The sequence below is a fragment of the Dermacentor andersoni genome, chromosome 8 (assembly GCF_023375885.2).
Source record: "Dermacentor andersoni chromosome 8, qqDerAnde1_hic_scaffold, whole genome shotgun sequence".
NCBI classification, from domain to species: Eukaryota; Metazoa; Arthropoda; class Arachnida; order Ixodida; family Ixodidae; genus Dermacentor; species Dermacentor andersoni.
Window position 1 is genome coordinate 67,396,953 of NC_092821.1, and position 136,577 is coordinate 67,533,529.

At 47.4% G+C, this 136,577-nt stretch overlaps 1 protein-coding gene, 1 long non-coding RNA gene and 1 pseudogene across 10 annotated transcripts; 2 read left to right on the forward strand and 1 right to left on the reverse strand.

Moving 5' to 3' along the window:
* Positions 1 to 3,134: 3,134 nt before the first annotated feature.
* On the forward strand, positions 3,135 to 6,355 carry LOC140219812 (uncharacterized). Its single transcript, XR_011896025.1, has 3 exons — positions 3,135 to 3,985; positions 4,823 to 4,961; positions 5,957 to 6,355. It is a non-coding gene; the product is annotated as an uncharacterized lncRNA (long non-coding RNA).
* A 10,133-nt stretch (positions 6,356 to 16,488) lies between these two features.
* On the forward strand, positions 16,489 to 19,244 carry LOC140212962 (uncharacterized; annotated as a pseudogene).
* A 15,016-nt stretch (positions 19,245 to 34,260) lies between these two features.
* Positions 34,261 to 93,328, reverse strand: LOC126526739 (uncharacterized). 9 transcript variants are annotated; one of them, XM_072289765.1, is made up of 7 exons: positions 93,231 to 93,328; positions 92,635 to 92,744; positions 88,328 to 88,469; positions 73,415 to 73,541; positions 64,565 to 64,651; positions 62,214 to 62,420; positions 34,261 to 36,629 (listed from the first exon to the last, which is right to left on the reverse strand). In XM_072289765.1, the coding sequence occupies exons 6-7, from the start codon at positions 62,404 to 62,406 to the stop codon at positions 35,746 to 35,748; spliced, it is 1,077 nt and encodes a 358-aa protein (XP_072145866.1). In that variant the 5' UTR covers positions 62,407 to 62,420; positions 64,565 to 64,651; positions 73,415 to 73,541; positions 88,328 to 88,469; positions 92,635 to 92,744; positions 93,231 to 93,328; the 3' UTR covers positions 34,261 to 35,745. The 9 variants fall into 9 exon arrangements, 8 of the variants coding, with proteins under 8 accessions (XP_072145866.1, XP_072145872.1, XP_072145871.1 ...); XM_072289771.1 differs by lacking the exon at positions 93,231 to 93,328 and adding an exon at positions 93,150 to 93,225; XM_072289770.1 differs by lacking the exon at positions 93,231 to 93,328 and adding an exon at positions 92,989 to 93,143.
* Between the last annotated feature and the right edge of the window lie 43,249 nt (positions 93,329 to 136,577).

Below are 136,577 nucleotides of genomic sequence, written 5' to 3' on the forward strand. Positions count from 1 at the left end.
GCAGCAAATGAAAACAAAACTTTATTGATCAGAATGAAGAGAAATCGTAATTGTCATAGCATTGGTGCCCGCGCAGCGGGGAGGCAGGTAGCGTTTTCTAATAGGGTGGGGAGATCAGCGTCACTGACAGACAATTTAATTTTCGTTTTCGTTCAGGGCTGCCCACAGACAAAATACTGCGTGCCATAGTACCTACGAAGATTTTTGTGAAGTTGTTGTTGGGCAAGATATCAATGTCGTGCTTCAATTTTGCAAATGCAATATTGCCACTAAAATTGGTAACTAAAACTTTATTATAAAGATATGTTTTGCTACTTGTGACGTGAGCCATATTTTCCACGATGCCGCATTTGTATTGGCTGCCAAGCCTTACAGTCTGACAGAAGATGTGCACATGGGCTTATCACACGTTATCAGTGCAGCACCCTGTGTTATTTGGCACAGGAAAAACAGCGTGTATATTTGCTGCATTCGCGATCTCTGGGAAAGAAAGCGAAGGAGATGGGGACCCGGGGAACGTGCGCGGTATCCAAGGCGGCTGTACTGGTGCTGAAACCCGGAAACTGTCGATATCCCCGCCTTCCTCGACTACATCAGGGGGGGGGGGGAGGTCACAGAAGACCTATGGGCCCCGGGTGCCAGACGACCTTGCTACGCCACTGCATATAGTCATTAAGTTTCATAGCAGAGTCAAAGTCACCCTTTAGATTATTATATGGGGTTTTGTGGCTAAAAAGACACTTAACCTGTCAAACAAGTCTGAGAAGCTTCCTGCAAAATATAATCAGTTTAAAACAGTAATTCACTCTGCAGGTAAATGATGTACCAACTTAATTAGCGTTTTATATTGTTGAACTAAAAGCAAGTTTGGCATTTTGCGCGGCCTAGCTGTTGCCTTTCTTTCAAACTTAAACATGACACAGTACAAAGTAGGTAGCATGCAAAGGAGGACTGGTGATAAAGTAGTGTTCCACAGCAACACTCCTAGCTAGATCAATCACTTTTGTTGATATATTTTCATGTGACCCTAATTGGCTTAGGGCAATACCTCACATAAATGATGCAACACCTTGGATGATGCGTCATACAAAATTGAAAGTACCTCACGATGTGATCAAACGATAACATTGCCCACTGTCTGGGCAGTGTTTACATGCTGTTTGCGCGAGAAAGTGCAAAGTGATTCATATAAGTGGCAAATTCATCAGTGCATCTATAGCCTCAGGTAATTCTGAGCATCTATGTTGACTTGCAATTGAGAAGCCACTGCACACAAAAAGGTGTATTCAAGTAATGGTCCATGCTGAATAATTGCCCACCTAGTGAAAAGGCAAATGTGGCAGGCTAATGGGCCAGGGCAAATAGATTGCTAAATTCTGATAACACCTCCAATGATATTATTGAAATAGGTGATAAACAGCACAGGTAAAATTGCAGTTATGACAAAATTTTAAAAGCACCTCTACAAACTGCTGGAACCCTCAGCATCATAACTGTTCTACACGCACATATGTTGCAGCGCAATCTATATATCAGACGCAGGCGCCTCCACACACCGCTTTGTGATCTCCTCACAATAAGGTTAAAAAGAGTCTGGCACAAACTACCGGATGTGATTCATTTTACAAGTGCCAGACAAGTGCTGATGATGGTAGAGCGAAATTGAAGTTTGTCCTTGTATGGAAGCCTCGGCCCATGTTTTATCAATTCTAGTGGCAAAGCACACCTTTTACAGCACACATAAATATTAAATTAGACTGCTTGCTGATGCTGTACAGTAAATTCCTGTAAAGAAACTAAATCACACAGAAAACATTTAGAATACCAAACTAATGAAATACTGGCTTGAATACATTTGTGCATTAGGGAAGCAAGGTGTAATGTACACGGTTGCAGCAAATTTTTGCTCATGTATGGAATACTTGTATGACACAGCAGAGTTAATTTTTGAGTTCTTACATAGCAACGACTACCTACAGGTACATTTTGTAAGGCTTAGGGAAACTAATTATTAGTAGAACTGTGTATGTAACTGAGAAACTGAGAACTGAGAAATTGGTTATAATAGTGGTAGCTTATAATAGACCAGTGCAAAAAAATGCCCGTTTGTGAGACACCAACTAGCCATTTTACCACGAAGCGCTCCCTGGCCTTAACCCATATAAAAAGCACTGGGAGGACCAGAGAGGGTACAGTACATTGGCTTACACTGATCATGATGAGGTCCCGTCATCCAGCTAGCGCCAAGGTACAAGAAGGTTGTCTAGCAGTCTATAGAGTGAAAGGAACAAAATAAGATAGCATCAAGTCAGTTGAAAGGCAGATTTGCAATTACAATTAAGGTGACCCAGTCACAGTCATTCATTAATAAATGCCAAGCTGTCGTGATTTCACTCCCAGATGAAGCACCTACTAGGTTAAAGGTTTTGCTGCTTATTTAGAACAAAACACAAGTGAAATTTGTACATTAGCAGACGATTTAATTTGGAATTGTATAGATGAAGTAAACATTGTAGTTATATTTTTGTTTTGCTATAAAGTGGGAGCGCTACAAACTGCATAGTCACTGACACACACGCGCGCACACGCAAGAACAAAAGGACACAAAATAGGGCGAGTTCAGTCTGGTTCAGCATTACAGCCAGCGCGTCGTCTTCGAATGCACTCCTTTCGGTTGCTTCGCGGTACGTTAACCACAAAGACTAGCAAGCAGGGCAAAGTTCTGACTGGTGTTGCGGAAGTCGTGGAGCGCGGTAGTGCTGAACGGCTGAACACAAGCAGAACCCTCGTATAAGTAATGACGAAAACTCGCAGGGCAGAAGAGCCCATATATCAAGAATTGTCGCGGGTAACACCTAAAAATATTCACATTGTTGACGAAAAACGAAGTGCAATATATTTCACTTACCGGAAAAAGTTATCTGAACGTGCGACGTACAAAGACGCACCGAGACAAGAAGGCGGCGAACGCTGATCCCGCCATTGTAGTAGTAAGCCGTTGGCGAAAACACGCAATACAGCCGACGTCACGAAGCACTGATGCCAAACACACGGCAAACAGCATTAGCACAGCTAAATGACTTCAGTTAATATCCAGTATAAATGTACAGAACGGCTTAGAATGAAGCACAACTGGGGCCGTATTCTGTAGCGGTTCCTTTGGGAACCGGTTCCTTTGGGCTGTTGCCATTGGTCGGCGTTTCGTTGTCGTCATCCCTGGTGGGCGGGACGACAAATTTTGATGACGTCACACAGGTTGCCAATCTTCTGGAAAGGAACCGGTTCCCTGCTAGGAGAGGAACCGCGGAGAAGTGGTTCTCTCGAGGGTCGCGCGCGGGGGCGAGCATGATGTCGAGGGTTGCTAGGGCAACCGTGGCTGCCGGCTAACCTCGCGCCAGCTGACGAGCCGGCACCTAGACGAGACGAGACAGAGACGGCAATGGCGGCTCCTTTGGTTGTGTTGCTGGCGAGTGCCGAAAGACAACGACGCGACGAGAGGCAACGACGCGACGCGTTCGGCATGGCCGAAGAAGAGTTTCGGAGGCATTTTAGGCTCTCCAAAGACATAGTGCGACGTCTTTGCGATGAGCTAGAAGGACATCTCGGACCTCAAAGATTTCGTGGTGTTGACACTACAATGAAAGTGTTGTGCGCGCTGCGGTTTTTTGCCACCGGGAGCTTTCAGCAGTGCGTCGGGAATGAAGAAGCGATTGCACTGTCGCAGTCTTCGGTCAGCCGGATCATCACAGCCGTCGCCAAGGCCATTACGATTGTGGGCAAGGAAAAAGGATAGGTTAGATTCCCATCCACGGCGCAACAGAAAGCCGCCGTCAAGGAAGGCTTTCTTAGCCGTGGAAAAATTCCAGGAGTTCTAGGATGTGTGGACGGGAGCCTGATAGCCATCGTTCGCCCTAAGAAGCTCGGCCCCGGCGAAACGGAATCCTACTGGAGCCGTAAAGGGTATTACGCCCTCAACTGCATGGTCGTGAGTATTGTTCATTGACAAATATTTTCGATATGTGTTTGCTCGAGTGCACGTTGTAAAAAACGTTTCGTTATTTTTCATCAATTGCCGGTAATACTTGCGTTCCTATGAGAGAAAGTAGCGTTTGTGTTGTATGTGTAATGACGACTTTGATCTTTGCATAGAACACGGCCGCACTTTTTCAGTGCACTCCAATCACAGTTGAATAGCCTTTTCGATGCTACAATGTAAACACATTACGCGCGATTTAAACCGGAATAGACGCCGTAGCAGTGAAGGGAGTCTTCGTCTGCGAGCGATCCTAACAGAAGACGAGCCCTTGTGATTCTTATTCGACGTAAAACTAAAGCATTGTGGCCAACAGACTGTAAACGTGAAAAGGAGCATCCCATCAATGGAAATGGTGTGAGGGAGAATGAGAATATGTGGACACCCATTTGCTCTAGCTGTTAATACGGCACATGCTGTTTCCGCGTTCTTTCGCTTGTAATAGGCACTTTGTCTGAAAAAAAAAAAACACAGGTGGAACTCTTTAGCAAAATCTTATACAATATGAACGGAAGAAACCAAAGGAATTATTTTGCACATTGTGTTGTGACCGCACGCCATACATGAGCATGTGTACACATGCCAACATTGCATTTGCAGGTTAAGATGACATTGTTATCATGCTGATCATTAGTTCAACTGCCTACTGCGTATGTTGATATCTCTTTTTCTGTAATTGTGTTGGCTGACTGAACAGTAACTGATTGGCAAGTAGTGTTGTAAGCAAAAGATTGTGCCAGATATTTGTTGCAGTGGCACTGACACCTTCTCTTTGCTTTCCCTTACGAGGTGTGCGACGCGAAGCTGTATATCCTGGCAATTGACCCACGGTTTCCGGGATCGTGCCACGATTCTTTCGTCTGGAGGTATTCTGCATTTCGCCACCGCCTCACTCGTGGCCTGTTACTTCATGGAGAAGTCTTGCTTGGTAAGTGCACCTAAAGTAGCAGTGCTTCTTCCACATGTAAAACATTCACAGACAAATAGTTTTGCATCCTAGCAAGCTTTAAGAAAGCGTGATTTGCTAGAAATGTGTTGTGAATGCAGCAGTACCTAATGAACCTGCAGCGACTATCGAGAGAAACAAGTCTCTCTTAAAAGGCAGATATTTGTACCAGCATGTATACAAAAGCTGACATGTTATGCTGTTTATTGATTAATTTTAATACACTGAATGCCACGTGGAGCGTTACAGGCAGGAGTGGAATTCTACAGAACACGTCAAAATGGCAGTTTTCAAGTATGGTGGATGGAAAAGGGTTGGTGACAATGGACTCGGGGACCTGGTCCCTGTCCTTGGAACAAAGGAATAAGCGTGTGCGTGAAACTTTCGGCATCGACGGTAGTGATCGGTGTAGTATGTATTGTAGAATGGTGCAAGTTGCGCAATTTTTCTTTGTGTCGCAATGTGTGCGATTTTTTTTGTTGCAGCGACATGTGGCGCTGGAGTGATTAGAAAGGATCAAACGGGTAGCTCGATTTTGGGTACCTTCATGAGAAGAGGTACGAAAGGTAGAGCAAGGATCCCAGATACTGGCAGCATATTCGAGAGTAGACCTTAGAAGTGTTTTATAAAATAACACTTCTGAAGAGAGAAGAGCTAATAAGCTTTAGCGGAGGATGTACATTTATGGAGGGGCAAATGGGATGAACGGAGCAGAAAACCACGAGTATAAAATAAATATTACATGTCCAACTTAACCTGAGAATGAGATTTGCAGCCAAGACAACAGGTGAAATCGGGCTTTTCTTTAAAATGAGTCAAACTTTCTTTACAACTTTCCGGGAAGGTAAATGTTTGATAGATATTGCAACAATAAATCCAAGACTTGCTCCTGTTGTAAAAGGGCCCTGGCGTAGACTGTGTTCTTGCATTGTGCCTTAATGTATCCATTTCATTCACTGACATGCAACACTTTACAGGGGACTCTGGGTACCGGCTAGAGCCATGGATCATGACTCCTGTGCCTGGTCACCCAAATCGCCTCACGGCAGAGGGGCGCTATAATGAGGCACACGCCTCAATGCGAAATGCCGTTGAGCGGTGCATAGGAGTTGTCAAGAGCCGCTTCCGATGCCTGCAGAGGCATCGGGTGCTCCACTACTCGCCTCAGAAAGCAGCCACTATTGTTGCAGCTTGTGCAGCGCTGCATAACCTCTGCCTTGCAGCAGGCATGCCTCTGCCAGACGACCCAGATGACGACGGTGCACATGACGACAGCGCACAGGAGCCAGCCCAGGCACAAGTGCCGCTTCAAGTACAGGTGCCACCGCAGGCGCACCCTGTACAGCCTTTTCGAGCTTTGTTTCAAAGAGGCTGCGCGGTGCGTGAATCCATAGTTGGTGCGTTTCGGCTGCCCAGAAATTTGCGCATTGCCTACGTGCAAAGTGTGCGCCGGTGCATTCGCTGGCAAATGAGGCGGAGACATGTGCTGGTGTAATATGTTTTATTTTTCTTTTCATGAAAGTAAATAGGCCGTGCACTTCAACATAACACATTGCGTGTGCTCACATGTGGCTAATCATAGTATGCTGCATACTGCAGTAGTGAAAAGCACATGATTTGTCTATGTTGAGCATGACAGATACACATGCAGTGACAAATAACCATGTGCCATTATGTTACTCCTTTGCTTTTTCACTGTGCTTTTGAATATTGTCTCGCCAGGGAATTTTTTTTAAATAAAGGTTATTTCCAAGGTGAATGGCAACCAATCTTGCATTGTTGAATATTGCTTTGCAATGCCTATTTTACTGTGCAGTATGCATTGTTCCAAAGCTGTAGACGTCTGTTCATGTGTGACACGCAAGAACAGCATGAGTTACACAGCAACTGAAATGTTGTTCAACAATCTGTATAGCACATATTGAAACGTATAGCAACAAACGAGACATGTCAAGCACTTATTGGAGCAGGATTTCTTTAAATAGCAGACACTCATGCTTACAACTGCTTTGTTTAAACTCAAGAGTTGCTTCAACATTGCATTTCTTGCACGCATGATTCCACATAATGCTCGTAATTGCTGCTTGACAAGGTGCTACAATATAAACAAAATCATGACAGTGAAACATTTCTTTATTTATTTTTTTATTCATTGGGTACCTGCTTCGTCATTCAGGCATTACAGCAGGGAGGGTACAACTCATATAAATGAACACTTAAAATTACATTCATAAAGCATAGAAGAAATCATCATTTGAACAAATACAGACAGTGTCAGGTGGTAGAGTATTCCAGTCTCTTGTAGTACGAACATAGAAAGAGTAGCGGAAAGCGTCGCTTTTAACCCTCTATTGCATGGCGTCCCATATTTGGCACATACCGGTTGCCATTCTTTTTTGCGTGTGTGAGATTCCCAGTTGAGAATGTGATACTGTCGGAGTAAATCTCGTAGTTATGCGCACTTATTATGGGCAAGCGCTGCCATCTCTTGAGTGATACACAAAACAGAGGTGAAGTAGATTTTCGGATGCGACGTGAAACTCGGAGGGAGCAAACACGAGCAATTGGTTTTTTTTTCTCTGAAAAGTTCGACCGCAGAAACATAGAAAAATTATTGTGGCATATTTTTTGGCCTCGCCAATTCAAGGCAGTTACTAGTTTTCTCAATTTTGCCTGCAACTACAGCAGAGAAACCGAAATCGGTGTGTGCCATATTTGGCACAGTATGAACTTGAAATACAAAATATGATAACGTGCTGCCATCTGTTCAATAGCCCGAAGCTGCAGGTCACTCTATCACATGATGTAATTTTGACGATCGGTACGGTGAGGGCGAATTGTCTACCAAACAGCCGCCTGAAAAGGGAAAAGGAACTGAAATGTAAAGGAAGTGGTGCTTCAGAGGCACTCACAAGCGCGATAGATGACGTAGAGTTATCGTGTGTACGTTGATACGATAACCGCGCCGTGACATTTCTGTCGAGCTTTGTTGGGAGAGATCCAGTCCAAAAGACTCAGCGCTGGTTTACCTCCGCCAAGGTGTTTCGCGAAATTGATTGCCCCAGCGTAGTAAAGGTCCATAACAGGCACATGGGTGGTGTCGACCTGCTGGACTCTCTGTTTGGACTTTACTGCATACATATCAGATGTCGAAGAAATGGCACTTTCGAATTTTTACGCCTATGCTAGACTTATCGGTAGTAACAGCATGGGTATTGTACAGGAGGGTGCAGGAGCAGCTTAGGAGGAGACAAGTGCTACCGCTGGCTCAATTAAAAGCAGAAATTGCAGAATGCCTTACCTCGCATAACAAGTGCCTACCCAACTAGCGACCAGGAAGGACTTCTAGTCAGGACATCGAATTCCATGTTCAAGTCAAAAAAGCACAGGGACCAGCGGCCGCAATGCCACCCAAAGACGACCGATCTGACCAAGTCAGCCACTGGCCAGAATTTGACGAGAAGAAACAAAGATGTAAGCGACCACCTTGCACAAACAAGTCGTTGGTAAGATAGAGGAAGTGAAACATTCATCTGTGCCTGAACGCAGCAAACAACTGTTTCATTTCATTCCCCACATCACATTAAAAGGCCACCGTCCGTGAAGCTTTGTTTTCCGCCCATGGCAGCAAGAGCGCTCAGCCATCTTCATGGTGTGCCATATTTGGCACAAAGCTTTATCTTTATTATTACAGTCGTGTTTGTTCATTCAATCAATAATGAAAGCTGAAAAAATGACTTTCAGAATTCATGCAATAGAGGGTCAAAAGGAATCTCACATATTTTTAATTTGTGATCTCGCCTTTTAGAAACCTATGTGGGCGGCTGAAAATACAATTACCTGACTATCCCCGTATTAGAGTGGTATATGTTATGAAGAAATTTTAATCTGAGATTTCGGCGACGGTGTTCAAGAAGGTGCCAATTTAATGCTTTTTTGCTTTTTGTCATGCTAAGCATCCTGTCATAATTGCCAAGGACAAACCGAACTGCCCTGTTCTGCACTTTTTCTAGTTTATCTACAAGTTCTGTAGCATATGGATCCCAGCAAACACACGCATACTCCAGTGTACTGCACACATGTGTGAAATACAGGTGCTCCCCAAGTTTCTGTGGCAAGCTACTAAAGTTACGTTTCAAAAAATCTAATGCTCCGACAGCCTTGTTCCTAACATGAGTAACGTGTCTGTTCCACCTTAGATCAGCAGAAAAAAATACATCTAAGTATTTATATTCTGACACTTGTTCAAGAGTAGCATTATTTAAGTGTTACGACTGCTGTCGTATGAGCTCTTCCCGGTAAAGGTGACGTGGACACTCTTTTTCTCATTCAGTGACATTTTCCATTTTTCACACCATATGGCAATCAAATCCAAATCGTGTTGTAGTGCTTGTAGGTCAGATTCGCTGTTGATGACCCTATATACTATACAGTCATCTGCAAACATTGTAAATATTTATTTATTTACATGTACCTTACAGGCCTTCGAGAAGGTATAGTGTAAATGGGGAAATACGGTAACATATTAGTATGGAATCGGGAAAGAAATAAACGTCAGCATAATGAAAGGAGTACGCACAGAACATGGAAAATTATTACATTAGCAAATACAATATGTAGAGCAATAACAATAAATGGTAAACAACAACATAATAGCATAATAACATTGTAAACGTTTTTGCATGTTATACAGTAGTAAGTATTGTAAAGAAATTGGGACCACTGAAATTCTTTAACTTGTAGAAAAAATGCAAAAAAATTACAAAAGACATGACGTGTTTAGACGGTTGAAACGGCATATTGATCGTTTAGCAGATTGCGAAATGCAGTGCGTTTATGTTGGCATGCAATGGTGTCTGGTAGTGCGTTTCATAAACGGACCGCACGGGGCAAAGTTGAAAAATTAAAAGCGTGTGTGTTGCCATAAATCGCGACAGCGCGTCGGCTTGGCGTTGACCTATTGAAACCCATGCGCTGATGTTCACCTCTTCGTCGGGCTCGAAGAACGGCGGGCAGACTCCGATGGCGCTCGCCCTTCAAACTAGGGAGAGGACGCGCCCTCGCGGTCCGGGCAGGCTGCCTCCTCCGGTTCCTCTGTGATTAACACGTTTGTTAGAATATGGTGCGCAAAAGCTCCGTCAACGAGTGTGCTTACCTGCGTTCGGCGTGCAAGGCGGCTGCATCACGGTGGGCGTTATACACATCTTTCTTCCACACGCCGCGCCATTGGGCTGCAGTTTTCACTGCCGGGCCCTCAGCGTTCGGCAAGGCAGTCACTTGCTGCCAGAGCTCCTCCTTGCGCGCCGCCGTCAGCTGTTGACCCAGTACACACGACGCCTTCGCAAGGTAGGGGTGCTCTTCAACAAATGACACGAGCATATCGCGATGCCTCGCTCAAACATGAGGACCCAGTTTCGGATTCGGCGCGCGAACTGGCAAGTCCAAAACGTAAACAAAGCGAGGCAACTTGTTTACATAACGTATGGCACACCACCTAGCGACTAAATAAGAAAACAACACAAATAAAATTACAACTCCCAGTAGCGGTCTGCGCCGCAAGCTTACATTTATTACTAAAAATATATTTGCAAGTGTTCTATACAAACCAATGTTTTTTTATCAAACCAGCAACATCCTTCAATTGCTATACCGTCCCTTAAGTACAAACAAAAATGATGACGTGATCTTCCGGCAGACCGCCGCTCGTTGATTGGTTCCCCTCACGCCGCCCCGTTCCACTCTTTCTCCGAGTGACGTAATCCAGACGTAACAGCCAAAGGGAACCGGTTCCCAAAGGAACCGCTACAGAATACGGCCCCTGGATAACGAACCCACCACCAAGACATTGCGGGCGGCAGTGGCCGTTTTTTCAATCTTCCTGCCTCCCAGTGTTTCCAGCACAGAATGAGATGTCCGAGAAATTTGGATTAAGCCGCCGATGTGATCGCAGCGCGGTGGCTCTGTGACACCGCTGTGCAACGCCGGCGTTTCGCTCCTGCTGCTGTCAGCTGCGCGAGCATAGAATAGTTTCCAGGCGTCGTGTGCGCGCCCCGTAAGGAAAACAACATAGAGTTTCTAAATACATACCTAGAGGGAAATGTGGCGCTAGTGTCTACGGGGGTTCTCATGAGCGCTGCCTCAACCTACATGGGAATGATGGGAAGTACAGGCTTCGGATTGACTTCGATCTTTAGACTAGTGACGTTTGCTTGTGGCGCAGTAAACAAAGCTATACTCAAATATTATCGCGTAAAATCTAATTTTATTTCTGTAGTATGTTATATAATGTACAAGACGCTACATAAACTTTGTATGACTTTGAGATGGAAGCATGGTTTACTATGGTTTGTCACCAGGACACACCAGGGTATGCATACTTGTGCGATTCTGTTCTCGATTTAACCACAAAGAATAATTATTTATTTTTGCAACAGCAATAACAATCGTGCATGTACTTATATAAAAATGCTCATCAAGTATTTATGGAAATAAAAATGTTGTATTGTGAGAAAGTGTTGCGCCCTTGAGTGGAATGCTACAAGTGTCGTCTGCTACGAGGCCTGCTCGCTGCAAACGCGAGACTTTTCTCGCAGACGACAGGCACTTGCTAACTCTCTCCCGCTCTTTTGAAAGGCTGCGTCGGCTGTCACGATTGCTGAACGTCTTCACATACTTTTAAGCACATTTGCTGCAGTGCTACCTAGGACGCTAGTGGCCTCCTACCAATATGCTTCATCATATTGTATATTGACGTACCGCTTCCGAAGCGTTATGGCGTGGCTTTGCACTTACCCATTTTGCGACACTAGACTACAGCCAGGAAGCAGCAAAATTTCCTACCACAAGTAAGTTTGTTTTCTCAAAGACCTAAAACTCGCATTTCAATGAGCACATAAACGAGCAATGCATAATGAAGCCCTCAATAAAATTTGATTGTCAAGCCACCAGAAGTACAACTGTATATGTCTTGTATCAGTAGTGCATTCTTTTTCATATTCTGAAGTTTCATAAAGCACCTAACGGTACAGTGCCAACCTAACACACTTAACAAACCAAGGTCCAAACGCTCAAAACATGTTCTTTCAACGTTTACGATGCCGTCGCTTTGTCGTCAGGGCTTCGACGCCACACCGCGACACAAACATCGTCCCAGTCGCTGGTCCAGCGCGCTCTCGCCACTTCGAGCAACATAACAAAGGCAGAGAGCTTTGCGTTGCACTGTCCCACTGCAGGTTACAGCAAGTGCGCTTGAAGCTAAACCAAAACTGCCAAAAAAATACTTGTAGACTAGTTCACCAGTCAATAGAACGCCAATCCGAAGCCTGTACTTCCCATCATTCCCATGATGGTTGAACGATCGCAGCGCCAGATTTCCCTCTAGGCATACTAATATGAAACTCTATGGAAAACAATAACACGCCCTTGATTGTTGAAGTTCTGGTGTGAAATTATTTAATAGTAAAATCAATTAACTAATGTTGCTTCCAACGAGTTCGATTTGTCTGTGGCGTCTTTTATTCGCTAATGCCGACGGCCGACGGTAACCGTACTTTTAACACGTCGTTTGGCATTTTATGCACTCTTAGACAAAAAGATCTAGAAAAGTTCTTGAGTTAGACATTCTGAATGTGTTTACTAAAACACTCTAGTGACACCAGTAGTGGATTTTGCCGCAGATAGAATATTGTCACGTGGTGGTGACGTTAAGAACACAGTAGCGATACTGTGAAAGGCAAAAACTAACTTTTATTGGGCGAACCTGTACCCACAAGAACAGGCTACACTTATAGCACAACGATAGCGGCGAACAAGGTCGGCGATCGTCGGAAATCTGATCAGCGGGTCAAGCGCGTCGGCTTTTATACAGCAGTCATCGAATGTTCCAGACTAATCCTTCGTCGCTGGTCTACTTGTTAAAAGCGGCGACCCTCTCGTATGTCTCAAGCCAGCTTTCCGGGTCCTCGAACGTTGAACCGCGTAACGTCGGAGGCTCCCTGGGCTGCTGCAGCACGATGGGAGATGCTGGGGCTGCCATTGGGGTGGACTTGGTGGTGATCTTCCTGGTTTCAGGCAAAAGTCCGTGCTCCGGGGGCAGTTGTTGAAGACGGCGGCTTGCTCGATGGTCCGGGACTACGTTGGTGCTGTCTTTGCGGTCCGGGCTTGGATCACGGTTTGTCGGGGGCGTCCGGTACATGAAAGAAAAGCACCTCCACCAGATGTCACGTGGTGGTGACGTTAAGAACACAGTAGCGATACTGTGAAAGGCAAAAACTAACTTTTATTGGGCGAACCTGTGCCCACAAGAACAGGCTACACTTATAGCACAACGATAGCGGCGAACAAGGTCGGCGATCGTCGGAAATCTGATCAGCGGGTCAAACGCGTCGGCTTTTATACAGCAGTCATCGAATGTTCCAGACTAATCCTTCGGACCCGCGTGCCTTCCACAAAGTTCTACACCATTCGCGTCACGCGATGAAATCAGATAACACAAGGTTCGGCGACAACAGACAGCCGGATGGAAGCATCGATAACTTTCCAGAAAATTCGGATACATGCAGGCGCATCCAGCGCTGTGCGATTACATTTGTTAGGCGGCGAAACGTGTCGCCCGATAAAGATAAGTACACGCGTCAATATATACTAGCATATTCAAAGTGCTGAGGGTATGTTTAGAAGAAATTCTACTTTCTGTCTTATCATAGACCAAGACGTCTATAGCCGTTTGTAGCCGTTTCAAGAAATTTTTAAGAGGTTCTGTGTTTCGTGAGTAGGCTCGAAAGGGTGGATAAAGCAGCTGGAACCTAAACGTAGCAGCATCGTTCGCAAAGTCACGCACGTCTCTCAAAAGTTTCACAGAAAGTTACCGAAGCGCATAGTGTATCGTTACGCCAACGGTCTGAGCGTCATTATACTTGTGTCGCAAATATGCAAAGGCTTAGCTGTTTTCTTGTGTTTATTATATATATCGCTTTAGGCGTTACTTAAAATGCCTCTGTATGTATTTCGATATTTGCACTTTGTATGTGTATGTCAGAACCCGGTATGATTTACTGGGTAAGTTGGTATTAGATTCTTGAGGCAATCAGCGCGAAAAGCAACGACAAAAAACAAAAGGCGGATATATACTCAACGCTGCCTTTGTCTTCTTCGATCCCTCATCTCGTTTTTTGATTGCGCTGCCCAATTGCTTTAAGTGTGTGCATTCTTATTGGCAAAATACAGTGCCTTACAAAACACCGCACGGTTATCCACAAAGTGCACATTTGCATCGCCAAATAGTACGTGCGCTATCGGTTTGGTATGACGTTCGTTTACTCGATCATTATTGGTTACGCATTTGCTTTCCCACTCTCCTCATGCACGCAAATCGATATGAGTCTGAAAGAGAGAGAAGGAAGGGCACAGGAAGGAAGGTTAAATAGAAAGAAAATTCCGGTTTGCTACCCTATGCTAGGGAGAGAGGGAAGTTAAATGAGTCTGACATAAACAATTAAACAACTATATATGCTTTCAAATAAGTTATGAAGGCAAATTTATATTCGCTAGCATTGATACAAGGAATGCGTATATGGAACCGTATGGCTAATCCACAAAACGAAGTGGGCCGCATTCCTCGTCGGCGCTCGTGCCTATAGAGATAATAAATAAAGCTAACTACACATTCGACCAATAGGCTTATACGTGTACCGCTGCAAATGCACTGATTACAGGCTGTTTTCGGTAGACTTCTGAAATGAAACAGGACTTAATTCAACAAATATAAAGGGCTCACGAAAAGAATGGTGCGGGAAGCGAACGGCGAATCTTCTATATATAGAACACACACGGCACGGCGGCGTCCTTCGCCGTTTTCTTCTCAAACACGGCATGCGGGCGTCTAATCTTGTAAATGGTCCTCGCAAGCGTGTTCTTATCCGAGAGCAGTTGAGTGCCGATGCTCTACGACTGCTTTGGTTTTGCTATTGCAAATGTATTTACCATTGCATCTGGCATCGACCCATGCACGGCAACTTTTGCCAAGTCCCAAATGCGCAGGCACTTAATATCATGTCTAACAGATAATGAAAAAGTTCACTTCCCTCCTTCTGCCTTGCCAGTGCCTAGGGTAAAGCCAAAGTGGAATTGAATTGTTGCTCCAAAATGAGTTTGACTATTAGCAGGAAAAATCAGAACTTTGGACTGCCAGACAATGCAAAACCGAAATTTATTCCCGGACTTTATCTTTAAATATAGGACCCAGTTTGTTCCGGTCAAGTTTAATATAATGGCCGAAGGACAATACTTATACATTACATGTTGTGTTTGCATGTACATTTTACATTCTTTCATGTTTATATGCCTACACTTTTAGTCATACAGCCATTGATTTTAGGTCTTTGTACAGCTGTCTTTGCAACTTTAGCTTACTAAGAGTAAATTCCTTTCATTAAAAAGCATTGCTGCGCAGCCTTTGACCATATTCTTGGAGGTCTTTTGATGGTGAAAACCAGAGTGGTACCTGCCTTGAGTGTGTTCAGATAATGTCAACGAAAATGTTACTGTGACCTAAAAATTTGTGTAGCTTGCCTGCGCATTCTTCCAAGTTTGTTGTTGCTTGTGTGCTGCATCTAAAGGTAATTCATTTTTAATAAGGTGCACATGTATGCCTGAGAAGGTGCATGCTAAGGGCGAGCTGTGAAAAAATTTTGGCTATTTTTCTCACTTCCAGTTTTGTGTCCGCAGAATTTTCTCTAAATTTTATAGTTCGCAGGTTGGCAGGTGACATGAAACTGGAAGAAAATCAGACGAGATAAAAAAAGAAACTTATGCTGAAATCTTATTGTGTATGCTAATTCTTTGTACGCTAGTGGAGTTTAGTATTAAATATTAAACTGTTTTATTAGAATGCCTGTGATATCAGAAGTTTCAATTGGAGATACTTCTAAAATCCTTTTTGCCGTTTATGAGTTATTCACAGTGATGTTGTAGGCACTTGCCCAGGAGAGCAGCGCAGGAATATCGCCTCTATATAGCAAGAGTCGCACATATTTTGCGATTCACCGCCGTTCAGGGAATCGCTCAGAGATACCACGATTAAAGTGCCACAAGTGGAAGCTAGGGAAACATTGTTGAGCTCTTGAACTTGTTTCGAAAATATGACGACATTGTAGGAAAGAAACAGTGGTGGAGCAGCGAACGCCCCGAAGTACGTTCGTCGCTCGATACAAGAGCAGATCCTCGAAATGCTGAGCCACATCACATTAACAAGTAAAAAGGAAGAGATGAAAAGCTTCAAGTACTTTGTACTTATTGTCCATGAAACCAAGGACCTAAGCCAAACGGAACAATTATCAGTTGTACTAAGGTACTACGCAACTGGGGCTATCTTTGAGTGGTTTCTTGGATTCGGAAACGCTGACCACTTGGATGCAAAGTCACTCCTGGGCTACGTAAAGGAAACGTTGAATCGCTGTGGCATAGGTATACTCGTTTGTGCATTGCTCGAACACATGATGGTGTGAGTGTCATGAGCGGTATCTCAAGCAGCGTCCAGGCTCTGTTCAGGCAGGAATTGCCGCAGGCAGTGTACGTCCACTGCAAGAACAACCGGATGTCTGCAAGGTGATAAAACCGGTGAGATGTTTTTTCTCCTTTAGAATGCCTCTATGTTTTCCTGAGTGGATCTGCAATTCACTCTTTGCCAGTGATAGAGCTGCAGCATCTCAGCGATACACAATAGATCTGCCAGATAGTGGCTTGCACAGCAACAATGAAAAGCTTTCCTGCCATCCTTGTATGCCTCGCCGAAGTCATCGCTACAAACAGCAGGCGGGCAACGGAAACTAAAGGTCTGTTGAGCAAATTAACTTATCGTTTCTCTTCCGTTTAAGCCTATTTACCGAGGTACTCGGCCGCCTTAAGGTTCTTTCAGACCTATTGCAAAGTAGAGACTGCAATTTTAGTCAGGCATGCCTCATCGCACGCGCAGCCATTGACGAGTTCTCCGAAATGAGAATTTCGCCGAACGCCTGCGACACACTCTGGGCTCAAACCGGCAGTGTTTCTGAGGAGAACAGGGTGTCCCAATAAAGAAAGCAGAAAATGAAGCGCCTTCCGCTCCATTTAGAACAGTATGTATTGAGTGAAGGACATGCCATTGAAGAATAGTCTCGAGATTCAAAGGAAACATTCAGAGTCAAAGTCTTTCTGCCCGTTTTGGACCACCTGATTGCGGAGCTGACTAGGCGGTTCACAGAAAACGACGATGTACTCTTCGGAGTTAGCAACCTTCACCCACGGAGTGAGAATTTCATGGACATCTTACTGAAGCCTTCCACCGAGCACTATGCATGCGACATCGAAATCGTTGAAGTTGAGTGCAAGCTGATAATGAAACTTCTTCCACGCATCGAAGCCGAAAGTGTAAGAGAGACACTGCTGCAACTGGCGACTGTCTTGGGAAAACATAATCTAGCCTTCCAGGACCTGCACATGCTAGGTCTTATCGCCGTGACGATACCGGCATCGTCATCATCTTGCCAGCACACGTTTTCGTGCCTTCAAATATTGAAGACTTCGCAGCAAGATGAAAAATTAAAAATTAAATTATGGGGTTTTACGTGCCAAAACCACTTACTGATTATGAGGCACGCCGTAGTGGAGGACTCCGGAAATTTCGACCACCTGCGGTTCTTTAACGTGCACCTAAATCTAAGTACACGGGCGTTTTCGCATTTCGCCCCCATCGAAATGCGGCCGCAGCGGCCGGGATTCAATCCCGCGACCTCGTGCTAGGCAGCCCAACACCATAGCCACTGAGCAACCACGGCGGTTCGCAGTAAGATGAATAGCCGTCTGAGTGACATAGCTGTGCTTGCGGTCGAGCAACATTTCTTGCCAATAAGATAGATCTTCAGCGTGTTGTTGGCATGTTTGAAGCTGAGCACAGTAATCGATGTATACGTATGTACTAGTATGCCGGTATAATGATACCCCATCATATCTTTGGGGCGATCTCGTGGGAAAATTGTGCACAGGCGTAGGACCAATACCTGTACCAGTATTAGAACACCCGCTTCACCATCGAATAAATCCCGGCTGTATTTTGTCTTATACTGTCAAAGCGCAGGCATTGGCGTCTGTGGTTGTGACGAAACCTTTATCTGTCCCTGTCATCACACTGAAGGAGACTGCATATAGGGTGCTGTCCGAGGCCACGTTGGTAGCCTAGCTTGAGTAGTGAACAGTGTATAGACGGAGAGCTGTCATTTGCGTTTGTGAAACCTGCTGTATGGCACGACCAAATGTGGCAGTGACTCAAATGCTTATTGCGTGCTCTATTTTTGCAATTCTCTCCTCTCATCTTTGTTTGTTATTCTTTTCCCATATACTTTTTGTTATTTTTATTTCTAGCATTTAGAATCACCAGCCGGCGCCACAAGAGTGTATTATCTTTTTTTTTGTAATCTAGCGCGTCTTTACCTATGTTGGAATTGATATGCACATTGCTTTATGGCACACATTGCTTAGCTATGCTTAGAGGTGTTTCTCTCCCGTTGTGAAATATACTCTTTTGAAGCGATATTGCGATTTAGTTAACTGGTGTTATTTCGGTACTGCTGGGCACCTGTATTTATTTCTTCCAGTCAAAAAATCCTGGCGCCGCCCATGGGCTGCACCCGCCTTCAGGACTACGTCTTTGCACAGCCATGCATCCTGGTGGAATGTGACCACCACCCACACTAGAAAGACTCACTTTGGATAATATACAAACAGGGAAACGAGATGTTCATATAGCAGATGCCCTGTCTCGGTTCCCTTCGAAAGAAAGGGTACTGGAAAAAGAGCACTTTCAAGTATACGTCGACCAAGAGGTAAGTCTCGACAGAAAGACCACAGCAGATCAAGTGTGAAACCAACTGAGATGAAGATCTCGGTACCCTCAAGCTACATGCAAGCACAATATTGCCAGAAGACAAAAAGTTGGTCCCGGAACAAATCCGAGCTATATTGACCGTATCGTGACCAGATCCATGTTGAAGAAAATGTCCGTATACGATCCAACCGACTCACCATTACCTGCAGCATGAGGAACCAAGTCTTAGACATCATGCAAGCGGCACGTGGAGGCACAGAAAAGATGAAGCAATGTGCCAGAGACGTCTATGTTATTGCAGGGTATGTCGGCGGTAGAGGGTCGTCCTCTTCAGTGCTTTTGCTCGTGAGTGCTGCTCCTGGTCGGAGTCTGTGCTCTGCCTAGATTGTCGCCACTGCGCTGCTCCTAGTCCGGGCAAACACCTTAAGACAGCAAACTTCGTAAAGAAAGTGGAAAGGTGTGCGCTCTGCAGACAACACAAGTCCAGGAACCAATGGCTGCCCATGATAAGCCACAACATCCCCTAACTACCCTGGCACACAGTTGGCATCGACTCTTTCAACCAAACGGGAGAGGAGTATGGAAGCAACGCAGACTTCTTTTTGTTATATATTGAGCTTCAGCGCTTGAAGCACACAAAGGCAGAAGCTGTCATTAAGTTCTGCCAAGAGGTCTTCGCTACGCACAGCGTTGCCTGGAAACTTATCAGCGACAACAGGTTACCGTTTAACAGCCACAAGTTTGTTGAATACATGGAGCTCTGTGACAACATCCACAATACATTAAGCTCAGAATACCCCATGTTTAAACGGAATGGCTGAGTGTGCCGTTCAAGAGGCGAAGAAGCTTCTGAGCAAGACACTTTGCCACACGACAAAGTTATACAGTGCCCTACCGTAGTGGAGAAACATGCCAAGAGAAGCTCCTGCAGTCTCCAGTGCAGCGTCTCATAGGAAGGATAGGGATAGCCAGCGCCGCCTTCCTCCTTAATTAGTTGTAATCAAAGCGTGCCTAGAAAATTTGCTTCTCAGCTACCACAGCATGCAGTTGTGTGTGCACCATGGTCTACAAGAAGGTGGAACATAAGAAGTACAAGCAGAAGCAGACCAGCGACTTTGTGTCACTGGACCGTAAATCTGTCCCCACTACTGACAGGTCAGAGGGTGTAGGTGCGACCCGACGAAGTACACGCTACAGTGTTGAGCTTGGTTCAAATGCCATGATGCGTAACTGGCGCCACCTGATCCCTTTCGTTCCCTGAAGAGAACAGCAGAGAGCTTCACCAGATATACAAGAGCCACCAAAGCATCCTGTTGCAGTCCGAGAACCGTCTTTGAGCACTGCAAGGTCAAGAACCGCCGAGGGACAGTCCTCAATGGACATTGGTAAAGTAGTGTGGACATGTATAGGCCAACAAGTTGTTTGCCCAGATCACCTTAACTATTGTTTCCTGGCCTCACCTTTCTTCTGTGGTTTTTAAGAGGGGAGATGTAGAGGACGCCACTGTTCTGTTAGTATGCCAAAAGTTTGTGGCTCCCTCTGGATGTTGGTTGACTGTATATATGTACTGCCCTTCGAATAAAGGGGGCACTTGTTCGTTTGGGATTGAGCGTGTCAGCCATCTGTCTTTCTATACTGTCGCAACAAGTGGCATGCGCCATCAAGCCTACACCGGTCATATTTGCACATATCTTATATCTGCAACATGGTGCGGGTTCCTGCAATGAACCTACATTGTGTTTGCACAAAAGATGTGAGGAACATTGTGCAAACATGGTACCTCCCAAAGTACGATCAAAAGAAGCAATACTAAATAGCAGCTTAGAAATCTAGCTGGAATAAATCTGAGAACATTTCTTGGACAAGAAGACAGGCAAACCTTAGAGCAAAATTGAGCCCGAGTAGAACTATCAGTCATTGGGCAACATTCCTTAATATTTGTGTTCATTGTTTACGTTTGTGTTGCTGAACATCTGCATTGTGGCGAGCAGGTGCTCAAGTAAGTCTTCCTTCCATTCACTAGCCACAAAAATCCGAGATAAACAGGGTAACAGTATGAAATGCAAGGCAAGGAATAGTACACGAAGACGCTACACAGAGTGCCATTAAAATGTGCAACAGCTCACCTACTCGCGCATTATCTGCAACAGGAAGCCCGACGATGGAGACATTCTTTTTTTCGTGATCTATGCACAAAACTGAGTGGCAACAGCAACAACAAACCCAAGAACCAGTTTAAACCTTAGCGCCGTAGGAGAAGAACGGCCAAGCAGAGAGCTCACATGCGTCCCATCCACAATGGAAAATTCAACAAACGAGCAACAGCACTAAAGAAAGAATAAAAGCCGCACAAGACCAATCTATCAGCTACAAACGTGCTGTGAGGTACAGGGAAATGAGCTGCTCCAGAGTTGCGCCCAAGTGTCCCAGTGTGTGTGTGGTGCAACCGTAAGTTTCGCATGGTTGAGTGCTATATAGTTCAGTGTTCAAAACTAACGAGACCTGACGACTGCAACACGAATAAGCAGGGTGGCCAAAGTTTGATTCCTATGTAGGCGGCTGCGGCCGAGCGTGGGGTTCCAGAAGTACATATGTATTATCGAAATTATTATCGAAAAAGTTAGGCGCAGCTAGTTGCTCCTAATTCTTGTCGGGCTGCTGTAGCCGTCTGTCAAAAAGAGAGCGCATGAGAAAAAAGGTGACCCTGTGCTCCATGTGCGTCTCGCACAACTCCAAAATTTGGCTGAGATGTTCACATTAGCGTATGCTATCAGAGGACTGTTTCTCCAAGCCCGAGGCGTGGTTGAGGACCGCTTTAAAAGGTACCACATATACCAACAGTCGCGGGGCTCCATTCTTATTTATATGGAAATTGTGCCGTGAGTATACGAACTTGGACAATCTTTCACCTTGGAATTATACCTATATAACCACTCACAAGATGATAAAGCTCCGCCGGTGAGTTAAACAAATTGAAACGATTGAAACGACCGTATACCTACGAGATGCTCCGTGATACACGCAGATGAGGCGGTTAACTAAAGAGAACAAATAGCTTTCTCAAACCTGACACACCCTGACATCCAAGCCACATCAAGCTATGCAACGGACTTTTTAGGCCACTTACTATTTGAACTACAGGTTATACACGATGCGACAGAAACCCTTACTAACTTGCCTAACATCAACATAACCCACGTCTACACTTACAGGCTGGGCGCAGCGAAGCAAAAAACTTGCATATATGTAAGGAGCTACACAAAATTCACAATTCTACGCTCGGCAACATCACTGCCAACTGGGTGCAGGTATAAATGGTCATAACGATAACATTTAATGACTTTGCAGACCACATTGTTCACTCTTTCTTGACATCCATAACTACTCTTTCCCTTTCCTCTGACCCCGCTCTGTTATCTGTGCCGGAAAATCCATTATCCAGTGCGACACGTGTGCCCTTATCCCCTGCGTGTCTGCTCCGTTGCCCACATTCCTTATCTGGTGGAGCAAGTCTCTGTCCGCAGAGCTTTACTCTTCCCGTACTGCGCCCATCGGGCATCGTTAGCCCTCTAACGATGGCTTGAAATGCCGGTTTCGAGATTTTTCGCGCCACCCACAGACATACTGCGCTATTGGACATGAACGACGAGAACTATTTTGGATTCTAAGCAGTTCACTTTTTACCCCCAGATGGTAAAACTTTAGAACGCACTCCGGATCGTCAAAGCAGAAAGAAAAGTCGGCCTTCCGCGCCACTCACGGACACTCTGCGCCATGGAACGCGAAGAAGAACTATATTTTTGTTTTCTAAGCAGTTTGCTTTTTCCACAAAGTGCTAATTTTTTTAATGCACTCCGAAGTTTCGCAACCGTCAAAACACACAGCAAATATAGCTGCCTCGGAGAGCGGCACTCGCGCTTCGAAAGATCGCAGATCTCGTGAATCTGCTGTTTTTTCAGCTGATTTTACCGGTGGATCGAGCAGCAGTGAGTCTGAGGATCAGGGTGTCTACCAACCGGGAAAACCGGGAATTCTCAGGGAGATTGATAGTCTGGAAAAACTCAGGGCATTTGTGCTTCTATCAGGGAAAATTAGCTGTAATTTTATTGAAAGGGAACGAAAGTCGCGGTAATGCTAGCTCGAGTAACAGATAGGATTCGTGACGAATGGTCTGACGCCGCGTTGTTGGCTGGAGGAGTTACCAGAGTACGGCAAACAAGCGACTCAATGAACGGACGGTTTTGCGGCAACACTACGTACCCCATAGGATCAATGTATAAGAACGTCTGAAATTTCGACCACAAGAACCCTTCGCCGTCCGATTTTCTAGACTTTTTGCCGTGACCGCAGGTCCGAAACGGCATTGATAAAAGCCACAACCGCCAATTTCATAACCTCGCCGCCTGGAACCGGCACACTCGCGCGCAGATCCGCTGGCAGCCGTAGCCACCACCGCGGCAATGCTAGGCCTAGCTGCTTCGAGGTTCGATATTAAGCTTCTTGCCGTTCTGTGCCGTGTTTTTCATTGCAAGAATTCACCGCTGTTAGCAATGGCACCGACACCGCCTTTGTGGTCATCGCGATTGGCTTCGAAGTTCGGAAAGCACGGCGCGTTGCATAATGCCGGTTCCCGAAACTCAGCTTTACCTCATTACAGCAATGTTACGCTGAGGCATAACAAGTGTGGTAAGGGGCAACTGTCACTGGACACAGTATGTATTCCTTGATTGTGCACGCGTGCACCCACCATCTCCCATCTCAGTACGAGTACCGATATGCCTAATAAGTGTACTGGCAGGCCTTCAGAGATATTGCGGACGTGCCTGTGGCGATTTTAGCCCATAAGGGATGTAAAAGACCTGCATTGATTTTTTTCGGACACTTTCGCGGCCCTTAGGGAGTCCGGAAAATCGGACGCTGACTGTACAGCTGTCCAACAGGATGCTTCAAATAGACCGTGTGGCGAATGTGCAGCCGAAGGAGGACAAGGAGAACCGAAAGAGAAATGAACGGAAAAGGAAGCATGCCACCGCTTTTTTTGAAGGAGCTCGCGCTCTAAAAGCAAATTGTTGGTTCAAGCAGGTGTCCCTCATCCAAGCAAAAAAACTATTTAGAACAGTGAAACGCAACACTGAGGCGCTGTGCGCGGGCTGAGAGTATGTCAGGACAGTTCAAGTTGACTTACCAGCTGCTGCGAGAGAATCTCACTTGTGATAAAGTTGGGCCCTCAAACTAATTAGCTTGCTATGAGTTGATAGAAATAGCGCATATTCGAAAATATTCTGTATGCATCTCTTTCTCATTCGTATTTGGGAATGTTCGACCCGATTTGTAATGAGTTTTACTATTACTTTCTAAGATATATTATTCGCTGTGCGTTTTACATAACCCCTCCCTTCTGTTTTCTTTTTGAATAAAATAAACACTACCCCGTACTATTCAAACTGGATTAAGTTGTTTTTTTGTTTTTTTCATTTTTTAACGTGCTTAGTAGAGAGTGACACCACTGGGTGACATGATGTAGGGAGTCCGTCTTGACATAAAACAAAGTTGTGCCACTCAGGGAAAACCTGGAAAACTCAAGGAATTCGGAAATGTCAACTTGGTAGGCACTCTGGAGGATGCTGCCTCTTCGTTGGACATTGAGAGCAACGAAGACACAAGCCAGCCCCGAATATCGGCGGCGGCAGCCTGGCACGCCAAACTGTAGTGCTTGCACTAAAATTTTTCAAGTGGGAAAGCTGCTGAATGAAAAATAATTTTTTTGGATATTTAGTGCCTATTAGACGGCAATATATTTTGCAATTCTCATAACTTGTTACGTTTTTTCTTAGTAGATACAAGCATTGCTTCACAAACATTGTTAAATTTTATCCCGCAATCTTGATTTTAGCAATGTATACCCCTTTTAACACATACATCTCGTTAATAATTGTAATTTTCAAGGAGACATGTGTCGCCTTGAAGAAGACAAGTCCACTTGTCGAAAGGTTGGCTCCCGTCTTCACCTTGTTCTTGTTTTCTTCATCGTCTTGAATTTCCACCTCCCGCCTTCCCCTTGTTTTCCCTGTATCTCGTTAATAAAGCTTTTATGCGTGAAAAGTGCATTCATTCTGCTATTTGTTTATGTTTTACATAAAATATTTCATAAATATTTACATAAATATTTTGAAATTACATAAATGACATTACATATTACATAAATATTTTTATCTGAAGTAGCTTCAGATAAAAATATCTGGCGTAACCTGCAAAAAACACCTAGTTTCCCCATGCTGCGGAAAGAGTGAAGCCATCGAGCCATCACTTCCGCCTGAGGTCAGCGCTACGTACACATTGTTTAGTGTCCGCAGTGCAAAGCTCGTACCTCTGCAGCTGATACCCGCCATCTACTAGACGTGCCCTGGGCCTCGGGACAAAGACAACTCCCAAAAGTGTACTTAAAGGTGTGAATTGAAAAGACTACGAACAATGGCTTATGGACACCATATTCTTTAAGTCTGCTGCAGTATCTTAGTGAAACGAACCTGCATGCATATATGTAGATTCATGCTGACATTACACCGGGTGGCAGCCAAAGAGAATAAAAAATAAACACTTTGCTGCGGGCGAGGGGCAGTGCTACATTCCAGGCGGCGCGGGAATTTATGCTTAGCACTGTGATTGATACACCGAACACTGTTCTACAATTCGAATGTCTTGTAAAATTTCTTTGCAAAAAATAGCATAGGCTTTTCTGCATGTGACACCTCTGCTTGCTCGAACATGCCGTTAATGGCGCACTGTGCGTAGCATGGCAGCCAGATGGTTGGCCTGCACAGTGCATTACGGAGAGCGGAAAAGAATTGTCCGTACATCATCGTACGTACCTCATCAACCGAAATGGCACTCGACAGTAACGACAACACATCGAAATGCACATAATGGAGGCCAAACCCAGACGCAGCAGCAACGCTAAGGCAGATTCAAAGGCCACCCCACACCCCGCTCCCCACCCACCCCAATCCTCCCAAAACATGACAGCTTCTTTGTACTCACAGCATTGATTGTGCAGCAATGTCCCCTCTTATCGCCATTCCATTCTCCATAAGCCTAAATGAGCCCTTATGTTAAGGCTGTGTGTAAGCAGATCACTGGGAAAAGGAAGGGAGGGGTTCTGCAGCACTATGTAAAAGCTGGTGGAGCATCGACAAAGTCAAAAGGTCTGAGAACCCCTACCTTGTGTAAGTGTGCACAGTTCTGTCAAAGAAAGGCCAATGTGCTAGCGTAAATTCCAACGGAATCTGAAGCGATCTATGAAGACTTCAATGTGCCGCTTATTGTGATGAGAGCCTGCCCATGACAAAAATGGTGTATACATTAAATAAAATTTGGTAATGACATTTTGCTTCAACGCACTTGTAGGCAAAATGATCACTCATGGCAGAATGAGAAGATAACCACTTGTGTAAAAAAGTGTGAACCACTTTTCACGCAGAAGGATGTTTAATTAGGCAACGATTTACTTGGAGAACATGTCCTAGCGAGCCGTGTAACATTCAAAATTTCTCACTAATGAGTATTTTACTGTACGCTGCGGTCTTTTGTATGCATAGTGTATAAACAGATGCTTCGTTGTTGAGCCGTTACATCAAGGAATATCAGATGGCTGTGGCCACTGAAATATGTGCTCTAAACTGATCATCAAAAATGTCTTTGCAACATTCAGCGGACCTGCATAGCTTCCGCTGTATCGTAATATAACTAAAGAACTTGTTAATTTGTATTACAACATATTTATTTCCAAAGTGTGTACCAACATAACTGGCAGGATACTTGACTTTGGTATTGTGGTGTTGTCTGTGTCATGTGTCGCGTCGTATCAGTGTTTTCAAATTCTTTCATTGCTTTCTTAAAACATAATGAAACAGCTTTTCAACTTATACTGGAACATGCTATGAATTACCTTTGGAGCTCAACATGTCCGAGCATACAGTAACACTTGTGTAACAGAATGTTATGTAGCACACCGCGCACACATGCATATTCCTAATTGAGATTTGGCTTAATACATTGACACCTACATCGCATAAGGGTGTTGATAGACAATTTCTACACATCTGAGTTCACAATTTACAAGTAAGCAAGCTTTGAAAGAAGACCCGGCACTGAAATGGCCACATGTTGGTGCAGGTGCCTCTTCACGTGGATGTAACGTGCCAGTCTGAAGGCATACGTGCCACCAAAATGGCCGAATGGATGTGGAAGTAATGCTTAGGAGCACAACTTGCAGAACAAAAAAAAAAAAGCCTCAAATGTGTTTGTTTATTACATGAAGGTACATTGTCGCCCTATATAGAAGTAATTTTTGCATACTGAATGGAATAAAATTCGAATAGTGCCAGAATTGAAACAAATGTAGAATATGTTTCAAACTATTTTTGAAAAGTGCACAGCAATTGTCAAAACATGGGTAAAACAATGTACACATCCTGGAGTTCATTCCATTGGCAAGTTCCTGTAGTTACATCGCACATTATGCAGCATTGTTTACTAAAAGCGCTAACGGATCACTAGCAACAAATGAGGAAATCGCTCGCATACAAAGGACTCGTCAGGGAGTGCAAATGGTCTTTGTATAGCCAGGAAAGTCTAGCTGCCTGAGAAGCGTATCCAGCTTCTACTACGCATGCTCTCATGTTTTATGCATATACTATGCCCATGGTTGTTGTTTACACGTCTTTATTCACATTTTTTGCCCTTATAGAGCTGCGGTGAATTGGCTTGGGAAGTAGCGGGAGTGAGAAAGTAAGGGAAACAATGGGGGACGTAACCATTTGAGGGTCGATTTTTTTAATTGCAGATGACAATTCTTCTTAGGGAGTTATTTCGAAAAAAATTACCGTAATTTTTTCTAAGGTGACCCTAAAATGATAAAAAATATTTTGCGTTGGTATATAAGCACTCTTCATTCATGAATAACAACAATAAAAACAGAATTAAACCTATAAGAATTGAAAATTTTATGCATTGTTATAGTTCAAGGCTTTGAATATGCGCACACGAGAATATTTCGCAAGAGTCAAATGTTTCTGCTCTTACACTAATATGTACGTCCATAGCGTAATCGAATACGTAGGTGCGCGCACTCAAGAAAACTGTGTGGTTTTGTGCCCGTCAAAAAAACATCTGACAAACTTCCGCTAATCTTCATCTTATCGCTTACCAGAGGCAATTAGATTTTGCGAGCCTCAAAAAAAAAGAAGAAAGAAAAAAGCAACGGAAACGCATGCACGGTAGCATCCTTCCTATGCGCACTTCTGTGAGCACTAAACGAACGAGAAACAAGCGGTCGCCCTTTGAGCGATTAGTAACGAGATAGCCATCAGGTTTGCAAGCGCAGGAGGCCGAGACCGCTCGCGGAACAGAACGCAAGCCGCCGCCTGCCTGCGCGCGCGCCAATGCGCGAGCGGTAGTATGTAGACGCGCAGGAACAAACTAGCGCTAAAACGAACCATGCATGCAGCGAAAAGCAAGAGAGGGAGGCGCGCAAAAAAAATTCCATGTATTCCCACATAATGGCAGCACATGACAGAAAAGAAAAAGTAAGGAAATTGGTGCGCTTTTTAAGTATACAGACGGCACCGTAAATATACGGCTTCGACCATTTTGGAGATCGTTCGCGGCGCCGTATATTTACGTCATTGACCCTCAAAGGGTTAATTATCTACATCATGCGGTCTGATGCTTTCGCTGGTACGCTCGAGATGAAGAAGCATGGTCCCAGTGGCTCGAGCCGCAGGATAATCCAGGAATTCATAGAGTGATTGCCAGAGCTTCTTGGCGGTCGCACCACTGCAGTGTCGCGGTAGAGCCCAGGTCTGTAGGGAGGTTGGTCGCCATTCCGTTGGGAGGGAAGCAAGGGCCCTTTGCCTGGGGTCAGAATACAGTGGGCAGTCCCAGATCAAGTGTTTGAGGTCTGCCCTGGTGTTGCAGGGGCTGCAGCTACTCGCACGCGAACATTCCAGGCCACGAGGGTCTTCCGTACTGCGAAAACGCTGCACGAGAAGGGGAGTAAGAAGGGTGGCAGTCTGCACCTGCCGCAGCAGAACCTGCTGCTGAAGAGAAACAGCCTGGGAAGGAAGGGGACGAATGTCCATGGGATTGGGCGTAGTGAAGAGATAGCTGCGCCGGTGGTGCTTGGCTTCGGCTATTGCTTCCATGGGATTGTACCACTGACTGTGTATTTCCGTGTGTTCAGGTACGTTGTTCAGTGATTGTTCGGGCGGTTTTGACAGCGCGGATAGTAGCGTGGCGTGCGCTAGTCGATGGGTCCGTTCATTTCCTGGTATATGCGTGGGCTCCGGGATCCAGTGTAACTGAAGATCATGACCTTGGCCACGCAGACGACGCACGTGGAGGCGGAGTTGTTGGAGCACAGCAGTGGTTGTACGAGTGCCCTGGTAAGCTCTAAAGGCATTTTGAGAGTCCGTAAACACTCTGTAGTGCTGCTTAGCCTCTCTTGGAAATTTGTTGGCAGTGTGTTCAGCATGCTTGGCAAAATCTAGGATGGCATACAGTTCTGCCGTAGAGCTGTGAACGACATGTCTAGTGAGGCGGAGTTTACTCCCCCGCTTGGCTGCTTCCATATTTGTCCACGCCGTAGTGAACATTGGCTCCTCCTCTGATCCTCCGATACAAGCATCCACATAGACTATATGGCTCCTGCCAGAGTTGTCGTTGCCCCCCTTACGTAATTGGTGCGTATATTTCTTGTGGCGTTTGGCGTGGGCCTGTCTTCTTGCCAATTGATCTTGTCCCATGTTCTTCGGCAGTGGCTTGGGACCCGCAATTGGTACTTGCTCCCAAGGGGGACATATCTGTGAAAGCGCCGGAACGTTAGAGATGTCATGCCCAATTTTAACCAGTGTGGCCCTTCCTACGTTTGTGGACTTGAGCTTGAACTTGAAACGTTATGTCTTGCAGGAACGCAGCAATAAAGTTGTGCATGTTGCCTTTGATGCCCATTTCTTGTATCGCCTGCACGATAAAGGCATGGGGAAGGCTATCGAAAGCTTTCCTGGTGTCCACCCCAACAACTATGCGAGGACACGAGGACGAGACATAGAGCACGTCCTCTTTTAGGCGGAGCATAATATCTCGAGTAGAAAGACCAGGCCGGAATTCGTATTGAGTGTGAAGCAGAAGACAATTTACCTCCAACCACCATATTAACCTTGCGTTCACCATGTTCTCCAAAGTTTGCACAGACGTGACATGAGCGAAACTGGTCTTAAGTTTCCCAGGCAGTTCGGTGGTTTGTTCGGTTTCGGAATAGGCTTGACAATAGAGTGGCGCCATTCTAGTGGGAGAGTTCCTTCTTTCCATATACGGTTAAACTCCGCCAGAAGAGTAATTTTGCAACCTTCGATAAGGTTTTGGATTTGTGCTGCCGCGATTCAATCAACCCCTGGTGTACCACGGGTGTTTTTTGTGTATGGAGTCTTCGAGCTCGCGGGCCGTGAAGGACTGGTTTAGATCATCGTGTCCCTCTTGGTCATCGTCCCTCGCATAGGTTCTATTTATGGTACTATTTGACAGGGGGAAAAATATATCTGCCGCTTTCTCTGCGAGTTCCGCATTCGTGAGTCCTTCTTTCAGGGCAACACGGGCTGCGGCGTCTGAGGTTTTACGTTGCCCAAGAAGAGATCTCAATATAGCCCACGCCCTCCTTGAATTAGTGGATCCGTTGAGTTGCTCCCACACCTGCATCCAATGCTCGGAAGCTAGCTCTCCCGTATACTTCTCAATTTCTTCTTGTAAAGAGCGTAGTTTAGTTCGTAGTGTCCGGGGTTGCCCCTTCCCTCGATAAGAAGACAGAAGTCTGGGCCTGCGGTTCCGTAGATGCAGGAGGTGCCTATCCGGATTAGGTTGGTCCGAAGAAACCCGAAGCGTCTTAGTTGCTGTACGCTTGGCACGCGTCATAGCTTGCGTTAAAAGTCAAGATCGTTAACTGGACCGTTTTCTTTTAGCAGCATCCGATATTTGTCCCGGTGCGTAATCGTACAATCCCGTTTGTAAGACGATGGGTGGCACGAGGAACCATTTGTTCTCACTGTGATGGCAATTGGAAGATGATCACTGCCAAGAGAGTCCTCTAGAAGATTGCATTGGCAGGTTCTGGGTCTCGAGGACCATTTTAGGTCTGGCGTCATGTCTGCTTGCCTTGTGTCCTGTCCAAGCCTTGTATGGGATTGCGGCAGATTAAGGAGCGATAGTCCACAATGGCCAAACTCTTCCATGATACGGCGACCGCATGGGCTGCATTTTATATTATAGTTCCAGGCTACGTGTTGAGCATTGAAGTCTCCACAGATTAGAATTGTAACCTTGGGATAGATCTTCCGAAAATGTTGTATGTAGCTAAAGTCTACCGAGGTGCCCTTAGTCTTCCTTCGTGCGTTTTCTGGACGTATGTACACAGAAAAAAACAATTATTATTCTTTCGGGCGTAAGTTGAACGCAGCATCCAGTAACATAAGCAATATTCGAACACCAAGGCTCACTGTCGAGCTTTGTGTGGGTGAGTCTTCGATCCAGATACACAGCTGTGCACACAGGTGTGTCGGTGTCTTCGGGGAAGCCATAGCCCTCGTAGTATCGTAAGCGTGGAATAAAGCAGTTCACCTCCTGCAATGCCAGGACGGCGGTTCTGAGACTGTTATGCGACAGACCCAAGCGTAAAATCATGTCTGCTTTTTTTTTTCTTTTTGAGGAAGCGCCAATTCCACTGAACCACTGTTGGGACGGCTCCCCCCACATCCCGACCGTGACCGCAAACATTAACTTGAGGGATTAGCTGAGCCATGTTGTGTGTGAGCCATCTGCGTCGGAGCTATCTGTACAGACAGCAAAGACGCCATATCAACTCATGCGGCCGGGATAAGATCTGCGAAGGAGAGCGTTCCATTGTGCATTAGGCGCTCCATGATGGTGCGAACGCATGTTTCGATAGCTCGTTCTATCATCGTTTGTACCCTTGACAAGATGTTATGTTCCATTTGTGCCAGGCGTGCAGAGAAGATGGCTTCGTAATCAGGATGAATTTGTGGTTTTGCCTGCGTTTCTAGCAGCTTATTCTGGGTCTGCTCTGGTGCCCCGACAGTGATAGTTTCATGGATTTGTCCATGAACACGTGCACCTTCATTTGCTGATAGTGAAGCGGGGACACACTGACCTGTAATTTCGCCGTGACTCAAATTCGCGTGTTCTAGCGCTTCGCTGTTAGCCATCTTGACGACATTAGCAAAGGCATGTTTGCCGTGGTCAAAAAGCGGTTTATTTTCCGGCGGTATCGCAGGAGTTGATGGAGCGCGGGGAGGCCCAGTTTAAGAGTTGTGTCTCAGGGTCACGGTCTTTTGAGGGCACACATGAACTTGCGGTTGTGACCCCATGGAGTTCTGGCTTTGCTTCTGAGGGCGTTTTGACTTCACGCGCAGCTGTTTGTTGATCTTTACGCGCTGAGGGCAGTCTTGAGCCGTTGCAAGGTGTTTACCCCCCAATTGCGGCATTTCGGCCCCTGGTTGGGACAGACCTCGTGACTGCTATGCTGCTTTCCGCCACATGTGCCGCAACGCGGGCTGTTAAAATTCGGAACTTGTTGTTTTCCGTGTCCTAATTTGTGGCAGGTATCACAAGTGTAGACCTGCGACTTGAACGGATAGACTAGTATTGTGAAACACTTGGGTCCGATTTTGTATGGAAGGCTAGTCCCTTTAAAAGTGACTACAGCGGTGCCTTTCTCCCCAATGGGGCAAGCGCTGATAATGTCGCACTTCTGGCAGTGCAGGTTCATGGTAAGCTGCTCGGCAGTCATTTCTCCTGCGTTGCGGATAATGCCCCACATTTGATCCTCTTCTATGGCCTCGTATGTTTGAAATACAGTTGGCTTGCCATTTATTGGAAGCTGTATTAAAGACAGAAGGGCATCTCGTGTCGCGATCATCGGTGTCAACCGCTATTTGATTACTCCTGTCCAAATATCTGACCTGAACGATCGGGTCAGCTTGCCTTTAATGTGTTGAGGGAGCATTGTGCATGTGATTCCAAAGTGCCTCATCAATAACAATGAAATTTTTATCCATGATTCTGCATGGCTCTTGAGGTTTTAGGATCACAGTGTGAGCATATGAACGGCGTTCGGTGCGCGTTCGCTTGTTTCTTCGCTGGATCGTGGCGTTTATATGTAACGGTTTTCCATGCTCCTTGTTCGCTGCCATCTTCGTGAGTAGACACCGAGCCATACGCGTTAAATTCTGGCGTTGCGTTGCCCTTGTAGTGAGAGACGTCATGACGAAACGCAGCCTTGGGTTTAGCTGCTGCAGCTATCGCGGACAGTGTTCCGCGTGCGCGTTTCTGCCCATGCTTGGCGGTGGGTACAATGAGTAGGTTTGAGACGAGTAAATCATCGTACGTGCCTTTGCTCCCTCTTGGTGGCTCAGGATCAGCAAGTGGAGCGAATGGATTCACGTATGGACGCAGCGGCGTCTTTCTCGGAGCGGTGGTGTCCACCATGGCGTCGGTCGAGGTGCTCGTTAGGGTTGGCGCATTCTCTGGCGTGAGGGCGTCTTCAAACTGCTGTAACTCCATGTCCTCGGGTAATGGAACATTCAAAGCTGCCTCTGGGTAATCCATGACCACGGTCGATGCGACTTTTGGGCCCTAACGCCCAAAGTAACAGGAGGAAGACAGTGACTGTCGGTGATGAAAATGCACACGTCTGTTCAACTCGGCCACCCGGTGGCGAGTCCTCTATGCCCATGGGGGTGACATTTATCATACTTTTGCTTCAGTTTGAGATTTATTTCTGTACACGTAGTGTTTTAAGTGTTCGAAGGCTATTAGAATATAGTTGTATTGACAAAGTGCCTACTTTAACGTATCAAATATTTGCACGCCCTTAATCGAAACAGTGAACCCTTGTATTTATTATCCTAAAAGCATATCCTGTACACAATTTTGTCGGTGAGGAAATTCCTGATGAGAGACTAGTACAACTGCAATTCAGAAAGCATCTTTTTCAAATTTCGAAAAACAGGATTGGCTCAATTTCATGGCTTCTGCACACAAATGTATTACACAGTGCAGGCTTATAAGCCCAATTCAATATATAAAGTTTATACAAATATTTCTACAAATACATGTCGCACTAGTGCTTGTAGAAATGCTGGTACATTAGTTGAAATAAAATGTAAGAATGACTTAAGCATGGTGGACTTGACATTACTCATCTATGTTACTTATAACAGATTCCTTTTGTGTTAATAATGAAGTTCCAACTGCCGTCATTCAACTTCTCTTGCAGCCGCAGATACAATAAAATGCTAGCATCCCTATATTGCATGCCGTCAATAAATTATTGAAATATCGAGAACAGACAACGAATACTCACCAAACACTGCCATTTATTTGATGCCCTAATGAAACACAGTGGAAAGCTAGCTTACTGAACAATCAATTCCTCTAAAAAAGTACCCATTTGTAAAAAAAAAAGAAAGGAACGAATAGAATAAGATCAAAAGAATTCACGATGAACCATGTAGACCAGAACCAAGAGGCAACAAATACATAAATTGGTCTAAGAAAACAAGTTCACATGTAACAAAGAGAACACTGAAAAAAAAAACAGAGCCTAAAGAACACATCATTCAGACATCTGTAGTGTAACAATTATTACAACGAACATACAAGTTTGTAGGGGCATGCAATCAGTAATTTTTGAAGACACGAATGAACATCAATTACTTTTAGAATAATGAAAAGCTACAATATAACAAAGCAAATAGCTATTTTTGCCGACTTCTTTAATTAAAGTTTAACTGTATTTTGACTTTTTTCTCAGCTACAACGGCTTTATGTGGGTTAGTTCTCGTAAATCATTTTGCTCTATGTTCCATAGCGTGTTCAGAAAAGATCTAGAGAAAATATGCTAACCCCACAAAAGTGTTTCAGAGACCCTTTAAGACCAAGCTTCAACTTGGGGGCTCCCATCTACATACATGGGAAAGGAGATCATTTTTCTTGACAACTACTGCACGAAACCAGATGAGGTTTGTTGCATATAAAAGAAATAGAATGTAGTGTCTTTTGGTAGTGAATTTTTGATTTAGGCCATCAATCTTTTAATAGCAATTGTTGAAAATCACGAATTTTCAGAAAACGAAACTATCAAATTTACAAACTCTGGTAACTCAGCAATGAAAAATATTGCAATTCTGTAAAATGCTCAAAATAGAACACCAAAAGCTGACAATATTTAGGTATTAAACAAAGCGTTAAAATATGCCACTAATAAATGATTAAGGCATCTGCAAAGTCCCTGTAAACAGTGTAACAAGTTAACAAGATATACATTGATACATCAAATTTGTCTGCTTCGGAAGATCTAGCGTGTGCAGCTTACAGAGCTACGATATCTATTCCAGGTGCAGAGTTAAAAATTTATGAAGTTCTTGCTCCAGTTTTTTAAGGTGAAAAATCTTTGTAAATTCCTGTTATAACATTCAGGCCTTCAAACTGAATTATGCTTCCAGGGGTCACCAGAATTTAGCTTTTTCTCTCAAATGTAACAAATTTCGTTACAATCGGCCCACTGGTTATTTGAGAAAAGCATTTATGCGTTTTACATGTATTTGAATAGGCGGCATCGAAGTTGGGCCCGAGTTAAAACTTGCTCTCAGGAACATGTGGAGACACTTGTGCTACCTGATGCAGTAGAACACTACGTAACATCCGGCACGAATGTAGATTTTCAATTCAGACTCTAGTTCAACGAGATTGATAAAATACCCTACAGTATCATGGTGCTGTGCTCTCCAAGTCTGTTCAAGTGATCAGGACCTGAAGCAGGCAATGCAACTATATGGCCGGTCACTTGTATGAATGCACCGGTGTATCTTCAGGGCATTCTTGAACGAGAATCGCTGAAGGCAGAGCGGGCAATGCAATGGCTTCTCGCCTCATGTGTTTCCTAAAGTTGCCGTTATGTGAGAATCTCCGAGAGCATGAAGGGCACTGATATGGCTTCTCGCCTGTGTGAGTCCGCAGGTGGATTTTCACGTCTTCTTTTCGTGAGAATCCCCGAGAGCATGAAGGGCACTGATATGGCTTCTCGCCTGTGTGAGTCCGCAGGTGGTTTTTCATGTCTTCTTTTCGTGAGAATCTCCGAGAGCATGAAGGGCAGTCAAATGGCTTCTCGCCTGTGTGGGTGCGCATGTGGGCTTTCAGGTGGCCCTTTTCTGAGAAGCTCCGAGAGCATGAAGGGCAGTCAAATGGCTTCTCGCCTGTGTGGGTGCGCAGGTGGGCTTTCAGGTGGGGCTTTCGTGAGAAGCTCCGAGAGCATGAAGGGCAGTCAAATGGCTTCTCGCCTGTGTGGGTGCGCAGGTGGGCTTTCAGGTGGCCCTTTTCTGAGAAGCTCCGAGAGCATGAAGGGCAGTCAAATGGCTTCTCGCCTGTGTGGGTGCGCAGGTGGGCTTTCAGGTGGGGCTTTCGTGAGAAGCTCCGAGAGCATGAAGGGCAGTCAAATGGCTTCTCGCCTGTGTGAGTCCGCAGGTGGACATTCAGATAACACTTGTGTGAGAAGCTCCGAGAGCATGAAGGGCAATGAAATGGCTTCTCGCCAGTATGGATGCTGGCATGTGCTTCCAGAAGAAATAGTTCATCAGCCACATAGTTACATAGCTGACATCGGTGGAGGCATCCTTGCTTTGACTTGTCAAATTTGGTAGTTGACGCAGAAATTGAAGGCCCCGATGCTGCACAAATAAAAACAAGTAAATAAGAGTTTTTAGGAAATGCCAAAAACGAACACAGATGCTAACTTTAATGACAAGCTATCTTTTTCATTTGATTTGGGAGATCTTTGGGGTGACCTGAAGTATGATGAAACAAAGCACTAATGGTCATTTTTATTTACTCAATATTTCTGCATTTGAATGCTTCATGACCCTGTTTGTGAAGTCCACTTATCAAAGGGATTTTTCAGAAAGCTAAAGAATTACAAAGTGAAAGAATGTGGAGTGCTTGACTACTCTCTACTATGACCCTTAGAGAACACTTCAAAAATGCTTTGACCAAGCCTGCTCTGATATCCTCAATGATCAGTTGAGGCCCGGAAACCACATTAGGCACTTGCAAAATTTATGATTCGCTGACACAACAAATTTGTTTTATACGAGACTTCATCAGCGAGTTTCTTCTTGACCACACATTGAACTTTGGCAATGTTATCGTAAGTCGAGATTGCAAGGAGCCGGCTAGGAAATTCCGCAGTTTTCCTCACATGACCTGCCAACACCTACAACCCACATCCTCTTTCAGAACAGCCCAGAAAGAAAAAAAGAATAATATGCGTCTATAATCCATGGTAACAACTGCATACGTAACTCCTAGATGTTTACAAAACAGCATCCATTTGGGGATAAACCACTTGTGCGTGTCGTATATTCAGCCAATGACTTTGCTTTACTGTTTCCGGAGACGGGAGCTGGGCCGTTGAGCACGGCTTATCGTGACCTAAGTTCAACTTTGCTAGCACCATGTGCACTATTCACTAACTGCTAAATGCAAAATGGCGACCCACACAGAGGAGGAAAATGACCGACCGTGCAAGAGAGAAGGGAGCTTCAACACACAGGGGTGGAAAAAGAGTGGGATTCCCCAGGAGATAGCGAAAGTGCGAGTACTCGAGAACCTTGCCCTGAAGTGTGGCTATGGGGGTGTGCACGCTGTGTTGTCATGGAGTAAAACTTCAAATCCAAATTCCAGTAATTCACACCACGATCCTGACCTTACAGTAAATTTTTTACGATGTTTGGTGCGGCTTAGAGGTGCAAAAATACGGCAACTTCTTTTGCAGTGCCCTCTGCTCCTTGTGCTCTGCCATCACAAAATATTGGCAAATGATTGCTGGAACCGACAAGGAATGGTATGCTCGCTTTGCAAAGCGCAGTGGATTTTAACACACTAGCAGGTGAAGGTATTGTAGCATGCGCGAATGGAGGCACCAACCACCATCGGGGGCTCCGAAGGAATGACACACACACTAGTTTCATATCGTGCCCAACTTACCCCTCGGTCGCAGCGAGACTGCTTATATAAATATATATATATACATATTATTTAACAGGCATGTTCTCAGCAACATGGGCACGGCGTTTGGAAAAGGGCCACTAACACAAGGCAGCCAGATTGAAAAAGTGACAGAGTGAGACACACACGAACGTCAACTTCTTCCTCCGTGCTGGCACAGAACTGGCGCCGAAGTGCTCCCGTATAACACACTTTGGAACGGGGCGGTGGGATGCGCCACCAACCTCTTGCTTTTTTAATGCCCAATGTCCTACCTATGAATTCCAATAAACAAACTTCGTGAAACCCTATTGTGAACTTTGTTTTTGTACGCCCTTGTTTCTAGTTTACCTAACTTTTTCCAAGCTTCAAGTCGCCTTTTACTAATCTCCATTCCGGACATGGTTATTTTCCCCCTGCTCTTGATGAGCCCAAGGGTTCAAGGACGCTAGTGATTCCTAAATCGACCGCTGGGCAGATATCTTCACATTCTAATATACCATGCTCCATTGCTCCATTTCTCTCCTTGCTCCCCTCACCGGCGGCACCTCCTCTCCTTGCTCCAGAGGAAAGGAGGCGGTGGGTTGCACCACCAAGCTCCTGCTACTATACTGCTTAATATCCTATCTAGGTTAAAAAAGAAAAAAAAACATGATTTCCCACAACGAAATTTCCTGACCCCCTATTGTGAACTGCGCTTTTGTACGTCTCCGTTTTTTGTCGTTTCCCTACTTTTCTTCCACCAATTTTCCTACCACCTCTTACTAATCTCTATTGCGGACGTGTGTACTTTTCACTTGCTCTCGCTGAACCCAAGGGCTTCAAGGCCAGTGGTGGCTACGTCAACCACTGGGAAGATGTCTTCACATTCTAACACTAAAACACGCTCTATCGTTGCCCTACTGTACAGCAGCTAGCACATGCTTCTTCTTCCTTCTTATATCTCGCTTTATAAGTGCGTGTTCCAAGGCATTCTGATCTCGCTTCAAAATGTAATGAGCTTCCCTTTGAGTTATCATAAATTGTTTCTTTTCTGATTTAGTTTTTTCCTCTTACGCAGTTACTCATGGTAGGTTTCTTTTTTTCATTGCCGCCACCCATGAGATTTCAGCCTCTGAGTTTTCGCTTGATGTTCGTTGTTGCTGTGTTGCTCACCACATAGGCCGCATACTTGCTGGTAAGCTTCCTAGTTCTTTTCCCCCACTATGAATGAATGTTACACTTGTAGAAACACCTGAACACTCTCCCAGTCTATTCACTTTCTTCCATATTCCTCAGTCGTTATTCATGATTAATTTGTCTGTGAGCTTCCCTCATCTCAAAACTTCTCCAGCCCATATCACTCTGGATAGCTTCATTTATAGTCTTCCCGTGAGTGCCCAATGCGAGGCGTCCTGCTCACCTTTGGTTCCAGTCGAGTCCCAGTTGTATCCCTGATTTCAAGCAAACAACCGCATTTCGAAATGTAAGTCTTGGAACCATTAGATCTTTCCACATACCCCACTGCACCTCGCACCTATTGTATCTCCCTAGTGCTCTGTGTTTCATTATGGCCGCATTTCTCTTCCCCTTTACTTCATCTTTTTTCCTGTGTCTCCATATATTTATTGCCTTAATTTATCTGTATACCAAGGTGTTTATAATCTTTTACGCAAGATATTTCCTGGCGCTGTATTGTCACTGTCTGTTCCCTGTTTTCAATTAATACCATTGCACCTAATTTTTTAACACTACATTTCAGACCTAACTTATGGCCTTCCTGTCCACAGAATTAGCCAGACAATGCATGTCACTTTGCATGTTAGCTAGCAACACAATGTCGTCCGCATAAAATAAACCTGGAAGCTGCTGCTCTACTACTGTACCGGCCTGTTTGTATGAGAGATTTAACCTAATATTACTTCCTTCTAGCCCCTTTCCCTCCTCACCATGAACATCATAAACAGCAGTGGGGATAACGGCCACCCCTGCCTCAGTCACTTGTTGATATCAACCTTCTTCTCGCTCCTCATGCCTTCCCATTCATCGCAAACTGTATTTTCTAGGTAAATCACTGTGATAAGCTGTAGACAGTCGTCGCCTATGCCTTCCTCTTTTGGGGCTCAACCGGCACCCCGCATGCGACCATTTTGAATATGGTGGCTTGAGGCTTGTTTGGAACCGCTGGTGGCTTCAATTGGATTGGTGTCGCAGCTAGGTGCCATGAGCCGCCACCCGATTTCAAGGGTTAAGCCTTATCCATCCATCTATCGTGAACGGTTACCATTGCCACTTGTGTGCAGCCTGCTTGTCTCCCGGGATATTCTCGCCTTTCGGAAGTGAATTTTTGCTGTGTGTTCTCGACACTATGGCCTCGCCTCACGCCTCTCCGATGAACTTTGCAAAGAAGAAACGCGGTAACTACACCACCTAAACTTTGGAAAAGAAAGCTGCGATCATTGAACTCATGGAGAAAGGACGGACGCAAGCTGACGTGGCGAAGCAGTTCCAGCTGTCCAAGCAAGCAGTTACAGATTACATCCGAAACAAGAGCAAGATACTGTCTGCCTTCGAGAATTCACTCAAAAGAGAAAAAAAACGGACCGCAAGAGTGATCATCTGCAGCTGGAAGACGCACTTAAACTGTGGCTTAAAGGGGTGCTGACAAAGAATATCCCAGTTTCTGGTGACACGCTTAAACAGAAGGCCAAAGATCTCGCCATCAAGATTAACATTGAGAACATCAAGTTCACTGACGGATGGCTCTGCAGCTTTAAGAAAAGGCATGAAGTATCCTTTAAGAAGATGTGCGGTGACAACGGAGCCATCAACCAGGCTGTGGTGGCAGAATACTGCCGCAATGATTTGATCTTTGTCCTGCAAAACTACAGCCCTGAGGACATTTTTATTTGCGATGAAACGGTTTTATTCTTTAGGATGCTGTTGGACCGTTTGCTCTATTTCTCAGGTGATCCAAGTACCGGAGGGCGGCAGAGCAAAGAAATAATTACAGTTATGGTCGGTGCGAATGCGACCGGTACCGAAAAAGTTCCACTTCTTGTGATTTGAAAGTCGCAAAACCCCAGGTGCTTCAAGGGCCCCAGAAACCTGCCAGTATGGTACATGAGCAATTTAAAGGCATGGATTACGCAATCATTATTCGAGGGTTACCTGCGCCGCATGGACGGAATGTTTCGACCCCAGCAATGCCAAGTGGTGATTTTTGTCGATAAATGTGCAGCCCGTGGCGCTGTAGACAATCTCCAGGCCATCCGGCTGGAATTTTTGCCCCCGAATACCACGAGTGTGCTACACCCCATGGGCCAGGGCGAGATACAAAATCTTAAAAGCGCTCTACCAGGCCGGTCTGCTTCTCCGCACAATCCTGTGCATCAACAACGAAAAAGTGCACACCGTGAACTGCTTCACGGCAGTCTGCATGCTTGCTGATTCGTGGAAGGCCGTTCAGCCAGCAACGATAGCAAATAGGCACGCTGGATTTTGCGCTGCTGAACCTTGAACTGTGCGCGGAGCCTGCTCACCACGAGATCGTGACACAAGCGCTTACGCTTCAAAATGATTCCGGATCCGATGCTTCAGCTGTCCTCAACCAACGACGTCGAACATTAACAGTGCGCTGATGTTGCTGTCAAATGTGTACGACGAGAGGACGACCCTCGCGCAAATACAAGCGGATGTCGTCGCACGGAGGTGCGAAATGAGGCAACACACAATCCGTGACTATTTCAATGTTGATCCGCAAATATAAAGTTCATTTTTCCCATTCACAAGTTTTTTCGGACTATTGTTTTATTCGGACATTTTTCCCATCCCATTGTAGTCTGAGAAATCGGCCGGCGACTAAATATAACTGAGTACAGCATTTCGACAATATTTCACATGTTGTTATAGTTATTCGCAATATATATATATATGTATATATATATATATATAGAGAGAGAGAGAGAGAGCACAGATCGTTTGTGGTTTGACTCTCCCGCCACTCAATGAGACATAGACTTGTACTTGTCCAGTGGTGCCGTAAAAATCCTGGGACAAGTACAAGTCACGGAGCATCTAAAAAACATGCTGGCAAAGGGACCGAAGTTCAGCCTCGAACCTGAAACTGCAGCGCACGAGCTGCTTTCTTTGAATAGGCGTGTTGCCGAGAAGGCGTCACCTGAAGACCAGGAAAGGTGCCTACTGGAAGGAGTAGACGCTCTGTCAAGAACACTTACGAAGAAATCTTCGAGCAACCGATCTGGGATTAACAAAGTTGTCACATTCTTCAAGGACAATGGCCTGCTGCTTTTACAGGCTGACAAGGAAGGAGGCTTCGTTGTGGTCCCGCAAGGAATTTACAAGGAGAAGGCCTGCCGAGCTGTGGAAAAGAATTTCGCCACGTCAAGCCTCAAGCCGGCTAGGGTGAAATCTCAGGCTGTCTCCCTCTGCAAGGAACTGGAACTAGGAAAAATAGCAAATGCCATAAGTAAGTGCAAAAATAAGACTTTGGGCATGTTTTTTACCGCCAAGACCCACAAAGAAGAAGTTCCGTTCCGGTGTATCGTGAGCGAAAGGGAATCTTGGCAACGTCATGTTAGCCAGTTTCTGTTAAAGCATTTGAGTTCACTTAAGATAGAAGATCCTTTCGAAACAAGGAACTCCTATGATGTGGTAGGATTTTTACAGTCCGGTGGTACCGTAGGTGGTTTTTTCTCGGTCGATGTTAAGGATCTTTTCTATTCTATCCCACACAAGGAACGGTTTTTAGCTGTCCAGGCATGTATTGAAAAGAAAGGCACCGTTCCGTTTCAGAATTCTGCGGGCATGTCAGTTGAAAATTTCATTAGGCTTCTGAAGTTTTATCTTAGTTCCACGCTTGTTCAGTTTGATGATAGGGTTTATGTTCAGAAGAAGGGCATCTGTATAGGGTCCTGTGTAGCCCCTATCTTAAGCAACATTTTTCTTTCGGCCGTTGATAGCGTTTTGGACAGCATGCTTGACAAACAGAAGGTTTTGAAAGTATTTAGATATGTAGATGATTTCCTAATTGTGTTAAACAGATAGGATCCACCAGGCCACCAAGAATCTGTCAAAGAGATGCTAGATGTTTTTATGAAATATAGCCATGGTTTAGAATAAACCTTTGAACTAACAAAGAACAATAAGTTAGTTTTTAGACCTCGAGCTCAGCCTGAGAGCTGAAGTGCACTGGAAATAGCAATCCCGAGCGCAAAAAGCGCTTGTCTTATGAGTCAGCCCACTCTAAGATCGTAAAAAGAGCGATAGCCACAGGGGCATTGGAATCAGCTGCCAGGAAGTCATGTAAGCATGCCATACGAGGCAGCTCCATCAGCACATTGAAAGGCTAAAGGAGGCGGGGTTTCCACAGACAGTTCTAAGTTCTGTAGTAGAGTGCCTGCTCCAGAAAATAAAAGAGAAAGCAAGAAAAAACACGCAAGAACAAATCATGAGATTAAGACCTGTAGTCGTACCGTACTCTCACCGCGTAGCCCGCAACCTGAAAAAGGTCGCGAGAAAATTCAAAGTCCCGGTTGTTTTCTCAGCCCCTTCAAAACTTGCTACATTGTGCGCCCGTGTTAACAACCAAAAAACAGAACGCACGACCTGCGGAATCCAGCATACCAATCCACTTGTCAGTTGCAAGGAAGGGGTAGTTTATCAAATTCCGCTCTCATGCAAAAAGGTTTACATTGGAAAAACGGGGCGGTGTCTAAATGAACGGCTAAAAGAACACGAAAGGTCAGGAAAAAGGAACTGGTTCCAATATGGCCATCCATTGCAAAGAGTGCGGGTGCAAGCCTCGCCTAAGAGAGACCATCGTTCTGGACAGAAGTCGAGACAGCGTTGCCCGTGAGCAGAAGGAAGCCTTCCACATTAAAAGGAAGGGCCTTGAATGCGTAAGCGAACCATCAAAAATTCTGTATAGAAGTGAGACGTCATTTTTAGAAGCCCTTAGTTAGAACTGAGCATGTAGCTGCGCCGCGTGCGCCTGGTGAATATTCCTAATCTTTTAGTTTTTATGTGGTACTCCCTTACGGCGGTGTTTGTGTATCGCGTAACCATTATCATTATAGTCATTTCGCCCTGTACACCACGTGTCATCTTCACGAACGTCACCTTCACAATCGTTCTATCGCCTTTTGCCTAGTTACCATGTGATGTTTTGACAATGCGCGAGTTGCGCCGCCTAATTTGCGTATATATATTGTGTGTTTCCGTCAATAAAGCATCAGTTGTTAGTAAGCGCTCGTCCGTCTCTCTTCTTGTGTAGTCTGTTTGGCGCTATAGTATTTCAGTAACTTCTTATGCTTCACTGCAATACCTTTACGTATGCTTCACCAAGTAACATTTCCGTACGGAGGCGAAGCTGACTTTCGGGAACCGGCATTATGCAACGCACTGTGCTTTCCAAGCTTCTAAGCCAATCGCGAAGACCACAAAGGCGGAGTCCATGCCACTGCTGAAAGCAGCGAATTCTTTCAATAAAAAACACGGCACCCAATGGCAAGAAGCTTCATAACGAACGTCGAAGCAGCTAGACCTAGCATTGCTGCAGTGGTGGCTACGGCTGCCAGCGGATCTGCAAGCGAGAGCGCCGGTACGAGGCGGCGAGGTAATCAAAATGGCAGCGGTGGTGGCTTCGATTAACGCCGTTTCGGACCTGCGGGTAAGGCAAAACGTCTGGAAAATCGGACGTCGAAGAGTTCTTGCGTCCGAAATTTTTGACGTTCTGATACATTGACTCTATGGGCTACGTGGTGGTGCCGCGAATCCATCCAAATTATCGGGAACCCGGAAAGTCGGTTGTTGACTGTACACTGACAACTCCTCCAGCCCACGACAGACAATCAATGACGATTCATTACGATTCCTGTCTGTTACTCGAGCCAGCATTACCATGACTTTCCACCCTTTCAATAAAATTACAGCAAATTTTCCCTGATAGAGGCACAAATTCCCTGAATTTTTCCACACTACTCAATATCCCTGAGAATTCCTGGTTTTCCCGGTTGGTAGACACCCTGTTGTAAAGTAAACAAGGAAGCGAAAAGGTGTGGTGGTTTCCAACGAGACGGGGTCTACTTCAACCACAGGCTTGGACGAGAAGTGAGCTGGTGACTTGCTCGTCGTGCGGTTGCTTCCTTAAGGGGCCCACGGACGATCACGAGGCCAGTGTAAGTGAACTCAGAGCCGTCCGGATGAAGGTTACGACGGTACAGAGTACCATGGCGGAGGACGAAGAGGCGTAAAGTGGCGTCGGCCGGAGAGTGTTCAAAACGGTCGATGAGTGCTCTGATGTAGGCGTCACGACGTTGCTCGTCGGTGAAATGAAGCAGCTGCAACACAGAGAATACACAAGCAGCACTGGTATTATTGGAGGAGTCAGGGTCGTCAACAGGGTAACGCGACAAGCTGTCAGCGTCTTGGTGCAGGCGGCCAGACTTGTAGACCACGGAATATGAAAATTCTTGTAGTCTCAAAGCCCATCGACCAAGCCGGCCTGTAGGATCCTTTAGGGATGAGAGCCAGCACAGAGCATGATGGTCAGTGACTACGGAAAAGGGGCGACCGTAGAGGTAAGGACGGAACTTCGCAACCGCCCAGACTACAGCAAGGCATTCTCGTTCCGTAATGGAATAGCTGCGCTCCGATGGTGTGAGGAGGCGGCTTGCATAAGCAATAACGCGATCCTGGTCACGCTGACGCTGGGCTAATACGGCACCTACGCCATGACCGCTGGCATCTGTACGCAATTCTGTAGGGGCATCAGGGTCGAAGCGGGCGAGAATTGGTGGCGAGGAGAGAAGAGTGACGAGACGAGAGAAGGCGGCGGCTTCTGCAGTACCCCACGAGAATTGTACGCCTTTATTCAAAAGATTAGTGAGGGGTCTAGCAATTGCCGCAAAATCTTCAACAAAACGATGAAAGTACGAGCATAGCCAGACAAAACTTCGAACGTCTGCGGCTTTCTTCGGAACCGGAAAGTCTCGGACAGCGCGAGTTTTGTCGGGATCAGGCTGTACTCCGGAAGCGTCAACGAGGTGGCCCAGAACAGTAGTTTGGCGGCGGCCGAAACGACATTTCGACGAGTTAAGTTGCAGCTTCGCCTTTCAAAATACATCAAGTATAGCTGTTAGACGCTCAAGGTGAGTGTCGAACGTGGGCGAGAAGACGATGACGTCGTCGAGGTAGCAGAGACATGTGGACCATTTGAAACCACGGAGCAAGGAGTCCATCATACGCTCAAAGGTGGCAAGGGCGTTGCATAATCCAAACGGCATTACTTTAAATTGGTATAGGCTATCAGGTGTGATGAACGCGGTTTTTTCTCTGTCCATATAATCAACAGCAATCTGCCAGTATCCAGAACGAAGATCAATAGACGAGAAGTAGCTGGAACCATGGAGGCAGTCAAGGGCGTCGTCCATGCGTGGGAGCGGGTAGACGTCCTTCTTAGTAATGTTGTTCAGATGGCGGTAGTCTACACAGAAGCGCCATGTGCCATCCTTCTTCTTAACCAAGACTACAGGTGACGCCCAGGGACTCGAGGAAGGATCAATGATGTTTTTGTCTAGCATTTTGTTGACTTCACTTTGAATTACTTGACGTTCCGACGCAGAAACTCGATACGGTCGTCACTGAAAAGGAGTAGCATCGCCAGTAAGAATTCGATGCTTGACCGCGAGCATCTGGCCTAAAGGACGATCGTCGAAGTCGAAAATCTCTGTGTAGGACGATAATAGTTGGTAAAGGTCTTCAGCCTGCGCAGAAGACAGGTCCGTCGCAACCATTTTCTGTATCTTGGGATCGGCGGCCGAGGCTGGCACGATGGGCCTGCTAAGCTCGCAAGAAGCATCGGTCGATAAAGTTGCCACGTGATGGTCGCCGACACAATCAACGTTGGCAAGGCAAATACCTTGCGGTAGAATTTGCTTTGCCAATCCAAAGTTAAAGATAGGCATGAAAGTGCGGTTCGCAGTAATAGTAAGTATACTGTGAGGAACGGTAACGTCATACTGTAGTGGAATGTCGGGCAGAGGAGTGACGCGGTACTCGCCATCAGGGACTGGTGGGGAAGACAAGAGTTCAATATAGGCTATTGATTTTGGCGGCAGGCGAATAAAGCCGATGGGGCGTAGGCGGCACTGGGGTGTGTCAGAAGGTTCAGCGAGAATCGGCAACTCAAGGCGAAGGGTACTGGAAGAGCGGCCAATAAGAGCAGAATGCGCGGAGAGAAAATCGAGGCCGAGAATGAGGTCGTGGGGGCAATGAGCAATCACGGTGAAGAGGACAGGAGTGTGGCGGCCGGCGATGCTGACACGTGCCGTACACATGCCGATGATAGGCACAGTACCGCCATCTGCAACGCGGACGACGCGTGCCGACGCTGGGGTGAGGAGCTTGTTCAGTCGTCGTCGGAACTCAGCACTCATAATAGAAAGATGCGCACCTGTATCGATGAGTGCCGTGACAGGATAGCCATCAACGTCAACGTCAAGAAGGTTTTGGTTCGTGTGTAACGTGAGCAGAGGATTTGAGGGCAGGGTGGACAACGCAGCTTCGATCACATCCAGAAGCTGCAGTGTCTAGTTTTCCGGCTGGATCCGGGAGGCGATAGGCGACGGAGAGAAGCGATGGGGTTGGGGCGTACGAGACTGATGGCGTCGAGGTGAGGGAGAGCGGCTGTAGCGAAAGTTCAGTGCAGGAGCATCAGCGGCAATGGGTTCATGGCGGGTGGTATAGGGAACAGAAGGTCCAAAGGGGTGGAAATGAGCAGCGGTGTATATCCGAGGAGGTGGTGGCCATCGGTTGCGGCAGTGACGAGCGACGTGCCCGATGCGACAGCAGTGGAAGCAGATTGGCCTGTCATCAAGGGTACGCTATTCGGACGGGTTGCGGCGAGATGTGGCAGAAAAAGACTGCCGGGGACGAGGAGGGCTGCTAGAGAACTGGGGAACCATGGGTGGAGACGATGAACACACGGAGTTGAGACCCATGTTCTCAAATTCCTGTCTGACGACGGCCTGAATCAGCGCAATCGTGGTTGCTGGTGGATCGGGAGGCGTCACGGAGGAAGCTGGCAAACAGGCGGCCTCGAGCTCGCGGCGAACAATACGGGTTACATCGTCACAGGGGGTGGTCTGACGCGGCCGACCCTCACACGTCCACGTAGCAGCAGTGTTGGGTAGCCGCGTGATGTGATGTGTGATACGGCGGCTCTTAGCTTGTTCAAGGCGACGGTATTCTTTGATGATGGCGTCGATAGTCGAGACGTGACCGAAAACAAGCAAATTAAAATCATCGTCGGCGATGCCTATTAGCACATGCGACACTTTATCTGCTTCAGACATTGTATCGTCAGCTTTGTGGCAGAGAGCCAAGGCGTCGAGGATGTGCGAAACGTACGGCTCTGTAGATGTCTGAACACGAGACGCAAGAGCCTTTCTCGCGGCAGCCTTGCGCCCAATGGGGTCGCCGAACAGTTCCCTGAGCTTTTCTTTGAAACTGTCCCAACTATTTATCTCGTCGTCATGCGATTGGTGCCACACGCGTGGGGTTCCGCCGAGATCAAAGATGACATTGGCGAGCATGATCGTTGGATCCCAGCTGTTATTAGCACTGGAGCGTGTTCATAGAGCTTGATCCATTCGTCAACGTCCTCTCCCTCCAGGCCAGAGAACACACCAGGGTCGCGATGTTGGGCAACCGTGATCATTGGAGCAGTCGGACAAGCCGAAGCCGTTGCAGAGGCTGTCTCGTAACCAGGAGGCATGGTGACAAGCTCGGTGTGCTGACCACTCCGGAGTTCCGTGGTGAGGACGGGGATCGCTGACCTCCACCAGAATGTTACATGTGGAAAAACACAGATGAAAGAGGCTATATACAGGGTAGTTACACTGGAGCCACGCCACCAGGCCGACACTCGCCCGTGCCAAGGGCACAGACCCACTTCGTCGTCGTTCTCGCGGCGGCTCGTCCCTTGAGCATCGCTCGATGATATCGTAATAATATTAAGAAATCAAATGTTCAAGCAACGAAAGCTGCATTACTTTATAGTCTGAGCAAAAACCGGTTTCTTCTAAAAAGCTCAACAAGTCAGTAAAGGGCACTAGCAGATCATCTCCGAATATTGAGGCGGGTTGTAAAGGTATGTGTAAGTTATAGAGATTCTGTAAAAGATTCCGTCTCTGTGCTTCAGTATGTGGACATATCATAATAATGTGCATTACTGCAAGTGGTTCATGGCACTTCTCGCAAGTTAGCGGGTTTTCGTTTTGAAGTAGAAAATTGTGCGTCAGATGTGTATTCCCAATTCGGAGTCTGCATAGGATCACCTCATAGAAGCGTTGCTGGTGACTGCATGACTTCTACTCGCCAAGCAAGGGTTTTATTGTCTGTAACTTGTTATTTATGCAAAAGTCCCATTCTAGTTGCCACTTTGATGCCAGGGCCTTATGAATCGCTTGGATACTGTCTCTGTGCGGAAGTGTTGTTTGTCGTATGCCTTCTTGCGCTGCATTGAATGCACATCTATCTGCTGCTTCATTCCTTGGTATCCCAACATGGCTTGGGACCCAGCAGAATCGTATGGTTCTTCCGTATTTATTATAGGCCACAATGTCTAGGATATCGCCAAGCAGGGGTTCAGACACGAAGTTAAGGTTTAGAGCTGTGAGTGTGCTCAGCGAATCGGTATATATGATAGCATTCATGTGCTTGTCGGTGGTAAATTTTTTTACTGCCATCCATATAGCATAATCTTCAGCAGTAAAGACTGAAGAAAGATTACTAATCCGAATGCTATATTCCAAATTTTTTGTTATGATTCCAACACCTACGTATTGTCGTGTTTTAGAGCCATCAGTGTAAAATTCTGTGTAATTTTAATATTCTTCTTGAATAGCTCGGAACTCTTGTATTATGTGTTCTTATGGAACGTGATTTTTCTTTAAATATGTCAGTGTCCAGTCACATAGCTGTAAAAAGTTGTACCATGGGGGCAATCTTGGTGGCCTTTCAGCAACCTGCAGGACCTGATGAGGAACATCATAAGTCTGACAGTATTTTACGTGTCGTAAGACAAGTGGCCGAACCGTGTTGGGTTGGTTTCTGTATTGTACCCGTGATTTTCACTGTGTTACGATGCTGTAGCATATATGTTGTGGTGATGACCAAATTCTCAGTACATAGCAAAGTTTAAGTAGTGCTCTGCAGTGCTGTGAGGAAGGTTCATTGCAGTCAACGTACCGAATTTACTCGCATAATGATCACACTTTTTTGTCAAAAACATTGACGCAAATTCCTGGGTGCGAACATTATGCGGGTTAAATGTCCCGTGAAAGGAACATTTTCTTTTTTCATCCCGCATTTGCTGCGGGATAACAACGGGTCAACAAGCTGGTGGCTGCCGCTGTCAGTGCGGGACATCAAAACAAAAATGGCGGCCGCCGGAGCAAGCCGAACGCGCCGAACACAATTATTTTTCTTCTCTTAAGTACATTACGTGCATTGAAACAGTTTCTTCCATATCAGTAATGAATAATATCGTTAATACCAGCAAGTTTGTGACATTAACACAGCCATGTCCACTTTGAGCGGACAGAAACAGAGATGGCCGCTCTTAGCTGACAGAAACCCATGGCGGGCATGCTGCGGAAACTGCAGCATTTGTCTTCACTGCTATCCTACTAAGGTACGTTTCTGCTAAGGGTGGGTGAATATCTTAGCTGTGCTACAAGTTTCAGCATATGAATAGGGTAGACTTCTAACGTATCAGTGCAAACGTGGCCACTATCGTTGCCGCTTGCGATTTTTTGCGTGCCCACGAGTGCAGACGCAAAGAATTGAAAGGTGCCTTTCATGTTCGTGTTGTTGACCAAAACCATTATGATGCCTACAAATAATAAAGCTGAGGCATGTTTCGTTGTAGCCTTTTCTTCCATGGAAGTGCGGAAAGTGACGAAAGGAATGAAATGGGGCATCTGCTTAAGAATGTTGGGTGCATGCAGACTGCTTGATATGTCTTCAAGAGTCGTTCGTGTAGCATTCGACAGATAATAAGTGCGATCATCATTAGCTAGACTTGGCACACGACATATCGCTGCAACAAGTTCGGGGTGCGATCATTACATGGGAAAGAAAAAAAATCCGAATTTTGACGACAAAATTAGGGGGTGCGATCATTACGCAAGTGCAGTCATTATGCGAGTAAATACGGTATAAACTTTGGACAGGCGATGTTCTGTAGGCACCGCTTGCCAGTCGTAGGCCGAGATTATGAACTGGATCAAGTCGCTTGATGTATGACTGCCTAGCTGCACCATAAACCACAATACCGTAGTCGAGGATGCTACGTATAAGGGACCGGCATATGTGTAGGAGACAAGTTTGGTCAGAACCCCAGTGCTTGTGCGATAACACCTTCACGATATTTAGTGCTTTATTTGCTTGAATTTTAGTTGTGTTAGTGTGGGCTAGGAAGTTCAGCTTTGTGTCGAACGTTATGCTTAAAAATTTGTGGTCTTCTTTGACTGCCAACGTTGTACCATCCGATGTGAGAACTGGATTGCAGTGTAACCTTCGCGTCTGGGAGGAGAGAAATGTAACAGTTTTGTCTGCTGAAAAACGGAATCCATTTTTGTTAGCCCATTGTGTGAGTTTATCACTATTTGTAGTTGTCTTTCACAAGTGAGTAGATTTGAGGCGCGGCAAGCCACTTGCAAATCATCGACATATATTGAGTGCATAAAAGAGGATGGGATGATCTTATTAAAACTGCGAGACAGTGTTTGTGTAGAAACCCGTTAAGCACTTCATGTTCTAGTCGTACAAGGTGGTCAGTTGTCGAGCAGCCCTTTCTGTAGCCGCACTGGTGCATGTCTATTAGTGTTCTTGATTCAAGGATGAATGTGAATCTTATGTTTATGATAGTCTTGTAGGGTTTAGCTAAACAACTTGTTAGTGCAATGGGTCTGTAGCTGCTTGGGGATATTGCGGGTTTACCTCATTTCAAAAAACGCACTACTACTGCATTTTTTTTTCAATCTGTAGGCATTACTCTAAATTCCCATATTTTGCTGAAAAACTTAAGAAGTGTTTCTACTGATGCTTGAGATAGGTGTGCCAGCATTGTGTAGTGGACGTGGTCAAAACCTGTTGCCGTTTTCTTACCAGCAAAGAGAACTCTGTTCAATTCTTGCAATGTGAGGGCATTATTATAAATTACATATGAAGCCCCTGTATTGGGCAGTCTCTGTTTCTCCGCCAAATCTTTATATTTTAAGAATGCATTTGAGTAGTTTGCTGAGCTGGAGACATAAAAGTGTTCACCTAATAAGCTGGCCTGGTCCTGTAGTATTGTTTGTGTGCCTGGACATGCAAGTAGTGGTACTGTGTATGATGTGTACTCTCCTTTAAATTTCCTCACCTGGTCCAACATACGTTTGGATTTGACTGTACTATTGATTGAAGATATGTATTTCTGCCATGATGATTTCTCTGCCTTTCTTCAAATAAATCGTGCTTTGGCTTTGGCCTGTTTGAAATTTAAAAGGCTGCTATAAGTGGGGTACTTCCGTAGGATTCTCCAGGCCTTATCTTATTCTTTTTTGGCTTCGGTACACTCGTTTGTCCACCAGAGATTTAGTCTTTTGCGCACAACACCAGATGACTGGTGTATTGCCTTTTCTGCCACTGAGATTATGATTTCAGTGATTTTTTTGTTAAGTTTGTCAATGCTTAGTTCTGGAAAAAAGACTTCCAGTTTTGCGTTCTCCATAAAAACCGGCCACTCAGCGAGCTGTAATTTCCACCGCCATCGCCTAGTGACTAAGGTTGGTGGTGATGATAAAAGTTTGATAACTGCGGGCAGTGATCACTACCATAAGACGTGTCGAGGGCTTCCCATCATTAAAAAGAAATGGTGAGCAAAAAGCTAGATCTATACAACTAAAGGTGTGGGAAGTCGGTGAAAAATACGGTGCACCTGAATTTAAAAAGCAGACATCATTTGACAGACTCAAATCTTCAACCAGCTGCCCTCTTTGGTCAGTTTTGATACTGCGCCAAAGAGTACAGTGAGCATTAAAGTCCCCTACTAAAATAAATGGCTCCAGTAATTCACCTGTTAAATTTTCTAAATGTTTAGTAGTAAAATGGGTGTGGAGTGGAATATACAGTGAACAAATGGTGATGGTTTTGTGAGCTATAACGGTGACAGCAACGGCTTCTATGTGACCGTTAATGGGAACTTCTCTAGCTGCAATTTCGCCCTGCAGAACAATGGCTACACCACCCGAAAGCCGGTTCACCTGAGTACTGTCGCGCCATACAACAGTGAAACCTGTTAAAATATTTTTGTTTTTCGCCTAGGTTTGTTTCCTGTAAGCATAAGGTTACAGGAGAGAAGTTAAATAACAGGTCTTTGATGTCACCTAAGTTATGCAAGGCACCTGTGCAATTCAAGTGCATTAAGTGCATTATGAAAGACATTATGAAATTTAAAGAAAAAAATGGCATTCCGAGTGAATAGGAGATAAAGATGTTAGGTAAGATGGATCTAAAGAAGGCTGATACAAAAGAACGACAACCTTTACGTTATCGCTTTCTTATTTAGAGTGGTTATTGAGACTTTGTCCCTGTTTACGCGCTCGAGAGCGCTTGTCCTTCGGCGTCGATGACATCGGGGTTCTTGGGTCGACCTCCATCACTCTCTCTGAAGCGCTGGAGGACCGAGAGTTGGGCGCCGAAACACGTGTCTCGGGCCTTGGGGTTCATTTGATTTTATGGCCCTGTGAAACTAGTGTCTGCAGGCCCTTCGACGATGATGGAGCAGCACTGGTTGCTTCCACCACGGGGGTGGGAGGGGTCACTACGGGACCACTGTGCATGGACTCAGAAAACTTCTGAGGCCTCTGTGACGCTGCCCCCACCTTCATCACATTGGCATAACCACGTCACATAAGGTACGATAGTCGCTTTCTGGCTTCAAAGAACGAGATTTTTTCTTTCACGGTTAGTGCAACTCTTTTTCCTTTTTCCAGCAAGGGCAAGGCTGAGTAAGCTGGATGGTCTCCTTTGCAGTTAATGCAATGTAGGGAATAAGTGCAATTGTCAGATTGGTGATCATTGGAGCTGCATTCAGCACAGGTTGTTTGGCCTTGGCATGCATTTGAAGCATGTCCGAACCTTTGGCACTTGAAACATCTGGGGTTCGGGATATATGGTCTGACATTTACTATTACGTACCCTGCATCCAGCAAGGTAGGCATTACAATCATTCCAAAGGTAAGCATAACATGTTTTGTCGGGATTTCTTGGTCGTTTCTGCGGATGACAATTCTTTGTACTTTGGTAACATTTTGTTCTTGGAAACCTTCCAGCAGTTCCTCATCGCTCAAGCCAATAAAGTCTTCCACTGATATCACAGCCCTGCTTGTATTTAGTGTTCTGTGTGGTGAAATTGTAACTGTCACGTCGCCAATACCACGAAGTGCCGAGAGCTTTAGCGCTTGATTTTTGTCATTTAGTTCTAGGAGGAGGTCCCTGCTAGACATTTTTTAGACATTGTACGTAGGTCCGATTTCGTCTTTCAGACACTTGGCCACAAGGAATGGGGAGAGCTTTCTTACTGGTATGTTGTTTTCGCTGTGGACAACATAGTACTTGGGAAATGATTGGGCATTGCTCTGAAAGGAGAACTGGAACAGTGCGGCATCTTTTAAGACGCCGATCATAGACAGTAGTTTGCGCTGCCATAAGAAAATGTATTTGTTCGGCAACAGTGCTAACTGCCCACCACGGAGCGCAACGTGGGAACGCGGCAGAGCTTGTGTTCAAGCCTGCACGACGCCAGCCGTATGCCGTCACTATAACCAAATATAAATACCAGGGGTAGGATAGCCACACAAACTTAACCCTCGCCGCCGTGGAGAAAGGAAGTAAATGGAAGAGAGAAGGAGACAGAAAAGTTAAAAAAGTGAGAGAGAAAGACGAAGATTTGAGGAGAGAGAGAAAGGAAAAGGCGACTGCCGATTTACGGCGGGTGGGCCAGTCCGGGGGTGCCGTCTATGTGAAGCAGAGGCGAAAGAGGTGTGTCGCCAATGCCCGGGGGCCTTAAAGGTCCGAACACCCGGCATCAGCTCAACCTCCAGGATTCCCCTTTCCCTGAGCATGGCTAAACCGTGCACGGCTACATGCGGGAGGGTCCAACACTCGTGTGCTCACATACGTGGTGTCGCAACACACCAAACGCCTGCTGACGCAGATGCCCCTGCGGGAATATTGAAACTGGGATATGTAGTTGCGAAAAAAAGCAAGGAGCAGAAAATGGCCACTCCAATTTTTAACACTGAACAAATAACAAATATAGTCACAAGAGTCGAGGAAGAACTGCGCAAATGGTCAAGCAAAAACTGGGAATATAGTGAGCTTCTAAGTGTAGTAACGACAGAAATACGGAAGAGATGCAACATGTTCGTTGGAAAGGAAAAAAGAAACCCAAAAGCTGGCAAAACAAAGAGATCCGAGAAGTGAGCGTCGAACGACAGAAAGCAATCCGAGAGCACAGGCAATAAAAGAAAAGCACAGTTGAGGCAAAATGAAGTAGCCAGAAAATGGGAAATATACCAGGAGAAAAATTCTATGGCTCAAATACTGGTTCAAGCAAAGATAAAAGCTGAAAGTGAACATTATTTGTCAGAAATACGTGAGAAAAAGAAGGCTGCACCTAGAAAACTTTGGAACCACATAAACTTATTCGGCAGGATGTCTGGAACAATACAACATATCGTAGATGAAGACAGAAGTAAAACTAAATGAGGAAACAGCAATAAATTACATCCAGAATATAACAACCGAATCTTTTCAAGGCAATGATGAGATTTTACTTGAGGAAAGAAACAGCATGAAAGAGAACCAGATGGAAAAGGAGCTGGTGCTCACAAATTTCAACAGCAAGAAAAACGAAGAGAAAATTCCGAAGCGGACATCCACAGGGCTAGACGAAGTTCCCGTTAGGCTGATTAATAAACTAGCTCCAAAAAGTAAGGAAGCTCTGTTGAAAGGAGTAGAAAAATGTCCGAAAGATAGATGAATGCCAGACAGTTGGCGACAAAGTAGAATGAATATAATTTATAGTGGTTAGGGGCAGAAAGATAGAATTCACTCATGTAGACTGTTGACCATTACATCGGTAATATAAAGGTTAGCAATGCAGGCAATTAAATTAAAGCTACAACAATGGGCGGCAAATAATGGCATTTTGGGAGACCATCAGGATGTCTGCAGAATAGGTAGGCATCTGGATGATGATTTTTTGGCCTTACTCAGTCTATTGAAATATTCAGAGCAGAAAATAAACCAATATATGCAGCTTCTTTAGACATTACAGGAGCACATGATAATCTCGACAGCAACATTTTGTGAGATATTCTGGAAGAGGAAGGCTTACGTGACGATTGTATACAGCTTTTGAGAAAAGTTTACCGAGAATATACAGTTTGTGTTGAATTGGAAGAGATGAGGAGCGAGGATAAAGTTGATATCAACAAGGATCTAAGGCAGGGGTGTCCTTTGTCTCCACTGCTGTTTATGATGTATGGCGACGACGGAAAGGACGCTGGAAGGAAGTAATGTTGGGTTTAATCTCTCATACAAACACGCAGGTACAGTAGTAGAGCAGAGGCTTCCAGGTTTGTTTTATGCGGACGACATTGTGTGGCTAGCTAACATGCAAAGTGATATGAAACGTCTATCTAATACATCTGCGGACAGGACGGCGAGAATCTAGGTCTGAAATTTATCGTAAAAAAATCAAGTGTTATGGCATTCAATGAAAACAGCGCACAGACAGTGACAATACAGAGACAGGATAGATCTCGGGTAACAGAATATAAATACCTTGGTATATGGCTAAACGAAGACTATCATATATGGAACTACAGAAAAAAAAGAATACAGGGGAAGACAATTGCGGCCATAATGAAACACAGAGCGCGATGGGGATACAATAGGTACGAGGTGCTGTGGGGTATGTGGAAAGGTGTAACGGTTCGAAGACTTACATTTGGAAATTTGTTTGTTTGCTAGAAATCAGGGGTACAATCAGCACTGGATGGCAACCAAAGGTCAGCGGGACGCCTCGCATTGGGCACTCACAGGAAGCCTATAAATTAAGCTGTGCAGGGTGATATGGGCTGCACAAGATTTGAAGTAAGGGAAGATCACAGTAAAATTGATTCTGAAGAGCGACTGAGGAATATGGAAGAAAGTTAACGGGCTGGGAGAGTGTTCAGGTATATGTACAGGAAAAACATTGATTCAGAGTGGAGGAAAAGAACTAGGAAGCTTACCAGAAAGTATGCAACCTGTATGGTGAGCAACATGGCAACAAAGAGCGTCAAGCAGAAAGTCAGAGAGACGAGATAATCTCATGGGTGGCGGCAATAGAAAGGAAACCTGCTATGAGTAACTACTAAAGGATAAAAAACCAAATTAGGAAAGAAACAATTTATGATAACTCAAAGGGAAGCTCATTACTTTTTGAAGTGAAATCAGGATGCCTTAGAATACGCACTTATAAAGCGAGATACTATAAGAAGGAATAAGCAGCATGTGCTTGCTGTGGAAAAGCTAAGGAAATGATGGATCATGTTTTATGAGAATATGAAGATATCTACCCAGCAGCTGATTTAGGCACCACTGGCCTCCTTGAAGCTATTGGTTTGAGAGAGAGCTGGGGAAAAGGAAAGATGTCTGCAATACAGATTAGTAAGAGGCGATTGGAAGATTGGCGAAAGTAGGAAAACTACAAACAACAGACGCATACGAAAACAAAGTTCACAATAGTGGTTCAGAAAGTTTGGTTATGGGAATTCATCAAGGTGTTTTTGTCAATCCTTTCTTTTCGTTCTTTAACATAGGTAGGACATGAGGCAATATATGAGCTTGGTGGCACAACCTACCATCAAGGTTCAAAGGGGACACTCATAGAATAACTCCATCCATCCATTCTCGTTCACTATGGCGGCCCTGTTCAGCTTTTCTTCGGCTGCTTAAAGTCTTTTTTCGACCGCTTTTCGTGCATCGCGCTCCATATTTAGCTAATTTTTGAGCTCTTTGACCTGTTTCACAAGCTCATGCTGGAAATCCTCGATTTTCTTGAGCCTAGCATCGACATCACAATGTCTGGCGAATGACTTGATTTCCTCCCTGTTCTCACCTGGCGCCTCCTCTACCTAACTGGGGTGGCTGCTACCAGCGGTCTTTTTCAGTGGTAACGTAGTCATTCGTGCGACAGTGTTTGTAGCCGCTTGTGTCCTTTTTGTGGTTGTGCATGGTCTTAGGAGGCCTTGACTCTGTCGTCGATATGTTGTACCCATGCTTGTGGTTCCAAACACTGCTTCGCCAGTGTTGTTCGTTGTCCTTGCTGCGGTGGCGGTGGTGGGAGGATCAAGTGTGGTAGCATGATGGCCACTGGACAGGCTCCAAATCTGCCACACCCTTTGCACAATGTAGGGCAAGTGGGCAGGTGTATATGAATCATGGGCTAACTTGGGTTGTACCATTCGGCTGGTCACTGACATCTGTTCCCCCGCACGTTGCATGGTGTGGGGATTGAGGTGCCTTCTTGTGCCTCGTCCCCCAACTCCTGCACTGTGTTTAGCTTGATCTCCGGGAACTGCCACCGTAACGGCAACATGGCTGACACAACTAGCGTGCTGAAGCTAATTTCTTGCACAAACTGTGCTTATCCCTCCCAGGGTCGAATCACCGCGTGAGCTAATGTCACCAAGATGTGCCCCAATTGGCCTCCCGAGTGGCGGGCCCCGGGCACCTCTCCACCCGAGCTCTCTTTCGCTGAGCGCGTCATTGCCGCAGCAGATGCTCACAGGCCCACAACGAGGTGGTTACAAGGCCCTTTGCTCCTGCAATTCTTTAGTTTTCGCACTTGGCTGGCCGCTTCGCAGTTCGCCCTAGCGCAGCGGGCACGCATAGTCGATCAGTCTTGCGGTGAGCCTTTTCCCATAAGTGCCGTGACTGTCACACTGTGCTGCATTTTGGTTGAATAAACAGCTGTGCTTATTGGCGATCTGACTCTGGAACCTTCTCTGCGCCATGTCAGACTCGATGAACACTGCCCAAGTGCTTTTGTGTGTTGCAGAGTGGAGGAGCGTCGTGCCCTTCCCTGAGCCTTATGCAAACCCACCTCCATATAACTGCCACCCAACTTGGTTTCAGCATGTCGTCACTGCAGGCCCCTTTTCAGCCCTCGTTCCTGCTTGATACCCTGGCCATGGACGTAATTTTCTTCGACGCAGATGACACCTACAGCATGAGGTACGTACCCCTCTGCTTTTGGCCACTGGGAGCAATCCCTTCTTTGGAAAGCCCTTTCGTCACGTCGACTGCCTAGATGTGTACCCTATTCGTAGCCGTGCCAGCTTCGGATTTGCTCAACTCTTTGAGACGCGCGTGAAACAGGTGCCTACTAGCACCCCCAATGTTCTGTACCCGCTCACTGGCTGCTTTTCGTCCCGAGTGCAGTTAAGTACCCCATGTGCCACATCGGAGCCACCCTGCTTGAGTGTCCGTACTAACTCGCTCATTGGCCTCTCTTTGTCTTGAGCGCCTTTCTCTGACTAATTCGCCACAGACCATACAGAGTCACATGTAACTATGAGTGACGTTACAGCAGTGCGATGTACGTAGGCGCATTTGTGAGAAATATATAAACTGTCCTGCTGGGAGCACAAAGCTCGCGAGAAGAAAGGCAAACGGCATTTGGTTTGAAATTTCAGCTCTTTCCACAGCACATAGGGATGTAATACTTAGCAGACACGAACGCTAGCACACATTGTATACACGGCGCTTGTCGGCTCAAAATGGCCATATCTGGTGAGGGACCCCTTAACATTTTGGACCTAGCCATCACTAAGTTGAAAATCCTCAATGTTCATCTGAAGCGCTACGGTTTCTGCCTTTTGATTGACAACATCACCGGACACCAGCACTTGCATGGTAATCATGGCTTTCAGTCACATTAGAATAGCTTCAAGTTTTGGGTGGGCACTGTGGGATCCAGAAGATTTCTCAGTGGCTTCCAAAATGTTCACCGTGTCGTTTATGTAGTCTGATATTGTCTGCTTCAAGAGTTCTAATTCTTTTGCGACGTCCGATTGCGACAAGTCCCTTTACACTTTCACGATAATGGTAGCCATCTTTTCTATCGTCAATATGCTATGATTTCCTCGCTTCAAAGCCTTTGTCGGAAGGCGGTGGATGACAAAGGCAGTGTCAGCACCATTGTTAACAACTGGCGATGAAACCACGGAAGACAATCGGTTGTTGAAGTGGCTAAGCCTAGCATCACAGTATGCAGCTGAAGAAAACCACAATGCACATGTGTGGCGATACAATGAGTACCACAGGCCATATGCGACTGACGAGTGCCGACAGCAATGAGAGCACAACGGCACGTGGGAGAGTGCACCAAGCGGTGCCTATTGAGGCTGCACCTGAAATGGTAGCTCTGAATCGGCATGCGAGATGTGTGCAACGCTGCTTTGAGGTTGCAGGAAAACAAAATTACAGCGATGTTGTTTGCATTTTCGGTAGCTTCGAACTTGCGATCGTGAGAAAAATTAAGAAAAATTAAACGAGAACAGTTCGAAACAATCAAAATTTTCGTTATTATTATACATAACTATATGGAGCAAATTGGCAATAATATTGCAGAGTTAAAATATTCCAGCCGGCCCAGAAAATAGGGTGTCCAAGAAAATTGGTCGGCAATTGTATGATTATTATGTTGTGAAAAAGAACATATTCGAATTCCACACACGTGGCAATAAACATCTTTTAAACCATTTTGAAAATGTTACGCTGCAACTGCATGCACCTGAATTACCAAGGAGAGGTTGCGCTTTGGTCAGTTCTCGCAAAATAACTAGCACGATCTTCCTGTGTCTGCCATGTAGTACAGTGAAACAAAATAAAGTTTTCTTGTTTGTAGTTGTCAAAATGAAGAAAGCGTCATCATTTTTGTCATTATTGTGGGAAACATGCCAACTTTGCAAACTTTCTCCAAACACGAGTTATTTCTGCTGGAGGTGCAAGAATAACGTTTCAGGCCTTGACTTTATAACTGCATTTGAAAACACTGTGGTAAAATGGGTGGAAGTGCAAAGCAAGATTATGGCAGTGTGCTGTATGGTTTACATGAATAGAAAGTAGAGAGCAACTGTCGATTTTCACTGGAGGCTTTGTTGTAAAACGGCTACACTGTTGACAGTGAAACTGAAGACACGTGATGGAATTCTCTTGAGAGCACCGTGGACGAGTTCTCCTGATGACAGCAGATTCAATTCATTGCAAAGGCACTTCAATTGCTCACTAGTGTCTCATTTCTCGTACATAGAAGGCTTCACTTTTCGCATCAGCAGAGGTGGATAGCACATTGTAACAAGAGTGCTAAGGAAGAATAAGTATCCGCTGGCACAAACAGGTGGTACAAAAGAGGTCCCGTCGGCCACTGATGTCTGTAAACATGGAAAAAAAAAACCTGAAGCTGCTATCGACAGGAGAGGACCAAAACCAGCGCATAGCCAGCATTCACCTCAAGATGCGTACAGGTCGTCTGAAGCGATTGCTGGCGTGCACCTCAGGAGCCCAGTGCATGCTGCTCATTGCCTGAGGGCGGTGTTGCACACAACTAGGCCCGCTTAGTCATCACCAATGATGTGCTCTGGGATGTCGTGACCAAAACCTGTCCCAGGACAAGAATCCTTACAGTTCCCGAGTAGTATTTGCCTCCCTCAATGAATATTGATAAAACAAGGTATGTTTTATAGTTGACTGCATTATGTTTTAATTTTATTCACATCAAATCCAGAGCTCAACTTACATTCTCCATTGGTCTATATTCATGTTCTTACACTCATACACCGATCTATACATAACTAAAAGACTCACTAGGTGTAACATTATCGTGGACAAATGTAAGGGCTACAACAACGCCAGGACAAGAGGGCTCTGGATTAAGCTCTGCCATCTAAGGTACTTCAATGTGCTCAGTAGGGCAGTATTTACTTATATTATTTATTATATTCTATTATATTATATTATATTATTTATTTAGGCTAATTTACCCTCAGCGACAGAACATCACACACACTTGAGCGAGTCGTGCCAAGCTAGGCAGACTTGGTCATTTACCACACTCGTATAAGCAGGCAAATGAAAGAAAAGTGCCGGTCATTGCCCACCTGAGGTGGAGCTTAACTGCTCCACAGTCTCCATAGTCTGCATGCACCTCGAGACGCGCCATGCTTTCAACGAGCACCCAACAGACTTGTCAGCGAGAGACAAGCTGCACTGCATGCCAACCTCGACCTGACCACCGATCTTTGAAGGGGCATGGCATGCCATTTTGGCAGTGATGCTTTCAGCTAGGCTCATCGCATTTGTGAGGCCTGCAGAAAATAAGTGAGGCGATTGCAGTCCTGTTACAGCATCAAGAACAAGAGGTAAAATACAATAGAATAAATACAGGAGCATAGCCAAGGAACAGAAAATAACCCTTCCAGTTCAGTATACCTAAAGGGCTACAAAGGACAATCCACATTGAATACTCGAAAGCAGAGCTACCTCTTCTTTGTGGAAGGCTTATGACAGCAGAACCTATTTGTGACACTTTTTCATCTCATGCATATTAAAGCTATTGGTGTAGTCCAAGTAATGAAAAGTTGTTGCAACATCCTAAGCTCATTGCAATCAGCCTATTTAATGTCAACTATAGGATCTCCTGTCACCCCATATCTTGTGCCAGATGATACTGACATATGACCTCGTTTATCTTTTACGGGTGAGCGCTTTTACCATCTACAAAGTGTTATCGCTCAGCGCAGGACGTGTCTACATGTATAGGAAGTTTCTAGAATGTTATCGCTGCTTCTATCCACTGTCTGTTGTCGCCGAACCTTGCGTAAGCCGAGTGCATGTATGCACGACACAAATGGTGTAGAACTTTGTGGAAGGCACGCGGGTCCCAGCGGTTACTCTGGAACATTCGACGACTGATTTATAAAAGCCGACGTGCTTGACCCGCTGATCAGATTTTTACCGATCGCCGACTGTGTTAGTCACTGTCGCTGTTCTCTGAGTATAACGTGTTTTTTGAGGGCACAAGATCACCCAATAAAATGCTAGCTTCCTCATATTTAGTATTGCTGCTTTCCTCACCGTCACTACTACACGACAATACCATCCCGTGCTTGCAAATTTTCTATGTCCTCACACTACCTGTCTGCTGCCCAGGATTGCACGTCAGTTCGATTGATAACAATTCAGTAACCCTGATAGGCCATCGGTTACCTGCCCTACACATTACATTGCTGGTCCAAAGTTCATTTACAATGCAACAGCATTCTTTAAGAGCTTTACCCACATAGCGGTAGGTCTGTACGTCTGTATGTATGACTGCACATAACCTCTTTCCTGCCAACTTGGGTTTGTGTGTAGTCTATGATCAAATGGGTAGAGCATTTGGTCGCTGTGCTGTCCCTGGGAACTGGGTTCAAAACTAACTGCCGGCCCAACTTCGGTCGCTGAGCATGTAACAATGGGTATCTGCTGCTATTCAACAAACTTCTTTGGTGCTAAGTTGGGTCACTCGGTACGTGCCATTGTTCAATGACCCTGAGCAGCCTCTGCCAGTGATTTCCAATTATCCCTGTCTTGTCATCTACTTTTACCCCGACTGTCTAGGTTGGGTGGCCTGCTCCCTCCCAACTAATTTGGTCTTTCTCTCTTCAAATTGAGAACAATCCTAGACCTCTCCAACCTATGATCACTACTATTTACCCGACCTCACACTTCTACAACTTGCACTATGCTAGGGTCGGCACGAAGTATGAAATCTATTTCATTTCTTGTGTCCCCATTATGACTTTTCCAGGCCCACCTCCTGTTATTCCGCTTCCAGAAGAAGGTATTCATAACTCGGAGGCAATTTATTTCCATGAAGTCTGGCACATCTTTCATCTTCTAATTCTAGAGTTCATGACACAGTTGCCAGTCACCTGTTCCCCCACCCAATTTTCCCCCACTTTCGCATTAAAGGGCCCCTCGAGGTCTGGCCATTTTGAGCTAACAAGCACAGCGCATACAATGCGGACTCATAATCAAGGATGCTAAAATTACATCACTACACACCGCCGAAACAGCTAAAATTTCGAACTAAACACTGTTTGCTTTTTTCCTCACGGGCCTACGCTCCAAGATGAGGGGTTGACTTATATCAGCAAAAGCGCCTACATACATGTGTATCCTGCGATGTTGCTCATAGTGACGTGCGACACTTTAAGAATTATTCAAGGCAACATGTGTTATTTGTGTAATCTGCTGTCTCAAGAGACGAATTAAAGTTTAGAGAAATAATATAACATGCAGACCGAATGTCTGCTGTGTTTGTTTTACTTTGCACCACAGCAAGAGAGATGTACAGTCGAACCCTTTTTATAACTATACCGGTTTCAACAATATATCGGTTATCACAACGAAAAGCAGCTGCACCATAAACTTTTGTAAGTTTTCTATAGGGAAATAACCTGCTTACTTCAATGTCCTCATGACGCATTATCACTTATAACGATGAAGTATGGCTGCTGGGCGTCCATACTGAAAGGTAATGGAATGCGAAATCCTGTAAAAGAAAAAAGGAAAAGTGAGATGCGAGCGGCTGCATGATCGCCCGGCACCCCAACTGCCGCTCCGTTCGAATTTCTTCCCTCACCCTTCCACTCCTCCGAACACAAACGGACTGCGCCCATATCTCTAGGCTGCGCCACCCTCCGAAACACGACTGGACCGCGCCAATTGTGCTGACAGTGCTGCCGGCGCTGCTCCCAGATTGCTCACTCGACCCTCACAGTTGGTCCTTTAATCTCTGGCCCTCATTCTGCGCAATTCTGCTAACGGATTAAGTCGCTCATGCTTTTCTTTGTTCATTGCTTCTCAGCCTAGTTTGACATGCCACCGAAAGGGAAGATGGCTGATTAGCCCACTGATCATCAGCAATGCACAACATTGCCGGTGAAAAGAAAGTGCGCTGCTATAAATTTGGAAACGAAGTGCTTCTAACCGATGAGGCGATCGTCGTGAACGTACTTGCATCAGATAGCGACGGCAGCGATGACGGAGCAGGGCAGCTGGGTCAACAATGTCCCCGCGGGAGGTCCTGCATATGATTCAGTCCCTCATGAGCTTGTTTTTGCGAGGAACCTTCCGCTTCCCTAGATGGGGCACCTAAATGCCTTGGAGAAGGATGTCGGCAAGCTTCGCATAATGCGAGCAAGAATGACGGACATGCGGTTTTTTCAAGCAAGCCAGTGGGGAGGTACGTGGCAAGATGCTTGTGGCGATCTGGCTCCAGCATTTCTTCTGGATTTCTCTTGCTGAGATGTTGCCATAGCAGCCTTCCCGCATATTTTAAAAGGCGCCTCTTGGCGCCACCAAAATGTTGCCTCGGTGGAGCTCGTATGTCATTTGCCGCTCTTGACTCTTCTTTACAGTTGTTATACCAGTGCCGTTCTTGAACGCCGACAGTCGCGGCTTCTTAACAACATGCGATCTAAGTGCGCAGGAAGCAGAGTTAAACAGTTGATCGAGTCAACACAATCAGAAGGCAGATGGAGGAAGGTGGCAGGGAGGAGAACTGATCTTCACGCCATTATATTTTTCTCGGAACCGCTACGCCATTCCCCATGTTTTTCGTGGAACCCGGTTATAACAATGGATTTTTTGTGGCACTTGAATCAATATTGTTATAAGTAGGTTCAACTGTATTTCTGTTTTGTCTGCTTATTCCCACATCGTTCAGTTGCAAGTAAACACAATGAAACTATATAATTTTCTAGCCTGTTCCAGCATGTGGTCATGCTCTGTGATAGACTTGTGTCAGCCTCGGTATCTGTGTAGCACTGACCAATGCCTCCTCTAAACAAAATTATGCCTTGGACGTCGCTTGTTTTGCCATTAGAGGTTTGCCATCACAAAATGCGAGCAGATCGCCGCGTAGTCGTGCTTGCAACTGTACTGCTGGAGCCGGAGTGATGCTGTTGGCAACATTGTGTCGGTGCAGCGGTGCATCTGGCTACACGTTGTGCAGGCAGTTGCTTGTATGCTTGTAACATGCACTGGAGGCTTGATGTAGAGCACACGCCTGCTTCATCACAAAATTTTTCTTTGAAGCTATTAGAAATATTCTAATGTGAATGATATAACATGCTTACTTTATTTTTGTGTGTATTAGGACATAACAGAACATTTATGGTTTCCACTGATGCAACTCGTTTCTAGCCTTTTTATAAGCATTCAGCCATCTTTCGACAATGTCGTGCAATGAGTTTTGAAGTTTTGAGCATTACATTAATTTGGCAGCTTTTCAAAAAGTTAACATTTTGTCAGGATTAGTTCATGTTAAAAAAATGAATGGTGAAGAAAGGTGCGCTCAAAATTCCTGATTCCTTTTTTTTTTTTTCGATCAGCTTTAGCATTGCTGAGCCGGTCTGAAGTAGTGGTTGCTACAACCACGGTGACTGTAGCTCAGGGCTGGCAGGCTCTTTAAGTTCATCATTGCCGAGAAGACTGTGAGCCACACCTTAGCAAGTATATTTTTTGAATCGAAAGGCACCTACCTCAGCGTATCCCACACGAGATCAGAGACAAGCTACACATAAGTACTATTCCCAGAAACATGCATCCCGAGTACGACAAGGAAAGGAGACAGGCGAGAATACAGGCGCTCAAGCGCATACTCGAACGCACCAACAGCAAAGAAGAAAACGTTAGATATACGGATGCAGCTGCGTACAGTACCAACGACCGATTCGCAATCAGCGTGGTCGACAAGAAGGGCGAACAACTTACAGCCACATCCATACGTGCCAAGGACGCGAGCACTGCGGAAGAGGTGGGCGTAGCCCTGGCCATCGTAACGTGCAAGAAGGCCATGGTTACCGTGGTGACGGACTCGCAAGAAGCATGCAGAAGGTATATGAATGAAAGGATTGGAAAGGCAGCACTTCAGGTCTTGAACAACACCAAGATAGAAGCAGCACAAATCCTCTGGACGCCGGGACACGAGTCTCTCACGGGGAACCAGGCGGCGCACGCCGCGGCTCGAGATCATGCATGCCGAGCCATCTCCAACACGCAGAGAACACGTACCAATGACTGTGACGAGGAAGATGAACGCATATCCAAGAAGTACTCGGATATCTTGGCGCACTACAGTAAGCAGAGGCATTGCTACCCGCCCGCAGATAAGAAGATGAATAGGGACCAAGCGATAACCTGGAGAAGACTACAGCCTGGAACCTACCCACACGGAACACTGCTGCACGCCATGTACCCGGACATCTACGGGCGAGACTGCAAGTTTTGCCCGCCGGACACGCCCAACACCTTGCGCCATATGCTGCTTGGATGCAGGAATAATCGAGAAGCACCACCATCATCATCTCCACCAGGCGATAACAGGCAGAAAGAGGCGGATTCAGAAGAATTGGAAGACCAGTGGGAGGCTCTGCTGGTGACGCAAGACCCTGACAGCCAGCTGCGGTTGGTGAACAGGGCTCGGGCGGCGGCAGCGAGCCATGGCTACCTGGACTGAGGAGGCCACCCACCTTTGGGCTCAAGAAGCCTGGTCTCACAATAAAGTTTATTTCTCTCTCTCTTACACATTAAATACCTTTCTTTCTGACTGAACATGAATGGGACACGAAGTCAACAGGCAGCTTCGACGCGACGAACACGCTCTCAGTACTGTCACGTTATATTGTGTTAAGGCACTGCTATGAATTAACACAAAAAACTTTAAAACGAACCAAACAAGACATGTTTGATTTAAGAACGAAGAAATTTTGTTATGTAAATGGAACACACTGAAGTATATACTGGCGCAGGGAAAGAAAAGGGCATGTTAACAGCTAGGTGAGGCAACAGTTGTTTGAAGACAATGCATATTCAGGCTCCCACCAAAATCCCTCTCTCCCCGCCATGCCTAGAGCTGACGACATAAATGTTGCCAACTGGGCATTTTGCACTTCACAAGTCTCCCATTCGATCGGCATAACATCAACACCAAAATACTGTGGAAAGTGCAAGTCTGAAATCTTGATCGGACTAACAGGAGTCATCAAGCTCATGGATGACATACTCGTCTTTAGCCACAATGAAGTCAGTCACGAGAGTAAATGCTGACATGATGCTCAAGCAGCTGTCTCCTCAAGCATCCCTGCTCGTTACTCTTCGACAATGACGACCACGATTCATCAAAAGTCTCCACACCACTGTCCAATGACTACATCCTGCAGGCATCCAGCTCGGCGCTGTTCATCGACTCGTCCACTTCACCTTTGCTGCAGAACATGATCAAAGCACCTTGCTTCAGCTGTTTGAAGTATTGCACTTCATCGATATGCCAACTGTGGAGGAAAGAGGAAAGTAGGGAAAGGAGGAGGCAAAGGCAGAGAAGAGGTATTTAAGCAGTCAGCAGGCTTTGTTTCCATTACTCACAAATTATGCTTCAGGGATGCACGACAAGATCGCGACAATCATTTCCTTGCAGAAATTTCGACTATACCTTGAGAACTTTTCCTGACAGGGGGTTTCCTTTCAAGCAGTTTGGCGGCAGCATTCCTGTCAGCCACTCCTTGAGCAAAATTTTTAAAAAGCGGCCTGATAAACTTCCCGGAACTTAGAAGCAGCAGCAGCTCTTTGCAGTGGTCAGTGTCGGTGTTCCCACAGCTCATCACTGGTAGGCTAATGGGCTCTTGCACAATCCTCTGTGTGTAATGTTCAAAGGCTTCGTGATGGGCCTCCAATGAAGCACACAATCCACGAATCTCCGAAGACCTATGAGCAGATTCAGCAGTTCCCGAGGTCGATAAAACAGGCCACCAGTCTCGATGAGCGATGGGCCCGTGCTTAGGAGTGCTGCTTTTTGCTCGCCGTAGGAAGGCTATACGGCCTGCACAGGGAATGTGCTCACTCGCCGCACGCACAGTGTATTTGCCAATCATGGCCACGCTGGCGATCTGAGGGGTGGAGACAAATGGTCGCGCTGAAAGGCAGTTTTTTAACCCCTGCGCTGCCATGTTCAGGACCTCATCAGAGGTGCTTGTCGCACATGCAATTCCTGTTGAATATCAAGATGCTGCGATGAGAATGTGGTCCAGCTCTTAACATTGCTTTCACTTGAAGCTGCCACGATTCTGGTCTTCAGCATTTTTTCCAGGACACATGCTGCACTCTTTATGTCCAACATGTCATTGTACCCGGCAATGTGGCGCAGAAAGCCGAACATTGGCTCGAACGGGTCGCTGGACATTTTCCAAGTCAGGATGAACTGGAAACTTTTTTCGCTGTAAGTAGATGATGGATGCAGGCAACTTTTGATTTTATTGGAAAAATCAGTTAGATAAATTTTCTTTTGCCCCTCACCAGGTCTGGCCATTTTGAGCTGACAAGCGCAGAGCATACAGCACGTGACAACAATCGTGTCTGCAAAGTATTTCATTGCCATGTGCCGCGGAAAGATCTGAAATTTCAAACGGAACGCTGTTTTTCCTTCTCACAGCCACCACGCTCCAAGCCGGAGGATGACATACTCCCATCCCTGCACCTACGTAGTCGTGTCTGCAGTGTGACGTAGCTTGTGGTGACGCGCGACTTTGAGAATTATTGAAGGCACCATCTGTTATTTGTGTGACCTGTTGCTTGAATTGACGAATTGAAGCTTGAATTGAAGAATTGAAATGTACTTCCGCGTCGTCTGCTTGTTCCCATGGTCGTGCGGTCACGTGCGCAGATACCAAAACTGTGCCATGTTCTACTGTGTTCCAGTGCGTGATCATTCCCTGCGATGCGCTTGTTCTGCCTCAGTATTAGCATAGCACTGAATTATGCCACTAGTACGGTTTCCCGGCACATAGCGTGGAATATTTATGCACTGCACGAACGAGAGAATAGCTCGCGCGCGATGTTGTCACGGAAGTGCATAGCAGTGAAAAAAAAAGTGAGAAAAACGTATGCGTCACGCGATCCTCGACGTCCAGTATGGGAGAATGCAGGGACGGAATTTTGCTTGTGGAGGCTAGACAGGGAGAGTAGGGAGACTGTCTTGCTTGGCAGTAAAGCCCGCCTGCAGAAATCATGGGTTTGTGGCACTGAAATATTTCTATCTCTGCTATTAATGAGCCGATTTGAAAATTTTCTGCGGCAGAATGCTCCCTAGAGGACACGTAACAACTTCCAGCATATAACAAAAATTTGCTATGGGGCCTGGTGAGGGTCCCTTTAAGGTGCCAACCGTAAGCTGCAGCGCAAGCTGGGCACGGAGAACAATTGCGCCCCCGACAACCTATTCCAGCAGCGCAGCAGACATTGCAGTTGCAGCGGCATCATCTCGCACTGTTCTCTATGAATAAAGAGTGCTAAGGGGACGCTAAAGGTTTGGAGAAACTGCTAGCTAAAAAGGACGGACATGCGAGAGCAGACGTCTCAACACCAGCTGCCCTTTTCACTAGCTGGCACTGGTCTGCGTTCTTGAACCGAAGCCATGCTTCATTTTATTGTGTCCGCAACTGAAAATTGCCGACAAAATAAAGAAGCAAAGGAATAAAAACATCCGAGTTCTGGTTCCTTCACACTGTGGCGCTTTGATGACTTGCGGCCACCCACTACTGCACGACAGCGCGAAGTGCTGAACTACTCGCGAATCTACTGGCATTCTACTGCTGGCGAAACTACTGGCATTCACGCGTCCCTTCGTCCCGACCGTCAGTAGCAGAAAGGCCGAACACCGCACTTGAAATTTATTAAGCATGACAAGCACCAGCGCGAAAACAAGGGTGCGGAGACGAAGTTTGCCGTCACTCGGGGTACTCTCATCGTGAGCGTGCGATAGCAGCGCCATGGTGCGGCCCTGCAGCTGCTCCGGCCGCCTAAGCCGTGGTCCATTTCAATGTGTTGTCGACTGTACATGCAGCTCTTCACTTTGATGCCAAGTTGGGTCATTGTGCATGTGCCAGTATTGAAAGAAACTCTGACACCACTACCAACACTACCCCACCACTACTGTAACCAACAATTGTGCGCCAATCATAAAATTGCTAATGACATTAAGGTCACCAATCATCTCAAAAGAATAGATGCACCACCAATTTGCTTCTTCTTAACCCCATTAGGGCCTATTTTTTTTTCCAAGTGCGACCCTTCCGCGTTTTCTCATTTATTGCAGGTTTAACATCTTCAGACTGACCTATCTTGCAAAAAAGTAACAACTTTTTTAGAGTGACGATAAAGTGGCAAATAATATTTTCTGTAGGTAAACATGCATTGTTTATTCATCAGTACACATACAGATGGGTTTGCATAAATACTTATCAGAATAACATAGTAGATACACCGACACAGATATGTTCCAATTCGGCACTCACCTACGCCTTGTTCAGGTGCTTTGCAGCCGCACTCTGTACGTGCTGCTCTTTATTGAACCAAGTTGCCGCCAAATTGGGTCACAGGTGTGAGCACTTTTCATATTACTACTTAACATACAGTCAACAATCGTGCACCAATCATCGGACTGCTAATGACATTAAAGTTGCCAATCATCTCAAAAGAATCGATGCACCACTAATTATCTTCCTCTTAAACCATCGAGAGTATTTTTCCCCCAAATGTGAACCCTCAGTGTTGAATATTTTTACTGTAGATTTAAAATCTTCAGACTAACAAATTTCGCAGAAAAGTTATCTCAACTTTTTCAGAGTGACAATAAAGTGACCAAACATATTTTCTGCAGGTAAACATGCACTGTTTATTCATGAAACAGATGGGCTTGCATTACCATTTATCAGATATTTTTTTTTAAATACAGAGAGCCTAGAAACAGTGACGTGCTCCCTGGGCTCGGTTATGTTAGCAGCTTCCACCATGATGCCATCAGTACCATGCGAGTTTTTCTCTAGTGCATAAAGCCCGCCTCTTTGAAACAGCAGTTAATGGTGAAAAAGGGTCCCTGCATGGCCACTCGATACAACCTTCATGATGACAGAACTCCCAGTTTTCAGAATCATCAATATTGTTACGGACCAGTAGTTACAATAAAGAAGAGGCCAGCAGTGTGAAGATGACGACAATACTTAGAGGCTAGTAGTATGGGCTGTTGTCTTTTGGCAAAGTGCAGCGTATTCATTATGTAAATAAACTTGTATGTAGCTTCTTTTCTGTGACTTCCCATGTAACATATTTGGTGGAGGTAGACATGCCCTGTCCTCGTCATGGGGCTCGCAGTGGATGGTATATCGAGCCTTCCGTCATGGCTCCCGGAGATGACAGCTCGACTCAACCGGCTCTGACACCTGCTGCTACTCCGACGAGCCACATCGCACTCTCTACTCCACATGATCCTGGCATATTCTTGGAGAACGATGGGGAAGACGACGACTGGATCAGCCTGTACCAACGTGTCAGCACCAATAACCAGTGCGACTCAACTGTCATGCTTGCCAACGTAGTATTTTACCTAAGTGGGTTGCACAGCTCAAGTATGGCTTAGGACACACGCAGATGAGCTCACCAGTTGATACACTTAAACAAAAGCTGCAGAACTTGTTCGGCAACCCTTACGATCACCAACTTGCTGCTGTTATGCCTGACGATAGCTCAGAACAAAGGATGATTCACCTGCAGACATGCGGCAATCACAGGTGCTGATCCCACCTCATTGTTGACTCAAGGAAGCTCAATCAGCATCACATGAGTCTTACGGACAGGTAGTCATGTTCCAGATCTTTGGCTTTCGAGCACCCAGAAATGACAGCTCGCTTCAAGATAACAATGTCACCCTCTCCTGACCATCACGAAGAGGTCACTGATTGATGAGAGGGTCATTGTCGAGAACTACCGGGAAAGGTGTCAATGGCCAGTTCAGTTTGCCATGTGGAAGCCGCCTCGTATTGTGCAACATTGGGAGAAGGAGGTGGTGAATGATAAGGCGTTAGTGATTATCCTGTGAAATCCCTTGACGAGGGAAAGAGGGAAATAAACAGCATAAAAAGTGGATCGGGATGGATGTGAGAAAAAAGAAGCTCGGACATGCAAAGACTCTAGCATGCAGTTTGCTCTGAAAGTTAAGAGCTGTGTGTATAAAACTCAACCATGTACTTCTGAATATAAAACCTTTTGTTCTCGTAACTGTCGCTCGCAACCCTTCTTTCTCTCGGCACCTGGCACGGCACCATACATGGAACCGACTTTACAATACAGGCAGGCAGCTTATGAGATTGATCAGCATTGACTACATTGGTGTGGTGAGTGCTACGTGTTTGCTTCTCTTTCACCAGACTCATAGCGCAGGCAATCCATAACAGTGTTTGGTGTTAGTTATTTTATTACATACACCAAGAATATAGTGTCTCGTGGGCTGATTGCTAGTGGGGAAGAAACACAGGGTGCTTTGTGAGCATGGAGAAGTTGCGTCCAAGAACTCCTTGAAAGTCATGAGCAGATGAACATTTCGGTTGGCCCTGCGAAAGCCAAAAGGTAGCAATTAGAGCTTTTGCAGAATGAGGAGAGGAGTTAGGAGGAGGCTGGTGAGGCCAGGAAAATTATTTTGTGAAAAAGAGAGCATGAAGAACAAGAAATTCTGCAGTCTCCTAATAGTGATAAGGAAGGGCTAGCTATGGCCTGATGTTTGCTCTTCATGTCACCAAAACTCTCACTAGTACAAGTAAGCAGTTGCTAGGAGAGTATGTTTGTGTTTTCTGGTAGGCACTGTTTTGGGAATTCACCTTCCTTAAATAGCAAATTTCAGTTCTATTGAAGGGTGCATTTTGAAGGCCAACAAATTCGCCATAGAGAAATTCATAGCGCAGGACCTCCTTCTAATTTGCGAAGAGTTGGGCATTTTCGTCAGCTACGCAACAACACAAGAAGCAGTCCTCAACGTCACGAATGCAGATGTGATGGTCGAGGAAGCTGAAGAGGCATGGGAAACCACTGTTGAAAGAAAGCAAATGACAGAGGAGTGCAAGAGGTGCAAGCATGAAGCAGGAGAGAGGCGAGAGAGGTGCGAATTTCAAGAAGAAGAGGCGTGTGAGGCGTCAGCATGAAGAGGCAGAAAGGTGCAAGCCTGAAGCAGAAAAGCGCGAGCATGAAGAGGCCGAAAGGCACAAGCGTGAAGCAGAGAGGCGCAAGCATGAAGAGGCAAAATGATGCAAACATGAAGCAGAAACACACCAGAGGTATGTGCAGGGGGCAGCACAATGGCATGTTCTTGGAATGGAAGAGCTTGAGCAGAAAAGTCAGATACTTAGATGGTAAATAGTGCGATTCCAGCTCCACACTTTCATGGTAGAGAAGGATATAGTTAATTTCCTTGCCGGTTTTGAAAGAGTGTCATATATTCCTGTTGTGGTCTGTCTTGGGTGTTTGCGCTGTAAGTTTAAGTTCAGAATTATGCACCAACTAGGCCCAAATGAAGTTTTACTGAGAAAGGGTGTCAGCCGGGACTTGTGGACCAAGAGATTACCAACACTAATCCTGTTCAGTATCGCTGTTTCATGAACTGCTTGTCTGAGGACAAAGTGCAAAACTACGATAGGGCTAAGAAGGATTTCTTTAAACCCTTTGGTCTAGCATTTCAAACAGACTTCAAAGGGCAATAAGAGAGAGCAGCAGAACTCGCCAAGCATTACCGCACGCTCTGAAGTTTCCGAAGTAAGTCGTGACAATCAGAAACAAGCGACAAAGCAGGATATGGCTCCCGGAAGCCAAAGGGTAACAAGTATTTCTGTAGGCATTTTAAACCGGAGACTTCAAATTCCCCCAGCACACATAAAGAGAAAGAGGGTAACGCACCTAAAGTAGCACAAGAAACGAAGATGCCCCCGCTGATGGTGTACACACGTTCGAGGCGCGGAAGAGAGTTGTGTATTACAACTACAGAGGAAAAGACCACATAGCTAGGAGCTGTGAGAAGCGGGTGGTATTTGTCATAGCTCAGGACTCCGACAAGAACATGCAGCCATATATGGGACAGCTTTCACTGAACAGCCAGGCGTGTATGGAGGCGGCAATATTGGCCAGCCTGCCAGAGCAAGTAACCTATTGATAATCGAATAGGTCGGAGCAAACGCTGACATAACGAGAACCCTTCCCCAATATGGGATCTTTCAGGGCAAAAACATGGAAGGAAACTCAGAGACTGATGGGCGTACTGTATTCCCTATTGCGCAACAGTCAGAGGACCATGGAATGATTCCTGAGATAGTTGAGCGCAGTGATGAGTCAAACTTGCTGGTAGCCGGAAGCGAGGGGAAGGCAGTAAGTAGACAGCGGCGGTTTTTCTGCGCAAGAAACGGAGGGCTCATTAGGCCAAGTGTGTACGGAGGCAGCAAGTTCGGCCAGCCTGCCAGGAAAAGTTGACTATGGCTGTTTGCATACGTCAGAGCAGATGGTGAGGCAAAGGGATAGACCCAAGATGAGAAAGGCAGATGGGGTAAGGAGTATGGAACCAAACATGTGAAGCGACAAGGCAACAGACACAAATGCACGACAGTCAGGATCCAGCCGGAGACTGTGAAAAAGGCGAAGGACGATAAATCCCAAGCTTAGGCATTTGCGGAGATCAGCATGATGCACATCGCAAGAAGGAGAGCTTCATGAAGATTCAGGCGTAGTAACCGTCACCTAACCGCACTGCAGATGTCTTGTCGTAAGCAGAGGAACAAAGCGAAGCGTCCTGTAGGCTGCTACTAGGGCCGGTCACTCACAGGGGCAAAGAAAGGCAGCTGCCTAGCACCTAAGGGAACAGTGCGTGTGTGGATCTGTAAACGTAATCTTCTCTCAGTACTTGGAGGCTGTTGTCTTAAAGTTGTAGCTACGAGGTGGATCAGGCAAATTAGAGGCTTTTGCCTTCTTCCAAGACAGTGCTTTGCAAAAGCCGCGAAATGCACGACCCTCTCGAGCTCGTCTGAAATATGAAATCAAACAGACATGTTGCAAATTGTTTTGTTCTTTTGATTCGTGCTGTATTTAGCTTAGTTGCAATATCAATGCTTAAGAAGCGTAAGGAACAACACAAAATATTGTTAGGTTGTTAGAATTTTCTACTCACGTTAGATCCCCAATCACAAACGGAAAGTTTATGTCACAAAACATGTAGAATAGTAAAGCAAACAGGGTTAGTGTTGCAAAAAGTTTGGAACATCCGCCAACAAGGCTTGAGAGTGGTGACGCTGGCTAACACTCCCAAGGTTAGTTCTCGTAGTAACACATAAATACGCAAGAAAGTGGATGGGGAAACCATGCCACAGTAGCTCAATTGGTTAGAGAATCGCATGCATAAGCCTGTGGCCGGTTGTTTTTTCATCCACTTTCATTGCCATTAATTTATAATTTCTTTATTTCAATTAATAAGTACAAGTAATTTACCCTATGTTTTCCTTGGTGTCTCTGTTGGCTTCTCATGATATATTTAATAATAATCAGGCCCGTCAGTTAACCCCCTTTCTTCTAATTCATACAGTTTGGAAGGTCACATCCAAGCTGCGCAAGTGGATCAGTTATGGTTCTGCGGGAGTTCATAACGAGTCATAACATGCAGGAATGTTTTTGGAGGCACATTTTGCAGATTGCATTCATGAACTTTAATTTCTTCGACGATATTAAATTTTGAACATTTTAGGAGCTTTTGTCAAAAAGAGGACATTCTTTGTTTGTGCTCATAGTATCATCATCAGCAGAAGCAGCGGCAACAGCAGCAGCAGCCTGGTTACGCCCACTGCAGGGCAAAGGCCTCTCCCATACTCCTCCAACAACCCCGGTCATGTACTAATTGTGGCCATGACGTCCCTGCAAACTTCTTAACCTTATCCGCCCACCTAACTTTCTGCCGCCCCCTGCTATGCTTCCCTTCCCTTGATATCCAGTCCGTAACCCTTAATGACCATCGGTTATCTTCCCTCCTCATTACATGTTCTGCCCATGCCCATTTCTTTTTCTTGATTTCATCTAAGATGTCATTAACTCGCATTTGTTCCCTCACCCAATCTCCTCTTTTCTTAACCCTTAACGTTACACCCATCATTCTTCTTTCCATAGTTCGTTGCGTTGTCCTCAATTTAAGTAGAACCCTTTTCGTAAGCCTCCAGACTTCTGCCCCATAGATGAGTACGCAACCTGCTGTTCATGATCTGAGAATGCCTGCCAAACGCACTCCAGCCCATTCTTATTCTTCTGATTATTTCAGTTTCATGATCAGGATCCGCGGTCACTACCTGCCCTAAGTAGATGTATTCCCTTACCACTTCCAGTGCCTCGCTACCTATTGTAAACTGCTGTTCTCTTCCGAGACTGTTAAACATTACTTTAGTTTTCTGCAGATTAATTTTTAGACCCACTCTTCTGCTTTGCCTCTCCACGTCAGTGAGCATGCATTGCAATTGGTCCCCTGAGTTACTAAGCAAGGCAATATCATCAGCGAATCGCAAGTTACTAAGGTATTCTTCATTAACTTTTATCCCCAATTCTTCCCAATCCAGGTCTCTGAATAGCTCCTGTAAACACACTGTGAATAGCATTGGAGAGATCATATCTCCCTGCCTGACGCCTTTCTTTATTGGGATTTTGTTGCTGTTTTTATGGAGGACTACGGTGGCTGTGGAGCCGCTATAGATATCTTTCAGTATTTTTACATACGGCTCGTCTACACCCAGATTCTGGAATGCCTCCATGACTGCTGAGGTTTCGACAGAATCAAACGCTTTCTCGTAATCAATGAAAGCTATATATAAGGGTTGGTTATATTCCACACATTTCTCTATCACTTGATTGATAGTGTGAATATGGTCTATTGTTGAGTAGCGTTTACGGAATCCTGCCTGGTCCTTTGCTTGACAGAAGTCTAAAGTGTTCCTGATTCTATTTGCGATTACCTTAGTAAGTAGCTTGTAGGCAACTGACAGTAAGCTGATTGGTCTATATTTTTCAAGTCTTTGGCGTCCCCTTTCTTATGGATTAGGATTATGTTAGCATTCTTCCAAGATTCCCGTATGCTCGAGGTCATGAGGCATTGCGTATACAGGGTGGCCAGTTTCTCTAGAACCATCTGCCCACCATCCTTCAACAAATCTGTTGTTACCTGATCCTCCCCAGCTGCCTTCCCCCTTTGCATAGCTCCCATGGCTTTCTTTACTTCTGCTTTACTGCTCATGGTATGGCAGACTTTATTTAGTTTGATTACTTCCATGAAAAATCAGATAGCTAAACACTCGAGAAAGGAAAGCATCAGTGAAGATAAAAGGCCACAGTGTAATTTTGATTGTAACTTGCTTTCCATAGTTTGCATGATTTGTTGGAAGTTTTTTTATTATTGGTCAGAATTGGCGATTTATTCTAATCACGCTGCACTGTATTATGCAAAGGTATGTCACATTACTACTAACATTAGCATGTTACTATTAACATGCATTAGCTGCAATATATTGGAACACATTATTGCATCCCATATATATTCTCATCTTGAATGTAATAACTTTTTTTACCCGAAACAGCATGGTTTCCGAAAAGGATTTTCTTGCGAAACCGAACACCTAGAATTCATGTCAGACTTACACTTTGATATGAACAGTAATAAACAAATTGACTGCATCTTTTTGGATTTCTCGAAAGCATGCGATTGTGTAGCCCATAGTCGCCTGATATCAAAGCTCTCAGCAATTAAACTCGACTCACTAACCCTATCATGGATTCGTAATTTTCTTACTAATCGCGAACAGTTCACTGTTGTTGCTAACTCTTCCTCTGGCCTCTCTGACTAACTCTTCCTCTGGTGTGCCCCAAGGCAGTGTACTTGGGCGTCTTCTCCTTTTAATTTACATTACCGACTTACCTAACAATATATCATCTTCTGTACAATTTGCTGACAACTGCATTGTATACCGTTCGCATAACTGTCCCTCTGACCACACGGCCCTCCAAAATGATCTTGCACATATCAGTGATTGGTGTGCTACGTGGCTCATGTCCCTAAACGTGTCGAAGTGCAAAGTAGTTTCCTTTTCTCGATAAACTGTTAACTCTCACTTTTCTTATCATCTGGATTATAACATAGTTGACCACACCACAGAATATAAGTACTTAGGAGTGCTCCTTACACACAATCTTTCATCACCTCCATTTCAGCTAACGCCTCCAGATCATTAGGATTTCTGCGCCGCAACTTAAGAAGTGCACCTTTACCACTACGAAAACTAGCTTACGTTACTATTGTACGGCCACAAATTGAGTACGCCTCTTGTATATGGTCTCCTCATCAAAATTACCTTATCGAACTCCTGGAGAGCATCCAGAATAGAGCAAGCCGTTTCATTTCTAAAAATTATAGTAACCAGTCAAGTGTAACCCAAATAAATATCGATCTTTCGTTGCAACCACTAACTACTCGCCGTGATATTCCCCTTCTGTTATTATTTCATAGATTTGTTCACACAGTTGGCCTAACCTTATCAAACCTGAAAAAAGCATCCTTGACGTCACAACAACTGAACAATCAGTTCAGCTACACCCGAATTTATGGCAACACACACGCTTTTAATTTTTCAGCTTTGCCCTGTGCGGTCCGTTTATGGAACGCACTAGCAGATACCATTGCATGCCAATCTAAACACACTGCATTTCGCAATCTGCTAACCGATCAATATGCTGTTTCAACCGTCTAAACACATCATGTCTTTTGTAATTTTCTTGCATTTTTTCTACACGTTAAAGAATTTCAGCGCTCCCAATTTTTTTACAATACTTACTACTGTATAACATATAAAAACGTTCACAATGTTATGATGCTATTATGTTGTTGTTTACATTTGTTGTTATTGCTCTACATATTGTATTTGCTAATGTATTAATTTTCCATGTTCTGTGCGTACTCCTTTCATTATGCTGATGTTTATTTCTTTCCCGATTCCGTAGTAATATGTTACCGTATTTCCCCCCTTACACTATGCCTTCTCGAAGGCCTGTAAGGTACATGTAAATATATTGTGAAGAAGAAGACGCGCCTCGCGGCACAGACACATCGCCAACGCGCGGCTCGGCTCCGCTCGCGCTGTCGATTACTGTCGCCTTTTTTGGACAGTGCTTCGGGCTGTCTCGCCGTTCCCGGTCGCTGCGCTTTTGCCTTAGGAGCCGCCAATAAACCTCTTCTCAATTGGTGGAGGTGCTGGGACTCAAACCCCGTCGCTTGTAACCCTGGAGCTGCGATCAAGAACGCTATCGCCCGCCATGACCGACAGCTCATCCCAAACGGCGCCGACGCCACAGTCCGTCGCTTGCACCGGCGTTGCACGACAACGCGACCCCAAGATCTTCAGCGGTGTAGACGACGAAGATGTAGAAGACTGGCTGGCGTCATATGAACGGGTGAGCGCGCACAACAAGTGGGATGATCCAGCGAAGTTAACCCACGTCATCTTTTATCTGGCTGGTGTTGCCCAACTCTGGTTTCACAACCACGAAAGTGACTTACCCACATGGTCAATCTTCAAGACAACCTTTACAGAAGTGTTCGGCCGACCCGCTGTTCGCAAACTGCGCGCTGAACAACGCTTGCGCGCCCGAGCACAGCAGACGGCAGAAACATTCACGAGCTACATTGAAGACGTCGTGGACCTGTGTAAACGAGTCAACGCGGCAATGCCCGAAGCTGAGCGAATTCACCATATACTGAAGGGCATCGATGACGGCGCTTTCCAGATGCTTCTAGCCAGGAATCCGCGCACTGTGTCCGAAGTCGTCAGCCTATGCCAAAGTTATGATGAGTTACGCAAGCAACGCGCTTCGACTCGGCGTGCTCTGGGCAGCGACGACTTGGTGGCAAGCCTTGACAGCATGTACGACCCATGCTCATTACTTCAACGGGTCAAGGACTTCGTGCGTGAGGAAGTTGCCCGCCAACTTTCTTTAGTCCCCTTCACTCAGGAGCCCACCTCCCGTCTTCCAAACACGCTCCGCACTCTCATCTCCGAAGAGGTCGCTCAAGTTGTCCCTTCCGCACACCATCAGCCGCCTGCAGCCACGAATCTCAACTCTGCTCTGGCAGTGCAGCCTGTCGCGACTCCTCGCACCTATGCGCAGCCAGTCCTGCCTGTGGCTGCGCCTCTTACGTACGCGCAGGCAGTACGCAGGCCTCCGCCTGCGTCTTTCGCGACCCATTCCCAACCGGTGCCACCGGAAGCCCATGCTGCATCTTGGACCGCACCGAGAGCTAATCCTTGGAGGACGCCTGATAATCGTCCCATCTGCTATTCTTGCTGTACTCCTGGACACGTCGCCCGATATTGCCGACGTCGGCCTCAAGCGTTCGGCGACGCCTCTCGGCCCTTCCAGTACGGCAGCCAGCCCTTTCGCCAATACGCCACTCCTTCCCACCAACCGTATGCTCGTGCTGACCTTCCAGAATTTCCTTCGCGTCGCTCGCCATCCCCTCGCCGACGCTCGCTCTCCCCAATGCGTCGGCGACCCGCACCACCTGACCAGGAAAACTGAACGTCGCAGTTCACGAGGCAAGAACTGCGCCCCATTCGAACTGTCTAAGTCCTCGCGCCTGTCCTGCTAACGTGGTCGAAATTAGTGTAGAAGGTGTTCCTGCATTCGCTCTTGTGGATACCGGCGCAGCCGTTTCTGTGATAGCCGCCAAACTGTGCCGTTCGCTGCGCAAGGTGACCACGCCGCTTTCTGGACTGTCGCTTCGTACGGCAAGCGCTCAGCACGTCACTCCGCACGCAGCCTGTACGGTACGTGTGCTTATTCACGGCATTGTTTACATAGTCGAGTGCATTGTTCTTCCCACCTGCTCGCATGACGTCATCCTCGGATGGGACTTCTTATCCCGTCATAAAGCCGTGATCGACTGCGCACGCGCCGAAGTTGAATTTTTTCCTTGTGACGCACCGTCGCACGAAGATTGTGACCGCCCTTCTAAACTTACCGTGCGCGAGGACACAGATATTCCACCTGGCTCCTTCGCTCTCGTACCCGTCTCTTGCGATGCCATCACTGATGCAACGGTCCTCTTCACACCTTCCGACGTCTTCATGAGCCGTAAATCTCTCCGACTACCCTTCGCAACACTTGACATGGCTGGCGGCTGTAGCAATATATACTTCTGCAATCCCCACTGTGCGCCGATTACATTGCTCGTTGGTGAATGCCTTGGCATCGTGGAACTCCTCGACTCTTCGTCTTTGGTTAACGTCCCCGGAGACTCTTTTGATGTCGACTCCGGCCAGTCGTCTTCGATTTCCGCGCTTGAAGAGACGTCCAAGGATGCATTCTCGAGTGCCATCGCCGATACCCTCACACCTGCCGAACGCGCCGACCTTCTTGATCTCCTGCACCACTTTAGAAGTTCATTCGACGTTTCACAACCTCACCTGGGCCGCACGTCGGAAGTGCAGCACTACATTGACACCGGTTCACATCAGCCGTTACGTCAACGACCCTACCGCGTCTCGGCCGAAGAGCGTCGTGTCATTACCACCCAAGTCGAAGATATGCTGCGCCGTGACGTTATTCAACCTTCGCACAGTCCCTGGGCGTCGCCTGTCGTTCTTGTTCGCAAGAAGGACGGGTCTATTCGCTTTTGCGTCGACTACCGTCGGCTAAATAAGGTAACGCGCAAAGACGTCTATCCTTTGCCGCGCATCGACGACGCCCTCGACAGTCTTCAGGGAGCAGAATTCTTCTCGTCCCTTGACTTGCGTTCGGGGTACTGGCAGGTACCGATGGCTGCAGCCGATCGCCAGAAAACCGCATTCATTACGCCTGACGGCTTATATGAATTTAACGTAATGCCGTTCGGGCTTTGTAACGCCCCTGCCACCTTTGAACGACTCATGGACAACACGCTGCGTGGCCTCAAGTGGTCCATATGTCTGTGTTACCTCGACGATGTCGTGGTTTTCTCGCCTGATTTTCCGACTCACCTGCTCCGCCTCAGACTTGTTTTGACCTGTCTAACGAACGCTGGCCTCCAACTCAACCTCAAGAAGTGCCGCTTCGCCGCGCGAGAGCTCACCATTTTAGGCCACGTTGTGTCCAAGCACGGCGTTCTACCCGATCCTGCAAAACTTCGAGCAGTCGCTGAGTTTCCGAAGCCTCAGACCATCAAAGAACTTCGGAGCTTTGTGGGCCTATGCTCATATTTCCGGCGCTTTGTTCGGAATTTCGCATCGATCATGGCGCCATTGACTCAGCTTCTGCGCGGTGACACCACCCTCTCCTCCTGGTCCCCTGCATGTGACTCCGCCTTCGCTACGCTGCGTCGTCTTCTCACCTCCCCACCTATTCTTCGCCATTTCGACCCGTCGGCTGCAACTGAGGTACACACAGATGCCAGCGGGGTCGGTCTCGGCGCCGTCCTCGCCCAACGAAAGCCAGGCTACCCCGAATACGTAGTCGCCTATGCGAGTCGCACGCTGACGAAGCCTGAGGCCAATTACAGCGTGACCGAAAAAGAGTGCTTGGCCTTAGTATGGGCACTTGGCAAGTTCCGACCATACCTGTACGGGCGCCCATTCGACTTGGTCACAGATCACCACGCGCTTTGTTGGCTTGCCAACTTGAAAGATCCCACTGGCCGCCTGGCCCGTTGGGCATTACGCATCCAGGAGTACGATATTCGCGTCGTATACCGCAGTGGGCGAACACACTCCGACGCCGACGCTCTGTCTCGTTCACCTTTACCTCCAGACTCGGCCTGCGGAACAACTTCCGCACACTCCATCTCATCTCTCGACATGGACTCCTTTGCCACCGCACAACGTCGTGACCCGTGGATCGCTTCTCTTTTCGACTATCTTTCTGGATCATCGACCATGCCTGTATCCCGAACCCTCCGACGCCAAGCAGTTCATTTTGCCATTCGTGACCAGCTGCTCCACCGACGCAATTACTCTCCTGAAGGCCGTCGGTGGCTTCTGGTGATTCCCCGCAGCTTAAGGTCACACATATGTGCCGCTTTCCACAACGATCCACAGTGTGGCCACGCCGGAGTCTTCAAGACGTACGAACGAATTCGCCACCGCTACTACTGGCGCGGCATGTACAATTTTGTACAAAAGTTTGTTCGGTGCTGTCTTGACTGTCAACGCCGCAAATCGCCGCCTTTACGCCCGTCTGGTGCCTTGCAGCCGCTCCCGTGCCCTGCCACACCCTTCGATCGCGTCGGCATCGACCTATACGGCCCGCTTCCTATGACGCCAGACGGCAATCGGTGGATCGTAGTTGCTGTCGACCACTTGACACGCTACGCCGAAACTGCTGCTTTACCAAGTGCTACGGCACGGGATGTAGCCTTTTTCGTTCTACATCGCTTCGTGCTTCGACACGGCGCACCTCGAGAACTCCTCGGTGATCGAGGTCGCGCCTTCCTCTCCGAAGTCGTCAAAAGTTTGCTCTCGGAATGCCGCATTATTCATCGGACAAGCACGGCATACCACCCCCAGACTAACGGACTCACAGAGCGATTTAACCGCACACTTGGTGACATGCTGTCGATGTACGTGGCATCTGATCATGGTAACTGGGACCGCATCCTTCCATTCATCACGTTCGCGTACAACACCGCGATCCAGGCCACTACGGGATTTTCACCTTTCTTCCTCCTGTATGGCCGCCAGCCTACGCATACCATCGACACGCTCCTTCCATACCGTTCTGACGCCTCCGAGTGTCTACCTGTGTCCGACATCGCCCGACAGGCCGAAGAATGCCGCCAGCTAGCGCGCTCCTTTACGGCCGAGCAACAGCAGCGCCAGAAAGAAAACCGCACCGACACGCTTCCGAACACCACCTACGCTCCAGGCGTTCTTGTGTGGTTGTCTGTGCCTTTCCAGACTCCGGGGCTTTCCTCGAAACTCGTCCCAAAATTCGAAGGGCCTTACCGAGTCTTGGAGCAAACATCTCCGGTGAATTTTCTAGTTGAGCCACTGTCACCACCTGACGACTTGCGCCGGCGTGGACGTGACATTGTCCACGTCTCGCGTCTGAAGCCCTACCACGACCCTCTGCCTCCTGATTCTTAAGGCGCCAGGATGGCTCTTTTTGTCCGGGGGGGAGATTGTGAAGAAGAAGACGCGCCTCGCGGCACAGACACATCGCCAACGCGCGGCTCGGCTCCGCTCGCGCTGTCGATTACTGTCGCCTTTTTTGGACAGTGCTTCGGGCTGTCTCGCCGTTCCCGGTCGCTGCGCTTTTGCCTTAGGAGCCGCCAATAAACCTCTTCTCAATATAAATAAAGAAATAAATATGGCCTCCTGCTCGGGTAGAGCGTAGCTTTACAGTAGCACAATTTAAAAGTGAACTAGATGAAAGGCAGAATAAATCAGGCCTTCTGAGCCAATTTAGGAAAGTGATAAGGCTTGTAGATGGTTTTCCATTTTGTTTATTTCGCAACTTGGCATTATGTCATGATCATGTAGCTATCGTGTGCTAAGTGTTACAGATATCAATTAATCAAAGCCAGTTCTCCCTTCGCCTTCCTGATCTGTGGAAGCTTTAATTCATGATTACTTAGCTTCATTACATAAACTCTGTTTGTGTCTATTTGCACGGAGACATTGTTGAAAGAGTCCTGGTGCTTGTCCAGATTAATGTGAACCTTGTGTTTCAGGGTTTCCCTTCAGATAGGGGGTTGTCAGATTATTTCAATTTGTATAGTTTGGCGATAAGTGGCCTGCATGTGGCGCTTGCGGCATTGTGCAGGGCTGACAAAGGTCGCTCCTTGGAGCTTGTCATCTTGCATCTATACAGTCAAGTCAGAGCCCACCTATAAAGATGCTTTTGGCCAGAAGATCTTAGTTCTCGGAACCTGCATCCCGATGGCTTGGAGGAATGCAAGCATCAAGCCAGCCGAGCTGCATCGAAACACTCAACGTCCTGATGCGCCGTCTGGTAGCAGGGGTGTTGTGCCTGACAATCCCTCAGAAAAAAGATGCTTCACCGGCAGACATGTGGCTATCATGGGCGCTGATCACGTCTCATCGTTCACTCAAGGAAGCTCAATCAGCGTTGCCCGAGTCATAGAACAGGCAGTCACGCTCCAGATCTTCAGCTTTTCGAGCACCCAGAAATGACAGCTCATTTCAAGATAACAATGTCACCCTCTCCTGAGCGTCACAAAGAGACCACTGATTGATGACAGGGTCATTGTCAAGAACCCACAGAGAAAGGCGTGATCCTTCTGCACCTAGCTAAGTCTATACCGATGCCAGCAGCCACGGAATCAGTGCAGTACTGGCACAGCACCAGCACAGCAACGACCATATTACCACTTACGCCAGCAGACACCTCCCAATCTTCAAGCATAACCATTCCATCATTGAACTCGAGTTCTGGCATTAGTTTGGGCAGTTGCAAAGCTACGCCTATTATTATATGGCCGACCCTTTTAAGTCATCACACACCAGCACGGACATTGCTGGTTGTGCTCACAGAAAGACCCTACAGGTCGACTTCCTCACTGGGCGTCACGCTGACTAGGATATTCGTATTCTGTCATTTACAAATCTGGCTGTCTCCACAAGAACACTGATTGCCTGTCTCGTTACCCGGTCAACGAGCCTGACGACACTGTCTGTAGCACCGCCGATGGCATTTTCTCTGTGTCTGCCTTCCCTAACAACGCCGATGAGCAGTACTGAGACCTATCACTTCGAGCACTCATTGAGCATCTGCACTCTTCACCTAACAATGCCTCTCTTGGCCGGTATGTCCTCCAGGTTGGCATTTTCTAACGAAGGAACTGCTCCCATGGCTGGTCTCATTATCTTCTTGTCATGCCCAAACTTCTACAACACACTCTGCTCTTTGAGTTCTATGATGAATCTACTGCAGGACACCTTGGGGTATCTCTAAGGTACAACACCATCCGCTGCCGCTTTTATTGGTCCGGTCTCACTCGCTCCATCCGGTAACACGTTGCTGCCTGCGCTTTCTGCCAGCACCAGAAAGAGCCTCAGGCGCTACGTGCTGATCACTGTCTCTGCAGAATATTTCTTCCATGCTGGATTAGAGCTCCTTAGCCCTTTTACCACGTCATCCACTAGAAACAAATGGGTAGCCGTTGAAAATGATTACGCCACCTACTAAGGGTGGCGCCAATCACACGGGCTCTCCTGACCAGTTGGGCCACTGACATTGCACTTTTTCTTGCATAACATTATCTTACTCCACGGCACCTGCAACAGTTATCACCGACATTGTGCGTTCCTGCTCCACAGAACACAAGCTGACCACCTCACACCATCCTCAAACCAACAGACTGATGGAGTGGTTGAACCGTACCCTCACAGATATGCTGTCCATGTACGTTTTTAAGGACTGCTATGCCTGGGACATTGCCCTTTCTTACATTACATTTGCCTATAATTCTCGGCATGACGCTGCCACAATTTCTCTATTTATAGTACGGTCACAAACCAACCTTGCGACTGGATACGGCATTTCTTTCTGAACCTCCTCGACAGGCGAGTATGCGCAGTGCCATCGCCTTGGCCAACCAATCTTGCCAACTTGCCGGTGTTCGACTGACGGCATCGCAAGCCACTCAGCAGCAACTGTACAATGCCTGCCACCGTAACGCACAGTTTTTCCTTGGTGTGCACATGTTCCTGTGGTCACTCTCTCGTCATGCTCGACTTTCAGAGAAGCTTCTTTCCTGATTTAGACAAGGTCCTGCCACATGCTCCACCAGGTGACACCAGTGATCTACGAAATTGCTCCCGTCAGCTCAACATCACCCTCTAGTAGGTCATCCAGTGATGTTGTGCATGTCAGTAGGCTCAAGGCCTACTACAGTGCTTCTGAGCCAAGCCTTTAGTTGCACCGGGCTGGCACTTTTACTGACGAGGGTAGAGCTATGGTAGTACTATGATAGTACTGTGGTGGTAGTAGGGTAGTAGTTACAATGCAAAAGAGGCCAGCGGTGTCAAGACGATGATTAAAGGCTAGCTCGGGCTGTTGCCTTTTGGTGAAGTGCAGCATATTCATTTTGTAAATATACTTGCATATAGCTTCTCGTCTGCATTTTTCTGTGTAACAATATCATTGAATGCGAGCTCATACTTCTTCCAGTCTTCCAAATTTGCAGCTTCGTCTCAAGCTACACGGTGTTGTGCTCTGTCAGCACTATCATTTACAAACTGGGCTGTCTGCTGCTTTGGGCTGCTTCTACGGCAAATTTTCCACATTGTTTCCGCACTCACCCAGAGAGAGAAATGGCAGAAAGGGAGGTGCCGAGGCACCACTTCACCTTTCACTTCTAGCCCTTTTTCTTTCACTTTCTCTTTCTCTCTCCGGATCCATATGAAGTGCCATTATGAGTGGTGCAGATGCAATGCAGCTGGCGCCTCTTGCGCGAAGCTACGATGCTCTCCGTGGCTTTGCAAGATGCACTGCGCGGAAATGGTGGCACATTCGAAGTCTAATAAGGCAACCTTTCCACCCTGTCTTAACACTGTTCGTTTAAAGGGAACTTGGCAATGCAAATGTCAAGCACAGTCTGAAAACCCCATCCAGAAGAGATAACTGATAGTTGCGACTAAGGTGCTATGATAATAACATGTTGTTATATATGGATTCTTAAAGCTAAGCTTTCTTTGCATGTTCCTTCGAATTTTTTACTGCTGCTACTGCCTTACAAGCCACTTCGAGCAGTGGCTGAAAGTGTGCATGTACATGGCAGGAGCGACGTAGAGAGGAAAGGTGATGCAAGAGGCTTGTTTCAACTTTTACATTGTGCCGCATTTGCACAACACCCTCTGGGTCATCACCAGATAAGCCTCTTGACAGCTGTAGTTATCCGTGAACCCCCCCCCAAAAAAATAATTGCAGAAACTGCAGCGGTTTTTACTCTTCTATTAACGCGCTAGTTCCGAAGGGAGATAGACAGAATGCAGAGGATGGGTAGAACCTACGCAGTTGGGAAACGAGTGAATAACAGCCTTGCCCCTCTTCACTCTCAGTTTCCATACAGAGGAGGGAGAGGAAGGTGGGAGAGGGAAAAAGTGAAAAAGGAAAAGCAAAAACGACAGCACTAGCTCGCAAACTAAAGGTACAATACTTTAAATTACTGCTATTTCGGAAATATAAACACGACGCATATTTGCCAAGTGAACAACTGGCGCGGGGTGCGTACACGCCATGCTTCATTACGTCACCATAGGGTCTAGGCGACAAAACAGAAGCAGCAGCATGTGAAATCAACCCTTCTGTGCTCATGGCGGTAGCTTTGCGGCTACGGTCAAGGTCGCAGGTTCAATCCCGACTGCAGCAGCTGCATTTCGACCAGAGTGAAATGCAAAAACGCTTTTGCATTTAGATATAAGTGCACGTTAAAGTGACCCTGAAACAATTTTCACGATTTTGTAGAAATGTGCTGAGTTGTTGGAGTTGGCACTTGTGATAATTGGGTGACAAAAAGTGTGTAATTTATTATAAGGTTTTAAATATTTACTATCGCGCTCCGTATAATCTACAACACACGACGCTTTGCCATGCGCTTTTGTGTTGTAGCTCATTCTGAGCGTAATTGTGCTTCACTACCAATCACAGCACGCCACTCCTCTTGAGTTTTCAGCCTCCCCTGACCAAGTGACTTGAGGTGACCACATGGTGCCACAAAGCGAGCTGTAATAGTTGTTTGTAATAGTTGAAATGTAAGTTAATTTGTTTCTACAAAAAAGAAAGTACCAGAAAGAGAATGCACAAGGACAATTTATGGCTACACTTAAGCACTTCCGGCATACAATAAATGTTGTCTGCTTGTGTTGCAACTGTATCGTATCTGGTGCAACGCTGGCTTCGCATCTATGGCACGTGTGACGTGACAGATATCGGTATCGCCCATGACACATGGTGGCGAGGGAACACACCCTCTCCCACTTGGTGTATATATACACGGCTGTTGAATAAACGGGGACGCTTTCCGCTCCCCTTGCTTGGAGCCTCTGGTCATGTCCTGCCTGCGGCACCACACGATACAACAACATGCTCCATTATGATGTGAGCTGCGCGGTCGGTGTTGGTCTGAATCTGTATTTTCGCAAGCAATACAGTTCACCCTTGCATTATGGGCTGCAAACGTAGCGATTGGCAACATGTCAAGCTGCAATATCATGCTCCTCAGCAAGGCAAACATGTGAGCGAAGTGGCTGCACCAGCACCATCGGCACCAGCATCTGTGCATTTGCGGCCATCACGTCACACTGAAGGATTACCATATACCACAACAGTGTCTCGTATGTGCGACATTTCATGTAAACCCAAGCAGAAGCGGACTGGGCCTGGCGTTTTATTGGACGAGTGGAAGCGCAAATGTGAACGCCCTGCATGGTGCAGCCACTTGGTAGCAGAGTGCTCAACCACAGAACTAATATAGCAGTAACCAAGTGCATTGTATTTTCCTGCCGGTGTGAATTTTTGGTAGGAACTTAGCCATGAACATGTTTTTCTAAATGTTTAAAATTTTTTAGGCTTGGTTACAGCAAGATTAGCTCTTCGTTTCGCTGGTTCAGCTCTGCACCACCAGGTGCTTCGACCATGTGGACTAATCAGGTCGCTCAGATACGTCTATCCTTCATTACAGCAATAGTAGTATGGGGAGGGGCTTTAGGCCTCCAGCCACCCATCAAAGCATCCAGCTCACCCGTGGTTACCGAAATATCAGACACACTTGGTGCTGCTACAGGATGCTCACAACGTACACTGCTTCGATAGCTCGCCTTTGGAACCGACTGCCAGGCAGCTGGTAGAGAGGTTATAGAGGCTTCGCACACTGGCTCCAAGACAACCAGAAGTAGACAATATGACGTCCCATCATGAGGCAAAGCCACTGAAGGTGGAGCTAAAGGCCGATCACTCGGCAAATGAGTTTAGGAGAAAATGCATGGCTATGGAGGAGGGTAACATGTAATTGTCTGTAGCTCTCTTAATATGAGATGCTTCACACAAATTGTGGTACGAACGTTTACTGTACCCTATGTGTCTACAAAACTTCTTTGAACCACTCAAAAAAAATTTAACGGTGTTTTTATAAGCCAACACTGCGATCTAATTACAAGGCACACTGTAGTGGGAGAACACCTGGGGTTCTTCAACATGCACCTGAAACATGGGAGTTCTCGAATTTCGATCCCATCAAAATGTAGCCAGGATTCAATCCCATGACCTCATGTGCAGCAGCCCAACACCATAGCCACTAAGCAACCACAGCAGGTCCTGAACCGTTTCAGCGACCCTTTAAAGAACACAAAGGTGTCAAAATTCGTAGTCTGCCACTATGGCATGCTTCATAATCTGATTGTAGTGTTGACACATACAGCCCCATAATTATATTTATGTTTAACACATCTGGCCATGAGAGGGAATGACAACACTCAAACCTCTTGTAAGTCATGAACAGTGACGTACAACTCAAGGTATGGGTTCCTGTAGTAACGGAGGTGTGACCAAACTTTATCAAAGGTGTGCAATGTTAGCAAGCAAGAGTGCAAGCCCTAAACCCTTGTTGGTAAGATTGCTGGCAAATTAGAGCATGAACTTATGTGAAGAAAATGTGCAGGGACCATAGATGATGACTATCGATGTAAGCGAAGCCTAAAGGAATGAAAGCGTGAACAAACAAAAGAACAAGCAAATAAAAGAACAAGAAAGAGCAAACGAATGTTTTCCTCGCAGAGTCCGATCACCAACCATTACAGACCTCCAACTAAAAACATAATGATTGAAAGAGCCAAAGAAATTCACTTCAAAATATTTCGTTGCAGCCACACGTCCATGTCAGAATGAAATGCAGAGTACACCACACTGCTACACATAAAGCCCAGAGCAAGTGGCAAAGTTTCAATAATATACCACCGTAAGAGCAATATACGAACAGTTGCCGATCACAACTCAGACAAACACCGAGACATCTAAGCATACCTGCAGGCTTGCAGAGCTATTTCTGATGCTGAAACAACTTAAGCGATTGTTTCGGCCGACTGGCATTTCCTATGTAGGAGACCTAATCTATTCTAACACTTTCACCACCACTCACTGACATCGCTTGTGGTGCAGCAACTGCATTGTACAGATAGACACAGTCTTATCACAATGAGTCAGACACTGAGGATGCAACTGGCAAGTGATAGTGCACCCGACACAATATATGCTGAAAAGCAGCAGTATTCCCACAAGGAAATTACTCACAGCTGTGGATGTTCAGTCACAGTTCGCAACATAATTATATCTGTATGATTGTCACGGGACAGCTCTACACAAATTTTCTGGATTCTTCTACTGTTTCTTTTGTGATGACATCAGGCGCCAAGGGCACTACAGTTTATAAGAGTTCTGGCCTAGACAATATTATATTGGCATTTAATGCTTTGCAGGAACTTCCAACAGACAACTGGTCGGCCTTACTGGCCTAGATCTGAAGATGCCTTGCCACCTGTATAGCACAACAGTGATCGGGTGTCACGCATCACTCAAACGACACCTAATTCAATCTTCCTTTACTGGAGCAGCTCAAGTATTAGAAGCATCAGAATTCCTTGCGCAAATGGACGTACATACCTGATTCTGGACTGAGCGAACCAGCAGCAATCAGCACTTGCAGCTAATTGTTGTCAACGGTGCAGAGATGGGCTATATTTCTTGACGGGCACAACTAAGATCAGCAGAAGCTGTAACGACAGCAGTAGCACAGTAAAACAAATTAGACAAATGATGGTACAACCATCCAGGGATATGTGCCTTGAGCACTTCACCGCGTAACTGTCGCAAAGTGAAAAAAAAAAAAAATGTGCTCCTCGCGCAACAAGGAAAAATGTTCTTTTAGCTGTAAACTCTCGAATGAGTAGCGTTCGTCCGGGTAGCTCGTAATAGATGTCCTAAAAACAGCAGACAAAATTAAGGCAGACAGACTACCTGTGTAATATACCGTATCTGTGTAATTACAATGTCGACCACGGATGCAACGTTACGCGCATGACATATTGTTACAAGGCGGGGGCCGTCTATTTAGAAGGCTCGGCACTAAAGCACTGGATGGAGCGAGGCCGCTACAGCAAAAACAAAGTCCTCTTCACCCGCTCCTTTTCTTCTTTGTGTGTACAAGCGTGCCGCTAGAACATGAACAAAAAAAACAACGGACGTAGGCACTCGTTTACCTAAGGAGGTGGCCGTAAGCGACAGCAGCAGGGAAGTTTGTGCCCGCTCACCACATGCGTAAACACAGCATGACATCGTGTACTAGAGTACGGCTAGTGCACGGAGGAAGGAAACTAAGGAGAGGCCCTGACGTCACTCTTTGTGAAGCAAAAGTGAAGCCGGAATTAGGCGTTGCTCATGGCGATGCTCCGCCTTTTGGGCCACCCTTCTCTCTTGTTTACATCTTTCGCGAAACCACGCCGCGCTGCGCGTGGTGTCGCGCGCGGAGCGCGCGCGCTCGCGCAACATCTGGCAGAGCACGGTGCAGGTAACACAGCGCAACAAGACACGGTGACTAACGCAAACCCGCCCACTCAGCGCCTTTGCCACGGCCCGAAACCTACCAGAGCAACACGTGTAAGCGCTCAAAACCATAACAACGCCGCCATTGTGGCCCAAAAGGCGTGGCCGTACAACAAAAAAAAGATAAAAGAGCAGCAAAAAATGAGAACCTACTACGTCATTTCCGCCACACTTTTCTCCTAGCGCGCGGAGGGGGTAGGGCCTCTCCTTAGTTTCCTTCCTCCGTGGGCTAGTGGGTCGCGCCATGCTCGCACGAGCTACTGATCTCCAGACCTGCACACATCTCCCTGTTCCAGCACGCCCTTTTGCCGCTAGGGACAGCACGTACGAGCAGAGTGGCGCTAGCTATAACCTGTTCGCTGTCGTCTGCTTCTGTGATCTGTTCAGCGCTCGTGTTGCCATTTCGACAGGCACAATGCGCTTGTATTGGCGGTAAATGAATAAATTCACAAATATACAAAATAAAACAGTTATTTGCGAATGCTTTGCGTTTGAATAGCGAAACTAAAAGAAGAGGAGCGGCAAGAAATGTAAACAACGAGCGTAGGTGGCAACTGCAATGCTATAGATCGACAGCATAAATTTCCCTTTCCTAGCCTCCGTAAGAGACGGGAAAAATTGTTTTAAAAGATTCATAGGATAATCTAGCCTTTTTGCGTTGATTACAAATAGCCTAATGTCGTAGATGACATTAGGATTTACTGATGTGTGCCATAGCGAAAGGCAGATGATCTGGTAAAAGTATAGTAAATGTATTCACGAGTAAGTCCTCCGCCCCATATGTGCAATAGGTTGGTCGATTCTGTTTCAAGGAAAGGTGAGCATATCTTGTTTTTATTGTCGTTGGATGTCTAGTTCAGTAGAAAGCTTGCAAAAGCGATTCAAGTGCTTTAATATACGTGCTGCTCTACAGGCCTTAAATCGTGTCACGGAACTCTTTTCAAACTGTAAAGCTAGCTTTTCTGCGTAGTACGGCGGTAGCATAATGGTGGTGCTTAAGATACGTACGCAGTGAAGCTGTGTGCGTAATTCACTTTTTCAACTCACGATCGGATTCACGGACAACTTTTAAGAATTAAAATGAGTGGTAATCGTTCTGTCGTCGAACATACGGTGGTTTCAAGTTTCTAAATTAAGAGTGCAGAAACAAGTTTTACGACGTGTACAATGAAACTGTTGTGTACTTTTCGAACTCTATAAGCAATGTGATTTATAATAATTTGCTTGAAAAAGGCAATAGGAGCAGCTATTTAACGCTATTTTAGAGAGGAGCGGACTACACGCCTCGACATTTTTTTAGGCTCGGGCAGTCAACTTTTGGTGCCATATAAGTGACCGATCAAAGCCAGTGTCACTGTGTTAGCAAAAATCATCAACTAGACAAGCAAATGTAAAAGTTAGCACAGCGAAACGCAAACGCCCTCCGCTCCCAGGGACGGAAGAAGAGTGTAATGTACCGCAAGACATCCTAGACGAAATTCTGCGCCTCACGCGAGAAAACCTACAAAGTATTCTTACCCTAGCGAATCGTGTAGAGGTTGTCGAAAACAAAGTCGCCATAAAAATTAAAAACAAAGCTAGTCAGCCACAACAAATGGACACGACTACGTACCCATCGGCGGCAATAAATTCCTCCCAAAACCATCATGGCTAACACGACACGGGATACTTTAGAAATTTGGCAGGGGAATTGCGCTAGCTACGCGAAACGCAAATCCTCGCTGCAACAGTACCTCAAAATTCAACGACAAAGGCCGCACGTAATACTATTACAGGAAACCCTATGCGAAACCCTTACGCTCTCAGGGTACTGCACCGCCTCAAAAAGAGGAGGGGACAACAGTAGAGGCATCGCCACGCTCGTTAGTAGAAAATTCGCGCACATCGTTTACGAGGTCCTACCGAAAAACAGTCACATCGAGGCGATCCTAATCGAGCTCGTTTCTAACCGATTCTTAAAACAAAGTTTTTTTGTACTAAACGTCTACAGTTACCCCACGCACTACAACCAATCCTTCCACGCGATCCTTACTAAAGCCACGTCATTGGCACGAAACTCATCGGTCATTATCGCAGAGGACTTGAACGTCCCCCACCCGTCGTGGGGTTACCCCACAATCAAGCCTAGCGGCAACAACCTCTCGCGCGCAATAGACGACCTGTCCCTCACCCTGGTGACGAACCACAGGTTCCCCGCCAGATTGGGTACGTCGACGCAGCGCGATACTACTCCTGACCTCACGTTACTCCGAAATGTTGCAAACTACACATGGACGAACACGCAAGAGAACCTGGGCAGCGATCACTTCGTCATACGCACAGAAATACCGAACAGGACGGCCCCACCGCGATCTTTCACCCCCACAGACTGGGATACCTTCCGTAAGTTACGGAAGGAAGATACGAATATATGACTCCTTCGCGGAAATCCTCTCTGCGATAAAGGGCGACGTAACCAGAGCCACGAAAACCATACGGACGGAACTGGAAGTCCCAAGGGTTGACCCTCACCTCGCACACTTACTCGAGGCCAAGGCTTCGATACTTGCGCGATGGAGAAAGCAACGTCTCAACAGACGCCTGCGGAAACGCATCGCGACCCTCAACCAAGATATAGACGAATACTGTACGGAGCTCACAAGACTCCAATGCCACGAACTCTGTTCGGCAGTCGACGGCCGCATGCGGACAGGAGGTAAGTGGAACCTCCTGAAACGCATGTCCAAACGAAGGATAACCAAACCCACGCGCTGGACCGACTTCTACACTCACATAAAGGGAAAGAGGGAACGGAAGAGACCTGGAGCCCGGGAGGCTCCCTGGGAGACATGGAGCACGCATTACAGTCTGCCCTAGATGCCACGGAAGAGTACCTACTAAACACAGGAATGAAACCGCTACCTAACACCTCTAGACGACCTTCCGATCGCACTACACACAAGAGACAGACAACAGATTCCGCGAGTCAATCACATACGCATTCTTGGTCTCCTAATCGAAGCCACCGGATGCCACGGACACACGATCAAACACTTAACCGCCAAAATCGAAAACATGATCAGACTCATCTACAGAGTCTCGGGGCGCAGGAAGGTTCTCTGCGAAGATAACCTTCTGCGCGTATACCACGCGTTCCATATGAGTCACATTAATTACGTCGCCTCTGCCCACAACTGGACGAAAATAGAAAAGACGAAGCTAAATACACTCATGCGCAAGAGCATCAAACATGTCTTGGGCATTCCACAAAGAGCAAGTACAGCAAAGGTTGACCAGCTAGGAATGCACAACAATATCGACGAAGTGATCGAGGCTCAGACTATGGCGCAAATACTGCGCCTATCCTTGTCCAAAGCCGGTAGGCTAATCCTAAATGAAGCCAATGTCTCCCCTTCTCCCTATCTCGAGCACGCGGTTACCCTACCAAGAGAAATTAGAGACTGTTGTGTCGGCAGCGGCAGGCAAGCGGGGGGCCCCGACGGGCGAACGCGCGGCTAGCGCCGGCGCAGTGAAGGAGACACGGAGCTAACTGCACCCGATGAAAACCGGAACGAAGACTCAGCCGACCCGCGGCCGTTTATTATTAAAAAGGATTCGCACGCCAGATGACACCTCCCGATTGGTCCAAGCTCGTCACATGACAGAAGGGGGGTGCGCCATCTAGCTAAACAACTACAAAACACACATGTACGATGACACAGAGATCTGACAGGGGGCGATGCTATACTACATCATCCCCCCCCCTGGAAACAAAGTAAGCATACAGTGAAACGCGCACACATGACGCGCACTTAAGTCCAAGGACAAATTCAGTTCGTTCCCCCCCACGTTCACACACACGTGCACCAGATGCACACAAGGCACGCACTTAAGTCCACAACAAATTCAGTCCGTCCCCACCCAAGTTCACATACACGCGCACCAGTCTTGGGCACCAAAACACAGGCAGTCACTCAAACAAAGTCTGACAAGGAACACGGCACAAAAGTCACTGCACCGCAACAAGGAGCACTTTTTATACCTGTGTTAATGAAACATGTGGACTGTCTCCTAAATGTCACAACGAGGCCCTTAGCCGTGGCATTTCGAAGACGGAAATACACTCCACACTACAGAAACAAAATCATCGAGCCACGGAGGCCGTTTTCTGTCACGATGAGGACGCGTGCGTACCTCAGAAGAACTTTGGGGGTTGCGACGCGTATCGGTCGACTTTAAAGACCCAGTCGTCCCAATATTATTTACCTCCCCCTGGTTGGAAAACTGAATGTGGTTGTCGCTCAAAGATGGAGAGGGTTGCCCAGGAAGCTCCTCTCGACGTCTCAACAAGTCCTGGGAGGCTACCAATTCCCCAACGGAATCAGAGACGACTGCTGACTGTGTAGACTCGGAAGTGATACAGTCAGACGCACAACTTAACTGAAGCTTATGACTATGAGAAGACGCTGTCACTACAGAAAAGTCACCGGAATGACTATCCAAGTTTGAATATGAGTACAAAAAGTCTCAATCACTTGTACACAGTGCACTACCTGCTGGATCCTTCATCACTACGGTTAACTTAGACACATGCCACGTTTGCCCATCACCGAGTAGAAAAGTAGATGGTCCTATCTGGGCCTTGACTTTACGAGGTTTACTGTACTTAAAAAATCCCTTCCTGTTAAATCTTATTCTGACGGTGTCTCCCACCTTGATACGAGTTGCCTGAGCACCTCTACGTTTGTCTACGTACTGTTTAGTCTGCCACTGTTTCTGCAAGGCCCTTTCTTGAACTTGAGACACAAGACTGTCCTGTTCCCGTAGATCTACACAGAGCCGCATGGTTCCATCCTTCTTCCGCACCACCACGAGTGGAGACACCCACTCAGTAGCCTCGACGCGCTCGATGACGTCACAGTCCTCGAGACGTCGCAATTCATGTGTGACCTGGTCACGGAGGGCCAGGGGTAGTCGGCGCAACTTTGAAGATACTGGTTTCGCATCTTGCTGCCGATGAATTCGGTGCACAAAGTTGTTGACGAGGCCCAACTCGTCACTGGAAAGGTGATCAAAATCCGGAGGCACACCTGTGGGGCTCTGTACTGAAGGAAGCGATGGTAGACGACGTGTCAACGACGTACCGTCGATCTGTATGCCCAAGCGTCGGATGGCGTCTAAACCCAGCAGTGATGTTCCTGTAGTCGTTACGTGGAACGTGACGGAACATGACCTTTGGAAAAACTGGACAGTGGCTTGAAACAGGCCTTGAATGTCTATGCGTTGCTTGGAGAAATTTTTCAAGTCCACTGTTTGTGACAGTCTGTGCTGTCGACCAAAGTGCTTTCCAAAATCTTCGGCAGTCATCAATGAGACAGACGCTCCCGTATCCACCGGCAGTCGCATGGAGACGCCGTTCACTACGACGGGAACTTCCAAATCTTTTTTAGTTTCAAAAGCGCTTACCGTCAAGACAGACGCGGACGGCTGCCCTGCGGAAGTTGAAGACAGCGTCTCTGCGGAAGAGACGTGTTGAACAGTACAGGTTTTTCGGCATACTGATGCAAAATGGCCCAACGTGTGGCAGGCGTTGCACCGCCGATTCCTTGCTGGACAATTCCTGTACGTTGCAATATGCTTCGTGCTGCCACACCGATCGCATGCACCACGGTTCCCGGAGGAGCCATGTGCGAAATGTCGGCCCTCTCGTCGGCTTCCCGGAAGGAGTCGGCCCTCTCGGCGGCTTCCCGGAAGAAGTCGGCCCTCTCGGCGGCTACTCGGAAGAAGTCGGTCGTCTCGGCGGCTTCTCGGAAGAAGTCGGCCATCTTCATGGCCTCCCGGACTACGTCGGCCATCTTGGCGGCTCCCCGGAAGAAGTCGGCCATCTTGGCCCGTCAACGGAACGCCAAATTGAGATGCCTCAATTCTTCGAACATTTTCGGAGCCGAACGCGCGGTTCGCTCGATGCAAGGCTTCTAACGAGCGTCCAATTTCTTCTGCCTTGTCCAGGCACAGGGTTTCGCCATAAGCCAGCAACTTTTCGCGAACTCTGACGTTCGCTACCCCGTGTATTATTTGGTCTCGGACGCGCTCGCGTAGGTTGCGGCGAAGTTACACTGTACCACCTTCTCCTTCAATGCGGTCACGAATTCCAGGAATCTCTCTCCCTCGAACTGCTTTCGACTGGTGAATTCGTGCCGTTCCGCCAGGACATTTGTTGACGCGGCGAACAGCCGGTCAAGCCGCTGCAAGAGTCTCGGAAACTCTGACGCTGGCGGGACCGCATCACTTGACGTTGACGCTGCGCCGGTCGACTGCCTTGCTGCTTCGCTTGAAGCTGACGCTGCGCTGGTTAACTGCCTTGCTGCTTCCTGCTCCTCGTCTGCAAAGTACTTCCGTTGTCCCTCACGCCCGAGAGCGCTGACGAGCGCGGACGCTCGTCGAGCGTCCGTCCAGTCGCCCCCGCCGGCCGCTTCGAGGTGGGCCTGAAAAATTTTTTTCCATCGATGCCATGGAATTAACGGTGGCCCGGGCGATTCCAGAAAAACGGGAAGGTTCGCCGTGAAAGACGCCATGCCCGGTAGCGTGCAGGAGACAGTGCAGAAAACAAGCCGGAGCTCGCAGCAGGAATGGGGCAAGGAAGAACGAAGGGGCGAGTAGGCCTAGGCTCGGAAGCCTCGCGACGCCAAGTGCGTCGGCGGCGTTTGCCTGCCGTGCGGACACGGGAATTAAGGGTCGCTTCACTTACGAAGCTCGTTGGTTTCCCGGGGCTTCGGTCGGAACCGCTGCGGGAATCCCATCCTCGTCGCCAAAAGATGTTGTGTCGGCAGCGGCAGGCAAGCGGGGGGCCCCGACGGGCGAACGCGCGGCTAGCGCCGGCGCAGTGAAGGAGACACGGAGCTAACTGCACCCGATGAAAACAGGAACGAAGACTCAGCCGACCCGCGGCCGTTTATTATTAAAAAGGACTCGCACGCCAGATGACACCTCCCGATTGGTCCAAGCTCGTCACATGACAGAAGGGGGGTGCGCCATCTAGCTAAACAACTACAAAACATACATGTACGATGACACAGAAATCTGACAGGGGGCGATGCTATACTACAGAGACTAGAGTTACTGTATATGCTACCACAGGTATATGCTACCTGTGGTAGCATATACAGTAACTCTAACAGAGACAAATACAAAGTCTCACCGTTTCCCAGAAACGTCCTCCCACAACACAACGTGGGTAGGAGCCGGGCCCGCGCCCGCGCGATTCTCGATCGCATCGACGCGGATCGTGAAGCCACCGCATTTGTGGACGCGGCCCAGTACGGCAGCACATCCACTTTCGCAATAGCGGTCGTGGACGGCAACGGAACGCTACGATCATCCGCATCGGTTAAAACGAGCACCAGCGCTAACGCAGAACAAATATCCGTAGCCATCGCCATGGCAGACCCCACATTTACTTATGTCTTCACGGACTCGCGTGCCGCAATTCGGGCCTGCGAATGCGGCAACGTATCTAAAGAAGCAGCGCGTATACTACTAGCGAGCTCAGAAGAGGGCAAACGGTGCCTCTCCTGGTTCCCCGCTCACATGGGGAAAGGCATTCACCCGCAAAAAGCCAACCTCAATGAAACGGCCCACGACCGTGCGCGAGAACTTGCCCGCCGCGACGGTCCCACGGCCTCCGAGGGGCTGGACATTCAGTTTAATGACCCGCTGCTCACTTATCAAGAAATCACCTCCCACTATCGGAAAACGCCAAACTCGAACGCGCGCAGGCGGCCACGTTTCGAATTCTACAAACGGACTCGTATCCGTCACGAGGCCTACTAAGCCACTACAACTCAGAAATCCCGGCAAATTGCCCAGACTGCCCAGAACTTTATTGCTCACTCTCGCAAATGCTATGGCAATATACCGCGTTACCAAAGCTCTCCAGCGAGCCCGAATGGGAAGAAGCCCTCAAAAGCCCGGATCTCAAATACCAACTCAAGGCCGTCCAGAGGGCCCAAGAACTGGCGGAGCGTCACCACGTTCCCGTCCCGACTTGGGCGTCGCCTACGGTTTCTGCCGGAGGAGTTCCCCGCGTGGGATCTCCAACGGCTTGAAACTCCTCAGGACTTCAATAAAGTTCTTGACTGGCTGACTTATCAACCTTTTTCTATCGACCGTCTATAGACTGCGAATAGACAAAAAGAAATAGAAATTTTATCGACTTTTTTCTATATATAGAAAAAAGTCGATGTGGCGTTTATATACCATATATGGCGATATAGACCGTGTTTAGATATATATATATATATATATATATATATATATATATATATATATATATATATATATATATATATTTCGCGATATAGACCGTCTATAGACTGTGAACAGACAAAAAGAAATAGTAACTTTATCGACTTTCGTCTATAGAAAGCCAAGGTCGTCTATAAAAAGTCTGTAGACTTTCTATAGACAGTCTAAGGTCATTTTTGTAAGGGATCTTTCCAAACATCGCTTAGACTGATTCAGACATTGAGTGGTATGTGGCCTTTTTTACTTATTTTAACACATATTCTTGATGTGCTAGGGACCTAAGATGGCGGTTGATGTAAGCGGAAACTATATACAGTATTTACCAGCTAACCCACGCCACGCTAACTGAAAAGAAAGAGCGAGAGAGAGCGAACAAGATAGGACTATGAAACAAAGTATGTCCGGCGCAGGCAGCTGAATTTCTCGGTTAATATTCCGTATGTAATTCGAGAAAATGGCATTCCTAACTACTTGCGCAATTAGCTAAGTTCTCATGTCAGGTTGTGCATCACATTTGAAAGCATCAGGCTCAATTGTTTCGAGTGCGCAACGTCTTAAGTTTTCTGCTTTCTAACGCCATAGCGCAGAAGGCGAACAAAGGTGCAAAGTGTAATACTGAAAGGAAAATGCTCCGAATATGCAGATGTTATGTCAGGAGTCCCACAAGGCTCCGTTCTGGGTGCGCTATTATGTTTAATCTATATTAATAATATTTCTGCCGGTATTTCATCTTCTATACGGTTGTTTGCGGGTGACTGTGTTGTGTACAAAAAAATTGCCCATTACAATAATACAATTCAACTTCAGAACGACTTATCACTTATTCATGACTAGTGTACTAAATCGGAAATGACTGAACATAGCAAAGTGTGTACATCTCTCATTTACTAAAAAGAAGAAACCAGTTCAGTCACGGTATCATCTGAACAATGTACTATTGAAGCAAGGCAGTACGTATAAGTATCTAGGTGTGCCACTGTCATCTGAATGTCCCTGGAAACCTCAGGTAGACAGTATCATAGCCAAAGCTGGTAAATATTTGAATTTTATTCAGAGAAACCTGCGATGTTCACATGCGAATTCAAAGCGTATATGGCATATACAACGTGTGTTCGACCAATCTTAAAATATGGCTGTGTTGTGTGGGACCCCCCCAGGTAGTCTTCATTGCCGCTCTAGAAAAAATACAAAACCGTGCTTCCAGGTTCGTCTTGGGGCGGTACGGAAGGAGGGATAGCTGCACTGCATTGAAGGCTGAGCTAGGATGGGAATCTCTTTCTGCCTGCCGCAATGAACTGAAATAGAAATTTTTATATTCGATTTACTATAGAAAAACTGGAAATTATAGGGAAATTTACCTACGGAAAGTTCGTTACATTTCGAAACGACCTGATCATAGTTGCAAAATCCTCGAGTACCCTGCCAAGACGAACATGTATGCCAACTAATTTTTTGTTGGGAGAGAGAGATGCAAATGAGAGATGCAAATGAGAGAAAGGCAGGGAGGTTAACCAGACCTAAAACCTCCGGTTTGCTACCCTGCACTAGGGGAAGGGAAAGGGGAAGTAAAGACGGAAAGAAGAGCGTGACAAGAATAAAAGCGTGAGAAAAAAATATGAAAAGGGATGAAATGGGGTCATTATAGTCTTTCTAATAGGCCACTGTCACGTAGAAAAGTCAACAAAGCCTTGACCGACTTTTGCTGCGACGACAGTTCACGTCGTTTTTTGTTGGAACAATTAAACAGTGGTATAGGCTGACTGAAAAGGAAGTGCATTGTGTGAATGAAGATGTATTTTATTCTATGTTGTAACCCCCCTGCTGTAACACATGTGGGCGTTGCGGGGCAATTGATGAATAAAGAATAAATAAAGAGGTGAGCACGCGACAGCAGCGCTCTCGAAAGGGGTAAAAACACTGATTCTTCTCGGTGCACTATAAGGTGACGGTGATAAAGTGACAAGACAGCGATTTAAATGCTAGTTGCTGTTACGAACAAGCATCTGCACGGCGCTCTTGTCAGCCGTGCTCCTGAGAGCGACGCCTGGCGTCGGCGTCGCACCGCGAGTGCGCGACGGGCGTATACGTGGACGTAGTCGTGGAAGTCACGGATGAAGTACTTTGAAGCGCCTAGTGAGGGCGCTGCTCTTGCGAGCGCGATTGGTGGAGCAACCTACCGCCCCGTTCCAAAGGGGACGCTATAACATCCATCCACCCGCCCAACCGATTAGTAAGCAGCGATTTGAAGATTTGTGGAACCACGGAGGAAGGAAACTAAGGAGAGGCCCTGACGTCACTCTTTGTGAAGCAAAAGTGAAGCCGGAATTCGGCGTTGCTCATGGCGATGCTCCGCCTTTTGGGCCACCCTCCTCTCTTGTTTACATCTTTCGCGAAACCACGCCGCGCTGCGCGTGGTGTCGCGCGCGGAGCGCGCGCGCTCGCGCAACATCTGGCAGAGCACGGTGCAGGTAACACAGCGCAACAAGACACGGTGACTAACGCAAACCCGCCCACTCAGCGCCTTTGCCACGGCCCGAAACCTACCAGAGCAACACGTGTGAGCGTTCAGTACCATAACAACGCCGCCATTATGGCCCAAAAGGCGTGGCCATACAACAAAAAAATTAAATAAAAAAGCAGCAAAAAAATGAGAACCTACTACGTCATTTCCGCCACACTTTTCTCCTAGCGCGCGGAGGGGGTAGGGCCTCTCCTCAGTTTCCTTCCTCCGTGTGTGGAACAAAAATAGGGACACGAGAAACTATGGTGGCTGCGAGAAACGACGGAGGCATATACAAGAACTAAGTTCCCAATAGGGGTTCAGAAAGTTTGGTTATGGGAATTCTTCGTGTTCTTTTTTTTTCTCTTCGTTTTTCTTTTCAAACGTAGGGTAGGACATAAGGCAATATAATAACAAGACCCTGGTGGCGAAACCGACCACCCCTTTCCAGAGGGGACGCTCAAAGCATCCGTCCGTCCATCGATCCGCGAGGCGCGCCGTCGGTGCGGCCAATATTAGGTAATGAGGGAACCAATAATAGAGGAAAATTCACGAATTTGCACAACGAGGTCGCAACAAACATAGCATTGGCCTGATTTAGCCTGGACATACCGTATGATCAAGGTCTTAGGAGAATAGCACGTCTTGCGCTAAACGTGACTCTTTCTTTTTATCTATAGACTGGATTCACAAGTGCACATGTAGGTAACGACCCTTCTGAGATGACGTACTACAAAAGTGTGAAAGTGCAACCTAGCTGAGGCCACACATGCAATACGTTAAAGTACACGTGGCATGGCATACGCACATATATAATACAAATAAAACTGCAAATAAAAATGGCTATATTTGGCTACAATTACTTTTTTTTTTGCTCTTTTTCCGGTTTCGCTACATTTGGGCTGCAATTTCTCTAGCTTTGGGCGACGCCAATTTGTCCGACCTGGCAACACTGGTGCAGTTGTGTGGTTGCGGACGTAGAGTTAGCATACCACCTAACTCAGTATAGTATAGTATAGTATAGTATAGTATAGTATAGTATTGTATATTAACTCAGTAAGTCAGTGTAGTAACTCTATGGTTGCGGAGTTGTGCAGTTTTTTTTTTCGTTGTCGTTTTTATCGTGTTTATAGGTTTGCGTCAGGTGCGTATGAGAGGACGGCGGAACTTTTCTTTTTTTTTTGTGTGTGTGTTAAATTTTCTTTGCGCTTTTCTTTTTTCCATTTTTACTTTGTTTTTTCTTGACATCGTGCGTGTACCAGTCACTTCGTTGCGGCACGTAGAAGCGCCGCCACCATGTGCTCTCGTGCCCCACCAAAGTTGGCGAAGTACGAGGCGAAGGATTTGGTAGCGAAAGTGAAAATATTGAAAGCCGTGACGGCAGGGGTGCCTCGGCCGGTCACATTGAATACATTCAACGTGAAGAGAAGCACGCTCAGCACGTACGTGATAAATGAAGCGGAGATTATGCAAAAAAGAAGTGAGGCATGCAGACAGGACACAAGAGTAGAGAAATGGACAACACGTGCTGTCCACTTCTCTACTCTTGTTCTGTCTGCACGCCTCACTTCTTTTTTGCATAATGATTCCTAACCAACTAGCTCAACTTTCTGTCGTTCGAAGCGGAGATTCTTCAGCTGTACGACAGCGACAAATTCGCTGACAACAGGAAGAACCTGCAAACGGCAGCGCACCGGAAACTTGAAGAAGCGTTGTTAAGGTGCATTGCCGATTTGCGCGGCGCACAGCTGCCACTGAGTGGCCCCCTTATCTGTGCGCAGGCCGAAAAGAACGCGCTGAAGCTCAGCATCGAAGACTTTAAAGAAATTATGGCGTTTTAGGTGCCAGAACCACTTCCTGATTATGAGGCACGCCGTAGTGGGGGACTCCGAAAATTGTGACCACCTGGGGTTCTTCAACGTGCACCTAAATATAAGTACACACGGTTGTTTTCACATTTCGCCCCCATCGAAATGCGGCCGCCGTGGCCGAGATTAGACCCCGCGACCTCGTGCTCAGCAGCACAACACCAAAGCTACTGAGCAAACACGGCGGGTCGCATCGAAGACTTCAAGGCATCGGAAGGCTGGATCGACCGATTCAAGAAAATACATGGCCTGGTCTTCGGAAACGTGTGTGGCGAGAAAGGGGCTATGGTGAATGAAGGGTTTGTCGAAGATTGGAGGGCCGGATTACCCGCACGCCTAGCCGATTACGATGCCTGCGGCATTTTTGACGCAGATGAGACGGCCCTCTTCTGCAAAGCCCTGCCGGATAAAACGATCACATTTAGGGGGGAACCTTGCGTTGGCCGTAAACGAAGCAAGGACAGAATAACAGTTTTGCTGGCTGCCAACATGACTGGCACGGAGGGGCTACCGCTATTGATAATCAGCAAAGCAGAAAAGCCGAGATGCTTTAAAAGCATAAAGAAACTTCCCATAGACTACCGCTCGAATCAAAAAGCGTGGAGGACTTCAGCGATATTTCAGGCCTGGCTGCGCGAACGGGACCGCCACTTTTGTGCAAAATCGCGGAAAGCGCTAATTTTTCTAGATAACTGTAGTGCGCACAATAATGTGTCGGGGCTGACAAACATACAGCTGCTTTCTTTTGCCGCATAACACAACGGCTTTCCTGCAGTCTCTGGATCAGGGAATTATTCAGTATGTGAAAGGCCGATACAAAAGACAAGTTCTTGAGCACATGTTGCTCTTTATGGAGGCAAAGAAAAAATATGATGTAACTCTGCTCAGTGCAGTGCACATGGTCGTGCATGTGTGGAGCAACACGCCGCCCGCAGTAATTGCGAACTGCTTCCGACACAGCGGCTTTGTCCGGGACGGTGATTCTTTGGAAGCTGTCATCCGGATGTTAAAGGGGCTCTGAAACGATTTTGACGATTTTTTACAAACGTACTGAGTCGTTAGAGTAGGTCCTTCTGATCATTAATTGACGCATCTAATTGTGTCACGATCCACCCGGGTTCGTGAACAAGGGAGGGCTCGAGGCACCCTCCGTTAGACGGACGCTCCGCAGCGTGGTGGTGCTGAACGATGACTGACCGCCGAGCAGTCGTGCTCGTCGGTGCTTATTGCGGTGCGGTGACCAATGTTGCCTGCCGAGCTTAGCAGGCCACCGACCTTGGCGGGTGAGCTAAGATTATGCCTGAGGGGACGTCACATGCTTGCTACGCCCCCTTACCCCCAGTTTGTTTGTTAAATAAAAGAAACAAACGTCCGTGTTCAAAATACGAGGCTCTGCCTCCACCCTAGCTGGGTCGACGGTGCCTGCTACCCAGGCGAGTAACGGTCCGGTGGCCTCCGCCGTCGAGTACTCCGCCTGGGCAACGGTGTTGATGGGTCGGTTGTGGAAACGCCGGGTGCTGCCCGAGCCAGCCTCGCTCCATCCGGAGGGTCCGTAGTGGTCGGCCTTGTGAGTGGTGCCGGGCTCGACACCGGTCCATCGGGTGCCGCACCACTGGCAACGGTTGCCGCCTCCGAGGTGGGTGGTGCTCCGCTGGAAGCGACTGGTGCTGCCGCTAGTCCTGCGGGCTGGAACTCAGAAGTGGCAGTCGAGGGTGCTGGCCAGGTCCCGAGGCGAGGCCTGACATTGTCTGTGCCACGTGGCCCCGTCTGGCATGCGGACGAGCACCGATGAGGCGCTGGCAGGAGACACCACCTGTCCGGCAGACCAGGGTGGGCCAGGACGGAAGTTCCTGGCGAAAACTGGAGCTCCCAACTCTGGCAAAGGCCCGGGACGGCACCCTTGGTCAGCAGCCAGCTTCTGCTTCAGCTGCTTCAAGAGCGCGGTGAATCGGAGGTCCGGATGCAAGACGTCCAAGGGTGTCTTGACCATCCGACCCAGCAGGAGCTCACAGGGGACACGGCCAGTGACATTGTGGGATGTGGTACGGTACTGAAACAGTATCCGGGCAATCTGCGTCCGGAAATCCCCAGTCTGGCTCTTCTTGAGCTTGTCTTTAATGGTTTGCACCACCCGCTCGGCTGCACCATTTGAAGCAGGGTGGTATGGCGGAACCATCATCCGGCGTATTCCGTTCTTCGTCAGCCAAGCGAGGTACTCTGCACTGGCGAAAGCAGGACCATTGTCGGACACGATGACATCCGGCAACCCCTGGGCGGCGAATACCTGTCGTAGCGCTGCAATGGTCACGCCTGCTGATGGAGTGGTGACCGGTAGAACCTCCACCCACTTCGAAAAGGCGTCCACCACCACCAGGAAGTAATGGCCCCTGAAGGGACCCCCAAAATCCACATGTAGACGGGACTAGGGTCTCTGTGGGAACGGCCAGGGGGTGATTTCCACATGACGCGAGGCTCGCTGATGCTCCTGGCAGATTTGGCAGCTCTGCACCAAGTGAGCGATGTCCTGGTCCAGGCCAGGCCACCAAACATGGGACCGCACCATCTTGGTCTTTTCTACGCCAGGATGACCCGCGTGCAGCAACTGCAGGACCCTGGACCGGAGACTATGTGGGATCACCACCCTGGAACCCCACAGTAGGCAGCCCTGCTGCAAGCTCAGCTCAGCGGCCCTGTGGCTATAGGCATGCTGCACCAATTCCTCTCCACGGGACACCGCCTTGACCACCTGAGACAGGACTGGGTCCCGGCTGGTCGCTTGAGATACCGCAGATCTGGACAGCACCTCCGGGTACACGTGTTCCGGCATGAACACTTCAGCAGGTTCTGGAACAGCATCAGGCACCTCTGGCAGGGGCAGGCGGCTCAGGGCATCAGTAGGTCCCAGGTCCTTTCCCGGATGGTAAACCAGCTGATAACTGTAAGCTGCCAGCCTCAAGGCCCAGCGTACCACTCGAGGTTACCAGCACAGGAACGGCCTTGTCAGGCCCCAACAGCCCCAACAGCGGCTTGTGGTCCGTGGCCGCCTCGAACTTATGGCTCCACAGATACTGGTGGAGGCGTTCGACACCGAATATGAGGGCCAAGCCCTTGTCCAGCTGGCTGTAACGTTGCTCTGCAGCATGAAGCCGTCTTTGTCTCGGTGTGCCAGGATGACTCCCACACGGTACGGCGACGCATTTACGGTAAGGACAACCGGCTTAACATGGTTGAAGTGCATCAGCACTGGAGCCTTGGTGATTAGCTCCTTGCTGCGCCGGAAGGCCCGGTCCTGCTCCTTCTTCCAGACCCATTGCTGACCATCTCGAAGCAGAAGATGGAGCGGCTGTAGATGCTCCGACAGGTTCGGCAGAAAACTGTAGAAGTTGATGAGGCCGAGGTAGCTCTGAAGCTCCTGCTTGTTCTGTGGCTTAGGTGCCTTGAGCACAGCATTAACTTTGCGAGGAGCTGGGGCTAGGCCTGCCTGGGAAATGACATGTCCCAAGTACTCAACGCTGGGGGCTAGGAAAACGCACTTTTACAGCTTGAGCTTGAGGCCGGCGTCCTGCAGTCGTGCCAGGACGTGCAGGTTCTGCAGGTGATCCCCGTCGTAGCTGCCAGTAACCAGGATGTCGTCCAAGTACACCGCCACGTGCCTCATGCCCCTGAAGAAGTTGTCCATCTCCCTCTGGAATATGGCTGGGGCCGAGGCCACGCCAAACGGTAAGCGCGTGTACTGAAAGAGCCCTAGAGTTGCCGATATTGTGACATACTTCCGGGAAGCCTCCTGGAGCACCAGCTGCTGGTAAGCATCTCTGAGGTCGAGCTTGGTAAACTTCTGTCCACCGGACAATGCTGACTAGAGATCTTCAATCCGGGGCAGCGGGTACTTCTCGACGGTAGCGACGGGGTTGATGGTAACCTTGAAATCCCCGCAGATCCTGACACTGCCGTCTCGCTTGTGGACTGCTACGATGGGAGCGGCCCATTCACATGTCTTGACAGGCACCAGGATGCCCTCTCGCTGTAACCGTTGCAGCTCCTGGGTGACCCCGTCTTTCAGGGCGAACGGCAGTGGGCGAGGCTTGAAAAAAGCGTGGCCGGGCTCCCTCAGCTGCACAGATGCCAGCCGTCATGCCGGCAAATGTGCCCACCCCTGGCTGGAAGAGGGACTTGAACTCGGTCAGGAGGCTGGGGACGTCTTTCACCACATGCACGCTGGCTTCCTGGTACTCTGGCAGACAAACTCCCAGTGCATGAATCAAGTTTCGGCCCAGCAGCGTCGGCGACGACCCCTTGGTTATGTAAAGGGGAAGGGTTGCTTCCCTGTCGCCATAGCGAATGCTGACCTGTGCCTGACCCTGGACCTGGGATAGCTGCGCTGAGTAGCTGCGCAGCATCACGCCCGAAGCCTCGACAGACACGCCGGGAAAAGTATGCTTGAAGAGTTTCCCTGCCATTACTGAGACGATGGCCCCTGCGTCCAGCTCCATAGAAATGGGGTGCCTGCAGATTCGACGGTCATCATGTACGGCGACACAGACGATAATACAAAGCCGGTGTGTCACATGTCGAAAATCGACGGGTTCTCGGCCACGACGTGGAGCCTGGCCGCGGAAGAACTTGAGCCTGCTGCCGCACGCCCCCGCCGCACACCCTTGCGACGGCGACCCTGGCCGCGGGCTTGTGTGGTACCTGGGCTTGAATCAGGCTGCTGCTGCTGCTGTTTGCTGTTCGTCCTCCCCCTTCGGTATACACGTGCCAGGTGCCCAGTTTTCCCGCACGTAAAGCATTGTGCTTGAGAGAACTGGCATTGTGAGGGGGAGTGGGCACCACCACAGTGACCGCAGGTACTGCCCTTTATCGCCAACTCGTTGACCGCCGCTTCCGCCGACGGTGAGCCAGTCGAACGGGAAATCTCGCCGGCGTCTTTGCCAGCAGCTTCCATTGCCAGCGCTGCCTTCATGGCGTCGTCCAACGAGGGGTCGGTTAGCTCCAGGAGTCGCGTCTGCATGGCGGGGTTGTTGATGCCGCAGACGAAACGGTCCCGGAACAGCGAATCCAGCTGGTCCCCGAAAACGCAGGCACACGCTAACTCGCGTAGCGCAGCAACGAACTGCCCGAGGGTCTCTCCTTCCCGGCGGCTCCGGTTGTGGAAGCGGAAACGCTCCCTTAGTGTGGACGGTGCTGGGTGGAAATGCGAGCGCAGTATGGCGAGCAGCTCACCCAGCGTCTTAACATTGAGCTTAACATTGAGCATTAAGCTCAATGTTGAGCTTAACATTGAGCGTCTTAGCTTGAGAAGATCGAGCACGAGACTGAAGACGCGGCTCACGCAACTGGCCAGGAAAATGTCCCGTTGTTTGGCCTCGGGTGTGTCGTTTGCCCGGAAGAACACGTGGACTTGCTCCTCGTAAATTTGCTAGGCGGACCCATCTCCCTCGAACGGCTCGAGCCTTCCGTATGGCGGCAGCAACGGGGGTGGTGTTTCGCCGCTCGCGGCGGCGTAGGAGGATCCGTGGGTACTCGTCGCCAGTGTCACGATCCACCCAGGTTCGTGAACAAGGGAGGGCTCGAGGCACCCTCCGTTAGACGGACGCTCCGCAGCGTGGTGGTGCTGAAGGATGACTGACCCAGTGGGGGGAAACTCCCCAGTTTCGCTGGCAGTAGTGTCCCTGTATATGCTCCTGCAGGGAGCAGAGTTGCGCATAGGTCCGGTTTATGATCCAGCTCTGCAGTGGAGCCAGTCCTCGCGTGTGCAGGAAGCAAATGCCGGGCGGTGTTCCATTTGCTTTTTATTGCGAAAGCAATACTGCTCGCACTTTCGGCCCATCGGTGGTAGTGGCGCCTCCTTACACAGCTGCGCGTCACGTGACCGTGTGACGTCACGCCAGACCGAGAGACGGGGCCCCAGCTCGCGGCATCGATGGTGGAGGCGAAGCCTTGCGCGCCGCTGCTGCGGCGCTACCGAGAGAGGGCGCTCGCTGGTGTGACGTCACGCTAGGAGGATAAATGGGGCTACAGCTCGGCTCCTCGCAGTGGTCGGCGCGCTGCCTTGCGCTATGTCGGATGATGTATAGCCATAAGTTTAACAAAGGGCAACCATGTCCACACCATCCGCCGAACCAAGGCGCAGCCAAGGGTATTGCTTTCGCAATCTTCCAGGCTTAACCAAGCTCAGCCTTCAGCCAATTTTTTGCATGCTGGCCGCGAGCTACATGCGGCAACTGTACGCAAGCGCCGAGCAAGATGACGCTTTTTAATGCAGCCTAAGCTCGAACGATTGGCGTAGCCGGAGAGGTGCCAACCCCACGAAATTTTGTTTGTGTGTACATATATACAGGCACATATACAAAAACACGCACGAATGTACATATAAAGAATAGGACCCCCCTCGATCCCTCGAAATAAAACCCTCACTACGCCCGTGGCTCGATCAAACAGCTCAGAATTTCGCGCGCGAACGCGCATTGCCTTGCAACAAAAAGCGGTGCAATGTTTTTCAGCATGCAATATATGAAGTTTTCTCGCGGAGGAGGAAGGCAAGAAATGTTTTAAAGGGTGTTTAGAGAAAACTTCAGGCACGTGTGGTAGACAAATATGTGAGCAGTTTTGGATGCCGAAACGACACGAATAACGAATGTCGTCAACAGAACTATCGTGCCTGCAATTATGTCAGTGACCATTAACCGTCATTCATCACTAAACGTCGTTCACAGCAGCTGCACGTTATCGATATGAGCGGTGCAGCCACATTAATTTAAACGCATTTCAAATGTTCACATGCGCACATCTTATGCAAAGCTTACTTTTACGATTCATACCGCAAACCTAACAGGTGCTTCGTAGCAGCAAATCTGCAAGTGGAAAAAGGTTCAAGATGCACGAGCTTCTAGATCAAATATACCTCGTACAAGGGAATGGATGAGGAATGACTGGTGGCAACAGGGGATGAGTGCTGCTTCTTGGAGCCTTGGGGGGGGGGGGGGGCAGAATTCAATGTCACTGTAAAGGCAGCAAGTTATTAAGTTTAACAGCAGGTTATTTTATTGGACTAATCACATAAGATGACAAACTGGCAAAGTAATTATTCACACATTACAGACTGTAATATGACAGCACATCTTTCTTTATCTCTTCATACTACTCAGGTTAATTTACTATAACACAGCGCTTATTAAACGTACAAAAATAATTTCACATTCCTCACGTCGACTATAAGGCTGATCGAACAAGCAACATATTGCGGGCACTAAATACTGAAGCTATCGCAGCTGTCTCACAAGCGGGAGTGTACGGTGTTTTCGCTTACTACAAAACAATGAACACCAGCACATCAATAGACTTTACATGAAATATCAGAACGCCGACAAAAAAAAAAAAAAACACGGAGCAGAGAAAAGCCAGGGTGCAGTGGGAAAATTGTACCTGCTAGTACATACTCTGTTCTGAACCTACTTTTCTGGAGCCGCATAGTCAGAACAATCGTGCAAGCAACAACGCTAATTGAGCGAGTTGGTAAGTTAACATTCTTGGCGTATATGTGCAGCGCGACACAGACGTGTCGTCCTTTCTTTGTACCGCGTCTGTGTCGCGCTGCACGTATCCACCAAAAATCGCACAAGTGAACAACCTCTCATGCCAGGCGTACGCATTTCAGCGTGTACAGGAGTGTTACTCGAGATAAATGCCGCTTTCGTGTAAACAAGCCGAACTCGCCTCTGTAAACAAGGCGAACGGACCTCGCATATCCTGGTCCCTTTCGGAGCCGGCTGGTCTCGTCCGTCCGCACGGCACTGCATAAAAAGCTTTGGCACCTTCCGTGCCATTTGCGCAGTTTTGTGCACTGCAACCCATTATACTGGAATACAAGTGTCAAAATGACCTGCTTCGTAGCACTTCACCAAAGTCATTAACTTAAAGGGAAGCTGAAAGCTTTTCCAGAAAAAAAAATGAGTGAAGAGCAGTAAGCCGTGGTTTTCAACCCTCTTAACCCCCGCAGGGGCGTCTGCGTCAGCAGGCGTTTGGTGTGTTGCGACACCACGGACCCGAGCACACGAGGGTTGGAACCTCCCGCGTGTAGTCGTGCGCGGCTTAGCCGTGTCTGGGGAAAAGGGGATCCTGGGGGTTGAGCCGATGCTGGGTGTTTGGACCTTTAAGGCCCCCCGGCGGAGGCAACACACCTCTTCGGCCTCGGCTTCACATAGACGGCACCTCCAGACTGACCCACCTGGAGGAAATCGGCAGTCGCCTTTTCCTGTCTCTCTCTTCCTACAACCTTCGTCTTTCCCTTACTTTCCACCTTTCCTGTCTTCTTCTCTTTTCTATTAACTTCCTTCTTCTTGGCGGCAAGGGTTAACCCTGTGTGGCTATCCAACCTGGGGTACACCATATTTGGTTATAGTGGCGGCGTACGACTGGCGCCGTGCAGACTTGCATGCAAGCTCTGCCGCGTCCCCTCGTTGGGCTCCGTGGTGGGTGGTCGGCGCTGTTGCCGAATTTTTATATATTCTCATGGAAACTCCTTTCCCTAAACTTCCTGATCGCCCTCAGAAACGAGGGCGCACCGAAGATGTCTTTAAGTGTTTTGGCAACAGACTACAAAGCTGTCCCCGATTCCACGTCATCCATTCCGACAAACCTGAAAAGACGATGAGAATGATTTCACCTTTCCTTGTGTCAAAATGTCTTACCGAAGCACTTTGTGCAGGGTACAAGGCATCAAAGATGGCTAGTGGAGATCTCCTTCTGGAACTCCGCGATGCGAAGCAACATGAAAGCCTTCCTAATCTAGTTAAATTTGGAGAAATTCCAGTCACTATATCCCCGCACCGAACTATGAATACGAGCCGTGGTGTTGTCTCTGATGATGATCTAATGGAGCTGACAGAAGCCGAACTGATGGAAGGCTGGACCGAACAGAATGTTATCAATGTCAAGCGAATTATTCTAAGGCGTGACGGTAAGGAAATCAAGACAAAGCATCTTATACTCACTTTTGGCTCAAGCATCCTGCCCGAGAGAATCGAGGCAGGCTATGTAAAGCTACGTGTCAGACCCTATGTCCCAAATCCCCTTCGATGCTTTAAATGCCAGCGTTTCAGACACAGTTCCCAGAACTGCCGAGGCCGGCAGACATGTGCTAAATGTAGTAGCGGAGATCATACTTCTGAAAATTGCGAAAGCGCTCTACACTGTGTCAACTGTGATGGCGAGCACGCCGCATACTCACGCTCGTGCCCGTCATAGAAAAAAGAAAAAGAAATCATGACGATAAAAGTTAAAGAGAATATTTCATTTAAAGAAGCGCGCAGGCGGGTTTCCTACCTGCCCAAGAGCAGCTTTGCCGATGTGGCGCGTCAGGGGGCAGCGCCACAACGGCCTCCGGCGACTGTCCGACCCACACCCAGTGAGTCGGCAATGACGCCTTCCCCCGCCCCCCCCCCCCCCCCGGCGGCTGCAGCTAGCGCTGCTACGCCAACCCAGCAGAAGGTTCCATCTACCTTCGAGCAGGTGGCCTCAAAGGTCTCGCCTACAGGGACGAGGCCTTCTTCTCGAACGCAGCGCTCGCAAGAGCGCCTGTCCAGCACCTCTTCCGAGGTGATGGACACAACCAGCCAGACGGCGCCGCCAGCGCCTAAGGAGCGGCGAGATTCTCGCAATAGCTCCCAAAAAGAAAAGCACCGCATCTTGGCGCCCTCAAAGGGCTCCGTGAGGTAACTCGTCTTTCTTAAACACACAGCACATAAACCACATTCAACATGGATACGCAAATAATACACTGGAATGTCAGAGGTCTGCTGCACAATCTTGATGATATCAAAGAACTCCTATACAAGTATACTCCAAAAGTGCTGTGTGTTCAGGAAACACACCTTAAACATACGCAAACAAATTTCCTTCGACAATATGCGACATTTCGTAAAGACCGCGATGACACCCTCGTCTCATCCGGCGGTGTTGCAATCATTGTAGACAGAGGTGTTGCTTGCCGGGAAATAGAACTTCGTACGCCCCTAGAGGCAGTTGCTATCCGAGGGGTGTCGTTTGATAAGCTGGTCACTATCAGCTCTGTATACATTCCTCCAAATTATCAACTTAATAAAAGCGAATTTCAAGACTACATAGATGAACTTCCCGCGCCGTACAAAGTTGTCGGAGATTTAAACGCACACAACACTTTGTGGGGAGACTCTCGTTGCGATGCGAGAGGTCGTCTAATTGAAAACTTTGTTTTTTCCTCAGGAGCATGTATACTTAATAAAAAGGAGCCGACGTACCACAGTGTGGCACATAATACATACTCCTCGATAGATTTAAGCATAGTGTCGAGTACACTAATGCTGTATCTTGAGTGGTCCGTGTTGAAGAACCCCTTTGGAAGCGACCACTTCCCAGTTACATTAAACTTGACCAAACAAGATGAATCCCTGCCACATGCTCCCCGGTGGAAGATCGATTTGGCTAACTGGGAACTTTTCCGCGAACTAACATATACAATCCGGGATGAAATCGATTCTTTCAATATAGACGATGCTGTGGCGTATATCACATGCCTTATAATTGAGGCTGCGAGAAAATGCATTCGCGAAACTAATGGAATGTCGAATAAGCATCGTATCCCATGGTGGAACGAAGAATGTAAAAAAGCACGGAAAAACCAGAACAAAGCTTGGGGACGACTTCGCGACTTTCCAACCGCCTAAATCTTGATTAATTTTAAACAAATAAAGGCTCAGGGTAGAAGAACACGTCGACGTGCTAAAAGGGAGAGCTGGGAGAAATACATCTCTGGCATAAATTCCTACACGGACGAGACGAAAGTCTGGACAAGAGTGAATAAATTAATAGGCCGGCAGGCGCATCCTCTACCCCTGGTTAGCACCCACGGTGATAGCCTGGAGGCTCAGGCGGATTGTCTAGGTGAACACTTTGAATATGTTTCAAGTGCATCGCACTACACAGAATCTTTCCTGAGGTAAAAGAACGTGCAGAGAGACAGCCTCTTAATCACAAAGACTCCTCGAATGAAGCTTACAATCGTCCATTTAACTTAGCGGAACTAAAGGCGTCTCTCGCTTGTTGCAAAAACTCGGCGCCAGGCGGCGACCGCATTATGTATGAAATGATGAAGTACCTCCACCCTGAAGCACTGAAAACGCTCCTATCTCTTTTCAATGCCATGTGGGAGGCTGGGTGTATTCCGTCCTCATGGAAAGAAGCCATAGTCATCGCGATACTTAAACAAGGCAAAGACCCGTCCTTAGCCAGCAGCTACAGGCCAATAGCGCTAACAAGCTGTCTGTGCAAGCTGTATGGAAAAATGATTAACCGGCGCTTAATCTCTTTCCTAGAAAATAACAAAACACTAGACCCCGTCCAGTGTGGATTCCGAGTAGGTAGATCGACAATAGACCACCTCGTCCGCATCGAGGCGAACATCAGAGATGCGTTTATACATAAGCAGTTCTTACTCTCGGTATTCTTAGATTTAGAGAAAGCATACGATACGACATGGCGCTTCGGGATATTGCGAGATCTTTCCGCGATGGGGGTCCGAGGAAATATGTTAAACACCGTCAAAAGCTACTTATCCAACCGCACGTTTCGTGTGAGAGTGGGCAACGCTTTATCTAGAACATTCACTCAGGAGACTGGGGTGCCGCAAGGGGGTGTGCTTAGTTGCACACTGTTTATTGTAAAGATGAACTCCCTGTATACAGTCATACCACGCACAATGTTTTATTCTGTATATGTCGATGACATACAGATAGGTTTTAAATCATGTAACATTGCGATCTGCGAGCGACAGATACAGCTCACATTAAACAAATTATCTAAATAGGCGGATGCAAATGGCTTTAAAATAAATTGCCGCAAAAGTACGTGTATACTCTTTTCAAGCAGAAGAGGCATAACACTAGTGCCGAAACTCACCATCAATCGAGAGCAACTATCTGTGAGCAGTGAACACAAATTCCTGGGAATAATTATAGATTTCAAGCTTACTTTCATCCCCCATCTCAAATATTTGAAGGCAAGATGTTTGAAAACGATGAATATTTTAAAAATTCTGTCTCGCACAACCTGGGGAAGTGATCGAAAATGTCTCCTAAACTTGTACAGGAGCCTTGTCCGTTCTCGTCTTGACTATGGTGCTATAATCTATCATTCTGCAACACCGAGCGCCCTAAAAATCCTAGACCCTGTGCACCACCTAGGTATCCGCCTAGCGACCGGTGCTTTCAGGACAAGCCCTGCAGAAAGTCTCTATGTAGAATCAAACGAGTGGTCGCTTCGTCTACAGAGGTCATATTCCAGCTTTACATATTTTCTCAAAGTAAACTCGAATCCTGAACACCATTGTTACACAATTGTAAATGATGTTTCCTGTGCCACACTTTTTAATAATCGGCGTACAGTCAGGCAGCCCTTCTCGCTCCGCATAAGGAATCTTAGTGAAGAAATGTCTTCCCACTTGTAGAACACCATCTAATGCATTCAGCGAAGCTGTCACCGCCGTGGCAGTGGCAGCTCCCGGAATGTGACATGTCGTTTATTGAAGTCAGTAAGCATGCTTCTGAGATGCACATTCGAATGCACTTCCTTGAACTTCGGTCGAAGTATTGCTGCCCGGAGTATTACAGCGATGCATCTAAGTCACAAGCCGGCGTCTCTTATGCAGCAGTTGGTCCGTTTCTCCGACTCAGGCATCTTGCATGCGCAGACAAGTACCTTTACGGCGGAGGCCTATGCATTATTATCAGCTGTGAAACACATAAAACAATTAAAACTAGGAAAGTCAATTATATATACCGACTCTGTAATTAATGACCTTTATACGCTCTTGTGCGCTATCTATGGGTGTAATCAACGTCTCATTATATGCTGGGTGCCAGGGCACAGAGGCATTGAGGGTAATGTGCTCGCTGACGAAATCGCCACATCCACAGCAAGAAAAGATTTGAACTGTTCCGTAGGTGTCCCCGCCATAGATTTAAAACCTTTTATTCGCAAAAAACTAAGAGATTATTGGCAACACTTGTGGGACTCAAGAACCTCGAATAAACTTCAATTAATCAGGCCACATTTAGGCACCGCCCCATCTATAGCAAAATTACGAGAGACTGATGTCGCGTTCTGTCGACTAAGAATAGGGCACACATACAGTACACACAACTTCTTGCTGACTGGTGAGGAACCTCCTACATGTGGTAGATGTGGTAAGAGACTAACGGTCATCCACGTCCTCGTAGAATGTAGGGAAACAGAATGCGAGAGAAAAAAGCACTTTCCCTTGGCGTATCAACACCATATCCCATTACATCCTGCACAATTTCTCGGCTCGAACCCGTTATTCAACACCACATCAGTTTTAAATTATTTAAATGACATTCAAACATTGCACATTATCAGACTAAGTGTTACGTAGTACGGCCTCTTAGCAGAGGCTCCTGCTGCGTTTGTTACATTAGCATAGCACGTGTCTCCAAGCCCTTGCATTCAAGGGCCCTGGTGAGACATCAGTGCTGCGTTCATTACATGTTTTGTTTCATCATCCGCGTGTAACATGACAGTTCCATAGTTCACATCTCTGGTCATCGTCATTGTTTTAATACTTATTTATTTTACGCAATCCAGAGCGACTGATTTTAGGCCTATTTACAGCCATGCCACATCCACCATTCGAAGTACATTTCTTCACTTCACAAACAATCCATTGAAAACCGATCACCATGTGTATTGTGCTCTTTGGTCATATCTGGCCCTTGCGCCAAAAAACCCCATACATCATCATCAACCCTCTGAATTCGAATATCGCATCGAAATTGAGCGAAAGAAGGCGCAAACATATTTTATTTCTACGAAAAGTGCAGCAGCAGACACGCCCAGCTCGCGCGCCTCGTTTCCGCCTGTGATTGGTCGGGCGCCTCGTGACGTCAACAATGGTGTTCGTCCGGACCGACTGCTGCCGCTACACACGAAGCACGGTGCAAAGTAGTATGGTGGTGTTTTGCTGAGACGGTCATGGAAATTTTCGAGAGCTTGCGTTTCTCTGAGGAGTTCGGCGTTAAGTCCAAACTCTACGAGAGCGATTTTGCGCGCGACGGTGACGGGCGACGGCTTCGAGCGATAAAACGGGCCGTCGCTTGAACAAATCGCTCGGTGTTTTCGCTCGATCGCTCGTTTCTAGAAATCTAGAACTCGTCGCTCGTCACCCGGAAATGCTATGAGCGACTAGCCAATTGTGCGAAGCCGAAACTGGATGTACATAGCTCAAATACTACTGTTTGTCGCACGGAAGGAGCAAACTATTGAATTTTACACGTGCAAGAATAAGAACCTAGTGCAGGACCTTCAGAAATATTTTGTGCTCCTTCTTCAGTAAAATACATCAACTTTAATTGATAAAGCATGCGGCACGCTAGTTTCGGCGCGTATATTGTTGCCCTCATACCGGGAAGTCGTCGCTCAAAGCCGTCGCTCGCGTGGAGTTCGGCTTGCAGAGGACGAGTGAACGCGACAGCCATCGCCTCGCTTGTAGCGCTGTCGCGTGCAAGATCAATTGTAAGGGGTGTATATTTGCACATACTACACGTACGTACATACTTGTACATACTACATGTACGAGCCGATTGCGAAGAGCCGGCCTCTCGAGGAAGCAAAAAATGCTGGTGCAAGCACTACTTTCCACGCGAACGAAGGCGAAGTGTTAGCATCTCCTTGTGTAGGAAATGTTCTTTGGCGAGTATGTTTTTTGCTAAGCTGCATTCAGCGTTCCAGTGAGTACGTTTCCGGGCAAACAACTGTAGTGTTAAGTTCCTGCATGCCTCCTCGTAGAACGTAAGCGGTGATGCGATCTTCAGCATTTGTGCGCTGCCCCAAAGCTGTCGGCAATCTACACAGACGGTTTAAACGCGGGAAAAGTTTACCGGCTGCTGTAGCACGTGTAGTATCGAACCTTCATCAGCGCGCCATCCGCACGCTACTTGTAACGGCGAATTCCGTCGTGTACGTGAGATAGTCGGTTTCTTATGTGTGCGTGAGAAGGGGGAGCGCAGCGTCTTGGCGTGAGCAGGCTTTCCAACACACGCAAAACTTTACGCTTGCACTGCGTTATGGTAGCTGCATGCAGGCTGTTTCACAACACACGTGCGAATAGAAAATTCGCGGCGCTTGGCGATGAAATCTGCATGAAGGGTGGGCGATAAACATGCACCTTCCGTTCAGCGTGCTATTTTTTTTTTAGAACCCAAAGCACGCATTATTGATAAACTCCGGTAGTAATCGTCACGGAAGTGGTTAGAGCACAACACTGTTGTTCTTGAGTGCTTGAAGTTTCGCTTTACAGCAGCCTCCCACTTAGCTGAAAGCTTCTTGTCTTGCAGGAACTATTGTAACATCGGAACATCGTCGCGGCCGCTGGTGTTCGTGCAAGCGTAGGCTGCACAGAACGCCGGCATGATCGGCCTACAAGTTCAATTGATGCTGCGCACGTCAACTACCACTCCCATATACACACAAATAAAGGAATATAGGGTCGAGCAAAGCAGATTAGGACGGCACGCACGCAGAAATACGCCCGGTGAGGCACGGTCGCGGAGACTGCGAAGGAGCGGAACACCAGTGTTGACGTCACTAAGTCGCGGTTTCCGGTCTCCGCTCGCATCGTCAGCGTCAGCAGCAGCACGCGGCGCTCGACGGGGGGCGGAGCTACAGCGCAATTTTAACCGACGATTGCGTCGCTCCTAAGTGAAAAATCCCCCCCCCCCCAAATTTTACCTTCATGGTTGATAAGGTTCCCGCATCTGTATATGAGCGTCTTATTGAATTCGACAGACTGTTCAGCTTCCCTTTAATATCCTCGAATACCGTGCCTGCAGCCCAGAGCCGATTGTTGCTACGCACGCTCGACGGTCCGCTGGTTGCAATTTCGATGGCACTGACAGAAACGAGTCGGCGCCGTTTCCGTAAAGTTGGCTTCGGAGCACGCAGTTGATCATTTGACGTCGTTTTGCACCACGTAATCGCGCTCGGCGAATAGCGGTGCGAGCGGCGCCGAAAAAGTTATGCGCAATTCTGCTCCCTGCAGGAGCATATACAGGAACACTAGGTGGCAGTAAGGTGGCAGAGGTAATTGGCGCCATCTCTGTATTGGGCGAACGCGAAAACCCGTTTCCCTTGCATGGCCTCGTAGATCGTCGCGCGCACGCACGCCGATCCAGGTGGCCGAGCCCTTCCCCCCTTCTCAAATCGCCCTCCCTCGTTACTCTCTCAACTCCCTCACATTCGACTGTCTCCGCGCGCACGCCGTGCGTCCCCGCCGGCCCGGCGCCAGCTCAGCCCGCTGCATGACGTTTCATGCTTCGTTATCTGCCCTTATCGCGATGCGTGCGCTGCTGTGCGTTGACTGGCGTGGGTAGTTTCGTCAGTTTCGTGGTCCTCGGTAGCTGTGTGCTTGTGCTCCGCGATGTTTCACCCGTTTCACGACTCGTACCGCTCGTGCATCGTGCAGTGGTACACAAATGCCTCAAAAACAAGCCATGCAAGGTTGTTCCGGGTGCCTAACAACAGGTGAGCGCTCAGACACAAGGACATCAGAGGGCGCATGTACACGAACACAGCCCTGTCCATGTGTGTGCTCCGTGACGCTCCGGACGTCGTTGCTCCTTGATTGTGCTACACTTGCCTCTTCCCGGTAGAGAAAGCTGACAAATAGATGTTCCTCCTCATTGTCACCTGGTCTGTGACTTGTGTTTTTCTGTGCCAAGTCTCATTCTGGAACTTCAGTAACTTGCCCAGCTTTCCATAGCGTCCTCAGTGCTTTTTCTCTGTGTCACGTTCTACAAACGTACTAACAGTTGAAAAATTACTGTTCGTGTTTGTGTACTATCTCCGTAACCGCCGATGGGAAAACCGCGCGAACAACCGTCATGTGTAGGCATTGTACGCTTTTTTTTTTTCTTCTGGAAAGCATGAGCATCGCAAGTGTCCTACATGCAGATTTTTGCAGTTCGTGTTTATTATACAAAGGAGTGCCCCATAGGTACGACTTAGTGCCTTAAGTGACGTAATTTTATTGCTAACCATTGCATTCGGGTCGAAAGAAAAGTCGTGTTGTTGGCTTATTTTACCTGGTCTTTGAGGAATAAGCCTTTCTACGAATGTTTTCCATGTGCTGCTGCAAAAGCCGACTACCTTCTGTTCCCCTTGCCACCGTTACTCAAGTTGTGGCCAAGTGCAAAATAATGTGATAATGTGTATTTCAGTTTTTAGTACAATGTTATTTTTATTCTGCCATGTCTTTTTCAATTTGTTCAGCAGTAATGAACATGTCACGCATTTCATATACTTTCGTGCAGATTTATAAGTAAGCTCTTTTTTTTGGTATGGCTCTCAATCAAACAATGCTAGCATTTTATTCTATTTTTTAGGTATTTTGCGTGTCATTGTTTTTGCCATTACCAGTGAGTTTTCCCTTTTTATAGTTGTCATGACTATGTCATACATGTCGTCCAATTTTGTGCAATATCTTAGCGCATATATCAGAAGCTCGTCTACATTTCAGTCTTGAGGGCGTTATATAAAAATCTTGTTCTTTTTATGTGTGTGTACATGAAACGGCCTTCGCGTTTTCTAGCGTTTTCTTTTCTTATATCACCGACTGCGAACTTTTGTGTTTAGTACTCTTGTATATGTCATGCACCTTTCACTTTTGCTCATTTTTTGAGCGTGTATCACACCACGCTATCAGAAAAATCTGTTTTCGGATACGAAGTCAATAAAGCGAGACTAAACATCTGTTGTGTTGGAAGTGGAATTTTTTTTTTATGTCCCGGCACATGCTGGTATAATATAAGTATGGACAAGACTGCGTGCGTGCCAACGCATAGCTCACGGCGCACCACGCGCCAGGTCTCAAGCGATGCCAATGCGCTGCGTAGCGCGCGCATTGCTTGCCAGCTGGCGCGTGGTGCGCCCTAGCACGCGCGCGATAAAAAAAACTCGCCGCGTACAGGTAAAAACAAAAAAAAAAAGTAAGTGGCGCGCGCGACATGGGGGAAAAGGTGAAAGTGAGCGGAGCGGGTCGGCATAATAAAAACAAAAAGAAAAGAAAAACGCTTGGGAGAGGAGGCGCCGCGCGGCTGCTATTCCCGTTGCCGTGACAACGTAAAAAATCGTGTGCGCCGCCATTTTACTTCTGCGTTGCCCATTGGTTAGGGCCGTAACTGAAGGGGACCTCTACCCTAGCGTCGAAAAAGCATCTGCTCGAAAACAGCCAATGGCAGCCATGCGGAGACTCACCCCCCTGACTGACCGCCGAGCCATAGAATGGCCGAGTAGCCGTGCTCGTCGGTGTTTACGGATGGATGGATGGATGGCGGCTACACCCCTTTGAACGGGCGGCGGCTGGCGCCACCTAGCCTTTTGCTCCCCCTCCTATTTTTTTCTTATTTATATCCCCTTCTCCTTAAACTACTTTTCACTACACTCCTCCCTCCAAAATAAATATCTAAAATAGTATAGAAAACATTACCTCCCCGATTTATGGTATTATATCTCCCTTGACTTCCTCACCAATCCTCTAGCCTCCCCTTCGTTACTGCCACTCTTTTCTCGTCTATTTGCCCTCGTTCCCCGGGAAAACCTAATGCTGCTTCCGTATCTGTCACTGTTCCCTCAGCCAGAATCGCGCGAAGGTCTGTGCATCTGAGCACTATATGCTCTGTGGTCTCAATTTCTGCTCCGCAAGCTGTGCACAAAAGGTCCACGTCTTCAAACGTAGCCCTGTATGTTTTCGTTCTCAAAACCCCCGTCCTAGCTTCGAATAATAGTGAGCCTTCCCGCGAGTTATCAAATAACAGCTCTCTCTTTATCTCCTGTTTTTGTGTCCTATACATAGATAACGCTGGCTTTCCGAGCATTCCTTCTTCCCACATTTTTCTTTCCGTCTCGTTCACCTCCTTTCCCACACTATAACCACGTTGGACCCCTTCCCTCGGCTGTAGGTATCTAATCCTCAGCTTCCTAGTTCTGAGTGTCCACTTTGTGTTCAAACTTTTCATGTATAGATATTTGTACACTTTTCCCGTCCACCTTTTTCCCCCCAGTGCTGGGAGTCTCTGTTCATATTTTAGCTTACTTATTGCGTCTCTACCTTCGAATGACGTCCATGCCATGTCCCCCTGCACTCCCTCATTAGGGGTGTTCCCGTGCGCTCCTAAGGCCAACCTGCCTACACTTCTCTGTCTTGTTTCCATGCAAGCCTGAACTTCCGATTTCATGCACAGTACTGAATGTCCGAATGTGAGGCCAGGTACCATAACCCCTTTCCATACCCCTCTAACCAGCTCGTACCTATTATAGTTACATAGTGCCTTGTGTTTCATTACTGCTGAGTTCCTTTTCACTTTTTCAATCATAATTTTTTCATGTTCTTCCAACTACTTTTTGCCTTCGTTTAGCCATATACCCAAATACTTGTATTTTTCGACGTGATCAATCTTAGTGCCTTCTATTTCCAACGGTTCCCTCCTTTCTTCATTGTATACTATTATCCCAGACTTCTCTGTACTGAATCGCAGTTCCAATTTTTCTCCCTCCGCTCCACATATCCTCATTAGTTCCTGTAGCCCTACTCGGGTGTCAGCATGCGGTACAATATCACCTGCATACATCAGTCCGGCTAGTACTTGAGCTACCTTCTGCCCTTCCAGCATATATTTTATGTCGGTTGCTATTGTTCTCTGTTCTAGCAACATTTACGTTTGCTCATGTAAATCATAAAAAGCAGGGGCGACAATGGACAACCCTGCCTGAGACCACTTCTTATTTTAGCTGGCTTTGTAGTTTCCCCCTCCCATGTTATCTCTGCCTCATTATCTGTACGAACTTGTTGTAGGGACCCAATCACCTTTCTATCTAGACCATATTCCTTCAACTGGCTCCATAACTTTTCTCGGTTTACATTATCATAGGCTCCTCTAATGTCTAAAAAAGCTATCCATAGCGGTTTCTGCCTGGCTTCCGCTATCTCTATGCACTGTGTTATAAAAAATAAGTCATTATCTAGCCTTCTGTTCCTTCGAAATCCATTCTGCAGCTCTCCCAAAATCTCTTCACGTTCTGCCCATTCCTCCATTCTCATTTTCACCATCTGCATTGCTACTCTGTATATGACTGATGTGACAGTTATTGGCCTGTAGGATTTAATGTTGTCCTTGCTTCCCTTACCTTTGCGAACTAATATCATTCTGCTTGATTTCCATATTTCCATCCTGTGGAACATCTCCCCCTACAACTATTTGTTCAATAAGTTGTCGTAATATTAATTTACTTTTCTGGCCTACTATGCTTATCGATTTCATAGGTATGTCATCAGGTCCTGTCGCTGTTCCCACGGGGACCTTGTGTTCAATTCGGTCCCATTCCTTACTTATCATCCTCTGTTTTCCTCCTCTAATTCTGTCCTGTTGTCATTGTTCTCCATTTCGCTACCCTCTGGCTCTGGAAATGCTGCCTCTATTGTTAACCTAATATGTTCCTGAGCTTCCTCTCCCTCTACCTTTGTTCCTTCTGGTGTGGTCAGTGAGTGCTGAACTACCTCTGTCTTCTTACTCTGTTGCCTTATGTGTTCCCAAAACTTCTTAGAGGCATGTCTGTCTTTTTTTTCGTATTTCTAACAACAACTGTACCCCAACTTTTGCTATCTTGGCTTGACTTAATGCCGGTGCTTCTCTTTTCATTGCAAGGTAATTCTCCCATTTTGTCTCCACCACTTCTGGTGGGGCTCCCCTTTTCTTTGCTGCTCTGCGTTTTCTGCACGCATCTTTGCGTTGCTCTATGGCCTCTTTAACTTCTCGGTCCCACGAGCTTTTCGGTTTATGTTTTCCCTGCTTACTTCCTAGATTCCTAATCTGTCCCTTCTCTAGCTCTCGTTTAAATATACCTATTAACTCGTCGTATGTCCATGCCCTTCGCGGTTGCTTGGATACCATGTTTTCAATGTTTTTTGCCACTTCTTGTAGGTCATTCAGTTTGCTCATACATTTCCTTTCTTTAGTTTCTATCAGTGGTACTGTCCTTCCAAAACTGATTTTTATTCGTTTGTGATCACTCCCAAGGCTTTTTGTACATTCCTCATCAATTTCCATACCTCCCAACCGTTCATACAGCTTGTGGGACATTAGGCAGTAGTCGATTGTCGAGTGGGAGTTATTTCTTTCCCATGTTATCTTCCCATCGCATTGAATTTCAGTATTAACTATTACAAAATCATGGGCCTCACAAAAATCTACTAACATCTGCCCTGTTGCATCTGTCACCTAGTCAAAGTATTGCGGTGCGGTGACCAATGTTGCCTGCCGAGCTTAGCAGGACACCGAGCATGGCGGGCGAACCAAGATTATGCCTGAGGGCGCGTCACATGCTTGCTACAAAGTGCTTCGCGTAAAGCGTGTAATTTATTATAAGAATTTAAAAATGAACATCGCTGACGATCGCAGCACACTGCGCGGCGGAATTTTAGGCCGCCCCTACCCATATGAAGCAAATCACCTATATGACGTCAGTGGGGCGAGCTATCCGATTGGCTGACTAGGGCGCGTCATCGATAATTTTCCCAACTTCATGGTAAACAAATGATGTTCGTAATAGTTGGAATGTTAGTTAATTAGTTTTTTATAAAAAGAAAGTAACATAAAGGGGATGCACAAGGACAATTTTTCTGTACACTTAAGCACTTCCGACACACAGCAAGTGTCGTCTGCTTGTGTTACAACGTGCTCCGTCTTTGACTAGAGCTCCACCGTCAGTGTCGGCCTGTCTTTTCGCGAGCGCTATGATTCGACTTTTTTGCGTTGTGGAGTGCAAGCGTAGCGACTGGCAATATGTCAAGCTGCGACATCGTCCCTCTGCAAGCCAGCAGACGAACGGACTGGCTGCGGCGCATGGGACTGCCGCTATCCGATCGGTGCCAGGATTGGCGCGATTGCGGCCGTCACTTTACACCGGAAGATTACTAGCGCAATAGCGTTTCGCGAGTCCGGTATTAGGGTAAACGCAAGCGAAAAGGGGACAGGGCCTGGCCGTGTCCCCTAGCGTGTCGTTTCATGGGATGAACAGAAGCGCAAATGTGAATGGTCTGCACGGTGCAGCCACCTGGTGGCATAGAGCTCAACCAGACAGAGTAGCAGTAACAAAATGTATTTTTCTTTGCTGCTGATGTAAAGTTTCCGCAGGAGTGTAATCGTTAACACGTTGTTTTTGTAAATGTTTAAAATGTTTTACACTTGGTTAGAACAATATTCGCTCTTTCTTTGGCTGGTTAAGCTCTGTGTCAATGGGTGGCTGGACCGTGGAGACCGATCAGGCAGCTCACGTACGTCTACGCTAAAGTTCCTTCATCAGCTTGAGTTTATGCTTCCACCGTTCCGTCGAAACGTTCCGCTAGTGTGTGGTTACCGGAATACCAGACACGTTCGGCGCTGCGACAGAATTCTCACAACGCACGCTGCTTCGATAGCTCTCGCTTGCGGTCGACGGCCAAGCGGCTAGCGGAGAGTGTTCGCGCGGGCGGGCTCTAGAACAACCGGAAGTGGACGATGTGACGTCGCATCGTGACGCAGAACCAGTGAAGCCGGCGCTTAGCCTCGATGGCGCGGCAAACGAGTTGAGGAGGAAAAGCACGGCTAGGGAGGAGGGTAAGTTGTAATCGCTTGTAGCTCCATAATACGTAACGCTTCACTTAAATTGTGGTGCGAATGTTCTACTTAAGCTGTACCCCATGCGTCTCGAAGATTTGTCCGAACCGTTTTAGGGGCCCTTTAACCAAAACGCCGAGGAAGAGGACAGTCGCTTCAACAGACTTCTGCCTCCGGATATGATCGCGTTGCAAGAGACACACGGCAGACCCAGACTCCGGGGTTACGTGACCTACACGGATCCGACGTAAGGCGGGACGGCGTTACTGGTGCGCACCAACATAGCAGTTACCCAGCACCTCACGGCGCAAAAGGGCTGCGAACCCACGCTGGTCGAGGTTCACACAAGAACGATTGGCAGTGCCGGAAACCTGTTTGTGATGAGCGCATACTGCAGGCCGTCACAAAGGTAGTACGACTTTGAAACATTAGTGAGCCAGGTGAAGAGGTTGGCGGGGAACAGGCCGCTCCTGATCCTAGGCGACTTCAACGCCGCTCACACTACATGGGGTTACAAATACCAATCTAAACGAGGCAAGGCTCTAGCAAAGGCAATGGAGGGCCAAGAAATGGCGCTCCTTAATGAACCGGGCGTCATCACCCGAAAGGGAAACAGCGTCAACAGGAACACCATCCCGGACCTGTCGTGGATGGCGGGCTGCCTAGAAGCGGCCTGGCGGAACGAAGACGTAGACCTGGGCTCCGACCACAGCATCATAAGTGTAACGATCAAGGGACCAAGGTTCCGGGCAGCCCTCGGCAAAGCCCGCATCACCGACTGGGACCGAATGCGCAAGCACACGGACGAAGAAAACGAGACCTCCGGAGAAAACGCGAAGGAGGGCAGACATCAAACGTACGCAGAATGGGCGCGAGTACAAAAGATCGCGCTCGACAGATTTACTCAAGAAGTTGTGACAACCATGCAGACGCCCTTCGTCGACGCCAAACTAGCACACATGTGGGCAGCACGGCACTCGCTCACGCGAAGATGGAAGCGTCAACGTCGAAACAAGAAGCTCGTCGAACGCATCGCGCTCCTCAACAAACAGATCGCTGAATACGCAACCAAGCTGTGCCGAGAGAACTGGATGAGGACGTGCGACGGGCTGCAGGGAAAGCTGTCGGCGCGCAAGACCTGGAGCCTGCTCAGACACTTGATCGACCCGTTGAGCAGCAAGACCACAACCAACCGCAACCTCACCAAATTTCTGAACGCTTACGATGGCAACGGCCAAAGGCTCATTGAAGACCTCAAGGCGATCTACCTCAAGACGCAGAGAGGGCGATTTCCCATACCGGAGGAGTACGGAGGACCGGAAAATCCGGCATTGGATGAACCGTTCACCATCACGGAGTTATTAACCCTTTGAGGGTCGACGCTGTAAATATACGGCGCCGCGAACGGTCCGAAAATGGTCGAAGCCGTATATTTACGGCGCCGTCTGTACATTTAAAACACGCGCTAATTTCCTAACTTTTTCTTGCCTGCCATGTGCTGCCACTATGTGGGAATGCATCGAATTTTTTTCTCGGGTCTCTCTCGTTTGATTTTCGTTGTATAGTGTTTTTTTGTTTTTTTGTTGCTCCGGCGCGTCTGTTACCGCTCCCGCATTGGCGCCCTCGCGGGAGCGCGGCAGTTAGTTTCGGGTTTGTTCCGCACGCGGTTTCGGCTTCTTTCGCTTGCAAAACTGATGGCTATCTCGTTCTTACCACTCAAAGGGTGACCACCTGTTAGTCGCTCATTTGTTGCTCACAAAGGTCCGCATACGAGGGATGCCGCCGTGCATGCGTTTCCTTTTTTGGCACTTTATTCAGAAGTTGCCTCCCACGGCTGCTCAGGGAAGCAGTACCCGGAGGAGGTGCCACGTCTGCACCAACACCACTCGGCAGCAAAAACGTCGCAAGGACACAAGGTACATGTGTGCTGAGTGCAACAAACCGCTCTGTGTGGAGCCATGCTTCAAGGACTACCACACGCTGAAGAAATATTAATGCAAGAGGAACATTTGAGACTTGCGAAAAATTTTCGTGTGCGCATTCTTGTGTATTTTTCTCGTGTGGACATTGTGTATAACAATGCGCCACATTTTTTTTTTTTATATTCTTATAACTTTATTTGCTATTTTTTATTGTTCTTCATGAATAAACAGCACATACATGCCAACGCAAAACATTTTTTTTCTCACTTTACGGTAACCCTAGAAAAATTACGGTAATTTTTTTTTGAAATAGGTCCCTCTGAAGAATTTAAATCTGCAATAAAAAAATCGACCCTGGGTGGTCGCATATGGCAAAAAAAATCGACCCTCAATGGGTTAACAGCCATAGACGAAAGTAATAAGACGAGCGCACCCGGAACGGACGCCATTACATACAAGCTGCTCAATAACATGATTGATGCGGCGGGACGCGGGCTCCTGGGTCACATCAACAGAACCTGGGAAAGCTCGAAGTTGCCCGCAGAATGGAAAGAGGCCGAGGTGCGGTTCATACCTAAACCCGGCAAACCTCTGACGATCGAGAACATGCGCCCTATCTCGCTGACGTCCTGTGTGGGCAAAGTCATGGAACGCATGGTTCTCAGAAGACTTCAAGCACACTTGGACGAGACAAATCAGATGCCGGCGACCATGTATCGATTCCGCCAGCACCTGAGCACCCAAGACGTCCTGATCCAATTACACGAACTAGTGATTAAAAGAGCAACGAGGCACGCGCCCCGGGGTATACTGGCTTTGGACCTCAAGCGGGCCTTCGACAACGTGTCCCACGCCAGCGTGCTCGAGAAGCTACGCAAGGCGGGGTGTGGCCGCAAGACCTACGGCTATATTAAAGATTTCCTAACCGATAGAACAGCAACTATCCGGATAGGAAATGAATGGTCAGAGCCTGTGGAGCTCGGAGACAGGTGTACCCCACAGGGGTCGGTCCTGTCGCCTCTGCTTTTCAACCTAGCACTCCTGCCCCTGCCCGAACTACTCAATCAGATCGAGGGCGTGGACCACGCGTTCTATGCCGACGATATAGCGGTGTGAACGAACCGCGCGGGGTCCGATGCCTGGGCGGAGGAAGCCCTGCAGAGAGCGGCAACGACCGTCCACGAGTATGCCACTACCTGCGGCCTGAGCTGCGCTCCACAGAAATAGGAGCTGCTTATGGTACAGCCCGGAAGGCCAAAGAAAGAGCCGCCGCCGAACATAATTATCACCATCGACGGCACAGAGATCAAGCCAACGCAGCAGATCCGGATACTGGGCTTGCTGTTCCGCAGCGACGGCAAGGCGCACGCAGCCGTCAACAATATCAAGACCACATCAGAGCAAGTCCTGAGCATGATCCGGAGAGTCACCAACCGGAACAGGGGAATCAAAGATGAAGACGCATTGCGCCTGGTGCAGGCATTCGTCGTGTCACGCGTAACGTACTCCGCCCCGTACCTCCAGCTTGAGAAGGTGAACTGCGAGACGCTGATCACGACGATAAGGAAAGCAGTCAAACTCGCCATGGGCATCCCAGTCTACTCGTCAACGCAGAAGCTGCTGGAAAGGGGTGCCCACAACACGGTGGAAGAGCTCGTGGAAGCACATCTATCCCACCAGAGAGTAAGGCTGAGCCGGACAGAGCACGGTCGGGCCGTCCTACGCAAGATAGGATGGCAAAGTGAACAGCAACCGACAACGGAGCCGCCCACCCCCCCCCCCCCCCCAACGTGGAGAGACATTATTAAGACCACGCCCCTCCCCCGCAACATGCAGCCGGGGAGGAACGACGAGAGACGCTCTGCGCGGGCCAAGGCACTGGCTCGACAGCTGGAAGAGGACCCCGAGGTTCTCTACGCGGACGCCTCGCTTCCCAAGCACGGAACCAGAGCAACGGTGGTCGTCACCACCATCGATAAACTGGTCACAGGCGCGTCAATACGGACGACGAATACAGCCGAAGCAGAAGTTGCCGTGGCCCTCGCACAACCGGGAGTCAGGACCGTGGTCACAGACTCCACGACCGCCTACGCAAGCTACCGCAAGGAGGACATCGCTCCCGCGGCACTAGCGATCCTCACCAAATTCAAATCACCGGGACGGGCCGTTGAGCTCGTGCGGGTCCCGGCTCACTCGCAAGTGGAAGGCAACGCACTCGCCGACCACTATGCCCGAGAAGTGTCAATTCCGGCCGAGGACGAGCCAGAGCTACCGCACCCCGTGACAAGTTACAAAGAAATCACGCAAATGTACAGAAGCGGGAGATGTAGGCTTCCCCGTCCGCATCAGCAACTCCGCCGAATGCAGCAAACGATCGTGCGACGCACACAAGCGGGGTCGCTAGCGCATGCCGTGCTCTTGCACAAGGTGTTCCCAACAGAGCATGACACTTCATGCCCTTTTTGCAGACGGTCAAAAGGAACTCTAGCACACATCCTTGCAGAGTGCACTAAGCTCAGATACAGTGCCCCACTACAGTGGGGCACTGTATCTCTGTCGTGTGGTAAGGTGCCTTGCTCAGAAGCTTATTCGCTTCTTGAACGGCACGCTCTGCCATTCCGTTTAAACATGGGGTATTGTGAGCTTAATGTAGTGTGGATGTTGTCACAGAGCTCCATGTATTCAGCAAACTTGTGGCTGTTAAACGGTAGCCCGTTGTCGGTGAGAAGTTTGCAGGCATCGCCGTGCGTACCGAAGACCTCTTGGCAGAACCTAACGACAGCTTCTGGAGATGTGTGCTTCAACCGCCGAAGCTCAATATATAGCAAGTAGAAGTCTACGTTGCTTCCATACTCTTCTCCCGTTTGGTGGAAAAAGTCGATGTCAACTGTGTGCCAGGATATAGTTCGGGGATGTCGTGGCTCATCATTGGCAGCCATTGGTTCCTGGACTTGCGTTGTCTGCAGAGCGCACACCTTTCCACTTTCTCTAGGAAGTTTGCTGTGTTAAGGTGTTTATTTGACCGGACCAGGAGCAGCGCAGTGACGACACTCTAGGCAGAGCACAGACTCCGAGCACGAGCAGCACTCACGAGCAAAAGCATTGAAGAGGACGACCCAATCGAAAGCGCTGGATCATTCCAATCCTCCTCTACCGCCGACATAACCTGCAATAACATAGATGTCTCTGGCACATTGCTTCATCTTTTCTGTGCCTCCATGTGCTGCTTGCATGAGGTCTAGGACTTGGTTCCTCATGTTGCAGGTAATGGTGAGTAGGTTGGATCGGATGCGTACATTGTCTTCAACATGGATCTGATCACGATACGGTCAGTATAGCTCGGATTTTTTCTGGGACGAACTTTTTGCCTTCTGGCCATTTTGTGCTTGCACGTAGCTTCAGGGTACCGAGATCCTCATCTCAGTTTGTTTCACACTTGATCTGCTGTGGAGACTGTTAACTCTTGGTCGACGTATACTTGAAAGTGCTCGGCTTCCGGCACCTTTTCTTCAGAAGGAAACCGAGACAGGGCATATGCTATATGAACATCTCGTTTCCCGGTTTGTATATTATCCAAAGTGAGTATTTGTAGAGTGGGCAGTGGTCCCATTCCATCAGGATGCATGGCTGTGCGAAGACATAGACCTGAAGGCGGGTGTAGCCCATGGGCGGCGCCAAGATTTTTTGACTGGAAGAAAAAGAACAGGTACCCAGCAGTACCACAATAACACCAGTTAACTAGATCGCAATATCGCTTCAGAAGAGTATATTTCACAACAGGAGAGAAACACTTCTAAGTACCTCTAAGCAATGTGCGCCTAAAAGCAATGTGCATATCAATTACAACAGGTAAAGATTTGCTACCACCAAGGGAAGTTTACTCCTCGACTGACTGTGGCGAAAGAAACGTTTGCGTCGACTTAATTGCTCGTTCGCACGTGGGAATAGTTTTTAGTACGTAACAGTGAAATCTTTTCTCAGTTTATTATTCTTTCGCATGCTTGTGCGATAACCGTGTCGCTTAACTTCGGTGCGTGTGCTGTTGGCATTTTGTTTGCGTAACAGCGATTGCGAAAGCGATCGTAAAACGGCGTGCGATTAAAATAATTGAACATTTGTGGGCAATTGTATTCGATCGCACCACTTATTGCACGTGATGATTGGCCGGCGGCGCTACCGATTTTCTCTAGCGTTTCTGTCATACAGTGCCGTACACGTTCGTTTCTGGGAATAACGAATTTTTGGGCGACATCTTGTGAACTGCTGCTTATTTACACGTTGTTGGGCGCAGCCTAGTGTGATTGTGAAGTCAAGCTTTGACGTCTCAGCTGTCTGTTACGTTCGAAACGTTTACGCTACTATTGCTTTTTTGCATGCTGTCATATATATATATATATATATATATATATATATATATATATATATATATATATATACATATTAATCGGGAACGTCTGTCTCTGTTGACTGTTAGCTAAATTTCTGTCCCGCGACTTCGCTAGTTAAGCGTGTTGATTAAGCTTAGTCTGCTGTTTGAGTTAAATTTGCATGACCACGCGATTGCGAGAGTAATCGTAAAAGAACGTAAGGTAGGCATTACTAAACTTTTGTAAGTACTTATATCGCGATCCCAGCGCTTTCTGCACGTGATGGTTGGGCGGCCAAGCTGCTGAATTCTAATGTTACTTCTAGCCGGTATATTGCTCGTTCCAAAGAATGCCATACACTTCCGTTTCTGCAGGTAACTAAACTTTCGGGCGATTGCGAGAACCATAGGCGGCGAGTTTTCATTTTTCCGGGTGGGTGGGGGGGGGGGGATAGGGCCCGACCAGCTTTTCGAACCCCATGTATATATATATATATATATATATATATATATATATATATATATATATATATATATATATAATTCTTGCTCTTCAGGAAACTTCGTCTCACCTCAAAGAATTGAGCGCTGAAGTGACGGCGTTATAGGCGTGCATACAAGTCCTCGTAGTAGGAGACAGTTCAATTTCGCAGCCTGAGTCCTCTTGGTGGTGTAATCTTGCCTCGTGTAATTGTCACATACTTGGCTATCATAAAGATAAGCTGATTGAAAGCAACTGCATTGCCTGTCGCAAACCCGAAGAGAGAGCGCATCACCTTGATAACGGCACGGAAGGAGCACCAACAGCAAGTTTCGTGGTTTCGGAGCTATTCCTTCCTCTCGTTTCTACGTCACACATATTATCTCTCAAGGCCGACTGATCACATTGATAAAAAAAAGCCCCTTAATAACGGGGCCGAAACGCCATTCTGATCGGGCACAAAATGCGAAAAGCAATGTAATAGGCGTAGAATGTTTCAAAATCCCGGCTTTGCTCGCACCGCATAGAAAGTGTGTGCGAAGCTATATTTTGCACCAGAAACTTGCTTAGGACCGAAGCTAAATTAAAGTGACCGTTTAAAAAAAGAAGATTTCAGTGTCCTTATTATCTATGGATTCGTAAGCTTCGTTAAACCCCAGCTGCTGCCCAGAGGATGTGTTCGAATAGGTCTCCTTTTGCAGCTACTGTTGCAAATGGGTCGCAAGCCCCTAGGGCAGCGTTGGCCTGGCGGCCTGGGCCACAGCTGGAAGCATCCGAAGGTCCTGGTAAAGGATGAGTCGACTGCTAACAGAACAACTTGTTTATTCTAGCATCGCAAAAGAGCGGCCAGTCAGGTCGACCGAAGTGGAGAAACGGGAGACCAC

Coding starts and splice junctions, on each gene's coding strand:
- LOC126526739 (XM_072289769.1), bottom strand. CDS start 62,406: ATGAGCCTAGCTGAAAGCATCACTGCCAAAATGGCATGCCATGCCCCT. Junction 36,630..62,213: donor GCAGTTAAGCTCCACCTCAG/GTGGGCAATGAC, acceptor TTATTTGTGCAG/CATCGGGGCCTTCAATTTCT.